This window comes from Zingiber officinale, chromosome 2B, assembly GCF_018446385.1.
Source record: "Zingiber officinale cultivar Zhangliang chromosome 2B, Zo_v1.1, whole genome shotgun sequence".
In the NCBI taxonomy this organism is placed as follows: domain Eukaryota; kingdom Viridiplantae; phylum Streptophyta; class Magnoliopsida; order Zingiberales; family Zingiberaceae; genus Zingiber; species Zingiber officinale.
Window position 1 is genome coordinate 102,036,102 of NC_055989.1, and position 144,179 is coordinate 102,180,280.

Consider the following 144,179-nt stretch of genomic DNA (forward strand, 5'->3'; position numbering starts at 1 on the left):
GTTTGATAAGATAACCGAGCCGAGCCGAGCCGAGCCGAGCCGAGCTTAAAATGAACCAAGCTTTTGAAATGAGTATTCAAGCTTGGCTTAGTTTATTTTTTATGAGCTTGAGCTTGTTTGAAGCTTGGCTTGAGCTTGGTTCGTTTAGATATTATCAAGCTCTCAATTCAAGCTTGGCTTGAGCTTGGTTCGAACTTGGCTTGAGCTTGGCTTGAGCTTGGTTTGAACTTGGCTTGAACTTGGCTTGAGCTTGGTTTGAACTTAGCTTGAGTTTGGTTCATTTAGCTCTCAATTCAAGTTTGTTTGATTGTTTGAAACTTTTAATTGTTTGATTGGTTATTAAGATTGATAATTTAAATTTATTTATTTATTTATTTTATTTAATTATTTATTTAGGATATTGAAAAGAGTTTTATTAATAAATATGGTTCATGAACATTGTTCACGAACGTTGTTCACGAATATTGTTCACGAACGTTGTTCACGAAAGTTGTTCACGAACGTTAACGAGCTGAACACATATGTGTTCAAGCTTGTTTGTTTAGCTTAACGAGCTATTCAAGCTTGTTTGTTTAATTAATCCTATGTATATTGAACGAACATAAATAAGCTCTTACCAAGCTGAACACCAAGCTTGTTCACGAACGCTTGGTTCATTTACAGCCCCACTTGCACAGGCAGCGCAGGAACACGAGACGCTTTGTGACATTCTTTAAAGGCATCTCCAATGGGGAATATTTGGAGGAGATATTTCTCCAAATATCTCCCCTCTCAAATATCCCCCATTGTGGGGGATATTTGAGAGGTGAATAAAAATTACCAGGTATAACTTTATGTCCGATGATTTTATTCTGGGTGGCATGCAAGTGGGCCCCATAAGGGGAAATGATTAATTTTTTTGAGATATTTTATTATATAATTTGTGATATTTGAGAGTAAGATATTTGGTAGATGAGACTCATAAATATTTGGTTGAGGGAATATTTGATTGTGAGATTTGGGATATTTGAGGAGTGAGATATTTGAGTGATGATGTAGACATAAGAATCTCTAAATATTTGAGAGAAATATTTAATGTTATCGTGAATGCTCTAATGCCGTGCAGACTGGAGATACCTCTGGTGTCACGTTCTTTACCCAACAGGTGTGATTAATTAGGTCCGTGTTCAGCTAGCAAACAAGGAGCGTGATTAAAACTTTGTCACGTTTGAGGCTTCTCCCATGTTTTTTTTTTTTTACCGTGTAAACCTGATCACCATTGTGAGGCAGATTTTTTTTTGGAATTTTTGCGTGGTTCAATATTTCTTTCGAACCCAGATTTTTCATAGACGATGGAGACGCTATTAAAAAAAATATTTTTTAATATTATTAAATAATTTGCATTGGAATAGAAATTTTTCATACTGTTTTTTTTTAAATAAAACGACTAATTTCGGCTGCTTATAAATATCTTTCATCTATTACGTTTTTTCATTCATCTCATTCCATTTCTATTATTATCTTTATTTTTTCTAGGCTATTTCATCTATAATTCTTCCTAAATAGACTTGATCTTTTAAAAATTCTTTTAATTCGGAAAACGCATAAGAAAATACAATTTGATAGAGTTCACACACCAATTTTTCACTTTCACACATTACCTCCAAAATTTTTCAAATTATCTATATATTTCATTATTTTCTCTAAATTTTCAAAGTTCTTACAACTTTTCGACTCTTTCAAGTAATGTCCCTTAACCTTCATTTTATATATATCATCTTAAATATTGATAGTGTTGGATAAAACAATCTATTATCAGAAATATTAAGGAATTAGCTAAATTTAAATACACAGAATTAAATTCATTTATCTGTCGAGATGACATGAACATATAATCTCAGGCTACTAGCAATGACTGATTTTCTGCTAAGTGTTGAAGGTAGACGAGCTGGGTGGCCAAGTAAGCGTGCGGACGTACGAGCGAACCAGCTAAGTGAGCATATCAGCCGAATGTCCAACTGGGAAGAGGGTCGAGCGAGCGGGCGGGCGAGTGAGCGGCTGGACGGACTTGCGACCTAGCATACAAAGAGGCCGAGCGAGAGAATGGTCGAGCAAATGAGCGACTGAGCCGGCAGACCGAGTGGTCGTGCAAGAGGCCGAGCGGGAGAACCAGGCGACCGAGAAGAGAGTCGAGTCTCCAAGGGAACTAAGAGGCTGACTGGGCGGGCAAGCAACCAAGCGGGCAGACCTAGTGACCGTGCAAGAGGAAAAGAGGGAGAACAAGGAGGTCGGGAAGAGAGGTTGAGTCACCAAGGGAACTAAGAGGTCGACCGAGCAGACAAAGAGGCTGGACCGAGCAGGCAAGTAGCCGACTAGGCGGACAGAGAGACCGACTGGGTGAGCGTACCGAGGTCTGCATTGAACGCAGTTTCTTTGAAGCAGATTCACCCCATCTGTAACTGTGCTTTAAGGTATATTCTGGTCATCTGTTTTCCAAGATATAACGGTTAATTAACCGTGATTCCCACCAAGCACTGATGGTTATGATGAACTGAGTGGTACCCGACTGCTATCACGGGCACTCCGCCGAGCAAGAGTTACACAACAGAAGAAGAGGGGAACGTAGGTGGAAAGCTTCTGCTTTTTTGTGTGTGTTGCTCAAGACTATGATCTCCCTTTATATAGGAGCAACATCCCTTCCCAACATTGAATGGAGAGTAATGGTCATTTAATGCCTAGGGATTAATGATAGCCGACGACCATCAATGACTGACCATTACTATCCGGGAGGTTATGAAAATAATGGTTAATGCTTCAATTACATTCTTGAGCAGCAAAAAAATTCATGTGATAAAATGTTGGTTGTTTCACTTGGACAAATTTTGCCCCGATCGGTCCAACATTCGACGGGCAATTCATGCTCGCACACGAGTTAATATAGTTCGGTGCAAATCCAACCCACACGTGAGAGAGAACCTCTTCCCATGCATTTGTTAGCATCATCAATGCATGCGAATCAATATAAACCAACAAGCATGCCTTGAAACTCCTAATGTGGGACTAAAGTCTCATTCACAATAGAGTTTCATGCTTCTTTCACCTCTTCTCCATTCACATATATCCAACAATCCCCCATATAAATGGAAATTGGGTGTGTGATAGCATTCAGCAGTTGAGTCCAGTATAGGACAGGCAGGTTTTACCGTTTAAACCTTCCCTTGTGAAGATATATTTGCTTACTGGCTGACAATAGACAAGATATCCTTAAACTATTCTACCGTTTATGCAAGCATTGACATCTTTCACCCAAAACTCTCCCTGATACAATTCAGTTCTCAAGAGTGTGTTCATTCTTGGCCATGAACACTCCTGGTTCTGTGAGAAGTTCTAAAAATTGTGTCTCGAATTCTCTTCGAAGCAGTCCCACTTCTTTCTCACATAGGTGATCTCTTAAGAGTATTTCTCATTACTCTACTTGGATTATTAAAAGTTGTATGCTTACTGATCCATTAGGTTTTTCTCCCACAGTGAGCAACTTTGTCGGTATAATTAGGTTGTCCCTTTGAACCTTGATCTTGGGATCTCTAGTCTATATAGGTTAGGTTTCCTTTACACCAACATTTCTCATCGGCATCAAATCTATCCCTCACGATGAACTTGCAACTAACTATTTGTTTAACCCCTTAATTAATGGATCTGCTAGGTTATCCTTTGACTTCACATAGTCAACAACGATAACTCCTGTTGAGAGTAGTTGACTAATGGTATTATGTCTATGATGTATACGTCTAGACTTACCATTATACAGATGGCTATATTGCTGATCGATTGCTGATTGACTATCACAATGTATGTAAATTACCGGCACTGATTTCGACCATCACAAAATATCTTCTAGGAATTGTCGTAGTCATTTAGTCTCTTCAACACATTTGTTAAGAGCCACAAACTCAGATTCCATTGTGGATCTGGTTATTACCGTTTGCTTAGAAGATTTTCAGGAAATAGCTGCACCTCCCAGAGTACATATATATCCACTCATAAACTTAGAGTCTTTTATGTCAGATATCCAACTCGCATCATTGTATCCTTCGATGACAGTAGGATATCTCGTATAGTGTAATCTATATTCACAAGTATACCTCAAGTATTTCAATACTCTTATTATCCCTTTCCAGTACTCAATACCGGGATTACTTGTGTATCTACTCAGTTTACTTATTGTGTAGGCCAAGTCTAGTTGTGTACAACTCATCAAGTACATTATACTTCTAATCACTTGAGAGTACTTTATCTGAGAGATATTTTCACCTTGATTTTTTAATAGATGTTGACTCGTATCTATCAATGTTCATGCTAACACAATATCACCCTTGGTGAATTTCTCAAGAATCTTGTCCACATAATAAGACCGACTAAGAACAAGTCCTTCTGTTGTTCTAAGAATTTTGATTCCTAGAATTATATCACCTAGGCTCATGTCTTTCATGTCAAATCTTAAGTTCAACATGTCCTTAGTGGATTTGATTATCTTATTATTACTCCCAATGATAAGTATGTCATCTACATATAGACACAAGATGACATAGTCACTTTATGTGGCTTTCATGTAGACACATTTATCACACTCATTGATTTTGAATCCACATTCCTTCATGGCATTATCAAATTTCTCATGTCACTGCTTTAGTTCTTGTTTCAAACTATATAATGACTTCACCAATCTACAAACCTTATTTTTCTGACCTGACACATAAAACCCCTTAGGTTGCTCCATGTAGACTTCTTCTTCTAAATCCTTGTTTAGAAAGGCTATCTTTACATCTATCTAATGTATTTTGAGATTCATTGTGATTTAGTATAGACAAATACATCAAGAGCAAGCCAAAACTAGGACTTTAGGTCAAGGTTCAATTGAATCATTTAGATAGTTTTGGGTTTTGTGTCAATCTTGGGATTTGTAATAAATATATTTTAAATATATTTTTCCCAAATAAACAATGGTAAAACAGACTTCTCCATAAAATTTAGAAATTTTTGGAGGTTTGTGAAATTTTTAGTGCATTTCTAAAATTAGATTTAGAAATATATTTTGGGTTGAAATAGGGTGTCAGTCTATTGCAACAGAGGCCAGTCGACTGGTAACACTGTTAATTGAATATAAAATAGTTCTATGAGATTGATTCGATGAGGGCAGTCGACTGATACAGTCTGATACTATTTTTCAACAACTAGTAGTGACCAAAAAGTTGATATACATGTATGATATGCATACATGTAATCTTATGGGGTATTAATACATGATAACTATAGACATTAGAGGTTAAAGAGTCCAATAATTGGGATATTCTTTGAGCTCTTTTTGATATGTGGAAAAGGGGGAGAAGTTTAGGCTTAAGTAGGAAATCTAAATACTTTTCCAAGAAATCCTAACTCAAGGGGGAGCTTAGGTGAAGGGGGGCCCTAGGATTATGTTCCATTGCTTATGCATGAGGTGAATGCATATTTTGTTTGCATGTTTATTGTATTATATGTTTCCCTAACTTAAATAGGTTGTCAAACATCAAAAAAGTTGAGATTATTGGAACAATCAGTGTGACCCTAGATTTTGATGTTTGGGCAAAGGTTTAAGTTAGATTTATTATTGTATTTGATATGCGCTTGTGAGTGTGCAGAATGCAGGTACAACATGGTGAAGTCTAAATGTGTAGCTTTAGCGGTGTAAGTCCAAGTGTGTAGCCTTAGTGGTGTAAGTCCAATTGTGTAGCCTTGGCAACGTAAGTCTAAGTGTGATTTGGTATGGTGAAGATCCGACAACAAGGACAAAGCGTGAAGGATGAGAAAGCATCCGAGGGATACAAGGCTGATGGAGGAGGCTAGAAGACAAGATCAATGTTGTGCTAGTAAAGGAAATCCGGATAACAAGGACAAGACCTAAGGAAGCATCTTAAAGGCAAGACATGAAGAATGGGGAAACATCCGAGGGACGCAAAGACTGATGGAAGATGGCTAGAAGGCAAGGTCGAGGTTGTGCGGACCAGGATGAGTGCATGAAAGATTGTACTCAGGGTAAAACCCTAGGCTTAGGGTTTACCAGTCGCCAGTTGACTGGTGACTTTACTAGTCGACTGGTGGGAGCGAACAGAGGGCTCTATTCACTCAGCTGATGTGAACCAGTCGACTGGTCCAAGGATCAGTCGATTGATATCGAACCGTTGGATTGTAACAGTAGAATTCCCACAGAAGTTAGTCGTCTAGTATACTTACCAATCGACTGGTAGGCGGAGTTTCCAAACTCATGGCCTATATAATGAAGCCTTTAGAGCTTGGTTATGGTTGACGAGACAGGAGTGAAAAATCTCTGTTAGCAGTCTACCTTGAGCTACGATAGGAGTGTGGTGTCTTGATCAAAGTTATGCGAGGTTTACTCCACCAAGAAGGAGTTCGTACTAACCGGATGTTGCCGGGGCTTAATCCACTGAAGGATCACAGGGATCGTCTACCTTACAGATAACCGTGGGACAAGAGTTTTATCTTCAAACCACGTTAATCGAACGTGTTATGATTTGCTTGCTATTCTTGTTTTTAGATTAACTTTCTACTTGTTATTTTGTTTTTTCATTGCATTAACATTGTAGGAAGGTAACGATTTAGAGTGATCGTCTATTCAACCCCTTTCGAGCTGAGCCACTATCTTCAACAATCTATCCTTCAGATTTAATGATCTCATTTCTTCAAACAGCTGGTTATAACCTCCATCTCCACTTTTGTACATGATTGAGTTGTTCTTGGAGGAAATATGATTACTTATTTACGTAAATTAAGCTTCCTAATGGTTTGTGCTTGCGGAACAAACGATCACCAATTATATAGTTAAATTGCATATCACAGAATAAAGCTTCAAGGAAAGTTTCTTGGTTTTCGTCACAGTTTTCATCAAATTCTAGAGTCGTTTTGCAATAAAAAATGTCTTCATCATCGCTAGTTTGCGACGAATAAATTTTTGTCAGAATTTGTCACAAAAACTGTATTTTTTTTTTTTTTTTTTTTGCAATGAACCGTCTGATTTGCATCTCTCCATCCTCCTATTCGGTGGAAGTTCAAGGAATCGGCCACCTTCTCCCTAAGCTTCCCTGGGAGCCTCCTTCACTATAAAAAAAAAATAGCAATTTTCAACTACCTCTATATTTTTACAGCTAGGTTAAAAATCGATCCTTTTGTTGTCATCCCTATATTTTATAGAAGTGATGAGATTAAGAAGGATTCCACTGCTCTACAGATAGACCTGACCGAAAGCCAAGTACTGAGTCTTGAATTCATCTTCACTTTTAGATAGACTATCGGTTAACTGATCCAAATAAAAAAAAAGAAATATTTTTCTCAATGAAATTTAGGATTTTGAAGTTAAGAATTATTTTTCTGAGTGAAATTTAAGATTTCGGAGTTAAATAAAGGAAGAGAAAAAGTTTTGGTGTGGGATTTGAGTTCCGAATTGAATAGAAGAGAGGAAAGATTTCTAATGTGAGATTTAAGCTTTCGGTAATGGATAGAAGAAGACAAAGGTATGAAGGTTGCGTGCAAAGCCTAGAACGAAAGTTATAGATTTAGAAGAAAACATTCAAGGAAAGAAACTTTTAAAAATAAATATAAGAAAAGGAAAAAATTAATAGAAATAAAATTAAGAATTTTTTTAACAAAAATAAAAATGAGAAAAGAATGAAAATTTATATAAATAAAATTAAGATTTATAATTTATTTAAAGAATAATTTATTTGACTAATAAATATTTTAAATTAATTAAATAAAGATAAATTTGACCGGTATAAAATTAAATTAAACTAAATTAAGTAAACGGTACATTTTAATTATTATTTTTTTAAAAAATATTTATTAATTTTAATTTCGATAAATTATTGATTAAATTTATTTGGTCAAAATATTTAATTGATAATTAATTCTTTTTTAAGCATCAATTGAATGACAAAAAGGCATCATGTTAGTACAAAATTCACGTGGAATAACTGTTATATGATGAAAAGTACAAAAATGCATCATGACACAAAATCACTATTAAAAATATCTAATATCTACATTTTCAAGATTGGTTTTAATAATTAATATGTTAAAAGTATCTAATGTCTATATTTTCAAAATTGGTTTTAATAGTTTTATCATTAAAAGTGATTTACAGTATTAAATTAGTGCTAAAATTATACAATAGATACGGTTTAAAAATCAATTCTAAAATATTAGAGTAATAGAAGCAATTTATAACAACACTTTACACGAAACAATGTTAAAAGTATTCAATAGGAAATGTTTGATAATTGTTCTTAGAAGTTAGAACAATAGAAATGATTAGTAGTAACGTTTGACATAGAATTGTTGCTAAAAGTATATAATATCAACAATTTCAAATTTTTTTTAATAATTGAATCATTAAAAGTGATTTATAATAGTGTTTTATTCAAATCGATGCTAAATCTATTCAACAAAGACGGTTACAAAATCGTTCGGAAAATATAAGGCAATAGAAATAATTTAGTTTAAATTGATTCTGTTGTTTGATTTTCTAAAGTAATGTTTAAATCCCTCCTTATAAACTTATCCTATATGAATTATTTTTTTTTTTCGCGCTTCTAAGATATTGATCTTGAGCCGTTGTCCGGTGGTGAACTCTATGACTTCATGCAACACCATCTCTCCCTCAATTGCATAATAATCAAGAAGCCTCATGTAAATTCAGCATTCCTTCTGTATATATGGTTCTCACCACCATCTCTAAACACGCCTTTCTTGTCTCTAAACTTTTTGAACATATCTAAACTCATTCGTAAACTAACAAAAGTATTCAATTACTGATACACTAATTGCAGATATTAATTAATGCATTAGCTAATCACGAACCTTCAGAAATGGAGAAGCCATTTTCTCTGAGAAGCCTAAAGAGAACTGCAGTGGCAATGTGGCATAAAGGTTTTCATTAAATTTCAAACTTAAATCTTCTAAAGATGCATGGAGACGAGTTAAGCAATCTTTAATGCTATTTTGAAATGATAAGCCACTCCTAATTGTTGCAGGTGATCGATTAGCTCGAGCTGCTCTGCCATTTCCTCCTCGACTATCACATATCTAATTTTCTCCCAGAGTAACTCTATTCTCTCAGTCTGGTCCTTTAAGACCTCCTTGACCTTTGTTGATATTCCACTATTAAATGACCAATACTAAAATGCAAAAAGAAGAGGTTTAGTTTAAAGTAAAATGTTACTGTTGTATCCGGTTTAAATCTTAGGTTGGTCAAGTATATAACAACTATAAAATCATAGTTATTAAAACATTGTAATTATTAGATTACATATTTAATTTATTCAACATTAATAGAAATTTACAAAATTATAATTATTACAATATATATTTGACTTATTCATATAATATTCATATTGTAACAGTTAAAATTTCATCTTTATTACAATACACTCAACTAATTATGCGAGTGATTTAGATGGAAAATAATCCTACTAAAGGGCAATTGGACAATTATATATGATAGACCCATAGGTAGGGCATCCTTTTCATTAAAAAAAAGTATCATTTGATTATTCGGGAGGGGATGTGTTCTTGATTTTTGCCTAAAAGAAAAAATAAAAAGTTCACGTGATGCGACAAAAACTTTAAAAAAAAAAAAATTGGGCAAAAATGAGAAACACACCTCTATGTTCAGAATTTTTTTATATAAAAAATTCTATGTTTATTCGAATCTATGGCGGTTTTGAAATATCAGCTGGCATTTTCATTTATTTTACGCGTCTCAAAAACTATTATTAGTAAATATCTAGAGAAAAGGGAGTACCATTATATCGGTTTAGGGTTCAAATTTCAAATCCATTGGACGCTGAAATTCCGCTTTTCTTCTCTCTCTCCGCCAACGTGCGATTGGAAGACTGAAGAGAGATCGAGAGAGGGAGAGCGGCGGCGATGAGCAGTCCAGCGACGGCGTCGTCTAGGACACAGTCGGCGGTCTCCTCCACTCGATATCGTTGCGATGCCCGCAGCCTAGGCGACAGCAGCTATTTCCCCGGCTGCCGGAAGGACGCCAACTGCCACTGCGAGATCTGCCTCGCCAGCATCCACGCAACCCGCGATCTCCTCCCCTCCGCCGCTTCCTGCCTCCACCAGTCCTCTCTCACCAGGCTGTCCGCCGTACGGCCTAAGAAGGCGGCTCCGGCGCCTGTGCCTTTCGGCGACGAAAGCCCTCCCGCCACTCCCGAGTCGCCCGATTCCACCGTGACCCCTCCTCCCACGCCGCCAATCCAATATCCGGTTAAATCTAGATCAGTGAAGGAGAAATCCGTCAAGAAGCAGCGATATTGGCCACTTTTCCTTTCCCTGGTTAGGATTCTTGTCTGGCTGCTGTTGCTGTTGGCGGCGGACTCAGGCTTTTCAGCAGTGCTGTCGAAAGACTTCGGCCCTAAATTGACGCCGGAAGTGATTTCCAGACTCGGCGAGGAATCTCGACTACTCGGAGACGATCTGGAGGGGATGTTGAAGCTGTTGCAGCAAAGGCTGGAAGATTTGCTCGATAGAAAGGTTGCAAATTGCAGTTCAATTGATTCCAACTGGGAAATGAATCAGGTTTTCCTCTCCTTCCTGGACGAATTTCTTACATCTCACTCCAAAACTATACTCCACCGCGGATCATTTTTGTTGCAGGACGACCAATTCTTGTTCCAGTGGAGGTGCGTTCTGCACAAATCAATAGCAGAGAGAGTAGTCATTTGGGGAAGTCCCCTGAAGACGACAGGTCTGCTCGCCACTGGTTCTCCTCCCCCATGGTTGATGCTTTTATCCGGCAAGATCAAAGAAGTAATACATCTCAACCTTCAAAATATCCTCCCTGTTTTCCCCCTCTTCAACAACGACTAATTCTCAATCTCTAATCTCAGTGGTCAGACGTGAATCTGCAATCCACAACCAGAACTAGCAATGGCAGTTCATGGACGTACGAGAGGTGGAGCTCCGCCGTGTTGCATCTCGACGGCGAGACTTGGGTGTTGGAGTACAAACAAAGTGCTCTGTTTCAGGGGCGAGGATTTATTCCGGTCGCGTGGGAGGCACTGAGGCTGAAGACAACACTGAAATGGCAAGTCTTCCTGAGACGATGCTGCGTTCACCAAGAGCAACAAATAGCATTTCCGACGTAAGGGGAGAAACCAAAATGCTGCGATGCTCTGTCTTTCATCAACTTCGTAATTAGTGACTTTAATTGATATGTCAAATGTAGCTCTGACGGTAGCCTGATTAGCAAATATTTGAAGTTTTATGGTGCGTTTCGAAGCCACTGCAACAGTTTAAGGGCCCATTTTAAAAAGATTTGAATTTGACAGAATAGAAACGAGTAAATTACAGAATGATTGAAACGATTCATTCATCTCATACATTCAATAAATCTAACTTGATCAAGCTATTCAACATTGCACTGTTAGTAATATTCAAATTATACACTACAAGACCTGCAAATACAAGTGATGGCAATATTAACTAAGTTCTATACAAGCATTTGTTTAAAACCCAAGTGCTTCCGAAAGTTAATTAAGCCAAGCTCAGAAGCATTATCCACAACAAACTATCGACTTCAAAAGCAAATACCATTAACAGAAACATTTCTTCATCCACTATCACCAATTACAGGGCTTCCGTGTCGATCTCTGACAGGCACAGCCCTGCAACGAAAATGTACTTAGAAGATTGCCTGGAATATGAAACAAAGACAGTACTTAAAACCAATATGCAATTAAAGCCTGGTTTACCTTGGCCTGGTTGAGGAATAAGCATACTGCCACAGCTTAATCATCTAGTGACTGGAAAACATAGCTTACTAAGATGTAGGAACTGAAGATGGCACACCCAAATGCGACGAACTAGAGAGAACAGGGAACAACTACAACCTATATGCGCTAAGATAGACAAACAAAGAGAGATTTATGAAGTCCATTACACCTCACACTTCTTCCTACAAAAAATATACAGGAAGAAAGGGCAAGGTTAAATCTAATTGACTTCTAAAGATCAAACTTAGTTAAAGGACTGATAGCTATGAAGAAAGGAGGAACTATCACAAACAAACAGACAAAGCAAAAGGAAGAGATGGAGATGCTTATAAATTCATAGGACCAGTTGCCAAGAGATCTTGCTCTACAACATTTGAACAAAAGTCACATCCTTGACTAAGCTCAGCTGATGATGCAGCAGTTTATTCCAAGATGGCTTCTACTTATGCATAATAAACATTGTTGGTAATCAACACATAAGGACTTTGAACAATGAACAACAACTAAACTATTGTCACTAACCAGCTTCCTCAAATTACACCATTCGATGTTATCATGAAAAGTAGGGCCTTACTTCTTCTACCTGATTGCTTTTACTAAGACTTTACCTTTTAAACAAAACACACGTATTTTCAAGCAACTACCTACATAAGTACTCTAACGAACGTGCTTAAAGAGGAACTCCCTCAACCGTCTGCAATATCCAACTGGAGAATCCGTCTCAAATTCTCCGTAGCAATGGTAGTGTTAAATAGGAAGTTACCGGCAGATGAAGGGGACTCTCTAGTTGGAGAAGATGGTGCAGATTTCGAGAGAGAGTGAAGCACAACATCAGATTTCGGAATTTGAAGTTCTAGAGAAACACTACGCTTTTGGCGAAGGGAAAATGTAGGGATAGGTAAAGAACTGGGAGGAGGTGAATTTGAGTAGGCAGGACCTGCCCACCGTTCAGAGTAAAATGTCTTTTCACTAAAGGCGTCTCCTTTTGGAGAAGGCGGGGTGTTCAGTGAAATGGTTTTCCTCTTCCTTCTTTGTTTTTGCTGTTGGTCCGTGTAATAGCTGGGAGATTTTGGCTCAACGTGGCCATAGCAATAGCTCAATCGAGAGCAGGATGAGGGCATAACTCTAGCAGCAGACTCAAATGTGCGGCAGCTAAACCCTCCAAAGTCTCTCGAAGGCTGTGATTTGCCTCTGCTGTGATATTTACTCCGATGCGGTCCAACCACAAATACAGTTTCCATCCCCAAAGGTCGAATTTTATCGTCGAAACTGCGCACCTTCTGATTCATAGTAAAACATTCGAATATCAGAAGATTTGCAGAACTGCGAGGATATAGGTAAATCGTCCCAGAATGAAAAGGTCGAAAGCCCTGAATTTGATCCATACCTGAAAAAGATCGAGCCTTCTACGCCAAAAGTAACCACTTGCGCATTCGACAAACAAGTCGATTTGACTTCGGCAGATCCAAATGCAACTCAAATCGGAAACCAGGAACTCCAAAGGAAGCCTTTCCGCACCCTAATCAACCGACCACAGAAAAAGGCAAATCCCTAACCCCAGACGGAAGCACAGAAAAGACATCGAAGAAGCACGAGACACAGTACACAACTCACCGATTTATCCTGATAAGCAGACGGCCCTTCACATATCGAAATCCGTAGAAAGACACGAATCGGACAGGACCGCCGGAGGGGTATCGTATATCCAGCACAGATCTTAGTGGGAGCGTCCTAAGTGGTCGAAAAACCCACTGGAACGAGCAGAACGGTGAGCCGAAGATGTCCAGGAAGCACAAAGAGGAACTCACAATCACAGATCAGAGATCTGGATCAGCTGAGCTCGGAGTTCGAATTCGCTTCGCTTCCGTCGGAAAGCTTTCACGGACGTGAAACTAGACACAAAGCTGGATTTAAAATCTCAGCAAGTCCAGGCGAAGTCGCACGGATTCATGCATTTGGAACCCAGAAAGCAATAACAGATTGCGCGTCCAGAAGGCACGCATAGGAAGTTTTACGCGATAAACAATCGCGACAGTTCACGAGTTAGGCCCCCTCATCATCCACCGGACACGAGTAAAGCAGTTGCTTTATTCGGACATAAAGTAGAAAAAAAAAAAGTACAGAAAAGTAAGTAAATCATTACACTCCAAATATTCCATATATATATTGAAAAAGTGGCTTTTAAGCGGGTCCCATTCCATTGACGTGGAACCAACGCACAAAACCTTTGTCTGTGATTACTTGGGAGGAGAGAATTGACCTGGGGTTTACCCCGCGGATCTACTTTTTTGGGAGGAGAGAATTGAGACGAAGGAAAGAGGAGGAGGAGAGGGTGGAAAGATTGAACGGAAAGTCAAAGGATTATGAATCACAATTTTTGGATTCGGATTTTATACGCTTTTACGTGTTGATAGATTTACGATCCGAATTGTCACCGTTGCTTTAACGCCTTTTCCGCTTTGTATTCTTCCACAATTCTCATCTGAAACCCTAATCCTATTATCCTCCCCTTCTCCCCGTCTACCGCCAACCGATTCCAGGCGACATATCCACCCGCCGCGTTCGGTTCTTTATCGGATTCGCCTCTCGAAGGATCAATTTAGAGCTTCGTTGCCGATCGATTTGGGGATTCGCGATCGATCTCTTTCTCGGGATTTTGGCTCGATCCGATCCAGGAAGCCTCCTGCTGTGCCGAGATTTTGGATTGTTGGTGCTGGGCAAGCGATGGGGCTACACCTTCGCGTAGCTTGTTTACTTGCTGCGACAAGTGGAAGTTGCATCTTCCAAGTAGTGGTCTAGGAGATTTTCTGCGGATAGTTGTTTTTTCTGTTTACACCGTCCTGCTCATCCGATTGAAGAAAAAAAGAGATATTTGGGGGCATATTTCGCACCGTTGTCAGTTTAAGTTGATATTATTTCAAATACAGATCGTCGTCCGCAGAGAGTCGTTACAAAGGAAGCAAATCGACTGTCTTACTGTACACAAGTTTATGATTAGTTTGCGATTCTTTTTTCTGCAAGTTTTTTTTTTAGCCTTATTGAGATTCGACTAGAGAAAAGAACAGAGAGAGAGAGAGAGAGAGAGAGAGAGAGAGCAAAAAAATAATGGCTGTGTATTATAAGTTCAAAAGTGCGAAAGCTTTTGACTCAATTCCTATTGAAGGGCAATTTATATCTGTTGCCAATTTGAAAGAAAGAATTTTTGAAACCAAACTGTATGGAAAGGGCAACGATTTTGACCTCATGATCTCCAATGCGCAGAGTAATGAAGGTTGGTTTTTTCCCCTGGTGTAGATATCAAATCCAATTTCCTAATTAGAAGACAGTAGTTTAGAAATGGCCATCTTTCTTGGTTTTGGGAACAATGTAGTTTAGGCGATGAGGGTGACTGGTATCAGCCCAGTTATGCTCAACATGCATGATAAATTTCTTGGATTGTTTTTTATAGGTATGCTATGCGGAAGTTGAGATCTTTCCTTTAGAACTTATGCAGTCTTTGTTGCTCTTTTTTTTGGTTTCAGAATACATAGATGAAGGAGCAATGATACCCAAAAATACGTCAGTTTTGATTCGTCGGGTCCCAGGGCGACCACGGAAATCTATTGTTACTGAAAGAGTCGAGTACTATCTTGGACCTTAAATTCTCAAATCTATTTCTCTTAGTAATATCAGTTAGCTATGTAGATTTCCTGGTTAACAATTGTGAGATGACAGTAGTTACTTTGAAATTTCAAGTTTTCTATACATCAAGGTTTTCGACGATAATCTTTTATGTATAATTGATTTATCATAAGTATATATTAATCTGCAGGCTGAATGTTGTGGAGAGTAAGGTAGAAGAGCTTCCACCACCAGCCAGCTTGCTAGTTGGGGATTCATCTATTAACAAATATGTAAGCATAATATTTCCTTGATGGACATGGCACCCCTAACTTAGTGAACCAATTGCACTCATTCAGCATGACATGGATGACAATAGATTGGAGTTTTGCAGCCTGAAGAATATGAATGGGATGAGTTTGGGAATGATCTTTATGCCATTCCTGAAACAAATCATTCACAAACGAGTAATTTTGTGGTTAATGTTCCTCCTGGAAACAAAGTTGATGAGGAAAGCAAGATTAAGGCTTTGATTGATACACCTGCTCTTGACTGGAATCAGTGAGTTATATTTGTATGGATCTTTCATTTGTCTTTTTTCTCTTGTAGCTAAAGTTTTAGACATAGAATAGTAAGGTTTGTTTGTCATTATCAGTCAATTTGTTTTCATAACTTGTATTCTAATTGAGTGAGTACTTTTGTTTAGTCAGACCCAAGATGCCTATGGTGCTGGAAGAGGTTATGGAAGAGGCAGGGGGATGGGTGGCCGTGGTTTTGGTAGTTATTGCTTGTCATTTCCTCTTGTATCAAAAGATAGTTTAGTGCGATGTTCATAATTGCATTTAAAGTCAAATTGAGATTCCTCTTCTCCTGCATAGACACTGTTTTGCAATAGAGAGGATCTTCAATTTGTCATGTTGTATTCTAAATAATGGATTTAAATATCAAATGACTTCTGTGATGAAATCTTTTTTGTTTGAAAAATGAAGGACGTGGTATGCTTGACCGGAGGACACCCCCAGCAGGGTATGTGTGTCATAGATGCAAAGTGCCCGGTACAACACTTTTTTTATAAAACTTTGATATTACATGAAAATTAACCAAATTGAAATTAAATCGGTGGCATTTATGTGTAGGGCATTTTATTCAGCATTGTCCTACGAATGGAGACCCTAACTATGATATTAAAAGAGCGAAACCTCCAACTGGAATTCCAAAATCAATGTTGATGGCAACTTCTGATGGATCCTATGCTTTGCCAAGTGGTGCAGTTGCTGTTTTAAAGCCAAATGAGTAATCTAGTTTTAGTCCACATTATCTTGCGCACTATTTGTAGTTTGACTGAATTCATTGTAAAACTCATGATCTTCTTTATCATATAGAGCTGCATTTGAGAAAGAAATTGAGGGCTTACCGACTACTCGTCCTGTTTGTGATCTTCCTCCTCAGTTGCATTGTCCACTGTGCAAAGAGGTTATGAAAGATGCAGTGTTAACTAGCAAGTGTTGTTTTACCAGTTTCTGCGATAAATGTAAGTCACATGGTTCCTTCATGTTTATTTTCTTGTGTGCTACCTTTCTGTATATTCATGTATCAGTAAGTTTATTTGCTTTTACTATCAGGCATTAGAGACTATATTATGTCAAAATTGATGTGCTTCTGTGGAGCTACTGATATACTAGCAGATGACCTCCTTCCTAATAAAACATTTAGAGAAGCTATTAGTAGGATAATGGAATCAACAACCGCTAGCACAGAGAATGCTGGAAGCATCGGTCAGGTCCCAGGTATTAAGGATTAACAAGTTTGGTCACACACTAATTTGTTCTTTGGTCAAGAGTAACTTAACAACAATTGCATTCCCAGGCACGGAATTAGCTCATCCAGTTCATCCAAAAGCTTCATCTTATACTCTTTCTGCTGCTTCCAAAGACATGCCCAAGCATTCTGCTACAAACCAATCTGACAACATGATCAATGGGGAAGTTGCTAGTGAAATAAAAACAGGGAACAGCGAGTTGAATCCTGCAGATAAACAAGCTGCTGTGAATGTGAATGTATCTGAAGCAGCACCCGAATCTCTTAGCAAGGGGCCAAGATCACCTGAATGTGCTTCAGTGGTGCGTGATATCGTCCAAGAAAAGCAGATTGCCGGAGAACAAGGTCAGAAGATGTGTACATTCTACTCTTTTTCCTCCTTTCAGTTTTTTAAACTTATCCTTTCTGCAGGAAAGAAAAAGAAAAAGAAGAAACCTGGAATTCCTATCACTGGTTCGTTCCCATCAATTTTGTCAGATGTTTTATGTTCCGTTCACTTACTAATTGCAATTACTTTATGAGGGAATGACTTGAATATAGTGCAGTTTTGAAAATTAGATAACTTTTTCGTATTTGTTTAACTAGCAACGCCCTACTTATTTTTTGATACGTATGGTTGCCTTTTTTTCCCCTGGATTGCAGCTGCTGATATGCAATGCCAAGACTTCGGGACTGGAAATTTTGGCATGTCTTTGGCAGCTTCAGGTTACAATCCTTACTGGGCTGGTGGGATGCCGTTAGGAGTTGATCCCTCGTACATGGCACCTTATGGTGGCCCAATGCCGTTCATGGGTTATGCACCTGGTCCCTTCGAAGTCCCATTCGCAGGTGGAATGTTTCCACAAGATCCATTTGCAGCACAGCCATTCATGATGCCACCCGTTCCAAGGTGTGCCATTGATAATCAGAAACTAGATGTAATGGTTACTAACATTCATCTGCTTTGGTGCAACAAGCGATGATGGATGTTTTTTGTTTTAAAGTTCAATTTACTTTTTATATGAGTTCAGCTTGTTTTCCTGTGGTTCTATAATGGAGCTAGTTGATAGAATCACATATTGGGTTGTCTCTAGTGTTTATTAGCAACATAGTGCTGCATGTTTTGAGAAAAGGCACCACTTTATAGGAACATATCTGAGTTAGGCATGACTAGCATGGTTGGCATGGGTCAGCGCCCTCCTCCAGGCATGCGTAGAGAAGAGACTGACACTAGGAAAGCTGATACGAGGCACAAGCGGGAAATGGACCAAATTAGCGGAAGGTAACTGCCACTTCATAAGATCTGCTATCACTAGATTGCTTTTTTATCCACATCATTCTTTTTGTTCATAGAGTTTGATTCACTCGTTTCTGATTGTGTAAGGTCCTCTCCTTCCGCCAGACGCAGGGACATGGAACATCCGAGAAATAAGGAGCTGAGCAGCAGTGTAAATCATGTTTCGTCGATCAAACCAAAGCCCGTATGTTTCTTTTTGTCAATACATATTTATGCTCAGTTATGTTGTGTTAGTTCTATCGCCATAGCTGCCTTAAACCCAAATAAAGACCATGTTAGTTTCAGGAGCTGGACGGTGTACCGAGATTCGTATTATGTATTTGTTCGACCATTTAAATTGGGTTCGAAAACTGGATTATATTTAATAAGTGGGTTTGAGTTTGTTGTTTGGATTCCTATTCCTATAAGCAAGAAAATAAAAAGAATCACGAGCAACGTGATTGATCAGTGAATGTGGTTAAACATCACGATCTATTTCTGTGGTCATTGGGCCACATATCAAGGCTGCTATTGGGCCTTAAAAGGGCCGCAGTTTAAGCCCATTAGGTCGAGGCCCATCTGTTAGAATTGTAATTTCCTATGCTCTTTTTGTGCTGACTCGTGTGTGAATTTGATTGCAGAAACCGATGGGCGTCCCTGAACGAGACCGGTTCGAGAAGTCATCCTATGCGGACCGGTACGGCCCGGTTCGGGAGCGCGAACCCACCCCTCGGAAAAGGAAATTCTCCGACCACGACGAGGAGCCTTCGGCCACCGAGGCGGAGAGGAAGCAGAAATCCAGCGTTTTCTCCCGCATCCGCCTCTCCAATGGCGGCGAGAAGAGGAACGGGATGAAAGAGCAGCCGGCGAGCCACAAGGTGGAGGGCGGGGGGAGGGCGAGGAGGGGGAGCAGAGGATGCGACGGCGTGTCGAGCGAGGATGACTACCACCTCAAGCGGAGGCCTGCAGCGTCGTCGTCATCGTCGAGGGGTAGGGATGATGAGGAGTACCGCCACAGGCGACCGGCGAGCAAGCGGAGAGGGGAGAAATAGTCAGCGAGAGGCGCCGGCGACCGTGCGTCTGGAATTTAGAAAGCATTCATCGTGTAGTCGGTTTGTTAGAGAAAGTGGACGTCGCAGAAAAATATATTTCTTATCTCACAATTAAAAACAGAAAAATAATCCACTCTCTTGGTAATAAATGAAATAAATATAAAAAAAATCCGTAATTATTTTCTAAAGAGATTGCCAACTTTTTTTCTCAAAATGAATTAAGCATTTATTCGATGCGGGATGGTCGTGGGGTCGGCGGGGCACCGACCGCCGGAGGCTAGTGGAGCACGTGGGCGTCGTCGATGAAGTGGCTGCCGAAAGCCTCGCCGGGACCCACCGCCAGCCACCGCCCGGGAAGAAAAAGGATGTCCATGGTTAAAGCCGGGGTTGGGGCCAACCACCGACCACTACTTGATCCAATATGGGGCCCACCTCCGCCGTATTATTCAACCACGCAAACTCATATTTGAACTTTTTCAAAAATACCCTGTAAACTTTAAAAATATCAAAACGTCTTTTGCGGTTGAAATTTGTAAAGGCTGCATATTTTTTGGGGGGAGGGGGTGAAATCCATTTCGTATGAATAGAGGATATCCGACACATCACCCAGCCGAATCCAAGGCCCCAGTGCTCTGCCACGTCATCTGCTGACTTGGATCTGCTGACAGTGACAGGCTGGCTTTTCCACCGTCTCGGGCCGACTTTTTTTTTTTCTTTTCTTTCTTTCTTTCCCTTCTCTTTCGGAGCTCCTCCAACCACATCACTGCCCCACCACCTTCTTCATTCCCTCTCCCGTCGCCTTTACATTTCTTTAATCTTTTTTCCTCTCCAATCTCTTCTTTTCTTCCTTGCCTTTCCTTTCCTTGCTTCGCCTTCTCTCTAGTCTTCTTCCTCGATTGAATGATCGATCGTCGGCGGCGGCTCAAGGCAGAAACAGAGCATCATGGTGAGTTCTGTCTGATCATTATCAGATCACGCGTCTTCCTGGATTCACTTGCCGAATTAATCTTTGATTCCGGGGGCGCAGGGGACGCCGGTGAACATCATCGTGGGGTCGCACGTGTGGGTGGAGGATCCCGAGGCGGCATGGATCGACGGGCAAGTCACGGCCATCAAAGGCGGCGCCGCCACTATACTCACCACCATCGGCAAGACCGTATGTCATACTCACTGCCAGCAGCTTAGTTTCCTGTTTATTTTTTTTTTCTGAATAAAAACACCAACGGATTGATTAATTTGTGCCATGAAATCCAAACAATTTTGAATTATAGATGAACTCGAAAGCAGAGTTCACGCCCAAATTGGTGGAACTGAGTTCTGTTACTGAAGAAGAATCCAACAAAAAACTAGTATGGAGCTTAGAGTATCTTTCAAGATCTCACAAAGCTCTTCAAAATTTGATGTTTCTCGAATCTCATAATTAACCATAACAAGAAACTTTTATTGTTCCTCTGTTACTAGCTCAAAAGTAGACTACTAAGTCGAATACCATGCAGGTTGTGGCGAATCTGTCGAGTATATACCCCAAAGACACAGAAGCTCCTGCAGCTGGGGTGGATGACATGACCAAATTGGCATATCTCCATGAGCCAGGAGTTCTGCAAAACCTTTCTTCCCGATATGCACTAAATGAGATTTATGTACGTTCCATCCTACAAAATCCATCTGAAAACAACATTCTCAGAAGCTTAAACAGAGGATAACTTCATTTGACAGACCTACACTGGGAATATATTGATCGCTGTGAATCCATTTCAAAGGCTTCCGCATTTGTATGATGTGCATATGATGGAACAGTACAAGGGGGCTGCTTTCGGCGAGCTGAATCCTCATCTTTTCGCAGTGGCGGATGATTGCTACAGGTAGGCTGCAATAAATTCAGATGTTAGTTCGATGATTCGATGGAAATGTCGCAATAAAAACAAAATGGCTGCTAAATTTGGGATTGTAAGCGTAACAGGGCAATTATAAATGACCATGGAAGCCAGTCAATCTTGGTTAGTGGCGAGAGTGGAGCTGGTAAAACTGAGACGACGAAGATGCTCATGAGATATCTAGCTTTCATGGGAGGCAGATCAGGCACCGAGGGAAGAACAGTAGAGCAACAGGTCTTGGAGGTACAAAATGCTTACCTCTAGCATTTATAATAGAGATTATTATGAGCTTAATCCCTACTTGAAGAGGATAATGCACTATCGTTTGCAGTCCAATCCGGTGCTCGAAGCATTTGGCAATTCAAAAACAGTGAAAAATAACAACTCAAGGTGATCAGTAAACAGATGCTTTAAAAATTCCCTATTTACAAACAAGTAGTTGTGTTAGCATAGCTCTAAATCTAATATCAAGAAATATCTTACATATCCAGTCGTTTTGGAAAGTTTGTGGAAATCCAATTTGACAAATACGGGAAGATCTCAGGAGCTGCAGTTCGCACATACCTTCTTGAACGCTCACGGGTATGCCAAGTATCTGATCCAGAAAGAAACTACCATTGTTTCTATATGCTCTGTTCCGCACCCCCAGAGGTACTTCGCCAACTCCAATCTTTTAACAGAGAAATTCTTACACAAAAGGTTTATCATTTGGTAAGAATATTGTTACTCATTCTTGTTTCAGGAAGCGAAGAAGTTTAAGGTTGCAGATCCAAGAACATTTCATTATCTAAACCAAACAAATTGTTTCGAAGTAGCAAACATGGACGATGCCAGGGAATACTTAGAAACTAGAAAAGCCATGGATATTGTCGGAATCAATCAGGAAGATCAGGTTTTAACATCTCGCATGCGTATTTGGACTTAGAAAAAAGTATATATATGGCATCTGAATCAACAGGGAATGGTATTTCATGTGCAGGATGCGATATTTCGAGTAGTAGCTGCAATTCTTCACTTGGGGAACATAAATTTTGCCAAAGGGACTGAAATTGATTCTTCAAAGTTGAGAGATGAGAAATCACTCTACCATCTTAAAACAGCTGCAGAGTTACTAATGTGCGAAACAAGAATCTTGTGCACGATAATCACCTAAGTTATGCTCTCATTGTTTAAATTTCTACATGCTAAAATCTCCCGCGCTCACAGGGCTGATGAAAAAGCACTCCAAGATTCCCTTTGCCAGCGTGTGATTGTTACACCAGATGGCAAAATCACAAAGCTTCTTGATCCAGAGTCTGCTGCACTAAGTCGTGACGCTTTAGCTAAAACAGTATACTCAAGATTGTTTGACTGGTAAGATTATTTGAGCATGATTGATCTCAGTTATCTAACTTGGTATATTTGATGAACAATCTTGTCAATCTTCAGCAGACATGTTTATCCAATCTTAAACAAAATCCTTCAATCCTTGGTAGTTTCAGATAGTTAATGTTGATGCATATTTTGTGAAAGCATTTTCAAAATATCATGGCAGGATAGTAGACACAATCAACACCTCAATTGGGCAGGATCCAGATGCAAAAGAAATTATTGGCGTACTCGATATATATGGATTTGAGAGCTTCAAGATAAACAGGTATACATTTTGGAAAATGCAAGCACATTTCTAGGATTTTACTAACAAAAAGTTCAATGCTGGCAGTTTTGAGCAATTGTGTATCAACTTAACTAATGAGAAATTGCAACAACACTTCAATCAAGTATGTATATAAACAATCAACTTTATCATACTTACACTAAATGAAACAGCATCTTTATTAATGCTAATTTTTTGGGGAAAACAGCATGTATTCAAGATGGAGCAAGAAGAGTACACCAAAGAAGAAATCGACTGGAGTTATGTGGAGTTCGTAGATAATCAAGACGTACTGGATCTTATAGAAAAGGTAAAAATGAGCATTACATCCATCGTGATTATCATTGATGAAAAAAAAAGAAGCTGGGCACTAATTCTTATTATTTCGATGCAGAAACCTGGGGGAATAATTGCACTGCTTGATGAAGCATGGTAAGCCTTTTCCCTTCCTTTTTGGTTGGAACAGTGCCGACAAACAATCGTAGCTAATATTATGATGGACATTAATCCAACTAATTTTGATATTGCAGCATGTTTCCAAAGTCAACTCATGAAACTTTTGCTCAGAAGATGTACCAAACATACAAGAATCACAAGCGTTTTAGCAAGCCAAAACTTGCTCGAACTGCCTTTAACATCAACCATTATGCTGGAGATGTAAGGAAAACAAGATAAGACAAGTGATAGATGTACCAAATGTGATTTATCTTCTATATGGAACTAAGTCACTAAGTTTAATCAACAGGTTACTTACCAAGCTGATCTATTCCTCGATAAGAACAAAGACTACGTTGTTGCAGAACATCAAGCTCTATTAAATGCTTCAAAGTGTCCTTTCGTGGCAAATCTAATTCCACCATTACCTGAGGAAGCTTCAAAACAATCGAAGTTCTCATCAATAGGTACTCGCTTTAAGGTAAGGAGCAAAAGATTTTACATCCATGAGTTAAAATCTTCTTTAAATTCCTAAAGATTCTTTAGGGGAAATTTGCAGCAACAACTCCAATCACTTATGGAAACTTTGAGCACCACAGAACCGCATTACATCAGATGTATAAAGCCCAATACAGTCTTAAAACCAGGAATCTTTGAAAATTTCAATGTCTTGAACCAATTGAGATGTGGGGTCAGTGAGCGTGCATCGAACTGGAATTATCTTATCATCCTCTATCCAGCAAGATCTGAAATACTGTGTATCTCATTTCTCACTTTCTCTCCTACTTAGGGTGTGTTGGAAGCGATCAGGATAAGTTGCGCTGGCTATCCAACAAAAAGAACCTTTGAGGAATTTGTTGATCGTTTTGGAATTCTTGCAGTAGATCTTGTTGATAGGTAACAAGTTCTACTAAGAAACTACAATCTGCTTTCCAAAGATTTTATGAAATTTAAAGATGGAATACATATCAAATCTTGCAGCTCGGATGAAAAAGCAGCATGTGCAGCTATATTGGAAAGAATGGGCTTGAAAGGCTATCAGGTGCATCCTGTTTATTGTCAAAAAAATCCAAAACAGAGACAGAGTCTATCTTGATATATTATTTATGCATTCTAAAAATTAGCGCAATGTTTTGCTTTCAGATAGGAAAAACGAAAGTATTCCTCAGAGCTGGTCAGATGGCTGAACTAGATACTCGCCGCATGGAAGTTTTGTCTAATGCTGCAAGGACCATCCAGAGGCAAATACATACACATCTTGCTCGGAAGGAATTCCTAACTTTGCGCAAAGCCTCAATTCAACTGCAAAAGCTTTGGAGAGGTTCCTGTTCTATCATTTCTTTTGTAGGATAGCAAACATTTCTACATATTGCTGACATGTTTATTACTGGTGCAGCACGTCTTGCAAGAAAGCTATATGAAAGCATGAGAAGACAGGATGCATCGATACGCATCCAGAAATATGCACGTTCTCATGTGGCTAGAAAATCTTATTCACAATTGCGGTCAGCTGCAATTGTTATTCAAACAGGACTAAAAGCAATGGCAGCACGTAATGAATACAGACATAAAAGGAGAACCAAGGCTGCTATAATAATACAAGTATGTGGATTTACAAAGGAATTAGATATTGAATACCTTGTAATAAAGACCATAAAACCATTTAGAATTCATACCTTTTTATTATGACCTACAGACTCAATGGCGTCTATATCAAGCTCGTTCAGCTTATAAACATCAAAAGAAAGCAACTTTGATACTTCAATGCCTGTGGAGAGGGCGTATTGGAAGAAAGGAACTTCGGAAGTTAAGAATGGTAAGTTGTTCTTAGCTATCAAATAGGTACCTTGCCTTCATATTTTTTTTTTGGATTATGGCTAGAAAGTGCAATGTCCATGCTGCTGGATTTCACTATTGACAAATTGGGTATATAGGCTGCAAGGGAAACAGGAGCACTTAAGGAAGCAAAGGACAAGCTTGAAAAGAAGGTTGAAGAGCTAACTTGGAGATTAGATGTTGAAAAGCATATGAGGGTATGCTATCATTTAAAAATAGAGTGGATGCATATATTCATTACAGTCTAACTATTATGGAGTGCTTATGTAGATTGACATCGAAGAGGCTAAAGGGAAAGAAATTACAAAGCTACAAAGTGCAATACAAGAAATGCATGTGAAACTTAATGAAGCCCAAGAAGCAATTATCAGAGAAAAGGAAGCAGCTAGGATTGCTATTGAACAAGCACCACCAGTCATTAAAGAGGTCCCAGTGGTCGACAATGCCAAACTAGATTCGTTAGCCAACCGCAATAATGAGCTAGAGGTTCCATTACTCTGTCAAAAATCTATAATAAGCATGCATAGGAATATCTATAAGGATGAATTTGAATTTGAAGAACTAGAACAAACAAATCTTTGGTCATCCAAGTTGAAGAATGTGATATGTGCATATAAACATATGAAACAACATGATTTATTAACGTTGACGAAGGGTCTGATTCTTTACAGGCTGAGCTAAGTATATTCAGGTCCAAGGCCGAGGAATTTGAAGGAAGATATAATGAGGTTCAAAATCGTGTTGAAGAATTACTAAGAGACACAGAAGAATACAACTCAAAAATCAGCCAAATGCAAGAGATGATAGAGAGGTACCATATACAAAAGTAGTCTACTTTCCCTCCTTTTGTTATGTAAAACATAAAAGCATCAAAAACATTTGGAACTTTAAGGAATGCAAATAACTATCCACTTAACCATGCAGTCAAGATATAATGAGGTTCAAAATCGTGTTGAAGAATTACTAAGAGACACAGAAGAATACAACTCAAAAATCAGCCAAATGCAAGAGATGATAGAGAGGTACCATATACAAAAGTAGTCTACTTTCCCTCCTTTTGTTATGTAAAACATAAAAGCATCAAAAACATTTGGAACTTTAAGGAATGCAAATAACTATCCACTTAACCATGCAGTCTTGAAACAAATTTGTCTGGTCTAGAGTCTGAGAATAAAGTTCTGAGGCAGCAAGCATTAGTTGCTTCCTCAAATGAAGATTTATCTGATCAAATCAAAAGGTATCAAATAGCATGCCTTAAATAAAGAATTTCTTTTTTGTCTGAAAGAATTTCCAATAGAACTGATATAGTCTTCACAATTGCTTTCTAGTCTTGAAAGCAAGATCAGCACATTGGAGTCAGAGAACCAGTTGCTCCGCAATCGGCCTGCTCCAGTTTATCACCCAAATGCTGATTCCAAAACTACTGAACCACCAGTAATCAAGGTATACAAATTAGCAACTTCCTAAATGATTCAAAACTGAAAATAAGTAATGGTCTCGTGATGCTAATGGACACACAAGTACCAAATAGGAACTCACTTAGAACTTCTTTTTAATGAACAAAATTTCAAATTGCAGGAGCCAGCCACAGCACCTCATGCACCAGCTCTAAGTAAACAGAAATCACTAACTGATCGGCAACAGGTATGTAAGAAAATAATTACTCTAGTGATGGCAGTAAAACTGCCAGCAGCAAGAACAACAACGTAGATCATCAATGATTATTCTGGTGTTTCTGCATTGAATAGTTTCTTTGATATTTCTGATTATCGGTTAATCAAATGTACATGCTCAAGTACTTTATGCATGCAGGAAAATCATGATGCACTTATCAAGTGTCTCTCAGAATATAGGAGATTTGAGAACAAAAGACCTTCCACAGCATGTATTGTGTATAAATCACTGCTTCAATGGCACTCATTTCAAGCAGAGAAGACAAACATATTTGACCGGATAATACAAACACTCAGATCTTTTACTGAGGTAGTCAGACTAACTATAGGATATAGGACCAACAAAATTCTTTTACCTTAAAAAATTATTTCTTAATGCCAGTGACTTCTTTTGATCCTTTGCACAGCACCAGGAGAATGTTGGTGAACTTGCTTATTGGATTTCAACGACCTCTACACTTCTACTGCTCTTGCAAAAAAACCTCAAAGCAAGCAGTACATCAACTACAGGCTTGCACAGAAGTCGAACAACTACAGTCCCCTTATTTAGTAGAATGGCAAGAGTATGAAACTTGATCCATCATATAAGTGTTTTATAAGAGTAAATTAGACAAACTGCAAACTCTATAGTTTCACTTTTGACTGTCGTTATTATCCAGCAATAAAAGAAAATGATTTTTTGCTTCTTAGTAATTTCTCTTGATAGAGATGGAATAATCCTATTAATTTTCTAAGACTCGAGAGTAGCTAAGGGAGATTGATTATGGCCAAAATACTTTTCTTTTTTGCAATTTCTCTTCTGTATCCATGTACATAATCTTGGACTACCTATTTTTCAGAACACACGCTTATCTTCAACTGGAGTGGGGATTTCCAATGGATGCAGTGGTATGGTAAGCAAGACCGATGACCAAACAAAGATAGAAGCAAAGTACCCAGCGTTACTTTTCAAGCAACAACTAACAGCATATGTTGAGAAGATCTATGGGATTATCAGAGACAGCCTAAAAAAAGAGATTGGACCATTCTTGACTATGTGCATACAGGTCCGTGCCAAGGTTATGTGTATAATTGAAGTGACTAAGATCGAGTACTAAATACTAGTTAAAGTGGAAATTTGTCTACAGGCACCAAGATCTTTCAGGCCTAGATCAATACGGCCATCCGCTAAGAGCATTCATTCCAATTTAGTAGCCAAGCAAGCGTCTAGTATTCACTGGCAAAACATTGTCAAATCTTTGGATCGTACACTATCTATGCTCAGAGAAAACTATGTATGATTTCTTTGTTCTTCTTTACCAGAATTAAAAGAGTTTCTTGTTTCAAAGAAAAGAACCCAAAGACCTCAAAGACCGGATAATGTGAAAATTAAAGTTGAGAAAGAATTATTTATGAGATTTGAAAATTTTCTGTTAAAAAATTAATCCTTTCATTGCAGGTGCCCATGATGATAATAAGCAAGACTTTCAGCCAAGTGTTTGCATTTATCAATGTGCAATTATTTAACAGGTACCTTATGCATTCCACATCATTGTAATATATGTTCTTTGAAAGACAAGAATGGAATGGCTTTGGCACTGGAATTTAACAAAAATGATTGAGATTTGCATCTCATATAATATTAATGCAACTTTGTACAGCTTGCTACTTCGCCGAGAATGTTGTTCATTTAGCAATGCAGAATTTTTGAAGGCTGGACTGCAGGAATTGGAGCAATGGAGCTCCAAAACAACGGAAGAGGTCAGTTGATAGTATCATGAAATGTTTGCATAATGAAGCCCGAAATGCACAAAATAAACAGATAATAACGCCAACTGACTATTTGCAGTTTGCTGGAACCTCGTGGGATGAACTCCAACACATAAGACAAGCAGTTGGGTTTCTGGTACGTGCAATATGATGTCCCAAAAACTACAGATATTAATCGCATAAAGATTACTAAAGCATACCTTATGTGCAGGTTCTGCATCAGAAGTCCCAAAAATCCTTGGAGGAGATAACAAAGGAACTCTGCCCGGTAAGTTGGAAGCTGAACTCTATATAAATATCTAGCTTTGGGGAGTATATATAACAATCTTTGAATTGATTTCAGGCCCTGAGTGTCCCTCAAATCTATAGGATCGGTACCATGTTTTGGGATGACAAGTATGCTACTCATGGAACGCATGGATTATCTCAAGAGGTGAGGTTTTATTCATCACATTATCTTATATCCTTCTCGCAATGGCCTTCCAAATCACCTAAAGCCAAACTATAATCACAACCTCTAGTAATTCGAAACACGACGAGTAAATCTAGTGCATTTCAGGTGATTGCAAAGATGAGAACTATGATGACTGACGACACCTACATGACGCATAGCTCTTTCTTGTTGGACGACGATTCCAGGTAAGAGAAAGACGAATGATTTCAAATCCACACACACAAGCACGAACACAAAGAAAAGGTGTACTTTTTGGTAGTATTATGAATAAGATATCGATTGATCGATCCTAACCTCAATTTGGCAGCATTTCCTTCTCTTTGGATGAAATATCTCGATCGGTAATCGACATCAGCTTCTCCGAGGTGGAGCCGCCGCCGCTTCTACGCGAGAAGTCGGGGTTTCAATTCTTGGTGCAACCATTCCTGGATTGACAAATTTGCCCTCTTTTTTTATATATTTTTTTTAACGAAAGAAGAAAAGGAATTTTACAAATATGATTTTTTGAGTGTAAATTGTGATATTTTTTTTTGTGATTTCCTTTTTTGGTACAGAGATTTGCGGGATGTGATTTTTTTTATTATTGGGGATTGGTTTCAAAATTAAAAGTTTCTCACATTTTGTTTGAGCAAACTGTTGTAAACAGTGTCAAACAAGGGCCTGTATGAACTATTATATGTCAAATAAAAAAGAATGAAATGGTGTTGATTTTTTTTTTTTTTTATAAATAATTGTGCAAAAATCAAGCCCTTGTTTTTTTTGGGCGCGCCCCGCCCAACGGTTCATGTGAAATGATACCATTATTCTCAAATGCATTGATTGACATTATTATATCATATCATACGTATTAATCCTAAATCGATTAAACACGTTGTAATAATTATAATTTCATGATTGTTACGATTTTATAATTGTTATAATATAAATGATAAACAGGATGAATCTATATTGTAACAATTATAAAATTATAATTATCATAATAGGAATATTTTTGAACATATTAAATATTATTATAACATGAATATTAAATAAATAAGTAAAATTTATGAAATTATAGTTATTATAATATAAATATTTATAAATGAATTATGTATTATAACAACTACAAAATAGGTAAGTGGAACAGGGATCATAATATTGAATAGTATATCTAATCTAAAGTTATTTATAAGGGCCTGCAGAGTGGGGAGTTTTAAAAATAAAAAATAAAAAGGGGTGCTGTGATGATTCTAATAAAAAAGGGCACCGCCATATTATTCTAAATAATTCTCATGCTGAAGGTGATAAATGAAATTCAATCTAATTATTGGGTGTAAATTATATTTTTCCAAAGAATTAATAGCGAACTGAAAAACAGACAATAAAGTTCGGGTAAATTGAATTTTTTTTTCTATATATGGGAAAAAAAGAAAATCCAAAACATTAAAAATACAAATATATATATATATATATAAAAAGACCGGTCGCGGAGGCGGAGCCGTGGAGCTATTTGAATCACCGCTTCCTTTTTGAAGCCCTAAACTCTAAAGGCTTCTCTCACTACTCACTGTCTTCGTCGTCTCCTTCTCCAATCCTGCCGTGGCGGTGGCGGCTCTCCATTCCATCGCCTCTTGATACAGCTGAGTTCTTCCTTCATGGCGCCCGTCGCCCCTGCAGCAGACCGTATCCTTCCTTCTTCTCCTTGCTTGTCGCCTCGGCTTCGAGGGTTCTTGGAAGGGTTTATGCGGGGGTTCCTCGATCGATCGTGAATGATCGCTTTTGGTTCCATTTCCTTTCTATTTTCGCGTTTCTTTCTTAGCCGGTTGAGGTTTTGGATCCCGTAGCTTTCTTCTTCTTCTTTTTTTCTGTAAATGGTGCTTCTCAGATCTTTGTTAGGGTTCTTTTCAATCATAGAGAAACTTGTATCAGGTTAGTTTATGCATTTCAGTTTCGAACTTTCTCGGTCATCTCAGCTTTTAGCTTTTCTTGCCAAAAAGATAGCTTTGTCTGGTTGGTATTATCCTTAACGCTACACTGCGAAAGCTTCAAATTTATTGCAGAAGCTGTCTTTGGATCCTCAGCCGAAGTCCAAAGATGCTGTTGAAGCCACCAAGCAGGTAATATTTTTTATTCAGTGTAGTTTTTTTCTTGCATAAGCTATCTCTGGACCTTGAACATAATTGGTGCGAGTAAATGGTTGCTTCTGAAATTTAGGTTTCTGTTGCCCATATTGGATCGAGTAATGCTGAATCGTCAAACATGTGGACTCCTTCAGAGGGTTCGTCGGCACCTGTTCTGTCTGAATTTACTGATGGTGGCAATTATTATGTGCCCACTTGTTATGCATCCCCAGCCTATTTCTTTGGAGGTGGTGAATTGTAATGAAGATTGCCTGGTCACTGCACTTATCTGCAATCTTTTGTTCCTTGCTATATAAATGTCATTTCTGTTGCATTCTTCAGGTTATGATCAGGCTGTCAAAGACTGGAATGATTACTCCACGTATGTGAATCAAGATGGCATGCAGGTGCTGACTCATAAGTTGCACCAAAATATGCATAATGTCTTCTCCTTGACTGATAGTGTGTGAGAGTGTTGTAGATCAAATTAGCCTGTTCAGATTCTTTAGTTTGTGCTTCCAGTTTTGAAAATTATGTTTTTGGCTAGATTTCCTGTAATCATTGTTGGGGGCACTCCCTGTGTGACAGTTTTTTTTAAGCTCTTCTATTAAGTTCTTTAGGGTGCTCTGATTGATTGAGAAAAATAAATCTTCTCGTTGAAGCTCTTCTATTAAGTTATTTAGGGTGCTATGATTGATTGAGAAAAATAATTCTTGTCATATGTTATTGCATAGAGTAATTTGGTTCTTTTGTTGCCATTATGATTTGGTAAGCAAATTATTTTATTGTATAGTTGGTGAGTTAGTTTCTCAGTATCTATCCTTGTTAAGCTCATAGTAGAATATGTCATCTTGTTGTTTATCATTAGGTTTGCCTATCAAATACATAATAAGTAATTGCTTTCTTGTCTATGATAGGGAGTCTATGGTGACATGTATCAAGGTTATGGATATGCACCTTATAGTGCTTATCCTTCTAATGGAACAGCAGTTCCGGCAATGGGGAATGTTGGAAAAGTTTATGATCAGCAACAGTATCAGTATCCACTTCCCTTTTTCCAGACACATCAGCCAACTAGTTCAACTCACCAAGGAAACCTTTCTAGCTCTGTTGTTTCTGACCAGCCTTCAATCCCAGTGGATACACAGAAGAATTCTAATGGAATTCCAAAAAGTAATACAAGTAATGGACCAGGAACCACAAGGTCTAGCCACCAAAATTTATTACATGCTTCACAAGGGAATGGAGGTTATCAGAACTTTCGATATAGTTCCAATGGAATTTGGTCAACTAAAGTATGGTATGATTCTCCATACTTAAATGGCCAACACAGGCCAGCAAAATTTAGATCTTCCTCTTCCGGTACAGGGCATAATGCTAGCTACTCATCTGTAAGAAACCATGGTCAACTTGTTGCCCATGTCATGGTATGTAGTTTAGATGGCTATCATTGTTTATGTAATTTCAAAATTTACCTGCTTGCAACTGTTTGCTGGTCATATATTGGATTGCCTTCATATCATCATGTGCTTTCTTTTTGGAGTATTTAGTTTCTTATGCTATATTTCTTTGTTGGCTAAGGTGAACAATCATATTATAGATGTTTGTATCCCATTGTGCTGACTGTTTATTCATATATTTCCCAGGGAATGAATGCCCCAAGACCAACACCTGGAATGCGTCCAACTGCACCTTTGGTTAGCAGAATGTGTGGATTTGGATATGGACATTCAAGTATGTTTATGGATGGCATTTCTCACTCCGAAGGGCAAGGAAATATATCCTTTGGCAATTATCATGAACTCAGTGAGCTAAACAGAGGACCAAGGGTGGTCCACTCAAAGAATCATAAGGTTGCTGGGCCTCCTCCAGTGATTTCTGGCAAGAATCAGAACCTATCCTCGTCTGGGAATGAGAACACTGGAGTGTCTCTGGATTGTGAACAGTACAACCGGGAAGACTTCCCTGTCAAATACTCTGATGCAAAATTCTTTATCATAAAGTCTTACAGTGAGGATGATATTCATAAAAGTATAAAGTACAATGTATGGGCCAGCACCCCTAATGGGAATAAGAAGCTGGATGCTGGATATCAGAAAGCTCATGAAAAAGCTGGAGGATGCCCTGTATTTCTGTTTTTTTCTGTGAGTATGAGGATCATATATCAGAAATTTGTTTTGCTTTTCTCAGAAAATTACCTTTGCAAATTGTGTTGTTAATGCAGGTTAACACTAGCGGACAATTTGTGGGTGTTGCGGAGATGGTTGGCCGTGTTGATTTTAACAAGACTGTTGACTATTGGCAGCAAGATAAGTGGATTGGGTGCTTCCCAGTCAAGTGGCATATTATTAAGGATGTCCCAAATAGCAATCTGAAGCATATCACGCTAGAGAGCAATGAGAACAAACCAGTTACCAACAGTCGAGACACTCAGGAGGTATGCCAGATTATGGTGTGTATTGGTACATAAAATACTTATCTTGATTTTTTTGAATTGTACCACGCAGGTGGAGCTAGAGCAGGGCATCCAGATGCTCAAGATTTTCAAGGAACATACAAGCAACACATCTCTTTTGGATGATTTTGACTTTTACGAACATCGTCAACACTTTATGCAAGTAAAAAGAGCAAAGCAACAGCTTCAGAAGCAGGCAAGTTGCAATTTGGTTAGTTTGGACTTGGAGAGAAGAAATGTTGTGTAGCTAACTAATAGATATGTTTCAGGCCTGGGATGGAAAGACTTCCCATATGCCTGTGGAAGGGAAACAAGTAGTTGGCAACGAGTTCAATTTACAATCTGATTCTGTTACAAACAAGGAAGCAGTAAACAGTGATCATGTTCAAAGAACACCAGTGGAAATTATTGCAACTGCTGATGCTGGTGATGCATTAAAGGTCACCAACGGTGCAGCAAGTGGTGTTGCCAGTGGCTTCTGAACTGTTACTCCGTCTTTACCTGCTGCGATGAGCCTCGATTGCTGTGGCAGCCTCTCTTGGTTATTGCTTTTGAGCTGTTGTCAACAACTGGAATCCAGATGACAAAACTGCAGTAGATTTGGTAATGAGACATGGTTTTTTTGCTGATACAGGCCAGTCAGTATAGCTCCAGCCAACATCTGCTTTGCCATACTCGGCTAGTTTTAGCCCGTTCTGTAAACTCGAGTTAGATATGCTCTTCCTTTTTGTAGTTTTGGTATAATCCTTGGTTGCAGTAAGACTGCGAGTTCTTAGACCTCTTGGTAGTACTTTACACTCATTTTGATCTCGTTTGTTGTCTATCCTCCCCGTGTGGAAGTGGGAAGAGACTACAGATGAATGAGTGGTGTGCGCGCTGCTATTGGAGAACATACTACCTCTTTCGTTTACACCTACAAGCTAAGTTTGGTTTTACCATTTTCATTTCCATAAATTTTTATTCCGAGTATTGAAGTCAGCAATTAAAATTTTGTTTTGTGTTGGCTGGTGTGGTGAAATATTTCATTCCACTTGCCAACTAGCATGCAAAATAACTTGAGATGAATAAAATCTATGGGCTGATCCAGTCAAATGCTTTAAAAAACAAAAGCAAACAAACCACACGGTTTAAACCGTATCTATTCCCGGTCAACTCCAGACATTGGATAATTATATCAGATTCCTAAAACAAAACACATTTAAGTTAAAAAAAACCATATTATCTGTGTTTAATGTTTCCCGCTCCAATTGTTAACGAAGGCAAACAAAATGATTTTGCTCTTAACTCAAATTTACCGTTTGTTTGTATTTTTAGTATTAACCATTCGACCTAAGAAAATGGGTACAAGCGCATAGCCAAAAATACAAGGGCATACAAAACTGCCTCAGAATAGTATGAGAATTTTTTTATGATTCATCGATTGCTTCAGAAGATGATCTAAATGAATCCTCTGTTGCACTTGCCAATAAAATGAACAGATATAATAATGTCAATAATATGTCATGCTTCTGTTGCCTGATGGAGGGAAAGCTTGACGACGGCGTGGCTGAGATCCTCTTGATCTTCCTTCAACTTGAGCCATACCCTGTGGTGCACCTCTCTGCATTTGTCTGGAGCCTAGAGAAGTCTTTCCCTTATCTTCAGTTTCGGTTTTAGGATCTTGCGTTCTGCAGTCGTCTTCAGTGTCAGCTTTATCATGTTGTCCAACCCTACCAAAATTCAAATATCCCCTTGCGGCAGAATAATCATATGGCGCAATGCTAGGAATATTTGCAGGCTTTTTAGAAGATTTAGGCTTCAGTTGCCGTTGGGAGTTCCTCCTCTCATTGATCGACATAAAGCACTTGTCAAAGTTTAAGATAACTTCAGCTGGATCATTAGTATTACATTCTGGTTTATTATCACCGCCACAGCCAATGTCAGGATGATCAGAAGAACATTCCTCATGATCCATCTCATTGTCTGTTGCTGGGTGATCAATACCAATCTCCTCATCGTCACTTTTTGGAGCCAGTGGTATGACCTCAGCAGACAGTTTAGGGGACTCTATGTCCTCCTCGACTTGCAGATCTGAAGGGTTCTTGTCCTCTCTAACATCCGGCTCTGATGGGGTCACTCCACCAGAAAAACTATGGAATGGAAGAGCTACACTGAATTTAATCTCCTTGACTTTATTCACATTCTTATCCTGGAGGAAGAAAGCAAAATATATATATATATATATATATATTATTCAGACAACGAAGTTTGTGTTGATATAGGAGCATAAAAATACAAACTTCACAAATGATGCTGCTTAGCAATAGACGCAAAAATAACAACCATACAGGTCAGCTTAATCACTAAAAGTAACTGCGTCATGAATTTGATCAGTACAACAATGTCGAAAATTTGATTAGACAAGTATTTATGATACGAATTGAAAGGTTCTTGGTTTTACCCCAACATTTGGTGAGTAAATTTCATTGTCTTAACAACAATGATCCTGAATCTGTAGGAAGTATAACTTCTTTAGCATTTTTGTTTATCTGAGCCTACTACAAAAAGTATCTCATGTACCTTGTCCAGTTAGGTGAATAATCCTTGTAGTTATAGATAAATTATCTATGATACGATAGATTACTATTCACCAAACTATAACATTTTTACTGATTACAAGTAACCCCAACAATAATAGATATACCAAAGCAAAATTTGAGACTTACAATCCAATGAACATCAATCCAAAATACCTGGCTAGTAAGACCGACTTTATCAGAGGAAAGCTTTTTCCCAAAGGAAGAAGCTCCAAATAAGGCTCCAAAAGCTTGAGTAGGCTTTTTCAGTAATTGGACGGAGGCAATTCCACCCTATAATGATGTCAATAAAAATCATTATCCGATCATCAGTAAAAAGACAGAAACAGCAGGAAAGAAACAAACTTGTTTTTGTGGAAGATGTTCAATAACTTTGTTATCCCTCGTTTCCTTATCAAAATTTTCAGTTATCTCAGGTTGCGTCAACAAGCACTGAATTCCAGACAATGGCAAAGCATTATTTTCTTGCTCCATCACAATAGCTGACGTGCTTCCACTTCTTGGACTCTGGATTGATTGTTTGGGGCATTCTTCCACAGCATCCATATCATGTTCAACTGTTTTAACAGTTTCAACACTTGTTTCTGTAGCAACGTTTCTACTCTGATCAACGTGTTCAGAACTTGTAGGCTCCATAAGGACATCAGAAGCTGGGATTGATCTAGTGTTGATATTAACTTCCATAATCTGCAGTGTCAGTGTATGCAGTATTTGACAAAGGTAAATATTTGGAACTAAATAATTTTGATATCTTGAGAATGCTCACGACTTACTGCTTCCAGCCGTTTCTCCTTTAGTTGTTCTGCTATCCCCTCAAAAGAAGAAGAATTGGCAATGGAACGCTTAATAATTTCAATTACAGAAAGCAGATGGCATTCAACAAAAGGGTGCTTTGATTTCAACAGTCGGCATAATTTTCCAGAAGTAGTAGGCATCAGCCTTGCTTTTCAATCAAACAAAAAAATCATAATGAATAAGTTGTTTGACCCGAGAGCTGAAATTAAGATCAGCAAAAGCGTTAAAACTGTACCAATCTCCAGAAGAGTTTTGTTCGGTAATATATATCCAGTACTCTCATCCTCGGCACGTGCAATACTATCTCTCCACTGACAAAGACCCTGTTTAAGATGGATGGTTTATATTAAGTCACAGAACAGAATTGGTCATCTAAAATGTAAATAATGAAGAGTGGGACATTCTATGAAATCTTCTATAACTGCAAACTTTGATTAACAGTTCCAGAGTTCTTTTTCCACTCCATAGGACTTCATAAGAATCTTATGAAATTAATGTTTGGTTAAGCTCTCTTTAATGAGAATTCATTAAGTGTAGGATTTAACCTGTGTAAAGAAGGGTAAAAAAGTCAAACCAAAAGACAAATCTTATAACTTCCCAATGGGCTTTTACTGTTATACCCTCTATATAATGAACCATTACTATAATAGGTAATATTGTGGGATAGGAATATTTATTTTTAGAATTTGCTGCAACAGGGTTGTTCTTTGATAATATGAAAATCTATTTTTCTATATTGTCATTGATCTGTATGATTTATCATAAAAAAAATATTGAATGTTTTAAATCTGTCCTGTATCTCACACTGATGCAAAGATAATGATTGCATTATTTCTTATAGTTGATATGATTAGACTTGTATATAATATAATAGGACTATTATAATAACTATAGCCTCAACTCCCATAGCTATGCAATATGATTATCCAATTATCCTCTACATAATATAGTTTGCCACATAATCCTAGAGCTAATTCTCCCCATGATAACTTTTCAGAGATTTTTAGCTCGGATACCAAACAGGACAGTAAAGTTGTTGCTTTGTGACCAAAAGGTCACATGTTCGAATCATTTCCAGTCTTTTGCAAAAAAACAGGATAAGACTGTGTATAATGGATTCTTCCCCAGGACCCCACATAGTAGCATAGTAGGAGTTTCGTGCACCGGACTGCCCTTTTTATACCAAACAAGATCTGAAAAAAATAACAGATCTAATATGTTTACTTGTGTCTCTGTCTCAATATCAAAAGGATCAATGAGCAGTTTCTAGCTCTTGAGCAGCTAAATACTTGATAAAAGCTATTTCAACATATCATTTCTCTAAGAACTTGAATGATAAGATATAAAGAATAAATAGGTGTAAATCAGACTTTTCTGACAAAAATATTCCAAAAATGTTGTTAATGTCAAAAGCACACCACGAAAACCCATCATGCTTAACCTCACGATTATTTCAATTAGAAATCAGATAAGTGGTATATAGGTAAAATGATAAATATACTTACAGCAGCAACAGCAAGTTGTTCTGCATTTAAATCAATGTATGCTAACCTGTTCATGATGACAAAAAAAAAAGTAGAGGTGAATATTAAAAAGGATATTGTAGCAAATTAATGAAGACAAAAGGATAGAAATTCATTAGAATAGGAAACAGAGAAAAAAAGGTCAATTACATCATTTGAGCAGCAATTACTAATTAAAGAATGGTAGGAATGACAAACCCGTAGATGTTTAGAAATGATGTCTCCGTATAAAGTTCTTTCTCATAAAGTTGCATGCAGATTTCACCACTGCGCTTATAGACCTGAAAATTGTCACAGTCAATAGAAGCCTGTTACATAAAGAGCAATAAACAACAACTGTTTTACATAGAACCAAAAAAAAAAAGTAGTGATGAATAAATATTCAGTTTAGGCTTAGACTAAGTTGCAGCTTTCAATTTATAAATTACATCACAAACGAATCACCTCCAATAGGAGATCATTTCCATCTGATGATTCTGCTAGCAACCTTCTCTTCATCTGATCATATATAAAAAATAGGTAATGTGTATCTTCTCTGGCATACCTATAAGAAGCAATCATAGTCAGAATCTTATAGTGGTGGGGTTAAATGCAATAAAATGAAGTATTCAAGCTAAAGTAAATGAAGCAAATATATATGTATATGTATATGTATATGGAGAGCTAAAAACTTTGCACTCTACTTGAGCATTTCAGCTGGAATAGGGCGCAATCTCCAATCTGCATTCTGGTACCTGCTTGAATTGAAACTTATTAGCTCAATAAAAAGTTTCAAACATGATAAGAGACTATTTAATATTAGTATGATAAAGTTTGAAAAGCTACTCTTTGTTAGCATTTACTCCGCAGAAGTGATTCAGAAGATACTCCAGACTGTTCCTTTCCATTTGCAATACCCTTGATGCCTGTATAAAGAAAAATAGATAGTATCAAGTTTTTGAGAACAAGAATTCAATGCATGTAAAACATAAGCATATCAAAACTGCAAATAAGAAAAATCAAGAAAAAGAGCTGCAAAACCCCAGTTATTTTACTACATACTGTAGTATCAATGTGTCACATCCTTAGAGACTTTGAATCCTAAATACACCATCATATCACCTTAATGAGTAACCTTGAACTGACTAGAGTGATTAAATCTTCAAGTGAAATGGATAAACAAAAATATTTGGAAGAAAGTATTATATATTTCTAAAATTAATATGTTAACAATTCTTCCAAAAAAAAAAAGCCATGGTATGTTTCATGTATTGCAAAGTCTGCAAAAGTTACACCCATAAAGAAATTGGTGAAAATGTCTACCTGACCAGTGTCGAAAAGGTTGCACACATATATGCCAAAATCCCGTTGTAACCATATGATATCACGATCAGCGCCATGCATTATCTAGAGTAGAAGGTAAATATAATGAATAATTAAGTTGTAAATTTTAATCAGTATTCAAAGAAAACATAACCTACCTTTCTCTTTGAAGGATCTTTAAAAACTTCTCTCAGGTGTGGTCCAATATGTATTCGTAACTTGAGGGTGTCAATCACAAAGTCTTCAGCTCTTGTAGATATTTGCATCAAGCAGGTTAGCCCCTGGAATGACCGGTACTGGTTGTGTTCCAAATCAACCTGGAATGGAAAAGTTCAACCATCAAAACACATTCAAAACCAATACGAAATTTCAGTTATTAAAGGGTTATATTTTCCAATCCTACAACACAATATTTTGTCTTAACGATAAGAGATGAGATGATAATGCCAAAAAACTTGCATTCAAAGGAAAAGCGAGAACAATTATTACATTTTATACACTGGCAACTAAGAAATCCAAGAATGTATTACTTTATCCATCATGGACAGGAGAATGCAGTTCTGCATTATCAGCCTATAAATTTTTATTTAGTATCACTGAATATTTTCACAATTTTTGAAAACATTAGGGTACTGGAAATAATAACAAATTTTTATGTAGGGTGGTCTCCTAAACAATTAGTCAAGGACTAACCAGACAGTTAGTTTGAACTAATTTTTTTCTCAGAAGATAATATTCCTCTGAAAATATTCTCACAATAGAAAAAAAAAAGCTAGGACACAGGAAGCAAGAACAATCCACTTCGAAGCTAATATAAGTAGTCATGTTCAACTGTTCGAATAATAACTATAACCAGGGCACACTTAGTTCCTGAACAACAAGAGATAACATCCACAGTTAAATCACTGGCATGGCTAACTCAAAGCTTGGCGGATGCAATTATTTAATATCAGTTGTATACTAAGTTAATGAATAATCTGAAACAATAGTGCAGTATTTTTATTACATAAAGAGACAATTAAAGCACATGAAACCACCAAAAGAATATGTTGAAAACATATGGTGTATTCAGCATCAAAACTCTAGAAGGTACAAACCGCAAATTCATCTACACCCTGCAACTTAGCAGCTACCATTTTTAAGTCATTCACACCTTCCACCAGCTTAAATGGAGTACCCTCAAGAGGAAGAGGTTGAATAGGCTCACCATCACACTTTCTATCAACGAAGTTCACAATAGAAAATTTTTCCTGTGTTATGAAAAAAAAGAACCCGTAATTCAATTGTATAAAGAAAATGAAACTCACAAACAAAATATAGTTTGTAAATAACCAAGAGAAAACATATTTATCCAAGTATTTTCTTGCAATAGGTATAACAAAAAAAAATGTATCTAGGTATCAAGTTTTTATTTTTTATTTTTTGAGACACTTGAATACACCTAACACACTTAAATTATTAGTTAGCCATTTAAAGTCAATATTCATGAGAATAGAGAGAGAGGTCTGAAGATACAAAGAATGTATTTTCCAGATTATTGATACAGAGTGATTTGTTTACTTATCCAACAGCAAGATCTAAAAGGATGCCCATCTTTACAAATCTGATATGTAGGCAAGACTCAATAAATCAGAGTTGGCACAGCTGCATTGCCCAGAAAAAGCCGATCTAGGGCTAACCTATTAGCCCTCAGTGTGTACCCCCACCTTAACCAAGAGTTACTGAAAAAAATAGAAAGTTTTTTTGGAGGGTCCCATTCCCATGACTCAACAGTTCGTCAATACACCTGACTCTTTGGTTGTCTCATTCAATGCAAGGATTGGGACAAGGCAGACACAGTCACTTGTGAACTGCAGTAAATCTGCAAACTAAGTGGCATGGAAGACACCTCCAATGACAACCACTGGCCCTCCATCAATGAGCTAAGTCAGTCTACTTTGATACCCATGCAGTGGCAATCTCAGCAGAGTAAGGGTCAACCAACATCCTGAAGATCCAATATATTGAGGAAAGGATATAGATGGTATAAGTGTCGTTAACGGTGAAACCAATAAAGTAAAATGAAGAATGAGAAGCTTCCTTGTGGAGATTGGAACTCAAGAAAACAACAAAAGATTTGGAGAAAGAATAAGCCAGACTAACTTACTAAACTTACCAAGCAGAAAGGTAGAAAGGAATTGAATGACATACTTGGATGATTGAATGACCTAGGAATGATATGAGCATGAGGTATTGATGCGATTTGCATTATCAATTCCATACTTGTCTAATGTACAACTTATATTTGTCTCATACAAGTCATATGTATCCATTTTTCTAATTGTGATTACCCCATAATGTTATATGGGTACGCAAAGGTGGTGTAGGGATGGTGCAATGGTGGTGCAAAGGCACAGGGAGCACGGATGAGAGTGAAGGCAGGCAATGGCGAAACTCGACAGCACCTGCAGTGCAAGTGAGACAAGGGTAAATTCATCATTGTATATTCATCCTATCCCTTTACCTCATCCTCTTCCCCTTACCCAACCAAAGTACTCAACTTTGTCCTATCTCTTCACTTCCTCGCTTCCCCTTACCCGCCCAAAGTACTCAACTTTTGTCCCTTCTCTCCTCACTTCCTCTTCCTCTTCGCCATTTTTCCTGTCAAACGAAGAGACCTGAACTCCAAAAAAAACTCAACTTGACTCTAGCATACAACAAAGGAAAGTAAGAGACTGGGGTTATAAGAAACTATCCGTAGAAAATCAATTAAGTTTATTCTGTAGATGATACTCAAGCCTTTAAATTCAAACTTGTTTCATATTTGTCAACAATATCTATAGTTAAGCCAAATGTCCCAAAACCGTTTGCCAGCCATAAATAAGATGCAAAAAAAGACACCCTAATCTTGATTTATCCCTAAGAGGAACAGTCTAGTATGGGCTAGGCCTATAACTCATTAAATACATTTCTGAAGTTCCTTGACAAGTTGTAGAGACAATGAGGAACCAAAAGGTGATGCATAAGAAGCACATTAAAAGATATGTCAACCCTGTTAGAAGGCCAATGTTATGGGATAATTTATTCACCTACTCTGTTACAAACTTGAAGAGGTACCCACCATCAAAAAATCTGCAAACTGGTGAGGACTATGCAGTATGTGATACTTCATATTATGCCCTAAGGAAGTGACTACTTAAGATAACCTTCTTTGGGGTTGACAGCGTAGCCAAAGACAGGAGATCCACATTGACCTATAACTTGAAAATTTTATGTGGAAACCATTCTTACTGATTTTGAAGCAACTTTGCGCTCGTGACTCACACTGTTGGCGCATTGCATGTGCGCACAGCTTATTGATATGTCACAATAGATTGATGATCCATGGGGCATGTGAACACCTCTAACAAAAACTACTTGCTTGTCATCAACAAGATAGCTAAGGGAACTCCCCAACAAAGAAGCAAGTATACTGTGTAGAGGCCTTTTCACCATTTTCCTTTTAATATCTTACATTCCATTAAGACCTCATGAAAGATTGACTTTAGCATCAAATGTATTACCACAAGAACCCCCACTCCAGGTATCATTACATACTGCAGCATGTGGAACGCTTAGCTGAATATCTGCCCATGTGTAACTTTATTTTTGGGGCAAAGAGGATAGATGGCTTATTTTGATAGACTGAAACAAATAAAACAAAAAGTACCATCTGATGTCAATCTAGATAATTACACTTCCAAAAAGTACCATAGCTAACAAATAAAACAAAGTGAAGAAGGTACTAGTTGATGAATAAATGTTAGCCATAAAGCATGAGGGGGGGAAATTAACATGGAACGTACAAAAAATTTTAGAAACTGACCAACGGATGAATGAACCGACTTCCATCCGAGCTCGTCTCCAACCATACATGATCAAATGGTTGGTTCTTGTTATTCACTATTATTTTATATTCATATTGCGGTCGGGGAATGGTCCGAATGTGAAATGGAACCTTCGAACGCCCTGTTGTTGTCCTCTTGTCCTTCATTGCTACATTAACCACTGTCGAAGAGCCAGATGCAGAAAAGGTCTCATCTTTCTCCGTATTGAGTGAACCCCCAATCTTTTTCTTCTTCTTCCCGTAAACTAACTCAAACCCGCCCTCTTCCAGCTCCATTGGCGTAGGCTTCCCACCTGCCTCTTCCGCCTCTCTCAATCTCTTAAACTCATCCATAGAGATTGCAAGACGATCGAGTAATTCATCGTTGAGGCCAACAAGCCAGTCACATGCCTCGTCGAGATCGTTGGGCAGCTTCGGCGGCTTATTGCTCCCCCAAAGATTATCCGAAGCAGCGATGATACTCAAGGAGGACTCAGATTTCTCCTTAATCTTCTTGACAGGAGCTTTGAATTCATTGAAGTTGAAGAAGAAATGAAAATCCTTACCGGCTGGAATATTCCTGGATCGGGCTGAGGCTTTAGCTGCAGCGGCAGCGAGGGGACCGGAGATCAGGGCGTGGAGGCTGTCCGCCTTGTCCTTTAGTGCCGAATCGGAGGCCGGATGTTCTTCGTCCATGAATCAAGCTAACGGGAAGTGCCTGCCGTCCGGTAATATGGGTTACAGGGGATTAGGGTTTGCGGACAGTTTTTTAAAGCGAAGCGGACGTTCACCTTGTCTTTTTTCCAATTTACTCCAAAGATAATCAAAGATGTAGCAATTTTGCAAAATTATCGGTCGGTTTAGGGGCCGAATAGATCACCACATGTTCGGTGATCTCTGTTTGTGCTTTTTTTTTTTTTTTTTTAAGGGCATCTACACTGTATATATTAATGGGGTATTATAATATCCCTTGATATTAAAAACATCATTCTTTTCATTTAAACATGTCTAATACTTTGAACGCGATCTGGGTGGACTAGCCAGGAGTTGGCTCATCCCCTATGTTTATTTATTTTTTATTTTTTTAATTTTATTTATTAAAAAATATAAATTTTAAAATTAAAAATTAAATATGCATTTGGTAGCCCACAAATATTTATTTTATTTAATAAATATATTTTAAAATTTTAATATTGTTTTTACAAAATAGTAAAATTATTTTTTAAATGTAAGATTATTATTAAAAAATGATAATAATTTAAATATTTTAAAATATATTTATTTAATATGATATAATTTTAATATGATAGAATGAGTATGTGATAGTAAATTTTGTATTTTTGATGATGAGACGATGGATATTATAATGGTAATATATTGTGAATGTTTTAAGAAATAAAATTCTAGATATTTTGGGATTTAAAATATTTTATTGGGTTGGTATATTTATATACAAATTTGTTACAAAATCTACAATAAAAAATGAATTGATTTCAAAAAAGAATATATTAATTCTCTGTTAATGGGTTTGACTGCATGAATCGGTAGCTTACTATCATTAAGTAATAGCGAAAAATATTAGATTATGATCCTCTATTTAGATAGGTTAAGTAAAGGTTCATTAATAGAAAAAAAAAGGAGGAAAATAAAATATTTATATTTTATTTATTTAAGAGGGTGGGAAGGTTTATTGAAGTAACATGTATTATTATATTTGGGAAAAAATGGAGGATAATAAAGGTTAAATATATAAAATTATCATCACTTTTATTAAAAACTTACGCGTTCAAAAAATTAGTACATCTTACATACATTTATTGGTTAAGACTTACGCATTCAAACATTTATAATTCGTTTGTTAAAGTCAGCGTCAGTGTCAAAGTAGGCATCGGCATCCGCATCGACATCAAAGTCGGCATTAAAGTCAGCATCGAAGTCGGCATTGAAGTCAACATTGAAGTCGGCGTCGAAGTCAGCATTTGCATCAAAGTCGAAATCAGCGTCGACGGAGTGCAAGTGTCGAGCTATGTGAGTCGAGCGGTGCGAGTGTTTTTCGTAACGACGCAAAAAATATCTAAAACAATAATTTTTAGAATTAATATAATAAAACAAGGATAAAATTAGAACACAAAAATTTTTAATTCTCCATACACTTCCTTATCCTTCGTTAAAATTCTTTCGTTTCATGGGTAAGAAAGGTTAAAGCTTACCCTTGCTTATCTTTCCTTTCCGTAACTCATTTCCTCCCAAATAGGATTTTAAATTTCCCTTCCCCTTCTTTACCCTTCCCTCTCCTTCCCTCACCTCCTCCCAAACAATGTGTAAAGGTTAGGGGATTCAAAAATGAATCTAATCTTATAATTCGATCTAAGTCGATCCTGTAAGATCGAACGAGTGCGATAAAGGGGAGGAGGTGAATATCGCGCTTTAAAAACTTTTCTTTTACTCGTTAAAAACAAAGTCGTGCAGCGGAAAAGTAGAGAACAGTTTCGGTTACTTGGTTCGGAGTCTAGGCCGACTCCTACTCTAAGGCATGCGATCCTTGATCGCACCGATGGACAAATTACTAAAACTCTTCTTTCAAAAAACCTCGGAAAGAAATAGTGCGTACAAGAAAATGAGTAAAATAGTAACAACCTACTATCTTACTTGAGTTAAGTACAATACAAGCAATAATAAAAATATACCGACAGTATATTAAAGTTGAAGCTCTGTCGGCACTTGAATGATGTAGTTGCTTGCGAGTTGTAGTAGCAGTAACACGAGTAGCTTTCACGTGTCAACCAAAATTAGTTGCCCAACCTCGGACCTTGAGCTCTCTTTTATAAGAATCGTCGATGTTCGGTCAACCGATCCCCAAGTTCGGTCGACCGAACCAGCTCCCTTCCATCTTCATTGAGATATTATGCTGATTCGATCTTCGACATTTACTGTCATTGAAGTGTTCGGTCGACCGATCATCTTTTTTGATCGACCGAACAGGTAATTTCCTTGTTCGCCAAGATTCGCTCTTAATGCTGCATTGATGAAATATTGTTCGGTCGACCGATCTGTTGGTTCGGTGATCGATCAACTTAGCTTCCTTCTCTGCTTCTGACCGAGCTGATATGTGTCACATCATCAGGGTTCGGTCTACCGATCCTTTGGTTTGGTTGACCGATCAAGCTTTGATCGGATTCGCTCTGGTTTGGTCTGAACTTGTGTTTGTTTTGAGTTAGTCTGCTTCGGTTGACCGATCCTCCTGTTCGATCGAACGATCAGGCTGGACCTACAAAATAGTGTTAAACAGTATTTTACTGCAAAACAGAGATTAACATAGTAATATATAAAATGCGTGAGTAATGATAATTGACAGTTCTACTGTCTTGATCTCAACTTGGAAACTTTTTCGATTTCTTCAGTTGGATCAGCGACCTTAGGTTGTTTCCTTCAGGAACACGACTTCACTGTCGCTCTTCCAGTTGTTTTACCTCAACCTACCTGCCAAACTTTGATCCTCCATATCTGTTTAGACTTTTCACTTAACCTTGATCGGCTCGCCAGAACTTTTCTCTCGATCTTCGGTCCTCCAGACCTCTCGATCTCACTGCCAAGTGTCGGATCCTCTCAACCCACTTGATCTTTCCACCTGAGTTCTATGATCTGCTAAGACTTTTCCTGCCTAGCCTCCAACTAGGTCTTTCTCGGTTGAGTAAACAGCCTGCATACTTAATCAACTTGTTAGATCACAACAAGACTTAACTTGAACCTTTGCCAATATCAAAACTTAGGTTTGATGTTGGTGCAACTTGCACCAACAATCTCCCCGTTTTTGATGTTTGGCAACTTAAGGTTCAAAATTAAGTTAAAATATGTAAAAATAAATAAGCAAGAACTTTAACTCTCCTCCTGAGTTAAACATCTCCCCCTGAATTTAATATCTCTCCCCCTTTGACACACATTAAAAATAGGGAAAACGAGCACACACAAGTAAAACTTGATTTAAAAAATTTTTAAAGGCAAAACTATAAAATACATTTGAAATTTTAGCAAAGTAAAGTTTGCAAAATGAGGAACAATTTGAGTATTTGAAAATATTAAGTAAAGGTTTAGGAAATGATTAAAAATAAAATGTTTGAAAATTTTGTAAAGTAAACCTCTAAAGAAATGACTAGAAAATATGTAGGTTTAGGAAAGTGTAAAATTTGAAAAATTTTAACAAGGTTAAAATTACGATTTAGATTATTGAAAGTGTAAAGTAAATAGAAAGAAAAAAAAAGGAGAAATTTTGAAAGTTGATAGTATAGTATAAAATTTTTAGAAATTATAAAAAATTTGAAAATAGATAAAATTTTGAAAAACTAAATAATTTTCAAAATATTTTGATAAAAGAAAGGAAAGGGTTTTGAGAGTTAAGTGTGAAGTTCCCCCTAAAATCGATATTTTCCTAAAAGTCCAAGCATGATTTTAAAAACTAAAAAAAAATATCTTTATTATGAAATGTCCAACTTTTGTATTAAGCTAAACTACCACAAGATAGTAGCTATTGACTTGAGTTGGTCAATTTGAGCATTTGGAACTAACTAGGTAGTTACTAGCTAATAAACTCAAATTGATCAATGTATGTTGTTTAAAGCCCAGATTTATAACGATGTACAGACATAAGCATATGAAATCTTAGGTTGAGTCCTAAGCATCTCGCTCATTCTAAGTTTTACAAGCAAGACATCCTACTGTGCTTGTGAGATGTTGGCTCCTAAAACTATAAGATCATGCAATTCTACGGGCAAGACCTAAACTATTCTAGAAAAATAAAAAATTTTGAAAACAAAATTTCGAATGGGAAATTTTACAAAAATAATTTTGAAATACTACTAAGTACTAGTTTCAAAAGCCTGTTAAAAAACTATTCTATAAAGCACATCCCTAAATATCTCCTTAAGTTACTAAATTCAGCTTCAGGTAAAGGTTTTGTAAATAAGTCGACTAGGTTAGATTTTGAGTCAATGTAGTTTAGTTCAATGTTTCCTTTAGAGACATGATCTCTAACGAAATGATGTTTAACTTCTATGTGTTTAGTTCTAGAATGATGGATTGGATTTTTAGTTAGATTTATAGAACTTATGTTATCAATATAGGCTTTCACATGTTTATAATCTAGATTAAAGTCTTTTAAGGTATGGGATATCCAAAGCAATTGAGCTATACATTCACCCATTGCTATGTATTTGACTTCAGTAGTAGATAAGGCAACACAATGTTGCTTTCTACTAAACCAACTAACTAAAGATGATCCTAACAGTTGACATATATCCTTCACTTGTACTTTTTCTATCTAACTTATATCCGACATAATCCGAATCAGAATAGTCAACTAATTCAAAATGTGAAGATCTAGGGTACCACATTCCCACATTAATAGTTCCTTTTAGATATTTCATTATTCTTTTAACACATGATAGATGAGACTCTTTGGCGCATGTTTGATAGCGTACACACATACTTACTACAAATAATATGTCAGGTCTGCTTGCAGTTAAGTATAATAAACTACTTATCATGCTTCTATAAAGTCTTAAATCAACTAGTTTACCATCTGGGTCACTATCTAGATTAATGTTACTAGCCATAGGTGTTTTTAATGCTTTTGAGTTTTCTAAACCAAATTTTCTAAGTAGATCTTTTGTATATTTAGTTTGATGCACATAGTTGCCCTCTTTAGTTTGTTTAATTTGAAGTTCTAGGAAATAATTTAACTCTCCAACCAAACTCATTTCAAATTTAGTTTCCATTGAGGTTATAAATTCTTTTAAGAATTTTGAATTTGTTGATCCAATCATTATGTCATCGACATAAACCTGGGCTATGAAAATATCAGAATTAAGGGCTTTTATAAAAAGTGTAGGATCAATTTGACCCTCCTTAAACCCTTTTGAATTTAGAAAGTTGGACAACCTTTCATACCAAGCCCTAGGTGCTTGTTTTAATCCATAAAGTGCCTTTTTGAGCTTAAAGACATAGTTAGGGTTTTCTAGATCTTCAAAACTTGGTGATTGACTTACATAGACTTCTTCTTTAATTTATCCATTTAGGAATACGAATTTAACATCCATTTGAAATAATTTGAATCCTTTGTATGTTGCATAGGCTAGAAACATTCTAATTGATTCAAGTCTAGCTACCGGGGCATAAGTCTCATCATAATCTAGTCCTTCAATTTGACTAAACCTTTTGGCAACTAGTCGGGCTTTATTCCTTATGATTTCTCCTTAATCGTCTAACTTATTCCTAAAAACTCATTTGGTGTCAATAATTGTTTTTCCTTTTGGTGGAGGTACTAGATGTTAGGATCCTTCGTACGGAGGCTAGAGAGGGGGGTGTGAATAGCCGACCCCAAATCGTCATTTCTTTCTACAAAACGTGTTAGCGCAGCGGAAAATAAACACAGAAACGAAAGGGAAAGAAGACAAACCTCAAACAAACCGATGTAACGAGGTTCGGAGATAAACTCTTACTCCTCGGCGTGTCCGTAAGGTGGACGAAGCCTATCAATCCGTCGGTGGATGAGTCCCCGGAGAACCGGCTAATAAATGCTCCTTGTGGGTGGAGAAACCTCGCCACAATACTTGTAACAACAAGAAAGGAGTACAAGGAAAGCAAGAAGCAAATACAAACAACAATATGAATGCAACACTCGCTTGCCTTCTCTGTCGACCGGAGGCGATGAAGCAGCAACTTCACAACAGCAGGTGATCCAGTCGGAAGCTCACGTGAAGCTTGAGCGAGCTCAACAAAGCTCACCTCAAAGCACGAAGCTAAGCTTCAATCCAAGGAAGAAGAAGAAGAAGAAGAAGTAGTCGAAGGCTCGCAGCAGCCCTCCTTTTATAACTGCGAAGAAAACGAAGAAACACGAAGAAATCTAGGCGTTGCGTCGCAGCTAGTGCTGATCGGCGTGGACCGATCAGGCTCCATGTGGATCGGTCCACGCCGATCCATTCCTAGCCTTCGCTTCTGGCTCGATCGGTCCATCGATCGATCAGACTCTGATCGGTCCGTAGACCGATCAGCTTCTTCTCCCGAACTTCTGCGCCTCGATCGTTGTCGATCGGTCTCGCACCGATCGATAACCCATGAGGCTACTAGATGGTTACCGATCGGTGACCGATCAGGCTATCCAGTGTATCACTGGATCGGTCCCCAGACCGATCCATACTCCCCAGCCCTAAACCTCAGGCTTCTACACCAACATCCGGTCAACCTTGACCTGTTGGTTCATCATTCCTAGCATCTGGTCACTCCCTTGACCTGCTAGAATTCTCCACCAAGTGTTCGGTCAATCCCTTTGACCCACTTGGGCTTTCCTCTTCGTGCCAAGTATCCGATCACTCCCTTGATCTACTTGGACTTCCCAACACCAGATGTCCGATCACCCTTGATCCGTCTGGATTTTCCCTTGCCCGGCTTCACTCACCAGGACTTCCAATCTGCCTGGCTTCACTCACCAGGACTTCCAAACTGCCTGGCTTCACTCACCAGGACTTTCCCGAATGCCTGGCTTCACTCACCAGGACTTCCACTTTCACCTAGCTTCACTCGCTAGGATTTTCACCTGGCTTCACTCACCAGGACTTTCCACATCCGGTCCAGAGAACGAGCTACCGAGCCCTCTCTGACCACAGTCCGGAGAACGAGCTACCGAGCCCTCTCCGTCTTCCCATGTGCCAAGCTTCCATACTTGGACTTCTCCGTGCCAAGTCTCCATACTTGGACTTTCTCCCGTGCCAAGCTCCCTGCTTGGACTTTTCCGAGTCAGGTCAACTCACCTCGGGTCAACCAGGTCAACCTTGACCACGAGTTGCACCCACAATCTCCCAAGCTTGTATCCTTGTCAAACATCAAGATACAACTTTTCTGTTCACGTCAAACATCGTCATAACTCGTCAAACATCAAAACATAACTCGAGTCAAGTCAACTCGAGTCTGGTCAACCAGGTCAACCTTGACCTAAGGTTGCACCAACAATCTCCCCCTTTTTGATGTTTGACAAAACCCATAAACAAGTTAGGTTAACCCGATAACCTAACTTAGGTTTTCCAAAACATTCTCCCATTCTCCCCCTTGGGACATCTCTCCCCCTTTTTGACACACATCAAAAAGAGGGAATCAAGGTCAAGAGTTTCTTCCCAATGAAAGTCTCATACCTTTCATTGAAACCCTTAATTTCCCCCTTGATACTAAACTCAACACTCAACTTAGTGACAATTCCTTATCACTAATCCTCAAAAGTCTTAAGAAGTAAAAACTCCCCCTAAAAGTCAACTCCCCCTAAAAGTCAACTCCCTTTTGACAATTAGGTAAGACTCCCCCTAAAGGTCAACTCCCCCTTGACCATTGCACCAACAATGTCTTGGAGAGTTTCAAACCTTTAGAAACCCGAAACTCAACTCCCAAAAACTGAAATTTCAGACACCTGCTGAAAATCAGAAATTCGGCACGCACTGATCGGTCCCCAGACCGATCAGGAACCCCTTGGATCGATTCCCAAATCGATCCTCGCTTTTTGGATCATCATTGATCGGTCACCAGACCGATCAGGACTTCTCTGGATCGGTCCGGTGACCGATCCAGCCTCTGAAATCAGAGATTTCTGATTTTTCTCCCCGGGAGAAATTCAGAAATTCACAGAAAATTACAGAAAATTCAAAAAATCGTAAAATTTTGAGGATACATTTCTCATACCATATACTATCATGGAAAAATAGTTTTAGATGAAAATAACTTCCATTTTCAAATCTTGATACAAAGTTTAAAAACTTTTGAAATAGTTCAAAGTTTAACTCATCTTTGTATCATCTTGCTCAATGATGAATGCTATCACTAGAAAAGCTTCATCAAGATTTTTCAAATCAATTTTAAAATGATTTTAAACCCTTTAATTTAGGACCATAATCTTAGGACTATATGTACATGACTTGTACACAAGTTTTCCCTATGATCCTCCAATCTCTTGAATTAGGCTCATCTAGGTACAAGAACTATGTACCTTGATCCTAACTCATGATCCTAATATCTCACACACATCTAAAGTGTATCAAACACATCCAAGTTAATTTTGATGTGAGATATGGGTTTAGGTCATCTTAGGCTAAGTTCTCATGCATTTGCTAAACTACACTTTGATCTCAATATCAAAATGTGTTTTTATCCTTAAATCAATTTCATTGATCATTAATGCACAAGATGATGACATGGCATATAATGATTTCATAAATAGAAGCATGTTCCAATTTCATGATGTCATGGCGTAAAGTATAAAACTTAAAATAAGCATGACATATAATTAGCCTAAGCATGATCATGACATTTCGAATGATAATAAGTTAAACATGATGTCATAGCATGACATATGACAAACAACCATGGTAAGTTAGCACAAATAAAATACCTAGATTACCTATCTAAGTATCCTTAACACCTTAGCTAACTTAAAATCTAAACCTAGATTGCTCAAAGTGCTTCAAGAAAATGCTCAAACCTACGTTGGCATTCCTATTTTTCTTGATTAATTTATGCCACTTAACATTAAGTATATCCTCAAATATTGGCATATTTCATATTTCCTCAAGAATAGCACCTTTTTAATTAAGGCCTAGATTGTCTTAAATTCCTAAGAGAGTACCAAGACCCCAACTTGGTATTTCTCTAGGTTTTCCTAACTTGTGCCAATAAAGATTAAAGTCGATATAATTTTTTTTTTCAAATATGGCACAATTTACTCTTCAAGGAGTAAATGATAAATCCATTTCATTTTCAAAGGTTCACAAAACCTTGAAAATGTTCCTTGAGTGTCAATTTCCTCACAGTTGGGTTAACTACCCTTCTAATCGGAGTTGACACTTTCTAACCCATCTATGGGGTAGAGAAGATGCTCCTAGGAACCCAATATCTATTAGAGCTCATTGAATTCACTAAATATTCACTAGGGATAACTTCCCTAGCAACCCTCCTAATGACCCTCTTAGGCTTTAAAGCCTTGGCCATTTGGGACTCATCAAGATCAACTCTAGGGGTGACTCCCCTTGTGACCTTGGTGTTGGTCTTCCTAGCCCCAGGTTTTGTTCCATAATCGAATGGAACATTATGATAGGTGGGCTTGACCATTTGGGACTTAGGTTTGTGACCCAAACCTTTCTTGTCCTTGGGCTTTGAAATTTGACCCTTAGACCCTAGAGTTGACTTCTCTAAATTCTTTAGGGCCTTTTCTAGAGTGTTAAGTCTTGACCTCAAGACTTGATTTTCTTTCTCTAAAACCTCAAGTTTTAATTTATCATTCTTTCTTGAGGTGTTCCTAGGCATATGTCTAGTTGTCTTGGGGTTTCTACCTAGGTTCTCCTTAGCCTTAGATGAGTTAATCCTAGGGTTGGCCTTCCTAGCATTGTTCTTATCTAGGCTAAGATGTTTAGCACCTAAGCACACATGTTGATTTATATGATTATCATGCTTATCATTCTTGACAATTGCAATAAGACTACTAGCATGTATCTTATTAGAAGTGCAAGAATGAACCTTAGAGGATACCTTAGGTTTTGCCTTCGCTCCCTCTTTACACGTGCTTGGTCTTTTGTCCTTGTGAGATTGCCTCCCCCTTGGACATTGACTCCTATAGTGTCCCCGTTGCTTGCATTGGAAGCACACCACGTGCTCCTTGCCCTTGCGTTTTGGGACTCCGACTTCCTTGATATTTGGCGTCGGTGGAGTCTTCTTAATCTTCTTTGGACATTTACTCTTGTAATGTCCAAATTCCCTACACTCAAAACACATTATATGCAATTTACTTGAACTTAAAGTGTTTGAGTTACCTAGTGTTGAGGATGGATGGATGCTCTCTTCTTCATCCCTCCCGGAGGTAGAAGCTTCTTCTTTGTGCTCCGATCTTGAAGAAGAACTCACTGTTGGAGGATCGATGGCCGCTAGAGGGGGGGTGAATAGCGTCTCACCCAAATCGATGGCTTCCTACGTATTCGTTAGTGCGCAAGCGGAATAATACAATACAAATTACGAATACGAAAGCTAAAGATAAAGAAAAGAACAAGCAAACCAATGCACGTCGATGTAACGTGGTTCGGAGATGATGCTCCTACTCCACGGCTATCCGTAAGGTGGACGATCCCTCAATCCGTCGGTGGATTAGTCCCCGGAAACTCCGGCTAGCTCAAACCGCTCCTTGTGGGTGGAGAAACCTCACCACAACTTCAACCAAGAACACTTGGACACAAGAGATCCTTGAGCACTTTAGTGACTACTAATTAGGCTTTAACCAAGTCTAATTTCGTCACCTTGGCCGGCCATCCCAAGCTCCTTCTTATAGAGCTTGGAGCAAATCAGAAAGCTGATTTGCCCGTTACCAATCGATGGTCAATGCACCATCGACTGGTGCCAACCCATCTCAATCGACTACACCAATCGACTGATGAAACCACCAGTCGACTGCTACAGTACTGCTACAGTAACGCTACAGTAAACCCCTAATTCTAGGATTTTACCCTCGAGTACATTCACTCAGCACTCGTCCTCGCTCGACTAACCTAGACCTAGCCTTCTAGCCTCCTCCATCAGCCTTGCGTCCCTCGGATGTCTCCCCATCCTTCACGTCTTGCCTTCTGGAGCTTCCTTCGGCCTTGTCCATATTGTCAGGTCTTCCTTTACCAAGAGGCTCCTCACCTCCGGGGCTTCATCCATTACCAAGTCACACTTGGACTTACGTTGCCAAGACTACATGCTTGGACTTACACCGCCAAGACTCATTCTTGGACTTTCCTCCTTTGCCAAGATCACACTTGGACTTTTCTTGTTGTACTTGTATCCTGCACACTCACAATGCATATCAAATACAACAATAAACCTAACTTAAACTTTTTCCCAAACATCAAAACCTAGGGCACCTAGATTGCTCCAACAATCTCCCCCTTTTTGATGTTTGACAACTTGTTTAAGTTAGGGAAACATAAATGTAATACATATGCAAATAAATATGCAAATCAACTCATGCATAAATAATAGAACCTAAATCCCTAGGCTCCCCCTTCACCTAAGCTCCCCCTTGAGCTAGGATTTCTCGCAAAGGTAAACTTCTCCCCCTTTGCCTAAACAATCGCTCCCCCTTTACCTAAGCTCCCCCTTGAGTTAGGATTTCTTGCAAAGGTGTATAGGTTTCCCACTTAAACCTAGACTTTTCCCCCTTTGCCATACATCAAAAAGAGCTCCAACAATATCCCAATTGTTGAAAACATGTCATCCAAATTGACCCTAAACTCATGTATTTATCCCCCATTGATCTCATACATTTAAACGAGTTGACACGGTCAAGAACAATGTCGAAAAACACTTTTAGGCTAGTATCAGTCGACTGAACTAGGTACCAGTCGACTGCCCCCTTCGACAGAACCTCACAGAAACATTCTGTGGTCGAAATCTACTGTTACCAGTCGACTGGTATCGACAAAATGAGCTTACAGAAACATTCTTTGCTCAAAAACACTGTTACCAGTCGACTGGTATCTGTACCAGTCGACTGGTACCCTATTTCTGAAAAAATCAGCCTTTTCAGGCCAACTTCAGAAATGCACCAGAAATTCCACAGACCTCCAAAAATTCCCAAATTTTGTGGAGAGGTCTATTGTACCCATGTCTACTTGGGAAAAATATATATATAAATATATTTATCACAGATCCCAAGATTGACACAAAATTCAAAACTAGCTAAATGGTTCAATTAAACCTTGACCTAAAGTCCTAGTTTTGGCTTCCTCTTGATGTATCTGCCCATACTAAACCATAATGCATTACTAGCATTAGTTTATATGGCATCTCTACATCAAAAACTAATTTTCATGCAATATGAACCCAATTCATATTTCTATGCATGAAACTCAACTCAATTGTGTCAACCCACTATGTTAGAGACTTAAGTCCGTCTCCTAACCACTTGGCACATTTGATAACCCATCTACCATGGGTCCCAAAGACTCTTCCTAACCTTAGGAATCTTAACCTTAGTCACCTCCCTTGGTGATTCATCCACTATGGCTAGGCCACTTCGGTGCACCTCGGGTGACACTTGGCCTACAAAACTCACCTTCTTAACCTTAGACACCTTGTCTTTGATTAATTTCTTCTTGTCCTTAATCTTGGACACCTCATCCTTTCTATAATTATATGCTACCCTAGCATATTCCTTCTTATTGGCTTTGGATGACTCTCCCTTGTCCTTGGTAACACCTCTCATACCAATGTCATGTGCTACCTTAACACTTGACCTCCTTTTGGTCTTGGAAAATATTTTTATGTTTCCAAAGCGTAACTCCCCTTAAAAATATGGTCAAACTTCCATCATTGCACCAACAATGACTTGGGGTTCCTAAATAATTAGGAAAACCAAAACTCGAAGTTTTGAGGTTCAAAATTCAATAATGAAACTAAACCTCAACCGAAACTTCACTTTGGTTTTTCTTAACCAATCCATACTTGTTTTCATCATGAAAACTCATGTAAACATTATTTAGGGTATACTTTATCAGGGAAAAATAGTTTTCTATGAAAATACTTCTTATTTTCAAAGATTGACACAAATTTGAAAACTCTTGAAAACTTCAATGTTTTCTCCTAGTTTGTGTCTAACTTTCCAATGATGATTACTATCAAAAGATAGTCTTCACCAAGGTTTTTCAAAAGTATTTTGAAATCTTTTTCAAAACCAATATCCAACCATGTTCTTTGGGCTCAATGCACATGACTTGTACATTAGCTTTCCCAATGATTGGAAGACACATAACTATGTGTTTTGATGAATCTAAAACTCAACAAGATGCACTAGATCAACATCTTGAGTTTTGTTCACCATCTTAACATCTCACTTGTATCTAATGTGTATTAAAACATATACAAGTCACCTTATAGTTCTTTGTGAGATGTATATTTGGTCTTGCCCTAAACTAAGGGATCATGTATCTCTATCTAGGCATTGTAAAAATCATGATCATCCATCTAGGATGTCACTTGATATGATCCCTCTTGTTGGGACACTTCCATACATAATAAATACCTTTTGTTCTTAATTATAAGGAAATTGACATACTGCATGATGATTAATGGCATACATCAAAATAAGCAAAGCATGCTATAACTACATGATATATGCATGACATGACATGATATTTTTATATTTTTCATAATAAAATGTGAATGCTAAATATGATGTCATGGCATATGATGGGCAAACAATCATGACGAGTTAGCATAAATAAAATGTACCTAGATAATCTATCTAAGTATCCTTAATTCTTAGCTATACCTTAAAATTAAATCCTAGATTGCCCAATTTCATCAAGAAAGTGCCAAACCCAATTTTGACATTTCTTTTTCCCTTTCTAAATTTGTGTCATTTTTAAATTAAACAAATTCCTCAAAGTATGACACATTTTATTCTTTCAAAGAGTATATGAAATCAAATTAAGGCTTAGATTCACCTTTAACCTTCTAAGAAAATGCCAAAACCCCCCAACTTGGCATTTCTTATCCTTTTCCAAATGTGTCAATTTAAATTAGATTTAACTCCTCAAATTTTGACACATTTTTTCTCTTCAAGGTTTTAAGCACATTTGATTAAAGCATGGGTTTTCTCTTAATTCCTTAAGAAAGTATCAAAATTCTAACTTGATTTTTCTTATACTTTTCTTAAGTGTGCCAAGTTAGATTAAGTTCAACTCTTCAAATTTTGGCACATATATTACTCTCTCAAAGAGTAACCCAATAACCTTTTTCTTTTTCAAAGGTTAACAATAACCTTGAAAATGCTCTCAAGTGTCAACTTTACAAAGGTTGGGTTAACTACCTTTCCAATTGGAGTTGACACTCTCTAACCTATCTAGGGTGTAGAGAATATGCTCCTAGGAACCCAAAACCTATTGGTGCTCCTTGGATACTCTAGGTACTCACTAGGGATGACTTCCATAGATACCTTCCTAAGGACCTTTCTAGGCTTCTTAGAAGCCTTTTTCACTTCCACTAGGTCACTTCTAGGGCTAACTCCCCTTGTAACCTTATTTGTGACTTTGTTTGGCCTTTTTAGAGCCTTAGTCACCTTTACTAAGTCAACTCTAGGGATGACCTCCCTTGTGACGTTCTTTGTGACATTATTAGACTTCTTAGAAGTCTTAGTCACATTGGTCTTTGCAAAAGTACTCTTAGGGACAACTTCCCTTGTACTTTTAGCTTGACCACTAAACCTAGGGTTGGTCCCATAACTATATGGAACCCTATGAAGGGAAGTCACATCCTTCTTGGCTTTAGGTTTGTATCCCAAACCTATATAGCCATTGGATGGCTCTTGTCTAGCTTTTCCTAGGTTATGTTCATTTTGACCCCTAAGAATATTTTCCATTCTTGCTAGGGTTCTTTCTAAATTATCAAGTCTTGACCTCAAGACTTGATTTTCCGTCATTGAATCCATAGACTTGGATTTTTCTTGACCCCTATGAGCATTTCTATATCTAGGCATATATCTATAATCCTTAGAGTTATTGCCTAAATTGTTATTTACCTTCCTAGCCTTAGGTGTGATAAATCTATCATGAGGAGGGATATATTTATCCTTAGATTTATCATGCATTCTATTTTCATGATAAATAGCATTATAACGATTTAAATTTGAATTAGCATTCAAGTTAGGGTTTACCTCCCTTACCCTTGAAGCTCTCTTCTTCTCCCACTTCTTCAAGTGCACCAATTTCTTGAGCTCTCCTCTCCTTGGGCACTTTGTGTGGTAGTGACCCCACTCACCACATGTAAAGCACCTAATGTGCTTCTCCTCCTCCTTCTTCTTCTTCCTACAACTCACATTAGTTTCTAAATTAACTTTAGTGAGTTTAGGGTTTACCTCCTTTACCTTCTTGAGTGAAGGACACCTACTCTTGTAGTGCCCCATCTTACCACACTCAAAGCATTTGATGTGGTCCTTTGTGCTCTTCTTGGTAGTTGAGGTGGAGGGTTGAGCTTCCAAGATCTCCTCTTCCTTGGATTGCCCTTCTTCCTCTTCACTTGAAGATGTCGATGATTCCACTTCTTCCTCCCTTGAAGATGTGGATGATACCTCCTCATCTTCCTTCTCCTCCTCGGATGTTGACCTTATGTCAACATCGGATTGGTCATTCTCTTCTTGGACTAATGAGCCCATCTCCTTGGACTCCTCTACTCCTTGGAATTGTGACGGGTCTTCATGATAGGCAATGATCTTTTTCCAAAGATCACATGCACTTGTGCATTCACCTACACTCACAATGATATTAGAAGGTAGTAAATTATGCAAAATTCTCGTTACCTCCTTGTCCGCCTCCGATTGCTCTCGTTGCTCTTCGGTCCAATGCCGAGGTCGGAGGCGTTTACCCTTCTTATCCGTAGGAGCTTCAAATGGGTCACTCAAGACAACCCATTGATTCCAATCCATTTGGAACCATGTCTCCAACCGCTTCCTCCAATAATTGAAGTCTTCTTTGTCATACGGAGGTGGAATTCGGATATCCCATCCAAGCGGTCCTTCGGACTCCATCTTCTTCTTCCTCTAGCTTCTTGCTCTCTTGGCGGTTAGTCCGTAGAAGAGCGACATCGCTCTGATACCACTTGTTGGAGGATCGATGGCCGCTAGAGGGGGGGGGGTGAATAGCGTCTCACCCAAATCGATGGCTTCCTACGTATTCGTTAGTGCGCAAGCGGAATAATACAATATAAATTACGAATACGAAAGCTAAAGATAAAGAAAAGAACAAGCAAACCAATGCACGTCGATGTAACGTGGTTCGGAGATGATGCTCCTACTCCACGGCTGTCCGTAAGGTGGACGATCCCTCAATCCGTCGGTGGATTAGTCCCCGGAAACTCCGGCTAGCTAAAACCGCTCCTTGTGGGTGGAGAAACCTCACCACAACTTCAACCAAGAACACTTGGACACAAGAGATCCTTGAGCACTTTAGTGACTACTAATTAGGCTTTAACCAAGTCTAATTTCGTCACCTTGGCCGGCCATCCCAAGCTCCTTCTTATAGAGCTTGGAGCAAATCAGAAAGCTGATTTGCCCGTTACCAGTCGACTGGTCAATGCACCAGTCGACTGGTGCCAACGGCTATCTCAACGGCTCTCTGCTACAGTGCATCAGTCGACTGCTACAGTACTGCTACAGTAACGCTACAGTAAACCCTAATTTTAGGATTTTGCCTCGAGTACATTCACTCAGCACTCGTTCTCTCCCGACCAACCTAGACCTAGCCTTCTAGCCTCCTCCATCAGCCTCGCGTCCCTCGGATGTCTCCCCATCCTTCACGTCTTGCCTTCTGGAGCTTCCTTCGGCCTTGTCCATATTGTCGGGTCTTCCTTTGCCAAGAGGCTCCTCACCTCCGGGGCTTCATCCATTGCCAAGTCACACTTGGACTTACGTTGCCAAGACTACATGCTTGGACTTACACCGCCAAGACTCATTCTTGGACTTTCCTCCTTTGCCAAGATCACACTTGGACTTTTCTTGCTGTACTTGTATCCTGCACACTCACAATGCATATCAAATACAACAATAAACCTAACTTAAACCTTTTCCCAAACATCAAAACCTAGGGCACCTAGATTGCTCCAACACTCACCTCCTCTTCTTCTTTAGATGTTGAGTAGCCCTCAACTTCTAATTCCTCACCTCCACGATGTGAGCTACTTGGCTCACTAGGCTCCTCTTCATGGCTTGAAGTGGGGCTCTCCTCATGGAGTTTGGCCAAGTTGTTCCACAACTCCTTGGCATTATTGTATCCTCCTATCTTACACAAAATATCATTAGGTAAAGAAAATTCAATGATTTTTGTTACCTCATCATTGATGGTTGATTGGTGGATTTACTCCTTGGTCCACTCCTTGTTCTCTAGGGTTTCTCCTTTCTTGCCCATCGGAGGCTTGAAACCTAATTGAACACAACTCCAATTTTCAAGGTTAGTCATAAGAAAATACCTCATTCTTACCTTCCAATACGCGAAGTCGCAGCACTCGTAGAATGGTGGAAACGTGATGTCTTCTCCGAGTCGATCCATTCTCTAGCTTGTGCTCCCCCAGGTGTTAATCCGACGAAGAGCAACCTTGCTCTGATACCACTTGTTAGGATCCTTCGTACGGAGGCTAGAGAGGGGGGTGTGAATAGCCGACCCCAAATCGTCGTTTCTTTCTACAAAACGTGTTAGCGAAGCGGAAAATAAACACAGAAACGAAAGGGAAAGAAGACAAACCTTAAACAAACCGATGTAACGAGGTTCGGAGATAAACTCCTACTCCTCGGCGTGTCCGTAAGGTGGACGAAGCCTATCAATCCGTCGGTGGATGAGTCCCCGGAGAACCGGCTAATAAATGCTCCTTGTGGGTGGAGAAACCTCGCCACAATACTTGTAACAACAAGAAAGGAGTACAAGGAAAGCAAGAAGCAAATACAAACAACAATATGAATGCAACACTCGCTTGCCTTCTCTGTCGACCGGAGGCAATGAAGCAGCAACTTCACAACCCAACTGTAGCAGCTGATCGACGACTGGAAGCTCACGCGAAGCTTCGGAAGCGAGCTCAACAAAGCTCAGAACCTCAGAGCACAGAAGCAAAAGCTTCAATCCAAGGAAGAAGAAGAAGAAGAAGAAGTAGTCGAAGGCTCGCAGCAGCAGCCCTCCTTTTATAACCTGCGAAGAAAACGAAGAAACACAGAAGAAATCTAGCTGTTGCGTCGCAACGGCTAGTGCCTGGATCGGTCTGTGGACCGATCAGGCTCTGCGATTCGGGAACGCGTCGTTGACGAAGCAGTTCTGCATCAACAAGCTCATCGGCGTTAGGTCCTTAGTCAATTACGACCGGTCCCGCCACCGGTCGTCGGTCTCGCCGATCGATAACGACGGCCACGGCACTACACGGCGATCACCGATGGCGGCGCGTTCGTAAATCACGCCATCGTGTACGGGCTCGCCAACCCTCACCTCCTTCCCCGCACCAACATCCGGTCAACCTTGACCTGTTGGTTCATCATTCCTAGCATCCGGTCACTCCCTTGACCTGCTAGAATTCTCCACCAAGTGTTCGGTCAATCCCTTTGACCCACTTGGGCTTTCCTCTTCGTGCCAAGTATCCGATCACTCCCTTGATCTACTTGGACTTCCCAACACCAGATGTCCGATCACCCTTGATCCGTCTGGATTTTCCCTTGCCCGGCTTCACTCACCAGGACTTCCAATCTGCCTGGCTTCACTCACCAGGACTTCCAAACTGCCTGGCTTCACTCACCAGGACTTTCCCGAATGCCTGGCTTCACTCACCAGGACTTCCACTTTCACCTAGCTTCACTCGCTAGGATTTTCACATGGCTTCACTCACCAGGACTTTCCACATCCGGTCCAGAGAACGAGCTACCGAGCCCTCTCTGACCACAGTCCGGAGAACGAGCTACCGAGCCCTCTCCGTCTTCCCATGTGTCAAGCTTCCATACTTGGACTTCTCCGTGCCAAGTCTCCATACTTGGACTTTCTCCCGTGCCAAGCTCCCTGCTTGGACTTTTCCGAGTTAGGTCAACTCACCTCGGGTCAACCAGGTCAACCTTGACCACGAGTTGCACCCACAATCTCCCAAGCTTGTATCCTTGTCAAACATCAAGATACAACTTTTCTGTTCACGTCAAACATCGTCATAACTCGTCAAACATCAAAACATAACTCGAGTCAAGTCAACTCGAGTCTAGTCAACCAGGTCAACCTTGACCTAAGGTTGCACCAACACTAGATGCCAAACTTGATTTCTTTCAAATTGATTTAACTCTTCTTGCATTGCAATTATCCAATCAGGCTCTAACAATGCATCAATTACAGTTTTAGGTTCAATTTTAGATATTAATGCTATTTGACTTAAGTTCCTAAAGGTTGATCGAGTTTGAACCCTTAATTCGGGACTACCTATGATTTGTTCAATTGGATGATTAGGATTTGATTTCATTATACGTGAGTTAGATTTTTCAGGTTGTTTAGTTTGTGTTATTTTTTCTTCCTCTTCTTGATTTATAGAACTATGTTGTTTATTAGTTGTGATATTATCTATATTGTCATCAAAAGTTACATTTGTGGTTTCTTCAATTGTTAAGGTAGATTTATTGTAAACTCTATAGGCTCTACTTGTAGATGAATAACCAATAAAAATTCCTTGTTGAGTTTTTGAGGTAAATTTCCTTAAGTAGTCTTTAAGGTTTAAAATATGTACATTACATCCAAATACTTTAAAATATTTTATGTTTGAAATTTTATTAAAATAGACTTCATAAGATGTTTTATTCAGAAATTTATTAATTATTGTTCTATTTTAGACATAACAAATTGTATTAATAGCTTCAGCCCAAAAATATATAGGTAAATCATATTCATTTAACATTGTTCTTGCCGCTTCTTATAAAGTTCTATTTTTACGTTCTACTAGACAATTTTGTTATGGAGTCTTTGGGCATGAAAATTCATGATGATAACCGTTTTCTAAACACAAGTTTGTAAAATTTTGATTCTTGAATTCTCCTCCATTATCACTTCTAATTTTTTTTAAATTTTTATTTCTTTTTCATTTTCTATTTGTTTGCAAAAATTGCTAAATATTTCAAAAGTTTCATATTTTTGGGTTAAGAATTTAACCCAAGTGTATTTAGAATAGTCATCTATTATTACTAAGCAATAAAGACTTCCATTCAGTGATTTTATTCCATGAGAGTCGAATAAATCTAAATGTAATAATTTAAATATTTTATTAGTATTTTGATTAGTTAATTTATGGGTTGATTTAATCTGTTTTCCTTGTTAACAAAGATTACATATTTTATATTAAGGATTTCCTAATTTCGGTAGTCCTTTAACTAATCCATTTTTATTTAATTTTAGTAAATTCCTAATATGGCTGTGAGCTAGTCTTCTATGCCACAACCAAGTTTCTTCATGATGAGTTAGAAAGCACCTGGGTAATGTTTTTGGTAGATTAATTGAATAAATATTTGTATTCCTAAACCCTTTTAGCAATATATTAGTTGATTCAGTGTAACTTATTTGACATTCAGAAGATAATAACTTTACTTTGAATCCAGAATTGCATAGTTGACTTATACTAAGCAAGTTATAATTAAAATGTTTAACAAGTAAAATCTTTTTTAATTGATATATTTGATTGCAATTGAATTTCACTTGTACCAATTACCTTTAGTTTGTCATTGTTTCCAAAGACAACTGATCATAAGTTTGTAAACTCGATATTTATGAATTTGTGCTGATCCCCAGTCATATGTCTGAAGTAGTCGCGGTCCAAGATCTATTTATCCAGAGCTTTGGATTCCTACAAATAACGTAGGAGTTGAACCAAAGTTTGATTAAAGGATGTTCAAATTTATGAGTTTGGTTGTTAGGTAGTATTTTAAGGTAATGTTAATTAAGTTAAAAGAATTTTATGTAATTTTAAAATTTGGTTAAATAGTTTTAGTTAATTTTTAAAATAATCTAAATTAAGTTTTAAATAAGTTTAATTAAATTTTAAAACTAAGCTTTAAAATAATGTAATTAAGTTTTAAAATAATTAAGTTTTAAAATAAGTTTAATTAAGTTTAAAATAATTTTAATTAAGTTTTAAAATTAAGTTTTAAAAACAATTTTAATTAAGTTTAAAAATAATTTTAATTAAGTTTTAAAAATTAAGTTGAATTAATAATTTAATAATTTTAATTAAAAATAATTTTAATTAAGTTTAAAATAATTTTAATTAAGTTTTAAAAATTAAGTTGAATTAAGTTTAATTAAGTTTTAAAATAATTTTAATTAAGTTTAAAATAATTTTAATTAAGTTTTAAAAAGTAAGTTTAATTAAGTTTTAAAATAATTTAATAATTTTAATTAAGTTTTTAAAATCTATTTTAATTAATAATTTAATAATTTAAAAACAATTTCAATTAAGTTTTAAAATAATTTTAATTAAGTTTAAAATAATTTTAATTAAGTTTTAAAAAGTAAGTTTAATTAAGTTTTAAAATAATTTAATAATTTTAATTAAGTTTTAAAATTTTAGTTTAATTAATAATTTAAAAACAATTTCAATTAAGTTTTTAAATAATTTTAATTAAATTAAAAATAATTTTAATTAAGTTTAAAATAATTTTAATAAATTTTAAAATAATTTTAATTAAGTTTAATTAAGTTTTAAAATAATTTAATAAGTTTAATTAAGTTTTAAAATAATTTTAATTAAGTTTTAAAATAATTTTAATTAAGTTTTTAAAAAGTAATTTTAATTATGTTTTAAAATAATTTAATAATTTTAATTAAGTTTTTAAAAAGTAATTTTAATTAAGTTTTAAAATAATTTTAATTTTTTTATTATTTATTATTATTATTTAAAGTTGAATTTGATTTTTAATTTTAAGTTTTTTTATTTTTAAATTTGAATTTGAAAAAGGTTATTGAACTCATGTTAGATTCAAACTTAGCTTTGAGTTCATCAAGTAGACTTCTAAGGATAAGTTTTTAGTTCAGTGGTGATGCATATAATCTTCTTGTGTATTAACGGTGGACTACTTGCTGAATACCTTCCAAAATAGTTCTGCTCAAAGAACTTAATATTAGGTTTTAGTCTAACTAGCCCATGTTTGACTAGGGTAACTTCGATCAAATCCACTAAGTTTAGTGCACCAGGTAGAATATACAAGATTCATCCTAGACATGCCTTCGACAAAGCTTCCTTGGCATACTATCATCCCTATCCATTCCGGTGCTATGTTGTAGGGTTTGGTAAACCTTTTTAACTAATCGTCCTAAACTAAAAGAAACTAAACCTACTCCTAATCATGCATAGTAGATTGATCAAGTTAGTTGAACTATCTTTCTAATTGCTCCCCCTGGGTCATAGCTTAGATATGGTCTATCTAAGTAGTGAATCTGACTCTTAGGGATTAAATAGAGATTTGATTTAGTTAATTTGGTTAAATGTTTTATTGGAACCCATGCTTGGACTTGACTTTGGATATTTTGACTAATTAAGGACAAATATGGTTTATTTGTTTCATTTGGTTTATAGTCAAGTCCTGATTTGTTGTACATGGCTCGTTGCAATCCAAGTACCATGTTTAGACACTTGGATCTCAGTTCAAACTTTTCCAACATTTTCTTGAGTCGCTCGACTTGACCTTTCAAGTTAGAATTTTCTTCCTCAAGTTTTGTAACTTGAGTTGAAGTTCCGACTTGAACTTGGTCAGTCGAGTCACTCAAGTTAACTTGTTTCTTAAGGTGGTCCATTTCCTTAAGTAGCAAGTTATTTTATTTTTTAAATTTTGATAATTTTTTAAATAAACATTTAACTACTTTATGCAAATTTGACTTTGAATAAATCATTACCATATTTGGACCTTCGGAGACGGATGCGGTGTCACGCCCCGGAGGAGTCCCTGTCCGAAGAAATTTCGACAGCATCTCCCCTGTACGGCGGATAATCTGAAACTTTCTACATCTCCATATACCTCAGTCACATGTGGCTGGAATAATAACAGAAAATAAAATACAACACACAGACATTCCACGCAGTTTAATAAGCAATGATAAGAAGACTCAAAATCCACCCTACTCAACTACACTCATAAAACACAAATCCGACGATAAGATCAATTTACCTCTTTTGTCGTCTAGGCAGGCATGTAGTAAAAGCAAAATCAAACCAAATCCATCGACATTACAAAATCCATACCATATCCATACCATCAAACAAAACAAATTTAGCATAGTCTATGTAAGAAAACCAAAAGACCAATAATATCCTCGAGGTCTGTAGGGACTAACAACTAGAACTCTCTCCTGACAGCATCAACCTGAAAAATAACAACAGTGGATGCGGGGTGAGTCCAACGCTCAGCAGGTACAACTGATATGCAAAGTAGGGAAATAACATCTAGCACTAATCATGCGTACAGTCTCCTGATATAAAAGGATGGAATGTAACTGAAGTAAACAGGAGAAAAACTGTACTAACCAGGACCTGGGTATAAGGACAAACAGTCCGAGTGGCATAGAAATCCTGTATGCATGTCAAACATAGGCGTCCAAACAATATACAGCATATAAATGCAGCAAGCACAAACACAAGCAATAAATGCTTCATGCATATGATGCCAATGATGCGTCCTGGTCACCCCTGATGCCAGTCAATCATCTCACACAATAGTGAGGCCGAGTGGGTAGGGCTGTGACAACCGTGCACTCTGTCGTCACTACTCCTGATGAGTGACCGAGTGGACGGGATGCTGTCGGAGTACACCTATCCTCCTACCCCAAATCATAAATGGGGAAGCACAATGCTCTCAACTCCCGATACACGATGACGGGGAGGAATCCCTGCCGGCTAACACGTTGTGTCACACTACCCATGAGCGGACCAACGGATCCAAACAAAGTCCCTGCTGCAACACACTCTGCCTGAATCGACCACTAACACATGAGTGGTGGTGTGTGCAGATCCATGTAACTGGCGATGTGCTCAACAATAATGGAGCGGACTATCGCACAACATGCAATCATGCAAATGGTGCATGACACTAACTACAAAATATCTTGAGCTAATCCATATATATATAAATGTGCACCATAGGTCAACGAATCAAATCAAAGGTACACTGAAGGTATAAAACCTAGGTCCTGAACATGGTGAAGCATGGTATATCACTACCCCTATAAACATGTATCAATAGGTAAGGAATACATGAGATGCAAAACAAGCAATCAACCAATCATGTAACAGGTATCGGGTAGTGATTAACCGAAACAAATAAGAGAACATAATTATTGCTACTTGTTAAATTCACTACTATGCATATCAAAGACATAAAGTCAAAAGTACCCGCCTCCAATAGGAATGTCCAAATCTGACATCGAGATACTCGTCTCGCGTCAAAGTCCTGTATCAACATGATATACGGATTTAGCTAATTACATATAAATTAATTAGCTAAATCATATCCCCGAGAAACTAACCTAAATCCAAATCCAATTATATATGTATCAATTCATACCTAATTCAGCCGCTGCTGGAAAACCCTCCTCACTGCCCGAATCCAAAGAACATCATAAATCAACCTAGAAATCCACTCACAACTTCGATCTAGCCACAAAAGAAATGTGTTTCCCTTACCTCAAAGTCCACAACCGTTCTTGCTGTTGGAAATCAAAGAGTTTGCTGGAAGCAGTGACTGCTGGATCCAAGAAAAACCCCACAGCAAGTCTTATTCTCTTCTGGAATTCCTATACCATGTTCGGATCAAAGGTGAGGTCAAGAGTGGAGATCACAATCAGATTCGGGATTCAACCACATTATAGAATTAAATCCCTATTAACCTAATACCAACCATACTTACCTCCAAGATCCGGCTAGGGCACAACTCTGTGTTGTCTTCGGCACTGTCAAGCAGAGATACAAGAAGGGAAGCTTCGGCCGGCGCACAGGGACCCAATCTAGGGTTCATATACTCGATTTCCGGCGGTGATCGACCGAAGCAGGCGGCGGTCTACGAGGAGTCTGTGGCTCGGGAATAAGTGGCGGCGTCGGCATGCACAGAGAGGAGGAGGAATCGACCGAAGAACTAGGGCTGAGGAGAAACGGCTCGGCCGATTAGGGCATGGCTGCGGTCGACGAGGAAGACACGAGGAAAGATGGAAGACGACAGTGGATCGGCAGTGGCAGATCGTCGCCGGCGCTTGGGGAAAGAGTAAGAAGAAGACGTCGGCTGCGGAGAGGGAGAAGAGAACACCGGCTTCTCTTGATCCCGGCCTTATGCACGCGAGGGAGAGGAGGAAAACCGTCGCTGCCGGCAGTTAGGGCTCGGAGTCGGGCGCTCAAGAGCTTTGACAGAGGAAGAGGGAAACGACGACAAAGGGAAACCGGAGGAAAAGAAAAACAAATAAAGAAAAGAAATAAAAGAAAAAGCAAACTTTTCCTCGCTTAAATGGGTAGCCTAAACAGGCTTTTCCGGGCCCCATTTTTATCCCCATCAACTCGTCCGTACGAGCTCCGAAAAATTCCCGAAAAATTTCCAAAAATTCTGAAAAATTCCCCTTGTTATTTCCTTTATTTTTTCAGTATTTTACATTCTCCCCCACTAATAAAAATTTGGTCCCCAAATTTCGTTATCTACCATCAGCAAGTACTAACAACAGATATAGAGTATAAATGTTGAACGGTAAATAAATCACATACCTCAAGTGAAAAGATGGGGATATCGAGCTCGGATAGTATCCTCGAGCTCCCAAGTAGCCTCCTCGTCTGAATGATGCTGTCATCCGACTTTAACCAGCCGGATAGTCTTGTTCTGCAACTGACGCTCTTTCCGGTCGAGAATCCGTACCGGAACCTCCTCATAAGTAATGTCAGGCTGAACTGGAACTGGGATATCTGCCAGCACATGTGTCGGATCAGGTACGTATCTCCTCAGCATAGATACGTGGAATACATCGTGCACGCCTGACAGGGATGGTGGTAGTGCCAGTCGGTAAGCTACCGCTCCGATCCTCTCTAAGATCTCGAAAGGGCCAATGTATCGCGGAGCTAACTTACCTCTGAGGCCAAATCTCTTCACCCCTTTCGTGGGTGAAACTCGTAGAAATACATGGTCGTTAACAGAGAACTCTAGTGGTCTGCGTCTCCGATCGGCATAACTCTTCTGACAGTCCTGCGCCTCTGACATCCTCCGTCTGATAGTACGGACCAACTCTGCATCCTGCTGAGCTCTATGAGGTCCCAACATCTGAGTCTCTCCAACCTCATCCCAGAGGACGGGTGTCCGACAAGGCCTACCATACAACGCCTCAAACGGTGCCATCTGGATAGCCGAATGAAAGCTATTGTTGTAGGCAAACTCTACCAACGGCAGATGGTCCTCCCAACTGCCTCAAAATCCAATACACATGACCTCAGCTGAACCGAATGGTCTGACTGTCCATCTGTCTGTGGATGGAAAGCTGTACTAAAACGGAGCTGTGTGCCTAAGGCCTGCTGCAGACTCTGTCAGAAACGAGACGTGAACCGTGGATCTCTATCCGAAATGATACTCAACGGAACACCATGTAGTCTGATGATCTCCCGACAATACAGATCTACCAATCGATCCAGGGAATCAGTCCTCCGAATCGCTAAGAAGTGCGCGGATTTGGTTAATCGATCAACGATTACCCAAATCGTGTCATGACCTCGTCGTGTCCTCGGCAAACCCACCACAAAGTCCATGGTAATGTGATCCCACTTCCACTCAAGAATAGGAATCCGCTGAAGTAATCCTGCAGGTCTCTGGTGCTCAGCCTTCACCTGCTGACAGACAAGACATCTAGCTACAAAATCCGCGATGTCTTTCTTCATACCGTTCCACCAATAGGAATGCCTCAAGTCTCGATACATACGGGTCCCGCCTGGGTGGATCGCAAATCGAGAGCGGTGAGCCTCCTGAAGTAGCTCCTGTAAGACCAGATGAGACTGAGGTACGCATAATCTATCTCGGAAATATATAATACCCTCCTCGTCTCGTGTAAACTCGGTCTGCTGCCCGGAAGCTATCTGACTACTAATGAACTGCAAATGCTGATCACCGGCCTGAGCCTCTCGGATCCTCGTCCTGATCGACGACTGAGCAACCATGGTAACCAGAATACCCTGCTCTGTAGATCCCTGCTCCTTAAGGTCTAACTCGGAGAAACCCTGAACCAAGTCTGTAACTGAAACTCGGTGGCAAGCCAAAGTCCCTCTGGACTTCCTGCTGAGTGCATCGACAACCACATTAGATTTTCCCGGGTGATAGCTAATGGTACAATCGTAGTCCTTCAGGAACTCCATCCATCTCCTCTGTCGGAGATTAAGCTCCTTCTGAGTGAAAATATAGTTGAGGCTCTTATGATCAGTGAGAATCTCAAATGTAATACCGTATAAATGATGCCGCCAAAGCTTCAGAGCAAAGATGATGGCAGCTAACTCCAAGTCATGAACTGGGTAGTTCTTCTCATGCTCCTTCAGCTGACGAGAAGCATAAGAGACTACTCTGTCGTGCTGCATCATAACAGCGCTCAAACCCTGAAGAGACGCGTCAGTGTAGAGTACAAATCCGTCCTCTCCAGAAGGTAAAACCAAAACTGGAGCTGACACTAATCTCCGCTTCAGCTCCTGAAAGCTGGTTTCGCAATCCTCGGACCACGTAAACTTCACGCCTTTCCTAGTAAGGCGTGTCAGCGGCATAGCAATACGCGAGAAACCCTCGACAAAACGTCGATAATAACCCACCAATCCCAGAAAACTGCAGATCTCATGTACTGACTTCGGCTACTCCCAACTAGTGACAACCTTGATCTTCTGAGGATCAACTGAAATACCTCTGCTAGAAACCACGTGTCCCAGAAAACTGACTGAAGATAGCCAGAATGCACACTTGCTGAACTTCGCGTACAGCTGATGTCGTCGAAGAGTCTCCAAAACTGTACGAAGATGTTGTGCATGCTCCTCCTTAGAATGCAAGTAGACCAATATGTCATCAATGAAAATGATAACAAACTGATCCAGATACTCCAGAAAGATGTGGTTCATCAAGTCCATAAACACCGCTGGAGCATTGGTAAGCCCAAATGGCATTATCAAAAACTCATAATGACCGTATCTCGTACAGAAAGCTGTCTTCTGAATATCTGAGTCTCTGACCCTCAACTGATGATATCCGGATCGCAAATCAATCTTAGAATACACTGATGTACCTCTGAGCTGATCAAACAAATCCTCGATCCGTGGTAAAGGATATTTATTTCTGACGGTAACTGCATTCAGCTGTCTGTAGTCAATACATAACCTCATAGTCCCGTCTTTTTTCTTGACAAACAGAACTGGAGAACCCCATGGTGAAACACTAGGGCGTATAAACCCCCTATCCAAAAGCTCCTGGAGTTGAACCTTCAGCTCGTTCAACTCTTTCGGTGTCATACGATACGGAGCTTTCGATGTCGGCGTGGTTCCCGGAATTAGCTCAATAGCGAACTCCACTGGCCTTCTAGGAGGCAAACCAGGTAGCTCCTCTGGAAACACATCTGGGTACTCACGGACCACAGGAACATCGGAGAGCTGCGAACTACTGCTGTCTTCAGTACTAATCAGAGATAATAGGAAACTATGATAGCCGTGAGACAGCAGCTTCTGCGCCTGAATCGCCGAAATAATCGAGATGTCGTCGTCTCTTATGCCAGTGAAACTCCACGAGGGTTGGTTCGAAGGCCAGAAGGTGACCACCCTCGTCTGGCAATCAACGGTAGCATGATATACTGACAGCCAATCCATGCCAAGTATGATATCAAACTCGACCATCTCCAATACTAGAAGATCTACCGTAAGTATCATGTTGCCAAAGTCTAACGGGCAACCTCTGACCTCCTGGGTGACGTCTAAAGTATCACCGGACGGTAGGGAGACGGTCAGTCTCTGCAGTCTAAAAGTAGGTAATCTACCAATCTCCCGCATAAAGGTACGGGATATAAAAGAGTGCGAGCTACCAATATCAATCAATATATCAGCGGAAAATGCATAAATAGAAATCGTATCGCAGAAAATGGATCTGTCGGCTCGCTGCGCATCCTCTCTGGTAATCGCATGAACACTTCCAGTCTCTGGCGGAGGAGGAGGTGGTAACGCTGGAAGCCTGCCACTGAGGTGGTGCTGGATAATGTGCCAGAGAAGACTGAGAGGACGGTGACTGATACTGTGCCGATGATTGGGACTGAGTCTGGTACTGGCCTAGAGGCTGAGGCTGCATCTGATACTGCCCCTGCGTCGGATAATAAGGTCCTGGAACAGAACTCTGGGGTGCTATGGAAGCACTGGAGTACTCCTGTCCAAGCATGCCAAATGCTGCTGCTGCAGGTGAAGCTGTCCCCTGCTGACGATGTGAAGATTGGGCTTTCTGCCCTCCTCGATATGCCCCTGACTGACTAGACTGTCCCCTCTGACCTGACCCTCCAGAAACCGTGTGTTGAGCCTTCAGCTGACAATCTCGGCTCTGGTGCCCAGGCAGTTTGCAATAAAAGCAAACTGGTTGTCTCAGAGAGCAAGCTGGGGTGAGGTGATCTCTGGATCCACATCTGAAACAATGAGTATCACTGAGAGGTGGTTGCCGATTCTGCTGAGAAAATCGGGAACGTCCTGAAGAAGACCGCCCTGACTTCTGAGGCCTACGAGATACCCCAGAAGTACCCTGACCTGACCGACTGCGACTACTCTGCTGCTGTCCTGTCGCCGGTGTCTGCTGGATCTGTCCGGATACCTGACCCGTATGCTTCATCTTCCTGTCCGGAAATGCTCTCTGCTGAGCTAACTCTATCATCAAAGCTCGATCCAGTGCATCTGAGTAAGATACGATCCCTAAACCGGCAAGCCATACTTGCAGATAACCATCCAGTCCCTGTATAAACTGCATCATACGAGATCTGTCCTCCGCAACTAACTCTGGACAAAACTTAGCCAACCGGTTGAATTCAGTATTATACTCTGTCACCATGCAATTGTTCTGCCTCAAACTCATGAAATCCTGCCGACGAGCCATCTAATATGATAGTGGAAAAAAACGGCTTTCAAAAGGCTCTCTGAACCTGGTCCAAGTGACGTTCCGCTCGCCGATGATAGAACGCTGAGTAATCCACCAGGCGTTAGCCTCATCCCGTAAATGGAAAGCAGCCAGCTCTACTTTCTCCCACTCGGAACAAGCCATATAGAAGAATGTCTGCTCCATAGTCTCTATCCATGATAGAGTTATACTCGGATCAAGGTCTCCTCGGAAGAGTGTGAATCGAGTCTTCATCGACTCTGCTAATACTGGAATCCTAGCTCGTGCTGCCACAATATCAGTGAGCTGTGTCGGGACGGCTGCAGGAACTGGCGGAACCACTGGAACTGGTGCTACAGGTGGAACCGCGGAATAAACCGGAGGAAGAACTCCCGGTGCTGCTGTATAAACTGGAGCATAAGCCGTCGGTGGTACTGCCGGGTGAACAAAAGTGGCCGCAGCTGGAGGTACAGTAGGTAATGGTACCGGATGTGGAGCAGCTGCTGCTACTGTAGGCACTGGGGGCACAGGTGCCACTGGTGTCGGGTACACTGTAGGTCCAGGTGGCGGTGGTGCCGAGTATGCCGTAGGCTGCTCTGGAGCAGATGTCGGGTACGCCAATGGTACCCCTGATGGTACCGGAACTACAGTAGGGATAGGTACACTCGGCATAACCGAGGTAGGTACCTCTATAGGAGCCGTCGGGGTCTGAGAGCCCGACGCGTCCGCAGTATGCTGAGTCTGTCCCTGACTGATAGGCTCATCAACAGTAGACATCTTTGGCATATCCAGAGATCCCGTGGTCCTCGTACGTGGTCGTCTAGCACCACGTCTCGCCGCAATACGCGTAGATCTCCTCATATCTGTTAAGTTATATTACAGATATTACTACCAATATAACAATCATAAAATAAACATCATACCTATTTGCTGTCTGGAGATGTTCCGTCGCTGTCCAGTGTTAGTTAGAGCCCTAGAGCCAATCATTTGATGATTGTATGGACTCATTGTATCATATTCTTGTATATTAATAAAGGCATTTGTTTGGTTATTATACTTATTTGTATTAGTGCCAAATAGACTAAGTATAATAGCGTCCTTGAGTAGAAGGTTCATACCTATATCAATCGATTAGTTGAATCGATAGTGAGATGATATAGGGAACACTACTCTAAATCATTCCTAGTCGAGTATTAACATTCAGGGACAATGTTAATGTAATAAGACTAGCATGTAGGTCAGCTCGATGACTTGATCTCACAAGTCATGGATATAGAGATATCAAGCTGACACATGGGTATACATTGGAGAATGTATACTGAATGACCTGCCATGAGAAAGTATCATGGATCGTTATATGAGTGTCATATACTTTCTCATGTGGCTATTAGTATGACTATTAGTCCTTAGACCTGAAGTCACCATGGATCCCTACATAAGGAGTTATGTACTTTGGTTTCGTCAAACGTCACCCGTAACTGGGTGGACTATAAAGGCGATTACTGGGTATATAACGAATTATGTAGAGGGATGTGAGTGATGTAGATGGGATCTATCCCTCCCATATGACGGGAGCGACATTGGTATTCTTGATAGAGTGAGACCACTAAGTGCATGGCCATGCCCAAATGAGTCAACATTAGATGTTGAGCTCATTTGATCGAGTGAGTCTACTTAGAGTTCAAGATTTAGATTGATTAGAGGATGACACGGTCTATGCCTCATATTGATCAATCTAGATGTCTAGGATAGAAGGACAATGCCACATATATTGTGAGAAGTCACAATTAGTAGTCACAAGGTGATGTCAGATCTCGACATTCTTGTAACTTGGGTAGTAATGATGTGTTGCTAGATACCGCTCATTACTTATGCTCCTAAATAGGTTTAGGGCATTGCCAACGTTACAAGAACTTATAGGGTCACACACTAAGGACAATTAGATGGAGATTTGGTTCATATGATGAACCAAGAGGATTAGATTCATTTGATAAATCATATTGGATTAAGAGTAATCCAAATTGGGCTAATTGAGTTGGACTCAAGTTAATTCATGTATTCAATGAGTCTAATTTAGATTATGACTCATTAAATCAACTTAATTTAATGAATTAGATTCATTATATTAAGTTGGCTTGAATCATATGGTTGGATTAGATCAACCATGAGAGAGATTTGATCAAGTTTGACTTGATTTGAGAGGAAGAGAAAAAGTCATGTTTGACTTGACTTTTTGCCACATCACTAGTGAGTTGGCAAGATGTGGACCAATAGGATTGCTCCACATCATCAATGGGTGCCACCTCATGGAGGTTACAAGCCTCCATAGCATTTAATGTGGTCGACCCACATTAAATGAGGAGGTTACACTTGTTGTCATGTCATTTAGTGAGGTGGCAAGATGTGGACCAATAGTGTTGATCCACATCATCCTAGAGTGCCACCTCATGGGGGTTACAACTCTTTAATGGCTCCACATTAATTGCATTTAATGTGGAAATGGGAGTTAGACATGTGAAGGTGGCCGGCCACTTGAATGAGGAGAATAATTTTCATTTTTGAAAATTATTCCATCATTCATTCCTTCTTCTTCCTCCTAGAGTTCTTCTTGCTCTCTCCCTCTCCTCCTTCCTTGGCCGAACCACATAGGTGCTAGCACACCTTGGTTTTTGGTCACCTCCATATAGTGTGTCCGTGTGGATACTTCTAGAGGACCGTATGCTTGACGGTCTTGAGATCCGGCACCATTTGGACGAGCGGGATTCGCGTGGGGCGCGCATCAAAGGTAATGATCTTAACTTTAGTGTAGATCTAAAGTTTTTACAAACTCGTACATGAAAAAGGTTTTTCGAAAAATTTTGTTTATGAATCTTTGCACGAGATCCATGGCTTTGGGTGACTCAGGGTTTCCGCGACGCGAAAAAGCGGTTTTCGCGCCCCGTAAAACACTACGAGTTCGTTTGTATTTTATGAAAATTATACCTTCTATGATTTTCTGTAAAATTAAGTTTTTAGAGTTTTATGAGTAATTTTTCCCGAGAAGCGAAGCACAAGTGTCTCGGCACTTGTAGGCTTGGCCACCGGAAAGTTTTTTTAAACGGCTTCGTTTGCCCCAAATCCGTTTGGGACAGCGGGGTCGGGTGCCATTAGATCGCAAAAGCAACTCACGATGGTTAGATCGTGGGTGGGCATTGCCCTAACCCCGCAAGGGAATTTGCTCATGATTGCACCCGAAATCGCTAAACGAACCAGGGAAGATTTTTTCGAAACGGCAATGTCTCGACCCAAATCGTTTTGGGACAGCGGGTTTAGGCGCTGTTGGATCGCAAAGGAACCCTCGCGATGGTTAGATCGCGGGTAGGGGCGCTGCCCCTGGGCCCCGCAAGGGGATCCGTTCCGCGATTGCGCCCGAAACCGCTAAACGGGACCGCCGGGAAATTTTATTCATAAAAATTGTAAAAATTATTTTTAAAATTATAGAAAATTATGAAAATATATAATTTTGAATTATATATTAATTTGTGATAGTCATGGCCCAAAATACCCAATAAGATTGGATTTGTGTTGTAATTCATAATACGGCCTGCGTGCCGTCATATGATTGTGTGTGCTGTATTTTTTTTTTCCACGGCCTGCGCGTCGTGCCTTTCTCTTATTCTGGTTGTAAATTAGATTTAGACTCGAATGTAACTCGAGTTTCAAATTGTAATGTACAAATTGGAGCGGTGGAGGGTCCACACGAGACGGAGTTCCGAGACGGGCACGAGCAACACAAGGTGGTCAAAGGGAGGAGCTTGGAGAAGCTGTTGACCCTAGGTTGACCATTCGATCTTCTCATTGGCTTGAGAAGATCGTAGTAGGGCCATGACTAAATCACAAATAGATTAATTAATTAATTGTTATGTATCTGATGCATGTTTAATAATTAATTAATTAATTAGTGCCTTAACGATTAGATTAGATCTAAGTCGTGCACATGATGCACCCTTGCGATTAGATTAGATCTAAGTCGTGCACAAGATGCATCCTTTCTCGATTAGATTAGATCTCGATCGAATCAACTCTTAATGCCTAACCGTACCGTGATACCTATCACTACCTCGATCACATGTATTGTTGAATCTGCCAAAGCAGAGCAATACATATTATCTTGGTAGGGTACGGAGGGACAATCTTGGTCCCGCCTATCAACGCATGGGTGAATACAAACTCAATTAGATTGAGTATTCCTAGTTACTCGGTTGGATCGAGTCAACTATAGGCATTATTCCAACGGTTGGAAAAGATAGGTCAAAATCACATCTATATTAACTCTCGGGCGTATTACCCAAAGCTAACTCGAGTTTTAATATAAATGCGGATATTGATTCTATAAACAAGAGTTGCATAGAGATGTAATTGGTAATCGTTATCTACCGATCATACTAAGCCTTGGGCGTATTAGTCAAAGCTAACTCAAGGGTTAGTATGATGTGGATCTTGTCCCACAAGAATTATAGAATTCAGTGGGAGCATCATTTAATTAAAGGCCTAATTAAATGATTTTAAAAGAATATGATATTTATTTCTGCATTTATTTCTGTTGTAGAATATCCATGACGTTGAATACGAACACTTTCTCTCGATCTGTCCTTAAGAAGGACAAGCTCAACGGAGCAAATTTCTGGACTGATACGGAACCCGAGAATAGTTCTCACTCGGGAACGTAAAGCATGCGTTGGGCGGCTCATTCGAGGCTCCTCACCCCTTGCCGCCACGCGGTGGCGGGATGCTTATAAGAAGCATCAAGATGACGCATTAGATGTGTCATGTCTAATGCTCGCAACCATGAACTCGAGCTTCTGAAGCAACATGAGTTGATGGGTGCTACGATATGGTTGCACATCTTCGCCAACTATATCAAGGACAAGCGTGGCATTGGAAGAGGAACTTCACAGACACCGGAAGATCTTAACAAGAAGAGAAATAAGATTTCTACTTCAGGTATAAATGTTATGAAGTCAACTTTTCTATTTCTTCATCGTGGGTATTAGATACGGATGTGCTACATTTGTACTAATGTACAAGCACTGAGAAATAGTAGAGCATTGACAAAGGGCGAGATAGACCTACGAGTAGGCAATGGAGCACGGGTTGCTGCTGTTGCTGTAGGGACTTATTTTCTATCTCTGCCCTCTGGGCTTATACTAGAGTTAGACGATTGTTGTTATGTGCCTGCATTGACTAAGAACATTATATCAGTTTCTTGTTTGGACAAGAAAGGATTCTCGTTTATAATAAAGAACAAATGTTGTTCTGTCTATTTAAACGATATGTTCTATTGTAGTGCACCTCTGATGAACGGACTCTATATTCTAGACCTTGAGAGCTCTATCTATAACGTTAGTACTAAGAGGTTCAAATCGAACGATATGAACCACACCTATCTCTGGCACTGTCGCTTAGGTCATATAAATGACATATCACTCCATAAGGATGGTTCTTTGGACTCATTTGATTTTGAATCATATTAGATATCGAGTCATGCCTACGAGGCAAGATGACCAAGACTCCTTTTAGTGGGCATAGCGAGAAGCGATTGATTTGTTAGGACTCATACATAGTGATGTATGTGGCCCTTTCAATGTCATCGCTAGGCGATTATAGGTACTTCATCACGTTTACTGATGACTTCAGTAGATACGGTTATGTGTACTTGATGACACATAAGTCCAAATCCTTTGAAAAGTTCAAAGAATTCAAGAATGAAGTACAGAACCAGCTTGGCAAGAGTATTAAAATACTTCGATCAGATCGAGGTGGTGAATACTTAAGCCATGAGTTTCGTGACTATTTAGCTGAGTGTGGGATTCTATCCCAACTCACTCCTCCTGGAACACCACAGTGGAATGATGTGTCCGAAAGGAGGAATCGTACCTTATTAGATATGGTACGGTCTATGATGAGTCACACAGATCTTCCGACATATCTATGGGGATATGCTCTAGACACGGCAGCTTTCATTCTCAACCGAGTTCCATCTAAGGCCGTGATAAAGACACCATATAGGATATGGACTGGGAGAGATGCCCAGGTGTCTTTCATGAGGATTTGGGGTTGTGAGGCTTACGTACGACGTCAAGTCTCAGACAAATTAGGACCCAAATCCGACAAGTGCTTTTTCATTAGATATCCCAAGGAAACTAAGGGATATTACTTCTACATTCCCAGTCAACACAAGGTAGTTGTGGCGGGGGGTCTTTCTAGAAAGGGACTTTGTTTCTAGAAAGACTAGTGGGGCTGCGTTCGATCTTGAAGAAGTTCAAGATCGAATACTAGCACTGAAGCCTCGATGGAAGTTGAACTGGAACCACAGTGTTGTGGATGATGTTCCACAAGTTGAGGAACAACAACCGTTCAAGTAGACATACCTCTTGGCAGGTCCGATAGGTGCGTCGTCGACTGAGAGATACTCATTTCTCTTGTCGACCATGATGACGTTATGCTCATAGAGGATGAGCCTACTACCTGTCTGTGATGAGACCAGATTCAGAAATGGCTAGAAGCCATGAGATCCGAAATGGAATCCATGCACACCAACCAAGTATGGACTTTGGTTGATCCACACGAAGGGTAAAACCCATTGGGTGTAAGTGGGTCTTTAAGAAAAGACATGGATGGACTTATTTATAAGGGTCGCTTGGTAGCTAAAGGTTTCAAGCAGATTCATGGTATTGACTATGATGAAACCTTTTCTCTAGTAGCGATGTTTAAGTCCATTCGGATCATGCTTGCTATTGCAGCCTATCATGACTATGAGATATGGTAGATGGATGTCAAAACCGCGTTTCTGAATGGAAACCTACTCGAGGATGTGTACATGACACAACCTGAGGGTTTTGTCGATCCACAGCATACTAGCAGAGTATGCAAGCTGCATAGGTCCATTTATGGACTAAAGCAAGCTTCTCGGAGCTGGAATCTTCGATTCGATGATGCGATCAAACAGTTTGGTTTCATCAAGAACGAAGATAAGCCTTGTGTCTACAAGAAGGCTGTAGGGGACATAGTTGTCTTCCTCATATTGTATGTGGATGACATACTACTCATTGGGAAGGACATCCCTATGCTTGAGTCAAGACATGGCTAGGAGTTGCTTCTCAATGAAGGACTTAGGTGAGGCATCCTGCATTCTAGGGATACGGATCTATAGAGATAGATCTAAGAGATTACTTGGCCTAAGTCGAGTACATACATTGACAAGGTACTCCTTCGGTTTGCCATGGAGAACTCCAAGAAGGGATTTCTGCCGATGTCACATGGCGTGAGTTTTTCGAAGACTCAAGGTCCCTCTTCTAGAGAGAGAGCCGCATGGATCAGATCCCTTATGCCTCGGCCATAGGATCGATCATGTACGTCATGCTATGTACTCGACCTGATGTCTCGTATGCTTTGAGCATGACGAGCAGATACCAGTCAGATCCGTGAAAGTCATCTGGATAGCGGTCAAGAATATTCTTAAGTACTTAAGAAGGACTAAAGAATATTTCTTGATATATAGAGGCAATAATGAGCTAACCGTAAAGGGTTACATTGATGTCAGCTGATTACCGATCGCAGTCGAGTTCGTATTTTGCATTAATGGTGGTCTCTTTGGAAGAGTTGAGCGGGATCTGGTGATTCTACAATGCGAATATATTCTGCATCGAGGCGTGAAAGGAGGCGGTTGGATCCAAGTTCATCGAACTTGGGGTGGTTCCTAACATCGGACCAGTTGAGCTCTATTGTGACAACAATGGAGCTATATGAGCGAAGGAACCTCGCTCACACCAGTGGACCAAGCACATACTACTGGCTTCCATCTCATTCGAGATTATTGATAGAGGAGATGTGAAGATTTGAGTACAGAGGCTAACATCGCGGATCCCTTGACCAAGGCTTTGGCACGGAGGAAGCATGATGGTCACACTAGGTCATTAGGCCTTAGAGCCTATACTGATTGGCACTAGTGCTAGTGGGAGATTGTTAGTTAGAGCCCTAGAGCCAATCATTTGATGATTGTATGGACTCATTGTATCATATTCTTGTATATTAATAAAGGCATTTGTTTGGTTATTATACTTATTTGTATTAGTGCCAAATAGACTAAGTATAATAGCGTCCTTGAGTAGAAGGTTCATACCTATATCAATCGATTAGTTGAATCGATAGTGAGATGATATAGGGAACACTACTTTAAATCATTCCTAGTCGAGTATTAACATTCAGGGACAATGTTAATGCAATAAGACTAGCATGTAGGTCAACTCGATGACTTGATCTCACAAGTCATGGATATGGAGATATCAAGTTGACACATGGGTATGCATTGGAGAATATATACTGAATGACCCGCCATGAGAAAGTATCATGGATCGTTATATGAGTGTCATATACTTTCTCATGTGGCTATTAGTATGACTATTAGTCCTTGGACCTGAAGTCACCATGGATCCCTACATATGGAGTTATGTACTTTGGTTTCGTCAGACGTCACCCGTAACTGGGTGGACTATAAAGGCGATTACTGGGTATATAATGAATTATGTAGAGGGATGTGAGTGATGTAGATGGGATCTATCCCTCCCATATGACGGGAGCAACATCGGTATTCTTGATAGAGTGAGACCACTAAGTGCATGGCCATGCCCAAATGAGTCAACATTAGATGTTGAGCTCATTTGATCGAGTGAGTCTACTTGGAGTTCAAGATTTAGATTGATTAGAGGATGACACGGTCTATGCCTCATATTGATCAATCTAGATGTCTAGGATAGAAGGACAATGTCACATATATTGTGAGGAGTCACAATTAGTAGTCACAAGGTGATGTCGGATCTCGACATTCTTGTAACTTGGGTAGTAATGATGTGTTGCTAGATACCGCTCATTACTTATGCTCCTAAATAGGTTTAGGGCATTGCCAACGTTACAAGAACCTATAGGGTCACACACTGAGGACAATTAGATGGAGATTTGGTTCATATGATGAACCAAGAGGATTAGATTCATTTGATGAATCATATTGGATTAAGAGTAATCCAAATTGGGCTAATTGAGTTGGACTCAAGTTGATTCAAGTATTCAATGAGTCTAATTTAGACTATGACTTATTAAATCAACTTAATTTAATGAATTAGATTCATTATATTAAGTTGGCTTGAATCATATGGTTGGATTAGATCAACCATGAGAGAGATTTGATCAAGTTTGACTTGATTTGAGAGGAAGAGAAAAAGTCATGTTTGACTTGACTTTTTGCCACATCACTAGTGAGTTGGCAAGATGTGGACCAATAGGATTGCTCCACATCATCAATGTGTGCCACCTCATGAAGGTTACAAGCCTCCATAGCATTTAATGTGGCCGACCCACATTAAATGAGGAGGTTACACTTGTTGTCATGTCATTTAGTGAGGTGGCAAGATGTGGACCAATAGTGTTGATCCACATCATCCTAGAGTGCCACCTCATGGGGGTTACAACTCTTTAATGACTCCACATTAATTGCATTTAATGTGGAAATGGGAGTTAGACATGTGAAGGTGGCCGGCCACTTGAATGAGGAGAATAATTTTCATTTTTGAAAATTATTCCATCATTCATTCCTTCTTCTTCCTCCTAGAGTTCTTCTTGCTCTCTCCCTCTCCTCCTTCCTTGGCCGAACCACATAGGTGCTAGCACACCTTGGTTTTTGGTCACCTCAATCTAGTGTGTCCGTGTGGATACTTCTAGAGGACCGTACGCTTGACGGTCTTGAGATCCGACACCATTTGGACGAGCGGGATTCGCGTGGGGCGCGCATCAAAGGTAATGATCTTAACTTTAGTGTAGATCTAAAGTTTTTACAAACTCGTACATGAAAAAGGTTTTTCGAAAAATTTTGTTTACGAATCTTTGCACGAGATCCATGGCTTTGGGTGACTCGGGGTTTCCGCGACGCGAAAAAGCGGTTTTCGCGGCCCGACGAACCCAACATCCAGTCCCCAACCTTTGACCTCAAAATTCCGAACGAGAAACATCGCCGGAATCCATATAAATCCGAAACGGAAATCCGAAACATAACCATAACGAAAATCCGAAAATGCCTAGTTTGACTCGCAAGCTTGGATTTGATACCAAATAAATTGTCACGCCCCGGAGGAGTCCCTGTCCGAAGAAATTTCGGCAGCATCTCCCCTGTACGGCGGACAATCTGAAACTTTCTACATCTCCATATACCTCATCCATATGCGGCTGGAATAATAACAAAAAATAAAATACAACACACAGACATTCCACGCAGTTTAATAAGCAATGATAAGAAGACTCAAAATCCACCCTACTCAACTACACTCATAAAACACAAATCCGACGATAAGATCAATTTACCTCTTTTGTCGTCTAGGCAGACATGTAGTAAAAGGAAAACCAAACCAAATCCATCGACATTACAAAATCCATACCATATCCATACCATCAAACAAAACAAATTTAGCATAGTCTATGTAAGAAAACCAAAAGACCAATAATATCCTCGAGGTCTGTAGGGACTAACAACTAGAACTCTCTCCTGACAGCATCAACCTGAAAAATAACAACAGTGGAGGCGGGGTGAGTCCAACGCTCAGCAGGTACAACTGATATGCAAAGTAGGGAAATAACATCTAGCACTAATCATGCGTACAGTCTCCTGATATAAAAGGATGGAATGCAACTGAAGTAAAACATGAGAAAAACTGTACTAACCAGGACCTGGGTATAAGGACAAACAGTCCGAGTGGCATAGAAATCCTGTATGCATGTCAAACATAGGCGTCCAAACAATATACAGCATATAAATGCAGCAAGCACAAACACAAGCAATAAATGCATCATGCATATGATGCCAATGATGCGTCCTGGTCACCCCTGACGCCAGTCGATCATCTCACACAATAGTGAGGCCGAGTGGGTAGGGCTGTGACAACCGTGCACTCTGTCGTCACTACTCCTGATGAGTGACCGAGTGGACGGGATGCTGTCGGAGTACACCTATCCTCCTACTCCAAATCATAAATGGGAGAGCGCAATGCTCTCAACTCCCGGTACACGATGACAGGGAGGAATCCCTGCCGGCTAACACGTTGTGTCACACTACCCATGAGCGGACCAACGGATCCAAACAAAGTCCCTGCTGCAACACACTCTGCCTGAATCGACCACTAACCCATGAGTGGTGGTGTGTGCAGATCCATGTAACTGGCGATGTGCTCAACAATAATGGAGCGGACTATCGCACAACATGCAATCATGCAAATGGTGCATGACACTAACTACAAAATATCCTGAGCTAATCCATATATATATAAATGTGCACCATAGGTCAACGAATCAAATCAAAGGTACACTGAAGGTATAAAACCTAGGTCCTGAACATGGTGAAGCATGGTATATCACTACCCCTATAAGCATGTATCAACAGGTAAGGAATACATGAGATGCAAAACAAGCAATCAACCAATCATGTAACAGGTATCGGGTAGTGATTAACCGAAACAAATAAGAGAATATAATTATTGCTACTTGTTAAATTCACTACTATGCATATCAAAGACATAAAGTCAAAAGTACCCGCCTCCAATAGGAATGTCCAAATCTGACATCGAGATACTCGTCTTGCGTCAAAGTCCTGTATCAACATGATATAACGATTTAGCTAATTACATATAAATTAATTAGCTAAATCATATCCCCGAGAAACTAACCTAAATCCAAATCCAATTATATATGTATCAATTCATACCTAATTCAGCTGCTGCTGGAACAAAGTGCTGCTGGAAAACCCTCCTCACTGCCCGGATCCAAAGAACATCATAAATCAACCTAGAAATCCACTCACAACTTCAATCCAGCCACAAAAAGAAATGTGTTTCCCTTACCTCAAATTCCACAGCCGTTCTTGCTGTTGGAAATCAAAGAGTTTGCTGGAAGCAGTGACTGCCGGATCCAAGAAAAACCCCACAGCAAGTCTTATTCTCTTCTGGAATTCCTATACCATGTTCAGATCAAAGGTGAGGTCAAGAGTGGAGATCACAATCAGATTCGGGATTCAACCACAGTATAGAATTAAATCCCTATTAACCTAATACCAACCATACTTACCTCCAAGATCCGGCTAGGGCACAACTCTGTGTTGTCTTCAGCACTGTCAACCAGAGACACAAGAAGGGAAGCTTCGGCCGGCGCACAGGGACCCAATCTAGGGTTCAGATACTCGATTTTCGGCGGTGATCGACCGAAGCAAGCGGCGGTCTACGCGGAGTCTGTGGCTCGGGAATAAGTGGCGGCATTGGCATGCACAGAGAGGAGGAGGAATCGGCCGAAGAACTAGGGCTGAGGAGAAACGGCTCGGCCGATTAGGGCATGGCTGCGGTCGGTGAGGAAGACATGAGGAAAGATGGAAGACGACAGTGGATCGGCAGTGGCAGATCGTCGTCGGCGCTTGGGGAAAGAGTAAGAAGAAGACGTCGGCTACGGAGAGGGAGAAGAGAACACCGCCTTCTCTTGATCCCGACCTTATGCATGCGAGGGAGAGGAGGAAAACCGTCGCGGCCGACAGTTAGGGCTCGGAGTCGGGCGCGCAAGAGCTTCGGCAGAGGAAGAGGGAAACGGGGACAAAGAGAACCCGGAGGAAAAGAAAAACAAATAAAGAAAAGAAATAAAAGAAAAAGCAAACTTTTCCTCGCTTAAATGGGTAGCCTAAACAGGCTTTTCCGGGCCCCATTTTTATCCCCGTCAACTCGTTCGTACGAGCTCTGAAAAATTCTTGAAAAATTTCCAAAAATTCTGAAAAATTCCCCTTGTTATTTCCTTTATTTTTCCAGTATTTTACATGCGGATCCGTGGCTTCTCTCGGACTCAACGTCGAATTCGAATTTGGTGTCAGTTTCGGACTCGTAATCTTCCTCGGGTTCAAATTCTTCGTTTCTTGCCATAAATGCAAGATGGCTGGAGCATAGTTTGCAAAATTGCGATCCGGATCGTAGGATCGTACGATCCTACGATCCGGAAACCCAAAATCGATCCAGGATCGTGTAGGATCGCAGCAGGATCGGTAGGATCGGAGCACAATCGGTAGAATCGGAGCAGGATCGGAGCAGAATCAGAGCATGATCGGTGGAAGCTTTGAGAGGTCATAACTTTTGACTCGGATTGAACCACGGGGCCTATAATATATCAAATTAAAGCTCGTTCAGAGATCTTTAATAAATTTCAAAGTTTATCCTTAACCATTATCTTTTTTTCATCTTATTAGAGTTTTAAATTATTTAAATATATGTTTAATTATTTTTGAGTTAGTTTTTTTATCAATAATATTCTGTCATTTATTTTTCTCAAAATAATAAGTTTTTGGATGTCTATTATCTAGTATTGTGTGACATCAACCAGTCTTTAGAAGATTATTTCCGACATCCATATTTGAATCAAAGGATTCAATAGCTTCTGTTATATACGTTAGATGCTTTGTTGACATTTAAATTGAATTATCTTATAAATCAAGGAAATATTTTTGACATTGTATGTGTTATTATTATTGTGTTAATAGATATTTTATATTCTTTCATTTTATGATATAAAAATATAAATATTATTACTATGCGAGAATGATAGTTGAATTACAAGTTAATTTAAATTTGTACATGTAGTAATGTAATTTGATGTGTTGAGTGTAAATAATTGCATATATATACAAAATTAGTTATTTATTTATATGTAAATGAGTTTTTTAGGTATTTTTTCTAATTATTAATCATGTATGATAAAATTTTAAGGGTTTTTGGTAGGATCGTACGATTCTACGATCCGATCCTGACCGATCCGATCCTGACCCTAAATCGATCCTGCGTAGGATCGCGATTCTACAAACTATGGGTTGGAGTACTTCGGTTTTTCTGTATCAGATTCGTCGAAAGATGTCTCATCCCACGTCGCTTGGAGGACTTTCTTCTTTCTTGTTGACTTGGGCATTTCTTCCTTCCGGCTTGGGTATTTGTTTTTGAAATGCCTCTTCTTGTTGGATTTGTAACAAATCATTTCTGATTTGTTTTGCGTTTGGTTCATTGGTGTCCTTTTTGAGCTTCTATTAAATTTCTTATTTGTTAGCAATCCCTGGACCATATTGACTAATTCTTCTTCATTTGTTGAATTAGAATCTGACTCACTTTCTGATTCGATCTTTGTTCTGGATTTGATTTCCTTGCTTGGACCTGCATACAAAGCAACTCCTTTCTCGACTTGGCTCACGTTAGATTGTTCGTGTAATTCTAATTCGCAGAATAACTCATCTAATTTAAGAATTGAAAGATCCTTAGAAACTTTGTAAGCATCTACTATTGATGCCCACAAAGTATTTCGCAGAAAGGCATTTAAATTAGGAATCGCAGACGGAACTTTGCATCATTGGTTCCAAATTTAACTTATCTGTTCTTAATGGTTTAGATTTGAATCGCAAGTAGAACTTAACATTATTGATTCAAATCCACCTATGTTATTAATTCTATTAAATATTAATTTCCAAAATTGACTTCCAGGACTGCATGGCGAGGCACATGACCTTCTTGGATATGGGAGCAACCACCACCGCCTAGACAAAGCCTTTTAAGGAAAGCTAATATTTAATTTCCTTAAATAACTCTAGGTTAACCAAAAAGAACAATCGAATCACAAATTCGAAAAAGAAAGAAAACACAAACTCAAAAAATAAATTCGAAAAACTAGATCTAATGCCTCTTGTGTTTGGAATTCTTACAAAAAGAAATAACTAGCATGATGCGGAAAACAATTGCTAATTATACCTTCTCTTTGTATGCTAATGACCTCGAGATCTTCTGCCGTATTCCTCGCCTCGCCTTGGACGTCGTGTGGGCGATGATCCTCCAAGATGAACACCACCCAAAAGCTTTCTTCCTCTTCCTCTAAAATCTGGCCACCACCACCACCAAGGAGAAGAGAGCAAAGGGAAAGGAGAAGGAGAAGGTGCCGGCCATACCAAGATCTCCAAGCAAGAGAATAAGAGTTGTGTCTCATGAAGCCTCCTCACCACTTCTTTTATAATACTTGCCCAAGGCAAATAAGGGAAGAATTTTTACAAAAATTAAAATCTTCCTCTAGTTTTTATTTTTCCCTTTTAATTTTCCTTTTCTTTTCTCTTGATTAAATCAATCACCAAATCAATTTGGATGATGATTTTATTTTTTGTTTTGGCCGGTCACCTTACTTAGGCACCAAGCAAGGGTGGTCGACCCCTATAAGAGAAAGGAAATAATTTTTAATAAAATTTTACAAGAAGAAAAACTCTTATAAAATTTTACAAGCTCTCTTTCCTAAAGTAGGAGTTAAAGAAAGGAAAGTTCTAAAAATTAAAACCATGTTTTAAAAATTAAAACTTTTCTTATAGAATTTTCTTTTTTAACATGGTGATAGAAAATTTAAATTTTAAAACTTCTCTTCCTTTTTTTCTAAACCATGAGGATGAGGATGGTTAAAAAAGGAAAGTTTTAAAATCTTCTAAACTTTCTTTTAAAACATGTGACCTAATTCAAATAAGGAAAGTTTTTTAAAATTAAAATCTCTCTTTTAAAACTTATAGTTTTCTACAAAGAGAAAATTTTAAAAATTCAAAACACCCCTCCTTGTTTGAATTATTGTGGTCGACCCCTACATGCTTGGACACCAAGCAAAGGGTCGGCCCCTATAGAAGAGGATGTGGCCGGCCATTGATTGGTCACCAAGCAATGGACCGGCCCCCTTCTTGTACACCAAGAAGAGACTTACATTTGGATGGACTTGAAGCTATAATGAGGTTACGACAGGGACCTAGAGGAGAAATTGGTTTTGGCCTTCTGATGAGCTTGAGCATCTCGTGTTCGCTACGAACACACAACTCAAGTTCATCGATAATAACTCATTCCATTAGAGAGTTATTATCGCACTACCGCACCAATCCCAAATTATATTATGGGCTCCTTCTTATCATGAGTGTGTTAGTCTTCCTGTGTTTAAGATAACGAATGTCCACTAATTAAGTAAGTTACTGACAACTCACTTAATTAATATCTAGCTCCAAGAGTAGTACCACTCAACTTCATTGTCATGTTGGACTAAGTCCACCTGCAGGTTTAACATGACAATCCTTATGAGCTCCTCTTGAGGACATTCTCAACCTAGATAAGTAGGACACAGATTCCTTCTATAATCAACAACACACACTATAAGTAATATCATTTCTCAACTTATCGGACATATTGATTTATCGAGCTAAACCTCACTCTTTGATAAGTCAAAGAAATAAATATTAAATATATGTGATTGTTATTATATTAAGATTAAGAGCACACACTTTCATAATAACTAAGGTCTAGTTATTTTATTAAGTCAGTACAAAAAGAACTTACCTTAAATGGTCCTACTCAATACACTTAAAGTGTACCAGTGTAATTTATTAATTAAGATAAACTAATACTTAATTACACTACGACTATTCTGATGGTTTGTTCCTTTCCATCTCAGTCGTGAGCAACTGTTTATAATTTATAAAGAACCGACAACATGATCTTCTGAGTGTGACACCACATTCCATGTTATCTACTATATAAATTAATTGAACAATTATATTTAACAAATAAATGCAGATATTGACCAATGTGATTCTTTTATTTCAAAAATAAATGTTTACAAAAGCTAGACTTTTAGTATACACTCCAACATGACGAAGCACTCGAAGATAAAGATGCAACATCTTGGCAAAGCGCAATTAATACAGAAATAGAATCTATGTATTCTAATAAAGTCTGAGAGCTTGTAGAACCATCAAATGGTGTAAAAATCATTGGGTGTAAATAGGTCTACAATAGAAAAAGAAGGACAGACGGGAAGGTGAAAACCTTCAAAGCAAGGCTTGTTGAAAAAGGGTAACCTTTTCACTGGTAGTCATGCTTAAGTCTATCCGGATTCTTTTATCTTTTACTACTCATATGGATTATGAGATTTGGCAAGTGGATGTCAAGACAACTTTTCTTAAGGAAGTCTTGAAGATAACATCCATATAAAGCAAACAGAGGGGTTCATTGCAAAGGACAAAGAGCATCTAGTATGTAAGCTCAATCGGTCTATTTATGGACTGAAGCAAAAGCTTCAAGGTCTTGGTGTTAGGATGTATACTAAAAGCCTAGCTTTTAGTATAAACATTTATCTAGAAATAAGAATCACATTGGTCAAATGACTACATTTATGATAAATGTAGTTGTTCAATTAATTTATATTGTAGATAATATGGTGTGTGGTGTCACACACAGAGGATCATGTTATCAGTACCTTATAAATTATAAACAGTAGCTCATGACCATGATGGAAAGGAACAAACCATTGGAAGGCCGTAGTGTAATTAGGTGTTAGTTTATCTTAACTATATAATTACACTGGTACACTAAGAGTGTATTGAGTAGGACCATTAGAGGTCGTTTCTTTTATACTGACTTTATAAAGGAACAAAGACCTCAGTTATTATGGCAGTGTGTGCTCTTAATCCTAATATAATAACAAGCATATATATTTGATATTTATTTCTTTAATTTATCAATGGGTGAGATTTAGTTCGATGAATCAATAAGCCCGATAAGTTGGGAAATGATATCACTTATAGTATGTGTTGTTGATTATAGAAGGAAACTGTGTCCTAGTAATATAGGTTGAGAATGTCCCCAAGAGGAGCTCATAAGGATTGTCATGTTAAACCCTGCAGGTGGACTTAGTCCGACATGACGATGAAGTTGAGTGGTAATACTCTTGGAGCTAGATATTAATTAAGTGAGTTGTCAGTAACTTACTAAATTAGTGGACATTTGTTATCTTAAACACAGGGAGACTTACACACTCATAATAAGAAGGAGCCCAAAATGTAATTTGGGATTAGTGCGGTAGTTCAATAATAGTTCTTTAGTGGAATGAATTATTATTGATAAAATTAAGTTGTGTGTTCGGGGCGAACATGGGATGCTTAATTTTATCGGGAGACCAAAACCAATTCCTCCTCTCGGTCCCTATCGTAGCCTCTTAATTATAGAGTACTATACTCACCTATACCCACCTTCTTACCCATCCCATAAGGGGCCAGCCAAGCTAGCTTGGAGACCAAGCTAGGGCCGGCCAAAGTTTGGTTCATGGGTGCTTTAAGGTGGCCGACCCTAGCTTGGGTTCAAGCTTGGTGTGGCCAACCCAAATTAAAATAAAAAATATTTTTATTTTTAAAAATTTTTCTTATGTGGATAACATGTTTTAAAAGAGAGTTTAAAAATTTAAATCTTTCCTTTTATAAGATTCTACAAAAGATTAAGAGAAGAGCTAAATCTCTTTCCTTATTTGTAGATTAAAAGGTTGATTTTAATTTTGGTAAAAACTTTCCTTTTTAACCATGTTCATGATTTAAAAGAAAGTTTAGAAAATTAATAATTCTCTTTTATTAGTTTCTACAAAAGATTAAGAAAAGATTTGATATCTTTTCTTATTTGTAGATTAAAAGAGATTTTAATTTTTAGAGATAATTTTCTTTTTATTCACATGTTTAAAAGAAAGATTTTAATTTATTAAATTTCTTTTTTATAAACCAATCATGAAGGGATTAAATTATTGGAGAAATTTTTATAAATTTCCGGAAACAAATTAGGAACGTTTTAATTCTTGATTGAATTAAATTTCCTTTGATTGGAGGTTTGTTGTGTGGCCGGCCATGTTGATTAAGAAGAGGAATTTGATTTTAATTAATTAAATTTTCTTTTTCATGGCAAAGGAATTAAGGAAGTTTTTATTAAAGTTTCCTTATTTGCCAAAACCAAGGATTATAAAAGAGGAGGTAGAGGAGCCTTCATAAGATGAACTTCTATTCTTTTTCTTTCCTCTCCTCTTTGGTTTTGGTGGCCGGCCCTATTTCTCTCCTCTCCTCTTGTTGGCCGAAACTCATCTCTTGGTGGAGCTTTTGTTTGTGGTCGGATCAAGGAAGGAGAAGAAGGAGAGAAAGCAAGCCTCATCTCTAGCATCCCTTGGAGCATTGGTGGTGGCCGAAATTCTTCATCCTTGGAGGAGTTTATTGTGGTCGAAATCTAGAAGAAAGAAGGAAGGTGGAAAGGTGGTTCTCATCTCGGAAGATCGTTGCCCACACAACGTCCGAGGTTAGAAGAGGAATACGGTAGAAGATCAAGAGGTCTTTCTAAAAGGTATAACTAGTATTTTTCCTTTCCGCATCATACTAGTTATTTTTGGAAATAATACCACATACAAGAGGCATATGATTTTAGTGTTTCGAATATGTTTTTCGATGTTGTGTTCTTTTGTTTTATTTTTCCTTGTGATTTGATTGTTCTTTTCGGTTAACCTAAAGTTATTTTAGGAAATTAAATATTAGCTTTCCATAAAAGGTTTTGTCTAGTCGGTGGTGGTTGCTCCCATATCCAAGAAGGCCGTGTGCCTCGCCACGTCAGTACTGGGAACCAATTATGGAAAATAATATTTAATGGAATTAATAACTTAAGGTGATTTGGGTCGAACGTGTTAAGTTCCGCAGGAGACCCAAGTCAAAACCTAAAAGAACGAATAGATTAAGTTTTGGATCAAACGTGTTAAGTTCCGCAGGCGATCCAAAATTTAATTTAAAAGAACACATGGTAGCTAGGAAAAGGTTCAGACCTTTGTACAAAATTTTTGTACAGTGGAACCTCTAGGCTTTCCGAGTAGCAACCAACAATTGGTATCAGAGATAGGGTTTTACCTCTGTGTATTTGGTATTAGTTTAATTATGCACATGTCATACATAATTTAGGCAGGTTAATAGTAGGATGTGCTAACTTTGTGGATGCAGGATCCAACTATTATGGCTTATAGTTATTTTGTGTGTGATTGGACCCTTGGACATGTCAAGGGAATTTTATTGTGTGTGCATGATTGTATTATAAAATACAGCAGGAGGTGTATTTAGTTTTACTAGGATTTTATTTTTTGATCTAGTTACATGTACATTCCTTTTATGGAATATAGGATCGATGGATGTAAATTTTATTTTATGATCGATCTAGTTTACATGTACATTCCTCTGAGGAATATAGGATTGAAAAATGTAAAATTCTATTTATGTCGCGGATCGAATCTTGCAAGGCGTGGAACCTTTTGAGGACCAGAGGCGCAACGGAACAAGGAGCAAGATGGATGCGACAACTAGACCCGGTGGCGGTGGCCAAAGATTGCAGCAGCTAGGGTTGGCGACACACAGAGGACAACAATAGATAAAAGTCATAATAGTTGAAAATTAGTTTTTCTATTTATTGCTTTTTATGCTGTGTTGTGTGTGCTTGTTAGTATGCATGTTAGGTAAACTAGCATAGGCAAAATTCCTCACTTTAAATAACTAAGTGGGAGAGGGATTTATTTTTAAATAAATTCCACGGTCTCCATTACTGGTTTATAAGTGATGCAACAAGCTTACGCATTGGCTCTGAGTGCCTTCCTCCATATCGGATGAGCTTGTTTGCGGATCACTAGCTTAAACTTCCATTTTGGATGACTATAGGAAATTAATTAAGAGCGTGTGATCTTCCCCATCGGAAGGGGCACAATCTTATTAATGGACTTAGTGTCAAGTAATGGTATACACTTAGGCACATTTAATAGTATCCTCCCCATCGGAGTCACTGCTATTATTTGTGTGACCGAAGTAAACCAACTATTAATTTGTCAAATAAATAGGTTGATAAGATAATAAAATTAAAACCCCCTCTTACAAATGTTTGATTTTGTATACGTCCACACTATCGTGGCATACAAAATTCACGGTGTTTGAGGTAATTTTATTTGTCATAAAGATTTATTGACAAGATAATTAATGGGTAAATGATAAAGCCTAAAATCTATATTAAATGTCACAAATAGGCTTATCAAATTAACAATTTAATATTTCACTGAACCCCTTAATTTTGCAATGACGTTGTAGTAACGAGCCCAGGATCGATCCGAGGAACCAACAGTATGATGTAATTTAGGATTGTATTTTTATTCCTATTTTTGGGGTTTCGATATAAAAATGGAGTTGGGGGTTTTAAAGCTTTGAATATAAATCTACAAAGGAAAACACAGCAGTAAAGAAATTAATCTAAAGCATAACTAAAACCTACCTATGTGCCAACAATCAAATCTTAACGTATTGTCACTCCTACATTGAGATTAAATCATTGACACACTCTTAAGCTAAGGAATGAAATACAAGATGCAAATAAATCTGATCTACAACACCAATTAAAACCCCAGCTTGAATTTAAACTCTAAACACTTAACCAAGCAACAAATTAAAATTAAACTAAGCTTCAACAAAGAAATAAATGCTAACTACTTGCATAAAAAGATAACAAAACATAAAAGTAATCTGTGCTAAACTATAAAACAGTAACAAAGCTAAATAAACCCTAACCGATCCAACTCACAACCAATCCATACAAGTTTCACACTCTTGCCGTCACACAAGAGTGCCAAAGTCGAGACCACCCAACTTTGGACCTCAATGGAACATCTCAATGGCATATCAGCTCAAGGAGTGCTCAACTACACCGACGGACCACCCCCGGCGAGCTAAGAACATCCCGGAACCCACTCAAGTGCCGAAAATACTGGAAATTTGCAAATCTGAAACTCTGGATCGGAATGAGCACTGTGGATTGCGGATGGGCATCGGATGAAGCTAAGGAACGCCGGCGGACCACCTCCAAGCGTCTCTGATGGGAATCGGAGTCGCCGATTGGAAGACCACCTCCAAATCGGCGCTGGAACAGAGAAGAACAGAAATGCAAAATTCGCCGGAAGAAACACCCACCGGAGGCTCCAGATGATCGGGATGAGCTGCCGTAGAGATTATCACCGAGGTAGAAGCTTGAGAAGATGATTGGAGAAGAAATCGGGGTCGGAATCCAGAGAAATACCGCGGGGACGAAGCTGCTGTGCGTGGAGGATTCGACGAAGGAAGCAGGGTACTGTAGCTTCTGTTTTGAATCAGATCTGGATCTGAACGGACGGTTGGGATTGATTTGGAGCTAAATCAACGGTGAAAGTTTGCCCAAAATCCGATCTGAAGGTACTGATGTTGATCTAGGGTCTGGATCTACTCTCCCGTAGGTCGGATCGATCAGATCATCACTGGATGGCCCGGATCTGCACAGTCATCATTGAACGGTCCAGATTAATCCGGCTGGATCAATGGCTGGATGAACTCAGATCTGGATCAAAACTTCTGGATATTCATCAATGGATTAGATCTGCTCCCCATTAGGTTGGATCGGCCAGATCTTCAACGAATGGTTCAGATCTGTCCTATTCTTGATGAACGGTCCATAATGCTTCAAAGCTTGATCTTCTTGTTTGGACTCCGATTCGAGCCCAATTTCGGTCCAAATAGATCCAAATCTAAGATCCTTTGATGCCTGCAAAATAAGAATTAAATATTAGCATCAAATAACACCAAAAATAATATCATTTGTAATTAAGTCCAAAAATACACATTATGCACAAAATGTGATGTAGCCATGATTTACCTATAAAATCAACCTCAAAACCATGCATAAATGAATCAAAATAATGCAGTAAAATCATGGTTATCAGTAAACCCCTCCTCTTACAAATGTTTAATTTTGTATGCGTCCACACTATCGTGGCATGCAAAATTCACGGTGTTTGAGGTGTTGGTGAATTTAAATAATATTGTTTGAGGAATCAATGTTATTTTAAATTCAAAAGGTTTTGACCAAATATTTGATCAAAGACAGATCAACTATTAATTTTATTCGTCATAAAGTAAAGTTGACGAGATAATAAAATTAATGGATAAAATCTCCTTTTTGATTTTGTATACGACCACACTTTCGTGGCATACAAAATTCATAGGGATTTTTAAGAATTGATCTTGACCAAATATTTTTGTGATTCTTAGGATTTAAAATGTTTGTCAATCCTCTAGTTGTTATACTATAGAAAAGACTTAGTAGTCCCAATTGTAATGATTGGAAATAGGACTTGGACATTAAGATAGACTGTCTTCTTAGAAATAAGAACAATTTAGGTGTATTTAATTCATTAGTTGAAACATGTCTATTGGTGTTATCTACCAGAACCTGGAGTGTAGATACAGATGCCATTAATCATGTCTGCAATTCATTGCAGGGTTCCAGGAAATCCAACAACTAAATGAAAATAAAAAACACCGTCCACATGGCAACTATTGCAGTGGGAGAGGTTTATTCTCTAATAGGAATAAAATTTGGATTATTAGAAATTGTCTTTACATACTAAGTTTAGAAAGAACCTGATTTCAGTTTCTAAACTATTATAGAATAGATATTGTGTCTATTTTGATAACAAAGTTGTTATCAAGAAAAATAGGAAAGTTATCTATTCTGGTATGTTGGTTGACAATTTATAATCCAATAACTCCCACGATGCAACAAATGGAAATTAGTAACACATCTTCAAACTTAAGAGAAAGCAACCTTCGAAAATGAACCAATTATATCTTTGACATCTAAGGCTAGGTTATATTAACTTAAGTAGGATTCATTGGTAGCTGATGAACTTTTGGGTTCATTAGTAGTGGAAATCTCTCCAACCTGCGAGTCTTACTTGGAAGGAAAATAACCAAGGAGCTTTTAAGTCTAAGGGGTATGGAGCCAAAGATATATAGGAATTGGTTCATTCTGATTTGTGTGATCCTATGACTATCCAGACAAAAGGTATTTTCAAATATCTCGTCTATTTTATAGACAACTATTTGAGATACGGATACATTTACTTGATGTGTCGCAAGTCTAAGTGCTTTGATTAGTTCAAAGAGTACGAGGCTGATGTGGAGAAACGTCAAAGTAAACGTATCAAGACACTACGGTGAGATCGTAGTGGCAAGTCCCTTTTTGGGAGAATTTAGGAGTCACTTATCAGAAGTAGGGATTCAATCCCAACTAACAACACCTGGTATACCCCAACAGAATGATGTAGAAAAAGGAAGGTATAAGACTCTTATGGAAATAAGTAGATTAATGACGAGTTATTTAGAAAATTACCAAATTCATTTTAAGGATATACTCTGGAAACAGAAGTGAACATAGTACCTTCCAAAGTCAGAACTCTCTACTCATATAGAATTGCTGAATAGACGTAAGCCTATTTTGAAGCATATTCGGATTCGGGTAGTCCAACACATATGCTGAAGAGAGACAATGATAAGTTGGATAGGAATTCACTTATTTGTGAGTTATCCTAGAGAAATGAAAGTAGGTTTATAGTCTTAAAAATCAGAAGATCATTGATAGTATCAATGACCGATTTTTAGAAAAGGACTATGAAATAAACCAAGTGCCCATAAGTAAATTAAATTTGTTCTTACGGAAATAATAAAAGACATGTCTAATCTAGTACCAACTGTACAAGATGAGATATCACAAGGAAACTGCAACACGTATCACAAATGATACATAATTACAGAAAGTGCCTCATCGTAGTGGGAGGGTTGTTAGGCAACCTAAAAAGATTCATGTTTTGGGAGAATTTTTGGACTCGATCCCAGGAGGACATGAACCTGATCTCCGGACATATGACGAAGCACTCCAAGATAAAGATGCAGCATCTTGGCAAAGAGTAATGAATAATAGAATTAGAATATATGTATTCTAATAAAGTCTGGAAGCTTGTAGAACCACTAAATGGTGTAAAAGCCTTTGGGTGTAAAAAGGTTTATAATAGGAAAAGAGGGATAGACAGGAAGGTAGAAACTTTCAAAGTAAGGCTTGATGAAAAAGGAAACTTTTTCACTGGTAGCCATGCTTAAGTCTATCCGGATTCTTTTATCTATTTGGCAAGTGGATGTCAAGACGGCATTCTTTAATGGAAGTCTTGAAGAAAGCATCCATATAAAGCAACCAGAAGGATTCATTGCAAAGGGCTAAGAGCATCTTGTGTGCAAGCTCAATCAGTCTATGGACTGAGGCAAAGCTTCAAGGTCTTGGAACATCCGGTTTATCAAAGTAATCCAAACCTATGGATTTATTTAGTAACCGAATAAGTCTTGTGTATATAGAAGGTGTGATGGAAACGTGGTGGTATTTCTTGTACTATACGTAGATAACATTTTTGGTAGTTGGAAACAATATCAAAATGTTGTCAGAAGTAAGGGTATGGTTATCCAAACAATTCGATATAAAGGACTTGGGAGAATGTATATATTCTTGAGATCAAAGTAATAAGGGATCGCAAGAAAAGAATATTTTACTTATCTCAAGCTTTATACATCGAAAAAAATCCTTGCTCGTTTTAAGCATGCAAAACTCCAAGAAAGGTTCCTTACCTTTTTAGCATGGAGTAACTTTATCTAAAGATATGTCTCCATAGACATCAAAGGAGATAAAGGCAGTTCTTTATGCTTCGGCTGTCGGAAGCCTAATGTATGTTATGCACGAGATCAAAAATCTGTTTTGCCAAGGGCATAGTTAGCAGATATCAAAGTAACCCTGGACAAGGACATTAGACTGCAGTAAAGCATATATTAGTACCTTAGAGGCACTAGAGATTATATGCTAGCTTACAAGGCAGTTAATTTGGTCCCTGTGGGTTGCACAGATTTTGACTTCCAATAGGGACAATAATAAGTCAACCTCGGGGTTTTGTGTTTACTTTAGGAGGTAAAGTCATAACTATGGAAGAGTGATAAGCATAGGTGTTTTTCTAGACTCCACCATAGAAGCTTAGTATATGGCAAGCCTCTGAGGTGACCATAAAAGTTGAATGACTCAATAACCTCAAGATAGACTTAGATATGATTTCTGGTTTGTCCAAAGATTATTACAATTTATTGTAATAATATTGGTGCAGTAGCAAACTCGAAGAAACCATAAGTCTATAAGGTAAGTAAACACAATAGAGCGCTAGTACCACCCAATACGAGAAATCGTATAAACGAGGAAAAGTTGTTGCCGCCTAGATTGCATCAGGTGATGACCTATAGATCCTTTCACTAAGGTCCTTAAGGCAAGAGCTTTTGATGGGCATGTTGAAAGGTTGGGAATCATATGTATGGCAACAGATATAGCAGCTTAGTATTTTAGTATAAGTGGGAGATTGTTAGCATGTATACTAAAAGCCTAGCTTTTGGTATAAACATTTATCTAGAAATAAGAATCACATTGGTCAAATGACTACATTTATGATAAATGTAGTTGTTCAATTAATTTTATATTGTAGATAATATGGTGTGTGGTGTCACACACAGAGGATCATGTTACCAGTACCTTATAAATTATAAACAGTAGCTCACGACCATGATAGAAAGGAACAAACCATTGGAAGGTCATAGTGTAATTAGGTGTTAGTTTATCTTAACTATATAATTACACTGGTACACTAAGAGTGTATTGAGTAGGACCATTAGAGGTCGTTTCTTTTATACTGACTTTATAAAGGAATTGATCCGGTCCGAACCAGGAGTCAACGGACGCTGGGGATGTGGCGCTCCCTGCTGGATCCTCGAGTGCTCCGGCGAACCTGCAACAAAACCGAGCCGGGAGGGGTGTCCCGGCGACGACCCTCCGATGCTCAAGTCAGGCGGGGAATAACAAAGAGGTGGCTTCAGAGATTCAGACCAGCCTACCTCCGGTGAAGAAATGGAGACCTTATATAGACCTCTCGAAGGAGCCTGGGCGCGCCAATCAAAGCAATCACCTGCTTTCGACCATGCCCAGGTATGAGTCAGTCAGAAGGACATCCATAAGGCCATACCGCTACTGTATCAGCCTCTCCATGATGTGACGCTGATGTGACGGTGAGATCCTCCCTCGTGCAAACTTGTGTACGGCATAATCATCAGACACGCCTTTGTTGACATCCCATATCTCGAGCCGAGCAAATAGGCCGCTCGGCTAACCTTTGTATCCTCGCCTTTATCCTGGCCGAACGGATCACCCGCTCGGCCCGTCGATTCCAGCCGGGTAGACACCCGCTCGGCCATTCGGTTCTCCCGCCTTGGCGTCGGAAACCCAAGCCCATGGCTGGGTTATCTCTGGCTCCGCTCGGACCTGCTTAGCGCGGCCATTATCCGCTTGGCTAGCTCTCCATCCGTTCTTAGGCCGGGACCCTTCAGGAAGTGGGTCCCCCATTCTTACCGCCGGATCACTTGCCTCCCCTTCAAGTCTAGTCGAAGGAGGCAGTGAGTCCGACTGACTGGACTATGTGTCCGAGCGGGTGCTCATCGCCTTTTGTTTTAAAAGTATTCCACAGGCCGCTCGGCGTGTGCGCCGAATTCAGCCGTTCGGCGCTCGCTCAGATGTGACTCATGCGGCTTGTCGTCGTTGCCTCCTGTCTAAATCCCCTCGGGAACAGCGGCAATCCTTTCCATTAAGGCTGCGCGTGCGTGGCATGGTGCACATTAAATGCGCCAGATCGCTCAGTGCCACGCGTCGACCATCGCGTGGCAGCAGCGTTACTTATGATGGGACGTCACCGTTTGAAATGGATGGTCCAATGGCGTCCTTGTTTCTCGTGACCTGGATTGGACGATGGAGGCCAATCGACTTCGGCAGTATAAAGCCTTAGTCCTCCTCTTCTGCCGCACCTTTGCTCGTGCTTTGTCCTTCTGACTCTTCTACTGTTGCGGCCTCCGGCGATCCAGTTCCTGTTTCTCGACGGCTACCATCTCACCGGTGATCTCTCCCGCCCGTCTCCCTCTCAGTGAGCCTTCTTTCTTCGCTTACTAGGTCTTCCCTACTCATTCTGCCTCTCTTTCGTTCCCATTCCTTCGATTTCTTGCTGTCCTTTTGTCTCTTCGAGATGGCGAGCTCTTCCGAACCCGCTGCCCAGGTTCACGGTCCGTGGTATATGAGTATGGAGAGTAGGTTCGATGAGGAGCGCGTCCGACGCGTTGTTAGGACCTACGGGATCCCGAACGACCATGAAATAGTTATAGCCGACCCGACCGATCGGCCCCATAACCCGCCGATCGGTACCATTTGTTTTTTTATGGACCAATTCCAGGGCGGCCTTAGTTTTCCTACCCATCCATTTATTTTGGAAGTTTGTAATTATTTCCGCGTCACGCTCGGCCAACTCGTGCCGAATTCCTTTAGGCTGCTGAGCGGGGTGGTCGTCCTCTTTAGGCTGCACAGTATCCCACTGGACCCCAAAATTTTCCACTACTTCTTCTACCCCAAGCAATCCGAGTTGGGTACTTTTATTTTCCAAAGTAGAATAGGCTTCAAATTTTTTAAGAACATGCCGACCTCCAACAAGCACTGGAAGGAATTCTTCTTCTATATACGACTTCCCGAGCAGCCAGCATTCCGAACCAAATGGCAGACCGCTGTGCCGACCCAGACGGAGCTCGGCAAATTTAGAAGCAATCCGGCTTATCTTCATGCGGCAAATTGCTTGTCCGGTCAGCGATACAAGATCGAACAGTTGCTTCTCAAGGGGGTGTTGTACATTTTTGGATTATCTCCAGTTCGGGCCAATCTTCCCTACCGCATGGGTAAGGACTCTTTACTCCCTTCGCCTTTTTTATCTAACTGATTTTAATTTTTTCTACTGCAGCTGAAGTCATGTGGCGCTCCAAGGCTACCGATCATCTGAAATTGAAGGCCGTGGAAATTGAGGCGGCTACCAAAAAAGAGCTCGCCGAGCGGGGTCTCATCCCCAGCCGCTCGGCAGATGCAGGAGAGGGGGGGCGCAGTCCGCCCCTGAAACAAAAGTTGCCCCATCCGCTTCAACGGAGGTCAAGGCGGATCCTGTTTCCTCTGCCCTAGCCGAGCTGGGAGTCCCCTAGGCCGGGGATTCACCACTGGAAGTTCGGCGAAAACGTCGAAGAGACTCTAGCCTTCCGCCGACCCGAGAGGGCGAACCACAGGCGTCGATCGAGATTGCTTCTCCAGATCGCACGCCGTCGCAGATTAGGACCCCCGGGCCTCGCCCACCGCCCAGCCCTCTGGCTCTCCTCCGCGGACTCGTCGTCGCTTATGACGGTTGGGCGAAACTTCAACCATAGGGGAGTCCTCGGGCCAGGCGACTGCGGCTGAAGAAGTGCCGGTCGGCCACCCGACCATCAAGACTACCCTTCGGTTCCCATCGGAGGAATATTTACTGTCTGCCGATCGGCCCTCAAGCCCCGTTCATGAAATAACCTTGACGGGTCCGCTCGCCAAACTTTTCGAAGACGCCCAGATTCGGGTGGCCCTCATGACGCCCAAGCAGCTCGGCGATAATCACATGCAGCAGGTCACTCAGGTAGGTTCATTTTTCTTCCTGTGCCATGCTACTGTTCGGTTCCTGATTTTATTGTTTCCCTTACAGCATTGGGCTGAGCAAATCGCCACTAGTCACCGGCTGGCCGAGCTGGAGGATCTTATGGAAAAACTCCAAGTCTCGGGGGGTCCATCGGCCGAGCGGAACAGAAGAAGGCCGCCGACCTGGCTACAGAGGTGGCTCGACTTGAAGGCTTGGTGAAGAAGCGCGACGAAGACGTGAAGCACGCCAGTAGCCGGAAGAAGCGGGCGATCGCTGATATGGACAAGATGAAAGTTGAAGTCCGAGCCCTATATCAGCAATCTAAGGAGCTGGCAACCCAACTAACTGCCGAACGGGATGGGCGTTCCGCTGAACGCACTAAAGCGGAGGTGGACCAGAGAGTTCTCCAAGACTCACTAATTGCCTCCCAGGCGGCGCTCAGAAAATATAAGGAGGGAGAGCCGAGTCGCCTAGCAGCAGCGCGCCAAGAATACCTCCGCTCGGAGCGGTTCGGCGCAAAATTCGGTGGCAACGTCTCCTCAACTTTTGCCGAGGCGGTCAAGGTCACCATGGCGTACTTGAAGAAGGGAGGGCACCTTCCTGCTGACCTGAGCATTCCCTCTTCAGATCTGGCGGCTCTGATAGACGATATCCCGGACGCCTTTTTTAATTTTGAGGACCCGGAGTGAGGCGAGTTCTTCCAAGTACTTTCTATATTTCATCCGCTCTGCGGATGTAAAATTTTTGTACGCGCCGTTCGGCATAATTGTGTTCCTTTGCTTGCATTTTTGTTTGCCCTTCATTGCCCTTTTTTGTCTGTTTGGTGCTTATTCGTAGAGTCAGTTAAGCTTCACGTGTTCCCCACTAGACGACCGATCAGGTTAATCAGTTGACTTGTTTTCCTCGAAATCGTTTAGTGCTTGGCTATGCTGTTTGCATTCAGTGAATGCGAAGTATTGGCAAACTGATGGCCGATCGGACTTAATCAATTTAGTACTTGCGAACGCTCGTTATTTGGCGTCCTTAGTTCAGTCCAGTAAGTTCACAATCGCGGGTTCGACTCTCGATCTTTAACGACGGAGCTCGTCGGTCTTCTGCTCGGGGATTTATAGACGCCGGCTCGTCTCCCAGTTTCCCGGCCGGAGGGTTTATAGACGCCGGACCGTCTCGATCTTTAACGACGGAGCTCGTCGGCGCGGATATTTATAGCCGGTCGGCGCGGCTCTCGATCTTTAACGACGGAGCTCGTCGGCGCGGATATTTATAGTCGGTCGGCGCGGCTCTCGATATTTAACGATGGAGCTCGTCGGCGCGGATATTTATAACCGGTCGGCACGGCTCTCGATCTTTAACGACGGAGCTCGTCGGCGCGGATGTTTATAGCCGGTCGGCGCGGCTCTCGATCTTTAACGACGGAGCTCGTCGGTCTTCTACTCGGGGATTTATAGACGCCGGCTCGTCTCCCGGTTTCCCGGCCGGAGGGTTTATAGACGCCGGACCGTCTCTCGATTTTTAACGACGGAGCTCGTCGGCGCGGATATTTATAGCCGGTCGGCGCGGCTCTCGATCTTTAACGACGAAGCTCGTCGGTCTTCCGCTGGCTCGTCTCCCGGTTTCCCGGCCGGAGGGTTTATAGACGCCGGCACGACTCTCGATCTTTAACGACGGAGCTCGTCGGCGCGGATGTTTATAGCCGGTCGGCGCGGCTCTCGATCTTTAACGACGGAGCTCGTCGGTCTTCTACTCGGGGATTTATAGACGCCGGCTCGTCTCCCGGTTTCCCGGCCGGAGGGTTTATAGACGCCGGACCGTCTCTCGATTTTTAACGACGGAGCTCGTCGGCGCGGATATTTATAGCCGGTCGGCGCGGCTCTCGATCTTTAACGACGGAGCTCGTCGGCGCGGATGTTTATAGCCGGTCGGCGCGGCTCTCGATCTTTAACGATGGAGCTCGTCGGTCTTCTACTCGGGGATTTATAGACGCCGGCTCATCTCCCGGAGGGTTTATAGACGCCGGACCGGCTCTCGATTTTTAACGACGGAGCTCGTCGGCGCGGATATTTATAGCCGGTCGGCGCGGCTCTCGATCTTTAACGACGGAGCTCGTCGGCGCGGATGTTTATAGCCGGTCGGCGCGACTCTCGATCTTTAACGACGGAGCTCGTCGGTCTTCTACTCGGGGATTTATAGACGCCGGCTCATCTCCCGGTTTCCCGGCCGGAGGGTTTATAGACGTCGGACCGTCTCTCGATTTTTAACGACAGAGCTCGTCGGCGCGGATATTTATAGCCGGTCGGCGCGGCTCTCGATCTTTAACGACAGAGCTCGTCGGCACGGATGTTTATAGCCGGTCGGCGCGGCTCTCGATCTTTAACGACAGAGCTCGTCGGCCTTTCAGGGCTAACTCCTTACCAGGCCGAGCGGCCTGGGTCTTCGTATCATGTCCTGCGCTCAAACAATATTTATGCCCGGTCGAACAGCACGGGTCATTCGCTTACGAGTCTAAATATATAAACCTCCTGGCCGATCGGCTCGGGGGCCTTCGCTTTTTTGTCGATGAAGGATATCGCACGCACGGCCGAACGGCTCGGGCCTTCGTCCTTGAGCATTTTGCATGAATAATTTACCTCCGGCCGAGCGGTTCGGGGCCTTTGTTTTCTCGTTGACGATGCCTTATATTTGTTCTCTTGATTTTTCATTTCTGCATTTCAAGTATTCAGTCGAAAAAAGTACACAGGATGATTTACATTGGCACACCTTTCACCCTGCCCGGTAAGGCTGGAGGTGGTTCGCGCTCCACGGCCTATCTAGCTGCCGACCGTTTTCATCCTCCAGATAATAAGCGCCCGAGCGGAGCTTTTCGATGATTTTGAAGGGACCTGCCCACGGAGCTTCAAGCTTGCCGACGTCACCGACCGGCTTGACTTTCTTCCAGACAAGATCGCCGACCTGGAATGATCTGGGAATGACGCGCCGGTTGTAGTTTTGCTTCATCCGTTGCCGGTACGCCATCAACCGAACGGATGCCTTGGCTCGCTCCTCGTCAACCAAATCCAGCTCCATGTTCCTCCGCTCGGCGTTGCCTTCATCGTAACACAGGACCCGGACGGACTCAACGCCGACTTCAACCGAAATGACCGCTTCGCCTCCGTACACCAGATGAAAAGGTGTGACGCCCGTTCCTTCTTTAGGAGTCGTTCGGATGGCCCATAAAATGCCCGGCACTTCATCCGGCCAACTTCCTCCCGAGTGGTCGAGCCGAGCGCGCAGAATACGGAGAATTTCCCGATTGGTCACTTCGGCTTGACCGTTGCTTTGGGGGTAAGCCACGGACGTGAAATGTTGCTCGATGCCGTAGCTTTTGCACCAATCTTCTAGCACCTTCCCTGTGAATTGCCGCCCATTGTCGAAAACCAATCGGCGAGGGATACCGAACCTACAGATGATGTGTTGCCAGATGAATTTTTTGACCATCTGTTCGGTGATCCTAGCTAGCGGCTCGGCTTCCACCCACTTGGAAAAATAATCGACCGCCACCAGTAAAAATTTCCTCTGCCCGGTCGCCATCGGAAATGGACCCACAATATCCATTCCCCATTGATCAAACGGACATGAAACGGTCGATGCCTTCATCTCCTCTACCGGTCGGTGGGAGAAGTTGTGATATTTCTGGCACGAAAGGCATGCGGATACTGTCCGAGCGGCGTCTACTTGTAAGGTCGGCCAAAAGTACCCAGCTAGCAGGATCTTCTTAGCTAGTGATCGTCCGCCCGGATGTCCACCGCATGAACCTTGGTGCACTTCTCGAAGGATGTACTCGGCATCTTCCCAGCTGACGCATTTTAGGAGCGGACGGGAGAAGGCCTTCTTGTAGAGTTGATCTCCTACAAGGGTGAACCGACTAGCCCTTCTCTTCAGTAAATGGGCTTCTTCCCGGTCGGATGGGGTAGTTCCCGAGCGCAAAAACTCCATAATAGTTGTCCTCCAGTCGCTCGGGTATGTGATGCCCTCCATCCGATCGACATGTGCTACTAAAGATACTTGCTCGATCGGCTCCTGAGAGCCGACCGGGGATAACGCGCTCGCCAGCTTGGCCAATTCATCCGCCACTTGATTCTCCGCCCGGGGGATCTTCTGAATAATCACCTCCCTAAAGTTGAGCTTAAGTTTTTCAATGGCCTCCACGTAGAGCTTGAGCCTTGCACTATTTATCTCGAAAATCCCCGAGATTTGCTGAGCGGCCAACTGGGAATCTGAATAGAGGATGACCCGGACGGCTCCAACGTGCCGAGCGGCCTACAATCCAGCAATAAGGGCTTCATATTCTGCTTTGTTGTTGGTCGCTCGGTAATCTAGCCGGACGGAGAGCTGCATCCGCTCTCCTTGTGGGGACAGCAAAACTATGCCAATTCTGCTCCCGTGTCTAGTGGACGATCCATCCACGAACACTTTCCATACAGCTTCGGGTTCCGGGTCCTGCACCTCCGTCACAAAGTCGGCTAAGGCTTGTGCCTTGATAGCCGAGCGGGGTTGATATTGGATATCAAATTCGCTTAGCTCGGTTGTCCATTTGATGAGCCGTCCGGAAGCTTCTGGATTCAAAAGCACTCGTCCCAACGGGCTATTGGTCTTGACGATAATCGTGTGCGCCAGGAAATAAGGACGAAGTCTTCGAGCGGCAAGGATCAGAGCAAAGGCCAACTTTTCGAGTCCGGTGTAGCGGGTTTCAACATCTTTCAATATATGACTAAGGAAATATACAGGTTGCTCCTCACCTCCCGACCGGACTAACGCTGATCCCACAGCCTGCTTGGTTGAGGATAAATAAATGTGCAACGGTTCACCGACAGCTGGCTTGGCCAGTACAGGTAAGGAATTTAAGTACGTCTTCAGTTCTTCAAAGGCCCGATCGCAGTCTTCATTCCATTGGAACTTTGTAGCTTTGCGGAGGATTTTGAAGAACGGAAGGCTCCGGTCGGCAGTCTTGGAGATGAAGCGTGATAGCGCTGTAATCCGACCGGTCAGCCTCTGTACTTCCCTCATGTTTCTGGGTGGTGGCATGTCCTGAAGAGCCTTCACCTTGCTAGGATTAGCTTCAATACCCCATTCGGTCACAATATAGCCCAAGAAACGTCCTCCTTTGGCGCCGAACAGACACTTATGAGGATTTAGCTTGACCCCATATTTTCTGAGTGTACGGAAGGTTTCTTCCATATCTTTGCATAAAGTGGCTGCTCGGAAGGATTTGATGAGGATGTCATCTACATAGACCTCCAGGTTGTGTCCGATTTTCTCGCGGAAGACCCTATTCATCAATCTTTGATATGTTGCTCCGGCATTCTTCAGCCCGAACGGCATCACCGTATAGCAATACGTCCCGTCCGGTGTAACGAAGCTAACTTTTTCCTGATCCTCCGGGGCGAGCGGCACTTGATGATAGCCTTGGTAGGCGTGTAGCATACATATAAGCTCGCATCCGACTGTAGAATCTACGAGCTGGTCGATTCGGGGCAGAGGGTAGAAATCCTTCGGGCAAGCTTTGTTCAGATCTCTGAAGTCGATGCACACCCTCCATTTATCGCCCGGCTTGGAGACGAGCACCACATTTGCTAACCAGCTTGGGAATTGAACCTCCCGTATGTGGCCGGCCTCTAAAAGCCTTTCTACCTCCGCTCGAATGATAATATTCTGCTCGGCGCTGAAATCTCTTCTCCTTTGTTTTACTGGCCGAGCGTCCGGCCAGACGTGAAGCTTATGTTGGGCTATGCTGGGGGAGACACCGGGCAGCTCATGCGTCGACCAGGCGAAGACGTCATAATTCATCTGGAGGCATTTGACCACTTCTTCTTTCTGTTCGTCCTCCAGGTCGGCGGCGATAAAGGTTGTAGCCTCCGGTCGGCTTGGATGTATCTGAACTTCCTCCTTTTCATCATAAATTAAAGCAGGAGGTTTCTCGGTTATGGCGTGTACCTCGATCCGTGGAGCCTTTCGTGCGGCGCTAGATTCGGCTCGGACCATTTCCACATAGCATTTCCGAGCGGCTAACTGATCTCCTCGTACTTCACCGATTTTGTCCTCGACCGGGAATTTGATCTTCTGATAGAACGTGGACACAACAACTCGGAATTCGCTTAACACCGGTCGCCCCAGTATCACGTTGTAGGATGAAGGGGAGTCGACCACCACAAAGTTTGTGGTCCTCGTTCTCCGGAGCGGTTCTTCCCCTAAGGAGATAGCCAGTCTTACCTGTCCGACCGGAAGAACCTCATTGCCCGTAAACTCATAGAGGGGGGTTGTCATGGGCAGCAGCTCGGCTTGATCGATTTGTAGTTGATCAAAGGCCTTTCTGAAGATGATGTTGACCGAGCTGCCAGTGTCAATGAAGATACGGTGGATGGTGTAGTTGGCTATCACCGCCTTGATGATAAGGGCATCATCATGCGGCACTTCAACTCCCTCAAGATCCTTGGGCCCGAAACTGATCTCGGGTCCGCTCGCCTTTTCTTGGTTGCAACCCACCTCATGGATTCTGAGCTACCGGGCACTTGCCTTTCTTGCCCGGTGTGAATCTCCTCCGGTCGGCCCACCCGCAATAATATTGATTTCTCCCCAGGAGGTGTTGTTTCTGTTCTCCTCTTCCCGAGCGGACTGCCTAGGTCGCTCATTGGACCTTCGAGAGCGATTTTCATGCCTTGGAGGGAAACGCTGCTCGGGAGATCGTCTATATGCTCGCCGACCGGAATCTTGATGCCGCTGCCGGCGATCGGGTGAAGGCGATCGACGAGGGCCACCCCGTCTTACGGGATGGGTGATTAAAGGCAGGCCCCGACAGTCGCGGGTGTTGTGGGAGTCAGTGTTATGGAAAGAGCAAAACATTGGGGTCCATACCCTCTTTTTCTTCATTTTTGGCCGCTCGGCCGCTACCTCTTGGACCACCGGGGACTTCGCATGATGTGCCCGGGATGCCTCAACTCTTGGTCCTCTTGGTGGCTGATGGGCAGCGGGCTGCTTCCGTTCGGCTTGGGCCGGACGTTCGGTCTGAGTTCCCTTCCGTCGGGCAGCCTCCGCCTCTTCCACATTTATATACTCATTCGCCTGGTGTAGCATGTGGTCGTAGTCTCTGGGCGATTTGCGAATGAGCGCGCGGAAGAAGTCCCCTTCCACGAGGCCTTGAGTGAATGCGTTCACCATTGTTTCCGAGATGGCTGTGGGGATGTCCACCGCTACCTGATTAAATCGTTGTATATACGCCCGAAGAGATTCTCTTGGTTCTTGTTTGATGGTGAACAGGCTGACGCTTGTCCTTTGATAACGTCGGCTGCTCGCAAAGTGATGAAGAAATGCCATTCGGAACTCCTGGAAACTATTGATAAAGCCGTCCGGCAACCTTCGAAACCACCTATGTGCAGATTCCGATAGAGTGGTGAGAAATACCTGGCACTTTACGCCATCGGGGTACTGATGCAAGGTGGCGATGCTGTCGAACTTCCCCAAATGATCGTCAGGGTCGGTCGTCCCATTGTAAGCTCCGATCGGCGGTGGTGTATAGTATTTTGGTAACGGCTCCCGATGTATGACTTCAGAGAACTGTCGATGAACCTGCTCGGGTGGTACGTTCGTTCGGGGAGCTTTGCCCTTCCTATGATCCCTAACGGGAGGATCATCGGATGAAGATCCTTGCTCCCCGTGAGCGGGCGCGATTTCTGGGGGATTACGGAAGAGTGCCTGAGGGAACCCTCCTGTTGAAACATATTCCGGGCGATCTGCTTGCGCCGCCCGGCCTGCCGAAGCCGAGGTTGTTTGCTGTTGCGCTCGCTCAGCCTGTGCTTTCTCCTTTTGCTGCGCCACTATCTTGGCTGCCCTCGCCTCGACTATAACGTCCAACTCTTCTTGTGAGAGTGCCACGGTATGTAGTCTTCCAGCCTCGTCCATTGCCTCTGCTCGGATGCAGGTGCGTTCCCACAGACGGCGCCAAATTGATCCTGTCCGAACCAGGAGTCAACGGGCGCTGGGGATGTGGCGCTCCCTGCTGGATCCTTGAGTGCTCCGGCGAACCTGCAACAAAATCGAGCCGGGAGGGGTGTCCCGGCGACGGCCCTCCGACGCTCAAGTCAGGCGGGGAATAACAAAGAGGTGGCTTCAGAGATTCAGACCAGCCTACCTCCGGTGAAGAAATGGAGACCTTATATAGACCTCTCGAAGGAGCCTGGGCGCGCCAATCAAAGCAATCACCTGCTTTCGACCATGCCCAGGTATGGGTCTGTCAGAAGGACATCCATAAGGCCATACCGCTACTGTATCAGCCTCTCCATGATGTGACGGTGATATGACAGCGAGATCCTCCCTCGTGCAAACTTGTGTACGGCATAATCATCAGACACGCCTTTGTTGACATCCCATATCTCGAGCCGAGCAAATAGGCCGCTCGGCTAACCTTTGTATCCTCGCCTTTATCCTGGCCGAACGGACCACCCGCTCGGCCCGTCGGTTCCAGCCGGGTAGACACCCGCTCGGCCATTCGGTTCTCCCGCCTTGGCGTCGGAAACCCAAGCCCATGGCTGGGTTATCTCTGGCTCCGCTCGGACCTGCTTAGCGCGGCCATTATCCGCTTGGCTAGCTCTCCATCCGTTCTTAGGCCGGGACCCTTCAGGAAGTGGGTCCCCCATTCTTACCGTCGGATCAGGAATAAAGACCTCAGTTATTATGGAAGTGTGTGCTCTTAATCCTAATATAATAACAAGCACATATATTTGATATTTATTTCTTTAATTTATCAATGGGTGAGATTTAGTTCGATGAATCAATAAGCCCGATAAGTTGAGAAATGATATCACTTATAGTATATGTTGTTGATTATCGAAGGAAACTGTGTCCTAGTAATCTAGGTTGAGAATGTCCCCAAGAGGAGCCCATAAGGATTGTCATGTTAAACCCTGCAGGTGGATTTAGTCCGACATGACGATGAAGTTGAGTGGTAATACTCTTGGAGCTAGATATTAATTAAGTGAGTTGTCAGTAACTTACTAAATTAGTGGACATTTGTTATCTTAAACACAGGGAGACTTACACACTCATAATAAGAAGGAGCCTAAAATGTAATTTGGGATTGGTGCGGTAGTTCAATAATAGTTCTTTAGTGGAATGAATTATTATTGATAAAATTAAGTTGTGTGTTCGGGGCGAACATGGGATGCTTAATTTTATCGGGAGACCAAAACCAATTCCTCCTCTCGGTCCCTATCGTAACCTCTTAATTATAGAGTACTATACCCACCTATACCACCTTCTTACCCATCCCATAAGGGGCCGGCCAAGCTAGCTTGGAGACCAAGCTAGGGTCGGCCAAAGTTTGGTTCATGGGTGCTTCAAGGTGGCCGACCCTAGCTTGGGTTCAAGCTTGGTGTAGCCGACCCAAATTAAAATAAAAAATATTTTTATTTTTTAAAATTTTTCTTATGTGGATAACATGTTTTAAAAGAGAGTTTAAAAATTTAAATCTTTCCTTTTATAAGATTCTACAAAAGATTAAAAGAAGAGCTAAATCTCTTTCCTTATTTGTAGATTAAAAGGTTGATTTTAATTTTGGTAAAAACTTTCCTTTTTAACCATGTTCATGATTTAAAAGAAAGTTTAGAAAATTAATAATTCTCTTTTATTAGTTTCTACAAAAGATTAAGAAAAGATTTGATATCTTTCCTTATTTGTAGATTAAAAGAGATTTTAATTTTTAGAGATAATTTCCTTTTTATCCACATGTTTAAAAGAAAGATTTTAATTTATTAAATTTCCTTTTTATAAACCAATCATGAAGGGATTAAATTATTGGAGAAATTTTTATAAATTTCCGGAAACAAATTAGGAAGGTTTTAATTCTTGATTGAATTAAATTTCCTTTGATTGGAGGTTTGTTGTGTGGCCGACCATGTTGATTAAGAAGAGGAATTTGATTTTAATTAATTAAATTTTCTTTTTCATGACAAAGGAATTAAGGAAGTTTTTATTAAAGTTTCCTTATTTGCCAAAACCAAGGATTATAAAAGAGGAGGTAGAGGAGCCTTCATAAGATGAACTTCTATTCTTTTTCTTTCCTCTCCTCTTTGGTTTTGGTGGCCGGCCCTAGTTATCTCCTCTCCTCTTGTTAGCCGAAACTCATCTCTTGGTGGAGCTTTTGTTTGTGGCCGGATCAAGGAAGGAGAAGAAGGAGAGAAAGCAAGCCTCATCTCTAGCATCCCTTGGAGCATTGGTGGTGGCCGAAATTCTTCATCCTTGGAGGAGTTTATTGTGGCCGAAATCTAGAAGAAAGAAGGAAGGTGGAAAGGTGGTTCTCATCTCGGAAGATTGTTGCCCACACAACGTCCGAGGTTAGAAGAGGAATACGGTAGAAGATCAAGAGGTCTTTATAAAAGGTATAACTAGTATTTTTCCTTTCCGCATCATACTAGTTATTTTTGGAAATAATACCAAATACAAGAGGCATATGATTTTAGTATTTCGAATATGTTTTTCGATGTTGTGTTCTTTTATTTTATTTTTCCTTGTGATTTGATTGTTCTTTTCGGTTAACCTAAAGTTATTTTAGGAAATTAAATATTAACTTTCCATAAAAGGTTTTGTCTAGTCGGTGGTGGTTGCTCCCATATCCAAGAAGGTCGTGTGCCTCGCCACGTCAGTACTGGGAACCAATTATGGAAAATAATATTTAATGGAATTAATAACTTAAGGTGATTTGGGTCGAACGTGTTAAGTTCCGCAGGAGACCCAAGTCAAAACCTAAAAGAACGAATAGATTAAGTTTTGGATCAAACGTGTTAAGTTCCGCAGGCGATCCAAAATTTAATTTAAAAGAACACATGGTAGCTAGGAAAAGGTTCAGAACTTTGTACAAAATTTTTGTACAGTGGAACCTCTAGGCTTTCCGAGTAGCAACCAACACTTGGAACATCCGGTTTAATGAAGTAATCCAGACCTATGGATTTATTCAGTGTCCGGATGAGTCTTGTGTATACAAGAAGTGTGATGGAAATGTGGTGGTATTTCTTGTACTATACGTAGAGGACATTTTTGATAGTTGGAAACAATATCAAAGTGTTGTCGGAAGTAAGGGTATGGTTGTCCAAGCAATTCAATATGAAGGACTTGGGAGAATGCACATATATTCTCATGATCAGAGTAATAAGGGTTCGCAAGAAAAGAATATTATGTTTATCCCAAGCTTCATACAATCCTAGCCCACTCTAGCATGCAAGACTCCAAGAAAAGTTTTCTACCTTTTAGATATAGAGTAACTTTATCTAAATAGATGTCTCCGAAGACATCAAAGGAGATAGAGGACATGAAGGCAGTTCTTTATGTTTCGGCTGTCGGAAGCCTAATGTATGCAATGTTGTGTATGAGACCGGATATCTGGTTTGCCATAGGCATGGTTAGCAGATATCAAAGTAACCCTAGACAAGGACATTGGACTGCTGTAATGCATATATTGAAGTACCTAGGAGGGACTAAAGATTATATACTAGTTTACAAAGCAGATAATTTGCTCCCTGTGGGTTACACGGATTTAGACTTCCAATCTTATAGGGAAAATAGTAAGTCAATCTCGGGGTTTTGTGTTTACTTTAGGAGGTGAAGTCATAACAATGAAGAAGTGTTAAGCATAGGTGTTTTTTTGGACTCCACTATGGAAGCTAAGTATATGACAGCCTCTGAGGCAGCCATAGAAGTTGAATGGCTCAGTAACTTCATGATGGACTTAGATGTGATTCCTAATTTGCCCAAAATTATTTGGTGCAGTAGTAAACTCGAAGGAACCACGAGCCCATAAGGCAAGTAAACACAATAGAGTGCAAGTACCACCCAATACGAGACATCGTATAACAAGGAGAAGTTGTTGCCGCCTAGATTGCATCAGATGATAACCTAAGAGATCTTTTCACTAAGGTCCTTAAGGCAAGAGCTTTTGATGGACATGTTGAAGGTTTGAGAATCAGATGTATGGCAAGGTATATGACAGCATAGTCTTTTAGTATAAGTGGGAGATTGTTAGAGTGTATACTAAAAGCCTAGCTTTTGTACAAAACATTCATTTAGAAATAAATCACATCGGTCAATTGTCTACATTTATGCTAAGTGTAGTTGTTCAATCAATTTTATTGTAGACAACATGATGTGTGGTGTCACACACAGAAGATAATGTTATCAATTCCTTATAAATTATAAACAGTAGCTCACGACTGAGATGAAAAGGAACAAACCATTGGAATAGTCATAGTGTAATTAGGTATTAGTTTATCTTGACTGATAAATTACACTAGTACACTCTGAGTGTATTGAGCAGGACCATTTAAGGTAAGTTCTTTTTATACTGACTTAATAAAAGAACAAGACCTTAGTTATTATGGAAGTGTGTGCTCTTAATCCTAATATAATAACAAGCACATATATTTAGTATTTATTTCTTTGACTTATCAAAGGGTAAGATTTAGCTCGATAAATCAATAGGCCCGATAAGTTGGGAAATGATATTACTTATAGTGTGTGTTGTTGATTATAGAAGTAAACTGTGTCCTAGTAATCTAGGTTGATAATGTCCCTAAGAGGAGCTCATAAGGATTGTCATGTTAAACCATGCAAGTGGACTTAGTCCGACACGACAATAAGGTTGAGTGGTACTACTCTTGGACTAAGATATTAATTAAAATGAGTTGTCAGTAACTCAATTAATTAGTGGACATTCGACATCTTAAACACAGGGAGATTAACGCACTCATGATAAAAAGGAGCCCAAAATGTAATTTGGGATTGGTGCGGTAGTTCAATAATAATTCTTTAGTGGAATGAATTATTATTGATGAAATTAAGTTGGGTGTTCGGGGCGAACACAGGAAGCTTAATTTCATCGGGAGACCAAAACTAATTCCTCCTCTCAGCCCCTATCGTAGCCTCTTATTTAAAAGTATTATACCCACCTTTATATTCATCCTAAGGTGGTCGGTCAAGCAAGCTTGGAACCCAAGCTTGGGCCGGCCAAGCAAATAGGATGAGCCAAGTTGTGTGGTCGGCCCTAGCTTGAATCCAAGTATGGTGTGGCCGGCCACATTAAATTAAAAAAGGATTTTATTTTTTAAATCTTTCTTATGTAGAAGCCATGGTTTTAAAAGAGACTTTAAAATTTAAATCTTTCCTTTTATAGCTTTCTACAAAAGATTAAGAGAAAGGTTTGATATCTTTCCTTATTTGTAGTTAAAAGGAATATTTTAATTTTTAAGAAAACTTTCCTTTTTTGTAACCATCCCCATGGTTTTAAAAGATAGTTTAAAAATTATAAATCTTTCCTTTTATAGCTTTCTACAAAGGATTAAGAGAAAAGATTTGATATCTTTCCTTATTTGTAGTTAAAAGGAATATTTTAATTTTTGATAAAACTTTCCTTTTTTATAACCATATTCATGATTTAAAAGAGAGTTTTAAAAATTATAAATCTTTCCTTTTATAGCTTTCTACAAAAAATTAAAAGAAAGATTTGATATCTTTCCTTATTTGTAGATTTTAAAAGGAATATTTTAATTTTGAAAAAAAAATTTCCTTTTTGGAAATCATCCAGATTTTAATTTATAAAAGTTTTCTTTTATAACCTGAAAATTAATAGAGAAATTTTTATTTTAAAAATTTTCGGAAACAAATTAGGAAGTTTTAATTCTTATGATTAAAATTTTCCTTGCTTGGAGAATTAGAGGCGACAGACCACTTTAATAAAAGAAAAGGAAATTATTTTTTTATCAATTAAATTTTCCTTTTCATGGCAAAAAAATAAGGAAGTTTTTATTAAAACTTTCCTTATTTGCCAAGACCAAGGATTATAAAAGAGAGGGAGGGGGTGCCTTTACAAGAGAACTCTCTTCTATTCCTCTCCTCTCTTCCTTGGTGTGGTCGGCCCTCTTATTCTCCCTTTTCCTTTTTCTTTCTTCTCCTTGGTCGAACCTCATCATCTCTTGGAGCTTGGAAGGTGATCGGATCTTACTAGGAGAAGAAGGAGGAAAATGAGGCTTTGTTTCTAGCATCCCTTGGAGCTTGGTGGTGGTGGCCGAGACTTGCTAACTCTTGGAGAAATTTGTTTGGCCGAAACTTGGAAGAAGGAAGAAGAAGGGCTTGGGTGGTTCTCGTCTTGGAAGATCGTCGCCCACACGATGTCCGAGATAAGAAGAGGAATACGGTAGAAGATCAAGAGGTTGTTGCATACAAAGAAAGGTATAACTAGTAATTATTTTCCACATCATACTGGTTCTTCTTTGTATGAATTCCAAACATAAGAGGCTAGTGATTCTAAGTTTTGAATTTGTTTTCGAATTTGTGTTTCTTTGTTTTTCGATCTTGTGATTCGATTGTTCTTTTTAGTTAAACCTAGGGTTACTATAATTAGATTAAATATTGAATTTCTTTGAAAGGTTTTGTCGAGGCAGTGGTGGATGTTCCCATACCCAAGAAGACCGAGTGTCTCGCCATGTTTGACATGAGAACCGATCTTTGAAATAAATATTTAATTGTATTAGTAACATAGGTGGATTTGGATCAATAATGTTAAGCATTGTTTGCGATCCAAGTCTAAACCTCTAAGAACAGATAAGTTTAATTTGGAATCAATAATGTTAAGTTCTGTTTGTGATTCCATATTTAATTTCTAAAGAACACGATAGATTGTTAGGATATGTTCAGGACTTGTACAAAATTTTTGTACACGGGAACCAGTACGATATTCCGAGTAGCAACCAACAAGGACATTCTAGATGCCCGGAAAGGATCAAGGCACTCAAAGGCCCAAGTGACCAGATGGATCCAAGCGCCCAGAATGCCCTAAATCCAGTCAAGCAGTTGAGTTGACATACCCTAGTTAGCTTACACAAGTTAGCTTCCAGGTGTCCGGGAGTGGTTCAGGGGCTCAGGAAGGGATAAAGACGACTTGAATAGAGGTTCGTCGAGGTGCAACCACGTTAATAACCTAGGCATTTGGAAGAGATCCGAGCGCCTGGGGTTAGATAAGTCAGCGAAGAAGGTGGATCAGACAGGTCTTGGTAGAGGCGCCCGGAGCTAGTCCAAGCACTTGGAAGAGGTTATAAAAGAAGGGTTCAACCAATAGCTTGGGACACTAATTCCATACAACTTTTATTCTTGTGTGCTACTTTAGAACCTTTGTTACGATGTTAAAACATTGCTATGATAATCAACACCTCGTCTTCAATTATTGTTTGTTGTTGGTATAATTTATTTATTATCTTGTACTTAAATTTGTAATTTTTCATGGTTTAATAAATTGTCGAATGAAAGTATTTAGCAAGTGCAAAGCTTGGGCTAGTAGTCATCGGGATGTGAATTAAGTAAAAAGAAAATGTCTTAGTATTGCTTTTGTGTTCGTTTAATTTTGCTGTGTTTATCTCTCGTGTTTTTTTGAAAAGCTGAAAAAATAAAACATGTTATTCAACCCCCCGGGCTTACTCCAATCCTACATGCACCACTTTATATGCTTTATAATAATTTTGTATCTTGGTTGATATTTAAAGTGCTTTGTTCCAAAAGGATGAATAACTTTTTTAAAAAACGAAGAATCTATTGATGGCCTTTTAATTGGAATATTAGTGCTATCGTTCATTTTAAATAATCCAATATAGTTGGTTAAGTTATAAATAAATAAATCATAAAGGATATTTTGACCTAGCGTACAACCCTTTGTATAAGAGAGCTCAAACACCCATGAAATATTTTACAGACACTAGAAAATAGAAATTGATCCCAACACTTAAACTTTTATTTTAATAATCTAAGTATCTAATTTTTCAAAGTAACTAATCATGAAAGTATCGATCCGTCCCTAAAAATATTTTCTACTGTCACCAGATAAATTAGGAAAAACTCACGAAAGGTCATTCAAGTGGAAAGTCAAAGGTGACTTCATTGCTCTAATTGTCTAATTATAATATTTTTTAATTAAATTGGCAACTTACAATTTCTAAGTAATATGGGAAAGGATTAGAATATACTAGGTGCAAATGAGCCGAATTCGTGCCACATAATATGAAAATATCAATATTCGAAATATATATATATATATATATATATATATATGATCCTGTCCAAACGCTGAGTCGATGAACGCTGGGTACGTGGCGCTCTTCCAATTGATGACATAGATATTTAACCGGCCGTATGGATCTCCGGCGAACCTGCAAGGAAGTGGGGCTGGAAGGGGTTCCCGGCGACGACCCTCCGACGCTCAAGTCAGGCAAGAGGAAAATGATGAAGTGGCTCCAAAAATCAGAGATCGCGTACCTCCGGCGAAGTCTGAGGGCTCTTATATAGAGCTGTGGGAAGGATTGTGCACACCTACCGAGGCGTACACGTGTCCTGTACCATAACTTAGTATGGGCTTGCCAGAGGAGCATGTCTGACACCATACTGCTACAGTCTGAGCACCTCTCTGATGGGACAGCAGAACCTTCCGTCGTACGATTCTGCGCATGGCCTAGTCGTCGAATATGCATGCTGTCAGAAGATGATGTTCACTAATGTCCCCTTGTCCTTTTGTCTCTTCTCTCCTCGCGCCGAGCGTCCAGCCACTCGGCAGGCACATTACTTCCGACCGGGCGTAGGTATCGGTCCGACCGGAAGATTCCCGGTCGCGTGCTCGGCTGAGACAGTTCCTTCACAGTATTACCGCTTTACGCCTAGGCCGAGCAGGCCACCCGCTCGGCCCGGCAATCCTGTTCACCATGAGCGTCGGAAACCCGACTCCCCGTCGGGTTGTCTTTGATTCCGCCCGGACCCGTTCGGCCGATCGACCCACCCCATCTCCGATCGGCCGAACCTCATGCTGACCTTTTTGACTTTTGACCTCTACGTGACATTGACTCCCCTCCAGAGGGGGTCCCCCGACCTTACTGTCGGATCACTTGCCTCCCCTTCAAGTCTAGTCGAAGGAGGCGCTTAGTCCGACTGACTGGACGCCCGTAATGCCGAGCGGCGCATTTAAGAAACCATCCTCCGCTCGGCTAGTGTGGGGGTAGCTACGGCCTCAGTCAACGCCAACATTCCTCGGATCTCTTCGAAATTTACGCCAATTTTCGACATTAAGGTCGGGCATGCGCTCTGCGCCTCGTGAAGGCGCTCATTAAATGTTCTCCAGTGGTCGAATGCCACGTGGCACTGCTGCCGTCATCGTACGGCGGCGGCGTCGCGGGCGACGAGACCGAAGCGGTTTAAAATGGACGGCTCGATGCGTGCTTCGGTTCCCGTGACCTTCATCCAACGGTGGAGGCCGCTCGGGCTCAACCCTATAAAGCCTTCTCCTTCTCCCCCTTCGCCGCATTTCTGCTTTCTCGTGCTCCACAGCTTCCTCCAACGTTAAATATCGAGAGTCGAACCGGCGACTATAAACCCTCCAGTCGGAAGACCGTCGAGCTCCGACGTTAAATATCGAGAGTCGTACCGGCGACTATAAACCCTCCGGCCGGAAGACCGTCGAGCTCCGACGTTAAAAATCGAGAGTCGAACCGGCGACTATAAACCCTCCGGTCGGAAGACCGTCGAGCTCCGACGTTAAATATCGAGAGTCGGACCGGCGACTATAAACCCTCCGGTAGGAAGACCGTCGAGCTCCGACGTTAAATATCGAGAGTCGAACCGGCGACTATAAACCCTCCGGTCGGAAGACCGTTGAGTTCCGACGTTAAATATCGAGAGTCGTACCGGCGACTATAAACCCTCCGGTCGGAAGACCGTCGAGCTCAGGAACTGTCTCAGCCGAGCACGCGACCGGGAATCTTCCGGTCGGACCGATACCTATGCCCGGTCGGAAGTAATGTGCCTGCCGAGCGGCTGGACGCTCGGCGCAAGGAGAGAAGAGACAAAAGGACAGGGGGACATTAGTGAACATCATCTTCTGACAACAGGCATATTCGACGACCAGGCCATACGCAGAATCGTACGACGGAAGGTTCTGCTGTCCCATCAGAGAGGTGCTTAGACTGTAGCAGTATAGTGTCAGGCATGCTCCTCTGGCAAGCCCATACTAAGGTATGGTACAGGACACGTGTACGCCTCGGTAGGTGTGCACAAGCCTTCCCACAGCTCTATATAACTTCACCGGAGGTACGCGATCTCTGATTGTTGGAGTCACTTCATCATTTTCCTCTTGCCTGACTTGAGCATCGGAGGGTCGTCACCGGGAACCCCTTCCCGGCCCAACTTCCTTACAGGTTCGCCGGAGATCCATACGGTCGGTCAGAGATCCATACGGCCGGTCAGAGATCCACGTCATCAGTTGGAAGAGCGTCACATGCCCAGCGTCCATCGACTCAGCGTTTGGACAGGATCAATATATATTCAAAGCTTAAAAATATTAATAAATTTAGCTCGAGTTAGATTCAAATTATTCGAATCTTATTTAATTAGAGCAAAATCAATTATTCGAACCTAAATTTGGTTATATTCATACTAAAATTACAACACAACAGTTATACAACATAGACAAAATTAAATTACAAAGCTGAATAAAACCTACACAACACATATACAAAATAAAAATGAAACATATTCAACACATAACATATACAAAATAAAAATACAAAAAAAAAAATTAAATTAATTGTCAAAGTAGAATAATGGTAGTATGGTACACATGCTAGAACCCTATCACTTGATGCATCCCAATCCCAAGTCCAGAAGCTCATACCATAGACAAAATAGAAGTTACTCATACAAAGTTAGTTAAAATGAGATTAATGGTCAAAAACTAATATCCTTCTAAGCCTATATCCTGATGCATCCCAATTCCCAAGTCCAGAAGTTCTTCATTGCTGCTGCCATTGAAGAGAATAAAAGAAGATACATACATCTTAGGTTTTTGTGGGGGTGAAGAGAGCTTGCGTGTGGTCTTCAGTGCAAGAAGTGTGAGTAAGAGAAGTTGTATTTGATCTTCCAGCAGAGGGAGAGTTAGTAGGGCTGCCAAGAGCTCTTGACTTGGATTATGTTGAGTCGATCACAAGGTCACTGCAAAAGGGACAATCCCTCGGTGCCTTCTCCCTCCTAGCACTAAAGTCTAGATCCTAACCACTTAAGCATAATTGCACGACCCTTCACCCTATCGTCTTCATTCTTCAACTTCAGCAGGAGCCCCTAACTTTTGTCGTCATCTGAAGATGAGGTAGCAGAGTCGCCAAGAGCTCTTGACGTGGTTGACAGTTAGGGCCAATCATGAGACATGTCACCGGGGGCGACGACCAAGAGCCCCCGGTTTTTAGAGGCTCCAAATTTGGCATGTATATATAATATATATTATATATAATTATATTATTTTAATAAAAAATTTAAAAATATATTTTATTGGATTATATATATATATAATTTAGAAGAATTCTAAAAAAGGAAAGCAAATGAAGGTAAACAATTATTTTTTTCTTTCCAAAATTTTATTTGTTGTACAACTCTTTCCTCATTAATTTATTTACATAAGTCATAATACCTTAAAGAGAGTAAAGTATGAATCTTGAACGCTAGTTTCCTCCCTTATTCGCCTTTGAATCTCTTCTAATTAAATTAGAAAATTTTATTTCCCAATTAAAATTTTAGTTTCATCAATATAATCATTCATCATATATAAACTTAAAACTTAAGTTACATATTTATCAATATTTTTTTATTATTAATATTCAATATTGATTTTTAATATTGTATTGGAGTCAATATTTTATAAATTTTCTTATAGATTTGAAAGAGTTTAAATAAATTATCCCAATTTAATTATCATAGAATAGATTATATCAATTGCTTCAAGTATAAACCAGACTTTATTATTCTTTGACTATTATTTTCACTGCTTGTGTTTGTTTCATTGTTAGTTTTGTTGCTGGTTTTGTGTGTTTTATTTTTACACTTAAAATTTATAGTACAAACATATTTTCAAAAAAATATCAATCTTGAAGTCAGAAAAAAATAAAAGAAAAAGAGTAGAACATATTTGATACTGTCCGAATCTCCGAACCAAAGGACGCTGGGCACGTGGCGCGCTCCTAGTCGATGGCGTAGGCCTCCGTCTGGTCGCACGAATCTCCGGCGAACCTGTACAGAAGTCGGCCGGGAAGGGTTCCCGGCAGCGACCCTCCGACGCTCAAGTCAGGCAAGCAAACAGTGGAAAAGAGTGGCTCCCGAGAGGTTTCACGCGTCCCTCCGACGAAGTAAGAGGCTCTTTATATAGAGCGGTGAAAGAACTAATGCACGTCCACCGAGGCGCATACGTGTCCGCAGTCCATTCCTCGGTATGCACCTGTCAGAGAGCTTACCTGACACCATACTGCTACAGTCCAAGCATGTCTTCGATGGGACAAGAGAACACATGATCGTCAGACTAGGAGTATGGCCTAGCTCTAGGACTTGACGGCTGTCAGCAGATGCTCCTGTCCCTATTTACTCACCGCCGGCCAGGCCGTCCGTCCGGCCGGCTAAACGAAGAGCGCCGCCCGGACGGCCCTAATTCCTTGCGCCGTCCGGGCGGCGCTCCCTTCCGCTCGGTCATTATGTACTGTTCCATTGAGCGTCGGAACCCCGATCCCTGTCGGGGTGCCTTTTACTATCAGATGTTTACTGGCAGACCAATCGGTCTGCCCCTTTCTCATGAGTCCGATCGGCTCACCCTTCTTCGACGGACCACCTGGCCCCTCTTACCACCGGATCACTTGCCTTCCCCTCGAGTCTAGTCGAAGGAGGCGAAGTCCGACTGACTGGACTGCCGGTCTGGCAGAGCAATGATCATTGCATTAGGCCGCTCGACCAGGCGTAAGGATGCTCATCCGTTTGGTGGTATCTTGTCCATGCCTTGTGTTCTCTTGGAATCCATGTCCGATGCTCTCCCCTACTACCCATCACGTGCGCTGCGCACGGTAAGGGGAGTTCATTAAATGCGGCCAGTATCCTGCTGACACGTGGCGATCGTGCGTTTGCCAGCGTATGGCGGTGGCGTCACCTCCGATGGGACAGCCGCCATTTGAAATGAACGGCTAGATGACGACCTTGATATCGGCGACCTGGATCAGACGGCGGAGGTTACTCCCGGGCGGCGTTATAAAGCCCGCGACTTCGTTTCCGCCGCCTTGTTACTTCATCCTCCTCCGGCACCCCTCTGCTCGTTTTCTTCTCCGGCGACCTTGCCCCCCAACTCTCCGGCAACCCCCAGGCCCCCGTCGATCATCTCCTTTGCTTGTAAGACCCTCTTTCTCGCTCCCAATGTTTTCTTCCTTCTGTTAATCGTTTCCTTCAGTCGGTTTTCCTCCATTCCTTGCTTGAACCTTCCCTTTTGGTCCCGCATTCTTGTCTTTCGACCATGACTAGCACCTCGCAGTCGACCGGTGGCGCTCCGGGTCTATGGTATACGACCATGGAGAGCCGTTTTGATGAGGAAGACGCATTGCGTCTCGCTCGGACTTACGACCTTCCTTCCGACCACCAACTAGTATTAGCCACACCGACCGATCGGCCTCATGAACCGCCGTCCGGCACAGTTCTTTTTTTTCGAGACCAATTTTTGGCCGGGCTACGCTTCCCACCTCACAAGTTTATCTTGCAAGTCTGCAATTACTTCCGCATCCCGTTCGGCCAGATAGTTCCCAACTCCATTAGGCTGGTGAGCGGGGTGATAGTTCTCTTTAAACTGAACGACATCCCCCTCGACCCTAAGATTTTTCACTACATTTTTTATCCCAAGCAAGCCGAGTGTGACACCTTTATTTTCCAGTCTAGGATAGGTTTCGTCCTCTTCGATAACATGCCGAGCTCCAACAAACATTGGAAGGAGCACTTTTTCTATATACGTTTTCCCGAGCGGCCAACTTTTCGTACCAAGTGGCAGACGGCGATGCCGGCGCAACCGGAGCTTGGCAAATTTAGAGGCGACGCGGCCTACCTTCATGCAGGCGAACGGCTAGTTGGTCAGCGTTATCATATTGACAAGCTACTCCTCCCGGGAGTCATGCACATATTCGGCTTGTCTTCTACCCCCGTCGATCTGCCCTGCAGCATGAGTAAGTTCCCTTATCTTCCCGTTTATTTTTTTCTAACTGATTTATTTCTTGCTTCCGTAGCTGAAGTCATGTGGCGTGCTAAGGCGACCGAGAAGCTCAAATTGAAAGCCGCTCAGATTGAGGCGGTGACGAACAAGGAGGTCGCCGAGCGGGGCCTTGATCCAGCCGCTTCGACCGGCGAATTAGGTGAGGGGACACAGGATGCCCCTGAAGCCTTAGCAGCTACTACCTCTCACGAGGAGGCAGCGGGTGGCACAGAACCTTCTACCTAAGCCGGGGTGGAGGGTCGTTCGGCCGATGATGTTCCGCTACTCACTCGGAAGCGCCGACGACCGGAATTTGCATCTGCCTCAACTCCACTTGATGAGCCACCGTCCGAGCGGGGCGCGGATGCTCCGGTGTTGTCTGGGACGGTTTCCCTAGAGAGTACCCCGACCCCACATGGCTCTCCAAGGGCAAGCTCTGATGTGTCGCCGTCCAGCCCTTCAAGAACTCTGCCAGATCGCGCTTGGGCTAGCCTTCCTCGTCCACCGGTGGCCGCTCTAAGGCCGATGCTTCTGAGCGAGCCGAGCGGCTCAAATTTAATTAAAACCGTCCTGCCGCGAATACATGGCTGCTGCTGATCGGCCTGGTCCCCGAGCAGCAGATCACCTTGACGGGCCCTCTTGCAAAAGCTTGGGAGGACGCCACGAATAAAAGCGATGACTCGGCAGCTCACGACAAGAACCTTCAACAGCCACCGGTATGCTCTTTTTCTTTGTTCGTGTATTTGAATTAAGTTTTTAACCTGCTCACTTTTGCTCGAGAATGGTGGAGCAGATTGTCATAGCAATCGGTTGGTCGAGTGGAGGATGAGTTGAAAACTCAAGGTCGCGGAGATAGCCGATACATGACTACCGCCCGAGAAGGCAAAAATTATCGAAGCCGAATGGAAACGGGCTTCCGATCCGCAAGCAAGGTTGTTGCGGCGATCAAGCAACGAGATAAGGAGATCAAGACGGCGACCACCCGGAAGCGCCAGACCATCGATGATATGGACCGAATGAAGGTGGAGATCAGGGGGCTGGAGCAACGCATCAAGGACCTGGATGCTCTGCTGACCACCGAGAAGGAGAGCCGCTCGGCCGACCTCCAAAGGTTTGATGGAGACTTGAAGGATCTCCAAGCCGCCAGCGACGCTGCCCACGCCGCGCTCAAAGAATATCAAGAGGGGGAGTCGGCTCGTTATGACGAAGTGAGGAAGGCGTATCTCTGCTCGGAAGATTTCGGAGAGAAGTTTACCGACAAGATATCCCTCACTTTCGAAGAAGCGATCAAAGCGGCTGTGGATCACTTGAAGGCCAAAGGCCACCTGCCCGCCGAGCTGACCATCCCTCCCGAGGAGCTCGCGACCGTGATGGGCGCCATCCCTGATGCTCTTTTTGACTTTGACGCGTGATAAGCGTTTTTTCTTTTTATGAACTTTTTTGTATTCTGGCCGTTCGGCCCAACTTATCTTTGTAGTAACTTTTTTGGCTCACCCAGTGCATAATAGATAATCTTTTCTGTTCCTTCAACTTTTGTTTTGGCAAGAAATTTTTCCCTCATCATATCTAGTGCTCTTTATATCCACTCCGCTCGGCACCACGCTTCTGTCAGACTCAATTCGATCAGCTTTAATGTCCTTTATCATGCGACTGAGCAGCCGCTCGGCGTTCTAACGAAGCCGCTCGGCGTTTACATGCGAATATCTCTAACTTCTTCTGACCCACTTTTGCTTTGTGCCTTACCCCAAAGGGGTTTTCCATATATTTTTGATAAGCGAGCCGCTCAGCCGTATGTTGATCTTAACGACCAGGCTATCGTTGATTGTATCATGTGGATGACTATCCGCTCGGACGTTTATAGACGTCGGCTCGTCTCTCGATATTTAACGTCGGAGCTAGACGGTCTTCCGCTCGGACGTTTATAGACGCCGGCTCGTCTCTCGATATTTAACGTCGGAGCTAGACGGTCTTCCGCTCGGACGTTTATAGACGCCGGCTCGTCTCTCGATATTTAACGTCGGAGCTCGACGGTCTTCCGCCGGAGGGTTTACGCCCGCTCGTTCTCGATATTTAACGCCGGAGCTCGACGGCCTTCCGCCCGGACGATAGACGCCGCCTCGTCTCGATATTTAACGCCGGAGCTCGACGGTCTTCCGCCGACGTTCTTAGCCGCCGCCTCTCGATATTTAACGCCGAGCTCGACGGTCTTCCGCCGGACGCTTATAGACGCCGCTCGCCTCGATATTTAACGCCGAACCGACGGTCTTCCGCCGGACGTTTATAGACGCCGCTCGCCTCGATATTTAATGCCGGAGCTCGACGGTCTTCCGCCGACATTTATAGACGCCGGCTCGCCTCTCGATATTTAACGTCTGAGCTCGACGGTCTTCCGCTGAGCGTTTATACCCGCTCGTCTCTCGATATTTAACGCCGGAGCTCGACGGCCTTCCGCCGGACGCTTATAGACGCCGCCTGCCTCGATATTTAATGCGGAGTCGACGGCCTTCCGCCGGACGCTTATAGACGCCGCTCGCCTCGATATTTAACGCCGGAGCTCGACGGCCTTCCGCCCGGACGTTATAGACGCCGGCTCGTCTCGATATTTAACGCCGGAGCTCGACGGCCTTCCGCCGGACGTTTATAGACGCCGCCTCGCCTCGATATTTAACGCCGGAGCTCGGCGGTCTTCCGCTCGATGTTTATAGACGCCTCATCTCGATATTTAACATCGGAGCTCGATCGCCTTCCTCTGACGCTTATAGACGCCGCTCGCCTCGATATTTAACGCCGAGCTCGACGGTCTTCCGCCGGACGTTTATAGACGCCGCTCTCGATATTTAACGGCCGAGCTCGACGGTCTTCCGCCGGACGCTTATAGACGCCGCTCGCCTCGATATTTAACGCCGAGTCGGCGCCTTCCGCCGGACGCTTATAGACGCCGCCCTCGATATTTAACGCCGGAGCTCGACGGTCTTCCGCCGGACGTTTATAGACGCCGCCTCGCCGACGGTCTTCCACCGGACGCTTATGACGCCTGCCTCGATATTTAACGCCGAGCTCGACGGTCTTCCGCCGGACGCTTATAGACGCCGCTCGTCTCGATATTTAACGTCGGAGCTCGACGGTCTTCCGCTCGGACGTTTATAGACGCCGGCTCGTCTCTCGATATTTAACGTCGGAGCTCAACGGTCTTCCGCTCGGACGTTTATAGACGCCGGCTCGTCTCTCGATATTTAACGTCGGAGCTCGACGGTCTTCCACTCGGACGTTTATAGACGCCGGCTCGTCTCTCGATATTTAACGTCGGAGCTCGACGGTCTTCAAGGCTAATTTTGACGCTGCCGATCGGCGGATCCATTGGCCATCCTTTGCATTAATTTTGCTTCCTGCATTACAAGGACATGGGCGACTAACATATACAAAAATGATTTACATTCGTGCACCTTTCACCCCGCTCGATAAGGCTGGAGATGATTCGCACTCCACGGTCGATCCAACTGCCGCCCGTCTTCATCCTCCAAATAATAGGCTCCCGAGCGGAGCTTTTCAATAACCTTGAAGGCGCCTGCCCAAGGAGCTTCTAACTTGCCGACATCGCCGACCGGCTTGACTTTCTTCCAGACAAGATCGCCGACCTGGAATGATCTGGGGATTACGCGGCGGTTGTAGTTTTGCTTCATCCGCTGCCGGTACGCCATCAGCCGAATGGACGCCTTGGCTCGCTCCTCGTCGACCAAATCCAGCTCCATGTTCCTCCGTTCGGCGTTGCCATCATCATAGCTCTGGATCCGGGCGGACTCGACCAACTTCAACCGGAATAACCGCCTTGCCGCCATACACCAAATGGAATGGTGTGACGCCCGTCCCTTCCTTCGGAGTCGTTCGGATGGCCCATAAGACGCCCGACACTTCATCCGGCCAGCTTCCTCCCAAATGGTCGAGCCGAGCGCGCAGAATACGAAGAATTTCCCGATTGGCTACTTCGGCTTGACCGTTGCTCTGGGGATAAGCCACGGACGTGAAGTGTTGCTCGATGCCGTAGCTTTTGCACCAATCCTCGAGCATCTTCCCTGTGAATTGCCGCCCATTGTCGGAAACCAATCAGCGAGGGATGCCGAACCGACAGATGATGTGTTGCCAGATAAATTTTTTGACCATCTGTTCGGTGATCTTGGCTAGCGGCTCGGCCTCCACCCACTTGGAAAAATAATCAACCGCCACTAGCAAAAATTTCCGCTGCCCGGTCGCCATTTGAAATTGACCAACAATATCCATTCCCCATTGATCGAACGGACATGAAACTGTTGATGCCTTCATTTCCTCTGCCGGTCGGTGGTTGAAGTTATGATACTTCTGGCATGAAAGGCACGTCGACATGGTCCGAGCGGCGTCTGCTTGTAAGGTCGGCCAAAAGTATCCGGCTAGCAGGATCTTCTTAGCTAGTGATCGTCCGCTCGGATGTCCTCCGCACGATCCTTGATGTACCTCTTGGAGGATGTAAGCCGAGTCTTCCGAGCTCACGCATTTCAACAACGGGCGAGAGAAAGCCTTCTTGTAAAGCTGATCGCCGATGAGTGTGAATCGACCGGCTCGCCTCCTTAGCAGCTGGGCTTCATACTCATTGGACGGTGTGGCGCCCGAGCGGAGGAACTCTATGATGGGCGTCCTCCAGTCACTTGGAAACGCGAGTCCATCCATCCGGTCGACGTGGACCACCAACAGTACTTTTTCAATTGGCTGCTGAATGGCGATCGACGTTATTGAGCTCGCGAGCTTGGCTAACTCATCAGCAGCTTGATTTTCTGCTCTGGGTATCTTCTGAACAATAACTTCTCTAAAATCGGCTTTGAGCTTCTTGAAGGCTTCAGCATAGAGTTTGAGCCGAACACTATTGATTTCGAAGGTACCAGCGAGCTGCTGAGCGGCCAACTGCGAATCCGAGTGAAGCGTCACCCGACCGGCTCCCACATGCCGGGCAGCCTGCAAGCCAGCTATGAGGGCCTCATACTCTGTTTCATTGTTGGTAGCTTTATAATCCAACCGGACGGATAAGTGCATCTTTTCTTCTTGAGGGGAGAGCAACAATATTCCAATCCCACTTCCGAGCCGAGTGGACGACCCATCCACATATATTCTCCACATAGCTTCCGGCTCCGGCCTTTGCACCTCAGTCACAAAATCGGCCAAGGATTTCGCTTTGATCGCCGAGCGGGGATGGTATTGGATGTCGAATTCACTTAGCTCCGTCGTCCATTTGATGAGCCGTCCGGATGCCTCTGGATTTAGTAGAACACGTCCGAGCGGACTATTGGTTTTGACAATGATGGTATGCGCCAGGAAATATGGACGAAGGCGCCGAGCGGCGAGGACCAGAGCGAAGGCTAGCTTTTCGAGCCCAGTGTAGCGAGATTCAGCATCTTTTAAAATGTGACTAAGGAAATACACAGGCTCCTCTCCGCTCGCCCTCACCAATGCCGAGCCGATTGCCTGCTCGGTCGAGGATAGATAAATACAAAGGGGCTCACCCATAGTCGGCTTGGCTAATACCGTGAGCGAATTCAGATATGCCTTTAAATCTTCGAACGCCCGGTCGCATTCTTCATCCCAGTGAAATTTTGTAGCCTTGCGTAAGATCTTGAAAAAAGGAAGGCTCCGGTCGGCGGTTTTGGAGATGAATCTGGACAGAGCGGTTATCCGACCGGTCAAACGTTGCACTTCCCTTGTATTTCTTGGAGGCGGCATATCTTGCAGAGCTTTCACCTTGCTGGAATTTGCTTCGATGCCCCGCTCAGTCACTATGTACCCCAAGAAATGCCCTCCTTTTGCTCCGAACAGGCACTTCTGGGGATTAAGCTTGACTCCATATTTGCGTAGCGTTCGGAAGGTTTCTTCCATGTCCTTGAAGAGATCGGCCGCTCGGACGGACTTAATGAAAATGTCGTCCACATAAACTTCTAGATTCCGCCCGATCTGCTCTCTGAATACTTTATTCATCAAGCGCTGATATGTGGCCCCGCATTCTTCAGTCCGAACGGCATCACATTATAGCAATAAGTGCCGTCGGCCGTCACGAAACTGACTTTTTCTTGATCTTCACGGGCGAGTGGCACTTGGTGATAGCCCTGGTAGGCGTCGAGCATGCAGATTAACTCGCAGCCGGCCGTAGAGTCCACCAGCTGATCTATCCGGGGCAGAGGTTTGTTTAAGTCCCGAAAATCAATACAGACTCTCCACTTGCCGCTTGGCTTTGAGACTAATACTACGTTAGCCAACCAAATCGTAAACTGTACTTCTCATATATGGCCGGCCTCCAGAAGCTGCTCGACCTCCGCTCGGATGATGGAGTTCTGCTCGGCGCTAAAATCTCTTTTTCTCTGCTTTATCGGCCGATGCGGCGCTATGCTAGGCGAAATTCCAGGCAGCTCATGCGTCGACCAGACGAAGACATCATGATTTCTTCGGAGGCATCGGATCAGCTCCTCTTTCTGCTTCTCCTCCAAATCGGATGCAATAAAAGTCGTGGCCTCCGATCGGGTTGAGTGAATCTGCACTTCCTCTTTTTCTTCATAAATTAGAGAGGGTGACTTTTCAGTGATGGCGTTTACCTCGATCCGGGGCGCCTTCCGAGCGGAATTGGCTTCTGATCGGACCATCTCGATTTAGCATCGCCGGGCTGCTAGCTGATCTCCCCGTACTTCTCCCACTTTGTCCTCCACGGGGAACTTGATCTTCTGGTGGAAGGTTGAGACGACCGCTCGGAATTCGCTAAGCGCCGGTCGTCCTAAAATGACGTTGTAGGACGAGGGAGAGTCGACCACCACGAAGTTTATTGTCCTTGTCCTCCTGAGCGGCTCTTCCCCCAGCGAGGTAGCCAGCCGGATCTGTCAACCGGATCTGCCAGACTCAACCATGGAAGCTGAGTATGTAGCAGCCTCTGAGGCAGCTAAAGAAGCAGTATGGCTCAGGAACTTTCTAATGGACTTAGATGTGATTCCTGGTTTGCCCAAAATCATCACAATTTATTGTGATAATAGCGGTGCAGTTGCAAACTCGAAGGAACCACGAGCTCATAAGGCAAGTAAACATATAGAGCGCAAGTACCACCTGATACGAGATATCGTTAAGCGAGGAGAAGTTGTCATCGCCAAGATTGCATCAGTGGATAACCTGGCAGATCCTTTCACTAAGGCCCTTCCGGCGAAAGCTTTTGATCGGCATGTGGAGGGAATGGGAAGGCAGTGATAGAAGACACCATATAAGAGATTGTTGGAGTGTATACTGAAAGCCTAAGCTTTTGTAAACATTTGTTTTGAATAAAGAATCACATTTGGTCAAATTATCTACATTTGTTTGTAGTTGTTCAATTAATTTATATTGAAGATAACATATCATGTGGTGTCACATGCAGAAGATAATGTTATCAGTACCTTATAAATTATAAACAGTAGCTCACGACCAAAATGGAAAGGAACAAACTATTAGAAGGTCGTAGTGTAATTAGGTATTAGTTTATCTTGACTATATAATTACACTAGTACACTCAGAGTGTATTGAGTAGGACCATTTGAGGTCGTTTCTTTTATACTAACTTTATAAAGGAACAAAGACCTCAGTTATTATGGAAGTGTGTGCTCTTAATCCTAATATAATAACAAGCACATATATTTGATATTTATTTCTTTAATTTATCAATGGGTGAGATTTAGTTCGATGAATCAATAAACCCGATAAGTTGGGAAATGATATCACTTATAGTGTGTGTTGTTGATTATAAAAGGAAATTGTGTCCTAGAGATACTAGGTTGATTATGTCCTCAAGAGGAGCTCATAAGGATTGTCATGTTAAACCCTGCAGGTGGACTTAGTCCGACATGATGATAAGGTTGAGTGGTACTACTCTTGGACTAAGATATTAATTAAATGAGTTGTCAGTAACTCACTTAATTAGTGGACATTCGATATCTTAAACACAGGGAGACTAACACACTCATAATAAGAAGGAGCCCAAAATGTAATTTGGGATTGGTGCGGTAGTTCAATAATAGTTCTCTAGTGGAATGAATTATTATTGATAAAATTAAGTTGTGTGTTCGGGGCGAACACGGGATGCTTAATTTTATCGGGAGACCAAAACCAATTCCTCCTCTCGGTCCCTATCGTAGCCTCTTATTTATAGAGTACTATACCCACCCATACCCACCTTCTATACCCACCAATAGGGGGCCGGCCAAGCTAGCTTGGGAACCAAGCTAGGGCCGGCCTATGGATGCGACACCTAGCTTGAACCCAAGCTAGTGGGGCCGGCCAAATTAAATTAAAAAGGAATTTTAATTTTAATTTTTATTATGTGGAAGAAATAATTTATTAAAGAGAATTTAAATTAAAATATCTCTCTTATAAAAGATCTACAAAAGATTAAAGAAAGAGATTAGATCTCTTTCCTTATTTGTAGATTGGTGAGATATTTTATTTTCTCTTTAAAATTATTCACATGTTGATAAAATTAAAATTATAGAAATTTCCTTTTATCAACCATGAAGAGATTTTTGAAGAGAAATTTTATTTTTTAAAATTTCCGGAAACAAATTAGGAAGTTTTAATTGTTGATTGAAACTTGTCCAATTTGTTCTTCATGATGTGGCCGGCCACATGAATTCAATTGGGGAAATTTTATTTTATTTTTCTAAATTAAATCATGTCAAGGAAATTGAGAAAATTTTATTGTAATTAAATTTCCTAATTTGCCTAGGCCAATGAATATAAAAGAAGGGGTGAGGGTGCCTTCATGAGACACAACATCTATTATTTCTCTCCCTCTTTTGTTCCTTGGTGTGGCCGGCCATCCTCTCCCTCTCTTCCTCTTGTGGTGGCCGAATCTCCCTCTTCCATTGGAGCTCTTGTGGTGGCCGGATACTACTCGGAGAAGAAGAAGAAGAAGGAGAGAAAGCTAGCATCTCTTGGAGCTTGGTTAGTGTTTTGATTTTCTTCCTTGGTGAAGCTTCTTTCTTTGTGGCCGAACCTAGCTAGGAGGAGAAGAAGGTGGTTGGTGGTTTCTCATCTCGGAAGATCGTTGCCCACACAACGTCCGAGGTTAGAAGAGGAATACGGTAGAAGATCAAGAGGTTTTTCTACAAGGTATAACTAGTAATTTTTCTTTCCGCATCATACTAGTTATTTATGGAAATAATACCAAATACAAGAGGCTTACGTTCTAGAATTTCGAATATGTTTTTCGATGTTGTGTTCTTTTGTTTTTTCTTTTCCTTGTGATTTGATTGTTCTTTTTGGTTAACCTAAAGTTATTTTAGGAAATTAAATATTAGATTTCTATAAAAGGTTTTGTCTAGTCGGTGGTGGTTGCTCCCATATCCAAGAAGGTCGTGTGCCTCGCCACGTCAGTACTGGGAACCAATTATGGAAATTAATATTTAATGGAATTAATAACTTAAGGTGATTTGGGTCGAACGTGTTAAGTTTCGCAGGAGATCCAAGTCAAAACCTAAAAGAACAAATAGATTAAGTTTTGGATCAAACGTGTTAAGTTCCGCAGGCGATTCAAAATTTAATTTAAAAGAACACATGGTAGCTAGGAAAAGGTTCAGATCTTTGTACAAAATTTTTGTACAGTGGAACCTCTAGGTTTTCCGAGTAGCAACCAACAATTGGTATCAGAGCTAGGGTTTTGCCTCTGTGTATTTGGTATTAGGTTAATTATGCACATGTCATATATAATTTAGGCAGGTTAATAGTAGGATGTGCTAACTTTGTGGATGCAGGATCCAACTATTATGGCTTTTAGTTATTATATGTGTGATTGGACCCTTGGACATGTCAAGGGCATTTATATGTGTGTGCATGATTGTATTAAAATACAGCAGGAGCTGTATTTAGTTTTATTAGGATTTTATTTTTGATCTAGATACATGTACATTCCTTTTATGGAATATAGGATCAAAAATGTAAAATTATATTTATGTCGCGGATCAAATCTTGCAAAGCGTGGAACCTTCTAAGGACCAGAGGCGCAGCGGAACAAGGAGCAAGATGGATGCGACAGCTAGACCCGGTAGCGGTGGCCAAATATGGCAGCAGCTTGGGATGACAACACACGGAGGACAACTAGATATAAAAGCAATAATAGTTGAAAATTAGATTTTCTATTTATTTCTTTTATATTGTGCTGTGTGTGCATGTTAAGTTTACAAGTTTAGTAGGCTAGCATAGTTAAAATTCCTCATTTATAAATAACTAAGTGGGAGAGGGATTTTTAAATAAATCCCATGGTCTCCATTACTGGTTTGTAAGTTATGCAAACAAGCTTGCGCGTTGGCTCTGAGTGCCTTCCTCCATAACGGATGAGCTTGTTTGCGGATCACTAGAACAAACTTCCATTTTTGGATGACTATAGGAAGTTAATTAAGAGCGTGTGATCTTCCCCAACGGAAGGGGCATAATCTTATTAATGGACTTAGTGTCAAGTAATGGTATACACTTAGACACATCTAATAGTATCCTCCCCATCGGAGTCACTGCTATTATTTGTGTGACCAAATGATACCAACTATTAATTTTATTTGTCAAAAAGTTAGGTTGACAAGATAATAAAATTAATGGGTTAAAACCCTCCTTTTATAAATGTTGAATTAGTATACGTCCACACTAACGTGGCATACAAAATTCACGGTGTTTTGAGGTGTTGGTTAATTTAAAATAGTATTGTTTGAGGAATCAATATTATTCTAAATTTAGAATTCTGACCAAAAGTTATTTGTGATTCTTATGATGACTTTCAACCCACTGTCCATCATACTTCAACAGAATAGACTTACTGGACCTAATTACATAGATTGGAAAAGGAACCTGGACATTGTCCTTACTGCTGAAAGCTATAAATTTGTACTGACTGAGCATTGTCCTCAAGCACCCACTGGTGAATCTACCCAAGAGGAGATTGAATATCATAGGAAATGGGTAAAAGCAGATGAGATGGCGCGGTGTTACATTTTGGCTTCAATGTCAAATGTATTGCAACATCAGCATCAAGATTTACCAACAGCCTATGATATTATGAACAATCTCAAGGAACTCTTTGGTCATCAGGATAGGGCTTCTAGGCAAGAAGCCATGAGAAAGATAATGACAGCCACCATGCAAGAGGGTACTCCTGTGAGGGATCATATCCTAAAGATGATGGCTTATCTGAACGAGATACAGATCCTTGGAGGAGAAATTGATGGGGAAACCCGGATCGATATGATCCTCCAAACGCTACCTAGAAGATTTGAGCATTCACTGAACTATAATATGAATAAGAGGATTTATTCATTAGGGGAACTACTGAAACAGCAGAAGAATTATTTCGTCACAATGCTCAAATTCACTATCTTGAAAATGGTTCTACTTCTAAACCGAGAGGAAAGAAGAAGAAGAAACAAGGTTCAAGAAAGAAAGTGAATAAATCTTGAGTACGGGATTTAAAGTTGGAATGAAGAAGCCAAGGGCAAGTGCTTCATCTCGAAGCAGCAGGACATTGGAAGGCGGACTGTCCTCGTAGGAACCAAAACAAAGGTATATCTCATACTCTAGTTGTTGAAACATGTTTAGCCGTGTTATCTACCAGCACCTGGTGTGTAGATACGGGAGCCACTGATCATGTCTGCAATTCCTTGCAGGGGTTCCAGGAAACCCGACGACTATCTGAATGAGAGATTACCGTCTACATGGGCAATGCTACTAAGGTGGCAGCTGTTGCAGTGGGAGACGTTTACTTATCTTTTAGTAGAAATAGAAATTTGATTTTAAGAAATTGTCTTTATGTACCCAGTTTTAGAAAGAATTTAATTTCAGTTTCTAAACTGTTTTTAGATGGATATTCAGTTTCTTTCAGTAACGATGTAGTTATTAAAAGAAATAAAGTGATTATCTGTTCTGGTGCATTAGTTGACAATTTGTATACTTTAAATCCAATTTCTTTCACAAAGTAAAACATGAAAATTTATAACTCATCTTCTAACTCTAATAAGAGAAAAGAACCTTCGGAAATGAACCAAGCATATCTTTGGCATCTAAGGCTTGGTCATATTAACTTAAGTAGGATTCAGAGGCTTATAGCCGATGGACTTTTGAGTTCATTTGAGTTGGAAAAATTTTCAACTTGTGAATCTTGCTTGGAAGGTAAAATGACCAAGAGACCGTTCAAGGCCAAGGGGTATAGAGCCAAAGAAGTGTTAGAGTTGGTTCACTCTGATTTGTGTGGTCCTATGTCTGTCCAGGCAAGAGGAGGTTTTGAATATTTTGTCTCTTTCATAGACGATTATTCAAGATATGGATACATTTACCTAATGCGCCGCAAGTCTGAGTGCTTTGATAAGTTCAAAGAATACAAGGCTGATGTGGAGAAACGACTAGGTAAAAGTATCAAGACACTACGGTCAGATCGTGGTGGCGAATACCTCTTAGGAGAGTTTAGGAATTACTTATCAGAGGCCGGGATTCAATCCCAATTGTCTGCACCTGGAACACCCCAACAGAATGGTGTAGCAGAACGAAGGAATAGGACTCTTATGGAGATGGTTAGATCGATGATGAGTTATTCAGAATTACCAAATTTGTTTTGGGGATATGCTCTGGAAACAGCAGTATACGTTCTGAACTTAGTACCTTCTAAATCAGTTTCTTCTACTCCCATAGAATTGTGGAATGGCCGAAAGCCCAGTCTAAGACATATTCGGATTTGGGGTAGTCCAGCACATGTGTTGAAACCAGATGCTGATAAGTTAGAATCCCGTACAGAAGTTCGCGTGTTTGTAGGATATCCCAAAGGAACGAAAGGTGGTTTATTTTATAGTCCTAAAGACCAGAAGGTCATTGTTAGCACTAATGCCCAGTTTTTAGAAGAAGACTATATAATGGATCACAAGCCCAGTAGCAAAGTTGTTTTAGAAGAACTTAAAGAGGGCATGTCTACTTCAGTACCAACAGTACAAGAAGAAGTACCACAAGAGATTGCAACACGTGTCACACACGATACACAACCACAGACAGTGCCTCGTCGTAGTGGGAGGGTTGTAAGGCAGCCTGAAAGATTCATGTTTTTAGGAGAGTCTTCGGACTTGATCCCGGGTAAACATGAACCTGATCCACGAACATATGACGAAGCACTCCAAGATATAGATGCAGCATCTTGGCAAAAAGCAATGAATTCTGAAATAGAGTCTATGTACTCTAATAAGGTCTGGGAGCTTGTAGAACCACCTGATGGTGTAAAAGCCATTGGATGCAAGTGGATCTACAAAAGGAAAAGAGGGACAGACGGGAAGGTAGAAACTTTCAAAGCTAGGCTTGTTGCGAAAGGGTACACTCAGAAAGAGGGAATCGATTATGAGGAAACCTTTTCACCGGTAGTCATGCTTAATCTATCCGGATACTCTTATCCATTGCTGCTCATATGGATTATGAGATTTGGCAAATGGATGTCAAGACAGCTTTCCTTAATGGAAGTCTTAAAGAGAACATCCATATGAAGCAACCAGAAGGGTTCATTGAAAAAGGCAAAGAGCATCTAGTGTGCAAGCTCAATCGGTCCATTTATGGACTAAAGCAAGCTTCAAGATCTTGGAACATCCGGTTTAATGAAGTAATCCAGTCATATGGATTTATTCAAAGTCCGGATGAGTCTTGTGTATATAAGAAGTGTAACGGAAACGTGGTGGTATTTCTTGTACTATACGTAGATGATATTTTGTTAATTGGCAACAATGTCAAGGTATTATCAGACGTAAGGGTATGGTTGTCCAAACAATTTGATATGAAGGACTTAGGAGATTGTGCACACATTCTTGGGATCAAAGTTATAAGGGATCGTAAGAAAATAATGTTGTGTCTGTCCCAAGCTTCATATATAGATACAATCCTTGCTCGTTTTAGCATGCAGGTGTAACGCCCGCCCTCCCTGCTACCCTAAGGGACGGGGCTACGATACTCTACGTACAAATTTTTCTTTTTAAAACAGCGGAAGACTTAAAATAATTTTCATAGTTTTAATAAAAACTTTTCTTTTAAATTTCTTTTGAACTATACTATCACTGGCATCAAAATCATAACATCAAATCCAGTAGAACCATAATGTTAAGCCACACATGTTTAGGCATCACAAGTCATAAAATACCAATGCATAGTTCTTTAAAGAAACTTTAAGCAAGTTCTTAATTAGTTGTCTAGCCACCGCCACACACATCTTCGTTGCCCCTCCCTGCTGCTCCTTTAGCTCATCCAGCTTTTTCCTTTATCTGTGGTACAAGGAAAGTAAGCTGTGAGCACTCATGGCTCAGTAAGTTCCTTTCCTACTCACTAAAGCCAAAAATCAACATATAATCAAAGAATGTATCAACAAGTCATAATCTCAACCAATCATGGCATAACCTAGCATTCTATTCAAGCATATCATGCATCATAATATAATCACCACTAGTCATGGCATATCAAACATCATCATGGCCGAAACATATACCTAGTGCATTGCATAAAACATAGCTAGACATGGCATAACAACCAAATATCATGGTATATCAAAGCATGGCCGAAACATGTATATCAATGCATCATAACTATGGCCGAACATGTACATCAAGGCATCATCATATCCATGGCCGAAATCTATATATCAAGCATCAACATATCCATGGCCGAAACATGTCTATAAGGTATAACATGAACATAACATAATCATACCTTATCATGGCATATCATAATCAAGAGCATAACATGAAACATAGCATAATCATAAGGTGTATGCAATATGATTTTGGAAAACATGTATCCGAAAAACATGTGCATGTCTCATGATCTTTAAAACCATTTTCTTTTACATATATACTTGAAAGTAATCTCAACATAAGGGGGATCCCGGCTATGTACCACTTACATATTGCGCGCAACCTTGTAGGTCCAAGGTAGCAAGTCTTGAACCCTACGAGGCAAACATACTAGGCCCTTAGTCCTAGGGGCACTTAGGAGTCCATCCCTAACGAGGTCCTTAGTCCCCGGGGCGCTTATGGAGCCCAACCTTGGTACAAGCCACTCACATATAAAGTAAAGTACATGTCATACATATCATGTATCATAAAAGCATGCATCACTTAGGCACACATCATATCGTAAAAGTATGCATCACTTAGGCATACATCATGTCATAAAAGTATGCATCACTTAGGCATACATCATATCATAAAGGTATGCATCACTTAGGCATACATCATGTCATAAAGGTATGCATCACTTAGGCATACATCATATCATAAAGGTATGCATCACTTAGGCATGCATCATGTCATAACAATATGCATCACTTAGGCATAGATCATAAAAATATGCATATCTTAAGCATAAAGCATATCATCAAGCATGCATGATTTAACCACATAGCATATCATGAAAGCATGCATATTTTAAGCACTAAACATAGCATCAAAGCATGCATAATTTAACCACATATCATAACATAAGCATGCATATTTTAAGCACAAAGCATATCATATCATAAAAGCATGCATATCATATCATAAGTCATAAATCACAAGCATACATTTTAAGCATAAGGGTGTATCTTGTGATTATCCTATCATAGGAAACATGGTATCATATTTATCTTGGTTTTAAGCTTCCTAAACCCTTGTGGCCGAACCCCTTTAGAGCTCAATTTAGGTTAAACACAACATCCAAGCATGTGGCACCTAAATTATCATCATAACATTTTCATAGGAAGCATTATAAACATGATTAACTTAGTTTCTAAGTTCCTCAAGTCCCTAATTTCATATGGCCGAAACCTTAAGGTGTGAAACAAGGTTCCATATGACATAAAAGTATGGACAACTTTAAATCATATTTATAACATTTTTACCAAGGAACAAGGTAAACACATTTGACACATTTGAATTAGTTCCTAAGTTCTTTAAGCCCTTAACATATGTCATGGCTGAAATTTAACAAGTTCTCATTAGGGCTACAAACAAGCATACAAGCATGTGAACTTGGTCTAACATTATGTATAAATTCATACAAGGCATCATCCAATAGTTATGGCCGAAACATACCCTAGCATCATTTTAGGTCATAAAGCAACATATAGCAATTGAACCTTGGCTTTCTACTTATCATATTTCATGTAGAGTGACATGAGCATATTTAATTTAAGTCCTAGGGTTTCTAGGGCATCTATTCCTTCATGACTGAAACATTCAAGGGTTCATTTAGGTCATGGAAAAATTATACAAGCATGTGAAACAATCAACACATTATCCTATTTTCATAAGAAGTACTTTTAACACATTTGGTTTCATTTCTAAGGCCTCTAGGTCTTTTAAACCCTACTTGGCCGAAACTCACATAATATAAACTTGCTTCAAATAGCCTAAAAGCATGAGAATTTATACAAGTTCCATAGCATGTATAAGGACAAGCATAATGAGTATACATATGAATTGTGTCTTAGGCTTTCTAGGTTTCTTTTTCTCTTTTTCTTTTATTTTTTTTTCTCATGGCCGAAACCTACCATTCCTTAGCTAGGTTTTTTAAGTGGCCTAAAGCATGAAAAACCTATGTAAGTTTCATGGCAAAAGTTACTAAGAAACATATATACAAATTGGTTCATGAATAAGCTAGGACCCCTTGTGGTCATACATATTATATGTCATGCAACTAATTTTTCTACACCCTAATTAAGCATGAGGGCATTAAACAACTTTCATATCTAAATAGCACAGAGGTCTTGAGCATATTAAAATTTTGTTTAAGCTTCTCTAAGCTATCCATCTCATCATGGCCGAAAAACCCTAAGAAGGAGTTCATGAAATTCTAGCAATATTCAAGCATACAAATCCTTTAAGATCTTTGTATTCTATCACATGAGCATGGTTATTTAAATTTAAAGGTCTTCCTAACCCTAAACCCTTTCTTGACCGAATCATATGAGTGGGTTTTCTTTTAGTTTCAATATCTTCTAAGGAAGAAAAACTAATACATGATCCTTAATATTTCATAGGGAGAACCTTGTACTAGTTGGGTAAAACAATAAATTTCCCTAGCCTCTTAAGAATATTTTTGACCAAAATTCTAGGGTTCAGTACTCCTCTGATCAAGCATCATATAGGTATAAAAACATGAGGAAGAACCCCCTTTCATAGCATATAAAAATCTATCATGTAGTGAAGACTAGTTTAAACACCATTAGATTTTGAAAGCTCTTCTTGGCCGAATTTTCTCAAACTTGTTTCTAGGTTTTAAAATCTTCATAAAATCCGAAAAGCACATAAAATCCTTGTACCACAGGTGAGGAGAAGCTTACATCCTTTTCGCTTGTGGATCTAAGGTATGGTGAAGAAGAAGTAGTCTCTTCTTCTAGTTCCTTTCCCTTGATTCCTTGCTAAGTCCTCCTTGTATCTTAGGCTTTCTTAGGGAAAACCTTGGCTTGGGGCCGAAGATGGAGGAGAGGGGGAACTGAGGTTTCGGTGAGGGAGAGGAGAGAATGAGAAAAATGAGAGAAAATAGAATTTTCCCTTTACATATTCTCTTTTATGTTAAGGGGGAAGAGGTAGCAAACTTAGTTTTTGCTTTCCTTCTCCCTTAGCCTTTTTTTTCTATTTTATTTTTATTTTTATTTATTTATTTATCCTCATCATTCATGGTGAAATAAGGGGGAATGAATCCCCTTAATCCCTCTTTAAATTTTCGGCAAAACCAAAGAGGAAGAAGGAGAGAAAGGGAGGAAGACAAGTTGCCTTTCTCTTGCTCCTTTCTTGTTTTCTTTTGGCTAGCTTTTACTCTTACCTTTATCATGAGTTTCCCTCCTTTGTTATCAACATATTATTCCTATCCCAACTGGTTATTACCCATTAATTCTATGAAATATAATATAAGAGGTTCAAGATTCAATCCTTGACCTTCACTTCTTTTTATTTCATTTTATTTCTTTTTGCTTCAACTCACTTCCTATTATTTTTCTAAGGCAAAATCCCACATTCATATATTTATCTTACAAGCTTAGTGGGTATTACAGCAGGATTCCAAGAAAGGTTTCTTACCTTTTAGACATGGAGTAGCTCTATCTAAAGAGATGTCTCCAAAGACGTCGAAAGAGATAGAGGACATGAAAGCAGTTCCTTATGCTTCGGCTGTAGGAAGCCTAATGTATGCAATGCTATGTACGAGACCTGATATCTGTTTTGCCGTGGGCATGGTCAGCAGATATCAGAGTAACCCTGGACAAGGACATTGGACTGCGGTAAAGCATATATTAAAGTACCTGAGAAGGACTAGAAATTATATGCTAGTTTACCAAGCAGACG

At 40.8% G+C, this 144,179-nt stretch overlaps 5 protein-coding genes and 1 long non-coding RNA gene across 11 annotated transcripts; 4 read left to right on the forward strand and 2 right to left on the reverse strand.

The window, feature by feature from the left end:
- The first annotated feature begins 9,833 nt into the window (after positions 1–9,833).
- Positions 9,834–11,362, forward strand: LOC122046539. 2 transcript variants are annotated; one of them, XM_042607284.1, is made up of 3 exons: positions 9,834–10,611; positions 10,690–10,842; positions 10,923–11,362. In XM_042607284.1, exons 1-3 carry the CDS (start codon positions 9,955–9,957, stop codon positions 11,178–11,180), a joined length of 1,068 nt encoding a protein of 355 aa, XP_042463218.1. In that variant the 5' UTR covers positions 9,834–9,954; the 3' UTR covers positions 11,181–11,362. The 2 variants fall into 2 exon arrangements, with proteins under 2 accessions (XP_042463218.1, XP_042463217.1); XM_042607283.1 differs by having other exon boundaries at positions 9,834–10,842.
- A 59-nt stretch (positions 11,363–11,421) lies between these two features.
- On the reverse strand, positions 11,422–13,776 carry LOC122046540. The gene is made up of 4 exons (XR_006130305.1): positions 13,422–13,776; positions 13,195–13,326; positions 11,787–13,087; positions 11,422–11,699 (listed from the first exon to the last, which is right to left on the reverse strand). It is a non-coding gene; the product is annotated as an uncharacterized LOC122046540 (long non-coding RNA).
- A 442-nt stretch (positions 13,777–14,218) lies between these two features.
- LOC122046541 (E3 ubiquitin ligase PQT3-like) lies at positions 14,219–19,720 on the forward strand. Of its 3 annotated transcripts, none has more exons than XM_042607287.1 (15): positions 14,219–15,078; positions 15,329–15,428; positions 15,619–15,700; positions 15,787–15,968; positions 16,114–16,184; positions 16,397–16,462; positions 16,544–16,700; positions 16,790–16,938; positions 17,030–17,194; positions 17,274–17,570; positions 17,637–17,678; positions 17,868–18,114; positions 18,352–18,486; positions 18,607–18,685; positions 19,122–19,720. In XM_042607287.1, the coding sequence occupies exons 1-15, from the start codon at positions 14,913–14,915 to the stop codon at positions 19,530–19,532; spliced, it is 2,349 nt and encodes a 782-aa protein (XP_042463221.1). In that variant the 5' UTR covers positions 14,219–14,912; the 3' UTR covers positions 19,533–19,720. The 3 variants fall into 3 exon arrangements, with proteins under 3 accessions (XP_042463221.1, XP_042463219.1, XP_042463220.1); XM_042607285.1 differs by having other exon boundaries at positions 14,221–15,078; positions 18,589–18,685; XM_042607286.1 differs by having other exon boundaries at positions 14,222–15,078; positions 15,802–15,968; positions 18,589–18,685.
- A 598-nt stretch (positions 19,721–20,318) lies between these two features.
- Positions 20,319–29,912, forward strand: LOC122046542 (myosin-12-like). Its single transcript, XM_042607288.1, has 39 exons — positions 20,319–20,478; positions 20,560–20,688; positions 21,029–21,172; positions 21,249–21,394; positions 21,493–21,649; positions 21,738–21,796; positions 21,898–22,057; positions 22,149–22,298; positions 22,386–22,522; positions 22,613–22,759; positions 22,941–23,042; positions 23,109–23,166; positions 23,251–23,352; positions 23,437–23,474; positions 23,573–23,699; positions 23,788–23,958; positions 24,037–24,168; positions 24,268–24,374; positions 24,459–24,519; positions 24,621–24,798; positions 24,874–25,079; positions 25,174–25,293; positions 25,412–25,510; positions 25,584–25,799; positions 25,985–26,124; positions 26,449–26,550; positions 26,642–26,756; positions 26,892–26,957; positions 27,126–27,296; positions 27,394–27,549; positions 27,826–28,032; positions 28,114–28,260; positions 28,425–28,495; positions 28,627–28,726; positions 28,815–28,871; positions 28,947–29,003; positions 29,079–29,168; positions 29,295–29,374; positions 29,497–29,912. The coding sequence occupies exons 1-39, from the start codon at positions 20,476–20,478 to the stop codon at positions 29,621–29,623; spliced, it is 4,635 nt and encodes a 1,544-aa protein (XP_042463222.1). The 5' UTR covers positions 20,319–20,475; the 3' UTR covers positions 29,624–29,912.
- A 750-nt stretch (positions 29,913–30,662) lies between these two features.
- Positions 30,663–34,725, forward strand: LOC122046543 (YTH domain-containing protein ECT4-like). Of its 2 annotated transcripts, XM_042607290.1 has the most exons (9): positions 30,663–30,851; positions 31,212–31,285; positions 31,383–31,536; positions 31,631–31,695; positions 32,206–32,715; positions 32,935–33,432; positions 33,513–33,725; positions 33,796–33,939; positions 34,013–34,725. In XM_042607290.1, exons 1-9 carry the CDS (start codon positions 30,824–30,826, stop codon positions 34,223–34,225), a joined length of 1,899 nt encoding a protein of 632 aa, XP_042463224.1. In that variant the 5' UTR covers positions 30,663–30,823; the 3' UTR covers positions 34,226–34,725. The 2 variants fall into 2 exon arrangements, with proteins under 2 accessions (XP_042463224.1, XP_042463225.1); XM_042607291.1 differs by lacking the exon at positions 32,206–32,715.
- Positions 34,726–34,993: 268 nt separating this feature from the next.
- LOC122046544 (protein RRP6-like 1) lies at positions 34,994–44,554 on the reverse strand. 2 transcript variants are annotated; one of them, XM_042607292.1, is made up of 14 exons: positions 43,784–44,554; positions 41,037–41,189; positions 40,098–40,256; positions 39,940–40,023; positions 39,463–39,542; positions 39,321–39,371; positions 39,082–39,181; positions 38,836–38,918; positions 38,620–38,665; positions 37,350–37,437; positions 37,093–37,262; positions 36,665–37,006; positions 36,476–36,592; positions 34,994–35,931 (listed from the first exon to the last, which is right to left on the reverse strand). In XM_042607292.1, exons 1-14 carry the CDS (start codon positions 44,477–44,479, stop codon positions 35,233–35,235), a joined length of 2,868 nt encoding a protein of 955 aa, XP_042463226.1. In that variant the 5' UTR covers positions 44,480–44,554; the 3' UTR covers positions 34,994–35,232. The 2 variants fall into 2 exon arrangements, with proteins under 2 accessions (XP_042463226.1, XP_042463227.1); XM_042607293.1 differs by having other exon boundaries at positions 43,764–43,964.
- Positions 44,555–144,179: the final 99,625 nt, after the last annotated feature.

Coding starts and splice junctions, on each gene's coding strand:
- LOC122046539 (XM_042607283.1), top strand. CDS start 9,955: ATGAGCAGTCCAGCGACGGCGTCGTCTAGGACACAGTCGGCGGTCTCC. Junction 10,843..10,922: donor TATCCGGCAAGATCAAAGAA/GTAATACATCTC, acceptor CTCTAATCTCAG/TGGTCAGACGTGAATCTGCA.
- LOC122046541 (XM_042607285.1), top strand. CDS start 14,913: ATGGCTGTGTATTATAAGTTCAAAAGTGCGAAAGCTTTTGACTCAATT. Junction 18,115..18,351: donor ATGATGCCACCCGTTCCAAG/GTGTGCCATTGA, acceptor ACCACTTTATAG/GAACATATCTGAGTTAGGCA. Junction 18,686..19,121: donor CGTCGATCAAACCAAAGCCC/GTATGTTTCTTT, acceptor ATTTGATTGCAG/AAACCGATGGGCGTCCCTGA.
- LOC122046542 (XM_042607288.1), top strand. Junction 21,395..21,492: donor GTGGCGGATGATTGCTACAG/GTAGGCTGCAAT, acceptor TAAGCGTAACAG/GGCAATTATAAATGACCATG. Junction 24,520..24,620: donor TGGGCTTGAAAGGCTATCAG/GTGCATCCTGTT, acceptor TTTTGCTTTCAG/ATAGGAAAAACGAAAGTATT.
- LOC122046543 (XM_042607290.1), top strand. CDS start 30,824: ATGGCGCCCGTCGCCCCTGCAGCAGACC. Junction 31,696..32,205: donor TGAATCAAGATGGCATGCAG/GTGCTGACTCAT, acceptor TGTCTATGATAG/GGAGTCTATGGTGACATGTA. Junction 33,940..34,012: donor AGCAACAGCTTCAGAAGCAG/GCAAGTTGCAAT, acceptor GATATGTTTCAG/GCCTGGGATGGAAAGACTTC.
- LOC122046544 (XM_042607292.1), bottom strand. CDS start 44,479: ATGGACGAAGAACATCCGGCCTCCGATTCGGCACTAAAGGACAAGGCG. Junction 40,257..41,036: donor AGGGTGTAGATGAATTTGCG/GTTTGTACCTTC, acceptor TTTCCATTCCAG/GTTGATTTGGAACACAACCA. Junction 39,182..39,320: donor ATTCCAGCTGAAATGCTCAA/GTAGAGTGCAAA, acceptor TGCTTCTTATAG/GTATGCCAGAGAAGATACAC.